The following is a 120,018-nucleotide window of genomic DNA, read 5'->3' on the forward strand; positions in this document are numbered from 1 at the left end:
ATTTCTCACAATAACGCCAATGCCACCTTTACCATTGCCAAACTGAAAAGCACCATCTATATTTATCTTTAGTTTTCCAACAGGTGGTAACTCCCATTTTGCTATTGTGCGTTGCCTGCAAGTTCTAAGCAGTTTAGTGGGTGAAATTGCTGATATTCATTCAGCCAATATAAGGACCAAGTCACCGCATTATGGGGGTTAAAAGTAGCACCATTCCACACCACTTGATTTCTCTCTAACCATATTGACCAAAGGCTCATGAAGAAAATATTAATCTGGTGCAAATTCAAATTGCGAACAACGTCCAAAATCCAGATTGCTACTAAGTTTGAGACATCCTGGATTTTGGATGTTGTTCGCAATTTGAATTTGCACCAGATTAATAGTTGCTTTGGCACTGATTTGGATGCAACATTGTTTTGGTTAAAGGTATCCCACTGTTAAATTATTGGTGTCTAATACCCCAATAGCACTTGCAATAGAGGGGACTGATTCTTGATTAGTGGCTGCATAGTGGTTAAATATTGCATTAGCCACTCTTATCAGTGTGTATTGGGACAATAGGTACCAATACAAGTCAGTGTGGAATGGAGAAATTTCTAGTAGTGACGGGCTTTTATGGTCACCCTAGAGCGGTGCTTCGTTCACAGACTTGGGAATTACTTCGAAAATTGGGTTTTAACAATGGTAGGCCGTGGTTGATTGGTGAGGATTTTAACGAAATCTTACTAGCTTTAGAGAAGGAGGGAGGTCCTCCTAGGTGCCTAAGACAAATGGAATAATGTAGTAGGTGTATTGATGAGTGTGGACTTGTAGACTTGAACTATGTCGGTCCTGCGTTTACTTGGAAAGGTAGGCGTGCTGGTGAAGATATCAAAGTCAGGCTGGATCGTTTCTTTGCAACTAGTGGGTGGCTAGACTTGTTTCTGTTTAAAAGGTTGTACACTTGAACCCTTCAAAGTCGGATCATCTTCCTGTGTTGTTGGAGGTGCGTAGTACAAGACCAAAAAAGAAAAGGAAAAAAAGGAGGTTTCGTTTTGAAGCTCTGTGGTTACAAGATGAGGAATGTGGGACTGTGGTGGCGCAGTGTTGGGAGGGAGGGACAGGTGGCAATCCTTTTCACGCTAAAAAATTGCTCATACTAGAAGGAGGTTGTGAGGAAATTAAAATTTGGGAGTTTAAAGGCTGAAATTGAGAAGACAAGGGCACAATTGTCAGCTTTTTATGACGCATCTCCTACTGTACCGCCTGTAGAAGAGTGCCTAGCACTGGAAACAAAGCTTAATGAACTATTATGGCAGGAACATTCTTACTGGAAGCAAAGATCACGGGTGATGTGGCTCAAGGATGGTGACTTGAATACAAAGTTTTTCCATCAACAAGCTAGCAACAGGAAGTGGAAGAATGAAATCAAAGGGGTATTCAAAAATGAAGGGACGTGGTGTACAGAAGATAATGAGTTGAAGAAAATAGTGTTGGGTTATTTTGGTAATTTATTTACCACTAGTAATCCTTCAAATTTGGATGTTTTTACTAATTTGTTCCCTCAAGTTGTTACAACTGAAATGAATGACCTTTTGACAAAGGATTTTGCAGACAATGAAATTCTAAAGGCTCTTAAACAAATGCATCCTATGAAAGCACCTGGGCCTGATGGCTTTTTCCTAATTTTTTATCAACGTTTCTGGTCAGTTGTTGGACGGGATGTCTGCAATGCAGTTCGGTGCTTCATAAAATCTGACAGACTTATGAAACAGGTGAATGGGACTTTTGTCACACTAGTTCCAAAGGTGAAACAGGTGGAGCATATTCAACAGATGCGGCCTCTCAGCCTTTGCAATGTTATTTATAAGTTGAGTTCCAAGGTCCTTGCTAACCGCTTGAAACCTTTGCTTCAAGATATTATTGCTCCAAATCAGGGAGCATTTGTACTAGGTAGGCATATTTTGGATAACTCCCTCCTAGCTTTCGAGATTTCACACTTTCTTAATAGACGGAGTGGAGGATCACAGGGATATGGTGCATTGAAACTAGACATGAGCAAGGCGTACGACAGAGTCGAATGGCCATTCCTTGAAGCTGTGATGAGAAGTTTGGGGTTTAGTCAAACTTGGGTTGATTGGATCATGCGCTGTGTGAAGACTGTCTCTTACTCTTTCATTCTGAATGGGGAGCCACGAGGTCATTTAATTCCTTTGAGAGGGTTGCGACAAGATGACTCAATTTCTCCTTATCTCTTTTTATTATGCGCCGAAGGATTGTCACATATGCTATCTGAGGCAGAGGGGTTGGAACGATTACATGGTGTGTCCATAGCTTCTGGTGCCCCATCTATTAGTCATCTCTTCTTTGCTGATGACTCTTTCATCTTCATGAGGACGGATAGGGAAGAGTGTGAGAGGTTAAAGGATATACTGCAACTCTATGAAAATTAGGCCTGGCAATGTGTGTGTATAGTGTGGGTACGGTGCGGGTTCTTAACGGGTCGGGTTCTTAATGGGCCGACCCGGTAAGAACCCGTTAGCTTAACGGGTTTCGCGAGCCAAACCCGGCGAGGTTGCGGGTTTTCCGTTGGAACCCGTTAAAACCCGTAAACATTTTTTTTTTTAAACTTTTTATCAAAGCAACTAAATCCAATTAAGAGTTATGTATATAACCCCTCATTTGCCATTTTCTCTATATGAACTTTTTTGGTTTTCTATTGTGAAATTTTTTATTTTCTATCTTTTGAGATTTTTTTTCCTTTCCTTTTTTGACAAAAAATAATTCACAAATCACAATTATACGACGATCCAACGGTCGGACCCTCACAGATCACCTGGAGGACCATCTTTATCGATTTATACGATGATCCAACAGTCGGATCCTCAAGGATCTCCCTTAGGTTCATCCTCTCAAAATTATACGAAGATCCAACGGTCGGATCACCTAGAGGATCATCTTTACCGATTTATAAGATGATCCAACGGTCGGATCCTCACGGATCACCCTTAGGTTCATCCTCTCAAACTTATACGAAGATCCAACATTGTTACTATTCTAACTTGTTATCCTTTGGATGTATATATTCAGAGCAGCTTGAGGTTATACTTGGTAGTGGAGCTCAGCCTTGGAGGTCTCCATATAACCGTACAAGATTATGTTGCAACAACATTTTTTTTTTTTTTTTTGGTAAAATCTGGTAGACCATTTTTTATATGGTTTCCAGCATGTGAATTGGTGGGTTGTAATAGCTTTGTTGTAGGAATGTTCAACATTTTGCTTTTAATTGAATGATTGGTTTCCTTTTATATTTCCTAAAATTGAATATTATAAAATATAAAATACTGGATAAGCAATAGTGTAGGAAGAGACCTAATTAAAAATAATAAAAAAATCTATCCATTTTTCACACCGTTTGGAATAGTGGCCACAATGGGGACACTGTCTGACAGAAAACAGAGATGGCAGAGCAGGAAGAAATTTTGCCACGGAAGACATATGGGTGCCCTATGGCCTATAGGAAACTCCAATATAGGAGACTGACATTAGATGGGTGGCTGCACAGTGGCCTTTGAGGAAATTGGTGCCCTTTGTAGACAAACAACCATCGATAATAGACGGCGTCCTATATGCAAATTTCTAGTAGTGTATAATAGGAAATAGTAGCATAACTAATTATGAAATATTAGCCTATTAGGTCCTACTTAATTGCGGAATATGGAATATTGATAAACTCAATCCAACACTCCCCCGCAAATAATAGGTGCATATATGTCAATCATGCCTAACTTTTTAAGTGAGTTGTTAAATACTTTGCTTCAATTTCAGTGGATTGGCATCGACAAGAACCGCAGCTGTTGCCATGAGAGTTGTATCGAGAATCGAACTTTGAATTTGAAAGGAGAGTGGAAGCTCTATCAAGATTTTATGGAGGAGCTAGCGCAAATGATGTGTAATTATGTATGAGAACTGCAAGTTTTTGTTAAACATGACTATTCGAGTAATGCTAGCAGTGCTAGCTAAATAGCTAATCAAACCTAGGGAGTAGGTACGGCCTTCGGATGGGTTGAGATGGACACAAAACCAAATCCAAACCTGATTTTAAAATGGGATGGGATTGCTGTTTTGGAAATTTGATTCCATCCCGATCAAACTCTTTCGGTTTTGGGTTCTTTCGGTTTTGGGTTCATTTGGGATCATTCGGGTTTAACCCATTTTTGAATAAGACACTGAAAATTGAAAATCCATACAATTCCAATCCTGCAAAAAGTCATGCAATTGCAAACATATAAAATTCCTTTTTCTAATGACTAATTAAGTCTAATCCAATGTCCCCACAATTTCAGACCTAACAAGTGCTCCCCTAAATAAATAAAAACATAAATGCTCAGCTCTTAATTGTTGTGGTCAAGTCTCCGATGCAAATAGTCTTGTCTAAATTATACATATATAAAAGATGAGTTAACCGTTTATTTTTAGTTACTATTCATTCATGGGCAAAAAGACGATTTTACCCTCATTTGACATTTTTTTATGGCTCTGCCACTGCCTTGCCTAGTAACTTATCAAAATGAGACACATATTAAAAAATTTATTTAAATTACAAATATGATTATTTTGGGATGAAAATTTTTTTTTCTAAAAGAGAAAATTTTACAAACAATATTCGAAATAAAGTTTAGTCATCACAATTAAAAACTATCATATTGGTACTTCAACATTTAAACTCGACACAACTTTCATACATTCGTCTATAACGGAGTCAAGTCTATCACCACATAAGATATTTCATGGACAATTTCGTCTTTACATCTTCTTAGTGGTTCTTTTTCCTCTTCTTCCCCTCATAATCACAAATTTGCTCCCTCTCAAGCAAATTAGTTCTAATCCAATTTGAGAATGTTGGTCTCTCATGTTGAGAATGTGTATAAATATAACTCTCACATTGGAAAAATATAACTTTACATATGGGCTTATAAGGATTTGGGTTACTCTATCCATTGCCAATTGGTTTTGAATGTGAACCCCATATTACTTTATCATGGTATCAGAGCGGGCTTCCCACCTGTATGGTTTTAGCGATGGCCACACGTACTCACCGTCAACTAATATAACTTGCCCACGTGTATGGCTTGAGAAATCACCACACGTGCAGGGGCGTGTTGAGAATGTGTATGAATATAACTCCCACATTGGAAAAATATAACTTTGCTTATGGGCTTATAAGTGTTTGGGCCACTTCATCCATTGTCGATTGGTTTTGGATGTGAACCTCAGATTACTTTATCATCTCATATGTCTGGTCACAAGGTCTTGAATTGGCTTCGATGATATTTGGCAAATAAACACCTAGGGAATCTCAAGGACTCAAGCTATTCTATCTTCTTCTTCACATCCAATTTCTTAGCTGTAACACCGCCGCAAACTAGCCCTCCTCCTTTTTCAAATTGATTTACCAAACTGATGAATGACTTCTAATTGGGGTATTGTTTGTAAAATTTTCTCTATCCTATTGATTGTGTCAGACTCAATAGTTAATAGATGGGCTAGAGTCTACCATATACTAGAATTGAAAATGGACAAATCCCAAACTCTATCAAGTAATTAAATACAAACTCATTACAAGTCTGTTATGAGCTCGCTAAAGTAGCGAGCTTATAGTACAAAGAACAACTCCGTGTCTTTTAGGGCAAAATCATAAACTAGCGTCTCATTAGCCAAACACGCAATTGTGGTACAAACAGAAACGCCATTTCCTGGCAAACAAATGGGAGCAACTCCTTGTTCATAAGCCGCTGGACAGCCAATCTTATTCCAAATAATTACCAACTCTCATAGCAGTCGTGATTCAAAAAGATTGATCCTGGACCATATATCGACATGAAAGCCCAAGAAGGCCCACCTCTTTGGCTAGGCCCACCTTCAACACTAAATGACAAATGAGGGTGGCAAGACACCCTCCATATTGATCCACATCAAAGAACCCATTAGCCCAAAAGCTCAAGCCCAAACCCTAGAAAACAGGACAGAAGCCCTAGCCCTTGGTCGCTAAGCTATCCTCGGAGCCCTCAGGGCCTCTGGCGGCTGGCCTGTCCACCATAGCATTGATAGTTTCTCAGAACTCGAGAGCCCTCTAAATAGAATTCCTTTGGAAATTTGGCTTTCCATGGATTGTAAGGAAGAGAATAACAGGGTGCATTATTTCAATTTATGAACATTGGATTTGGGATTTGTGGGTCAAAACTTCCTTTGGTTACTACAAATCAAATCTGGGGGGTATTCACCATCTAATTTTAAAATTTGGATAATATGAATTTCAATCAGGATGACATCAGTTATATTGAACAAACAAAAAAACATTTGGATTGTGTTCAAGTTCCGTCAAGTTTTGTTTATTTGGATTTTTTGTTTCTTTTCCTTCAAATCCAAATATCTTTTCTATTTCATGTGGCATATCTTGAGCCATTAAAGTATTTAGATGGTCAGGATTTTATGAAATGCACATAAATTCACGGTTGCTAACTTTAGAGGAGCTAGATCCAAAGGATAGAAAGATTGTAAAACCCAGAAATGAATTGATTACAAACCAGAAAATTCATAAAATCCAGAAACACAACAACCACAGCTGGAGAAAAAGCACACTATTTGAGGTGTGGTCTTGGTATTCCATACTTTTGACACACCACATAACAATCTATCCTAGCAAACATTTTATTCATGTATGCACAAAACTTTAGGACTTCCGAAAAAAGGGTAAATTTTTGGAAAGGGGGAAAACGTTTCATTGGGAGTCTGTTGAGCTTTTAATTTGGCTACATGCAATCTGTAGGGGTAATGTGCCATCACAAGTTATAGCTAAACCCATAACCACCAATTTGGCTCATTACGTTTTTATAAAGGGGCGAAACCAGAATTTATAAGTTAGGGGGGTTGAGAAGTAAAAGTAAATTAAATTATATAGATGATAACAATTTTAGTATCTATTATTATTTCTATTTTTGGTGCAAGGTACTTTTTTTTTTTTGGATCAAAAGAGGTCATTCTATTAAAATATTTAGCAAACAGTATAAAAACGAAACATTCATGAGGAGTCGACATAAAAAATCGCTCCTTAGAGAACCCTAAAACCTATCCTAAAATAAGAATAAGACCCAGGATACCCCCTGTACACTCACCTCCATGCACCATTATTCCAAACAAAGATTCCACACTCTGAAGTTAAAAGTAAAATGATCCTCCGAGAATTCATAATAGAGTGAGGTCAAGTGAGTAGATTTGGAGGTCCCAATAGAAACTCTCTAAGTTTAGCCAATCTCACCTCTCATGTATTATACATTATTATAAAAATTCCCTAAAAATAACCATAAAGGGGTTTTTTATTTTCTTTGGCAATTTGTGGGAGGAGACAACTTCTGGCTGCAGGGTGCAGATCTTGTCGCCACTAAGGCACCCCACAACTTGTGTGAAGAACAAGTTTTATTTTGAGGCCTTTATTAGAGGAAAGTCCACAGCTCCACCAATACTCAATCAACATGACTTTTTCAAATTTCTGAGCACTACTTTTGTTCACATAAATGCCTTTCTCTTCTCGCCCGCTTAGGAGTATAAGCTTAATTTGACTTTAACACGACAATCTTAATCAACCAATACTCTTGTTGTGTTTCTTTTATAATATTTATACTTTTCAGTAGGTGTTCTTTCTTTTAGCCATATTCCAGTTCATGTTCTTGATTTTATTTTTTGCAATCTGTAATTGGATGGGTATGAATTTGTCGTTGCATATGGGGAGGAACTGAAAGTATGGGTGGATTTTTATTTCTGTTTCTTAGTTTCAAATCTCCTTATATTAGAAACTAATGGATGAAAAGATCATGTTAAGACCTTAAAAACGAACGAAATAGAATTCCTTTGGAAATTTGGCTTTTCATGGATTGTAAGGAAGAGAATCACAAGGCGCATTATTTCAATTTATGAACATTGGATTTGGGATTTGTGGGTCAAAACTTCCTTTGGGTAACAAATCAAATCTGGGGGGTATTCACCATCTAATTTTAAAATTTGGATAATATGGATTTCAATCAGGATGACATCAGTTATATTGAACAAAAAAAAAACATTTGGATTGTATTCAAGTTCTGTCAAGTTTTGTTTATTTGGATTTTTTTGTTTCTTTTCCTTCAAATCCAAATATCTTTCCTATTTCATGTGGCATATCTGGAGCTTGATTTAGATGGTCAGGATTTTATGAAATGCACATAAATTCACGGTTGCTAACTTTAGAGAAGTTGGATCCAAAGGGTAGAAAGGTTGTAAAACCCAGAAATGAATCGATTACAAACCAGAAAATTCATAAAATCCAGAAACACAACAACCCAGAAAAATTCATAAAACCCATAAATATAAGTGGGTCCTTCATTAGTCATACTCAAAAGCAATCAAGTACTCAAGTTTATAAAACCCAGAACAGAACAACCCAGAAAATACATGTTCCCAAAACCCAGAACGAATTACAAATAAAGCTTGATTGTGTCCTTCATTACTCTTAAGAGTAAAAAACAACCCAAATAAAAACTCATAAATAACTACGTAGAAAGTCATCAAAAGTGGATACCATAGTTCTAGACCTCCCTTGTTCGATAGTAACATCTGTTCCAGCGGCCTTCACAGCAGCACCGAGTCTTGCCTCCTCAGCCTCGACTTGCAGCTAAAAAGTTCAGAGCTTCTTGCTGTGAGGATGAAGATAGTGAAGTGGTTCCAGCAATGACCACCAACGGCCCGACTTGTAGGGGCTGAGACATAGTGACGCTCACCTGGTGCTACCCAAGTTAGCATTTGTGAATTCAGATGCATTTCGTAAAATTCCGACCATCTAAATATTTCAACTGCTCAAGATATGCCATATCAACTAGATAAATATTTTCAAACTTTACTGTAACGTCGTCTATATCTTCCAAGATTGTTTTCCACTTTTCCATATGTTGTTATCTCCTCTTTCTTTCTCTGCGTTTTCTCTCGACCATGACTTTAACATGACGATCTTAATCAACCAACACTCTTGTTGTGTGTCTCTTATAATGTTTATACTTTTCAGTAGGCGTTCTTTCTTATATCCTAGTTCATGTTCTTGATTTTATTTTTAGCTTTGAACTGGATCACCAGCCAGCTTCCTCTTCCGATCCTAGAATCCAAAATTAAAATCCTGCCCTACAGAAGGCAGAAGGTAGATACCATCTCCAAAAGTCGCTTCTGCTCCACTACCATATTCTCTTGCTTCTTCTGCGTTGCAATTGCTTAACAGTTAATGCATCATGGCATCCTCAGAAAATTGCACAGTGCATTATGTGAGATTGCTAGAGGAGACAATTAGGAGCCGGAGAAAAAGCGCACTATTTGAGGTGTTGGTCTTGGTATTCCATACTTTTGACACACCACATAACAATCCATCCTAGCAAACATTTTATTCATGTATGCACAAAACTTCAGGACTTCCGAAAAAAGGGTAAATTTTTGGAAAGGGGGGAAAACGTTTCATTGGGAGTCTGTTGAGCTTTTAATTTGGCTACATGCAATCTGTAAGGGTAATGTTGCATCACAAGTTATAGCTAAACCCAGAACCACCAATTTGGCTCATTATGTTTTTATAAAGGGGCGAAACCAGAATTTATAAGTTAAGGGGGTCGAGAAGTAAAAGTAAATTAAATTATATAGATGATAACAATTTTAGTACCTATTATTATTTCTATTTTTGGTGCAAGGTACTTTTTTTTTTTTTTTTATCAAAAGAGGTCATCATATTAAAATATTTTGCAAGCAGTATAAAAACGAAACATCCATGAGGAGTCGACATAAAGAATCGTTCCTTAGAGAACCCTAAAACCTATTCTAAAATAAGAATAAGACCCAGGATACCCCCTGTACACTCACCTCCATGCACCATTATTCCAAACAAAGATTCGACACTCCTCAGAGAATCCAATCTTTGCGACCTTTTAACAAGATTAAATAGCATTGGGTAGAGGAGGTGAAGACAGCCCCTCCATTCCTTCCTCCTTCTCAAGTTCTTCCAATTTAGCAAAGTCAGTGTTATTCAAGCTAGTAACAACACCAGATTCACCAGTCATCAACATGGCTCTTCCATTTTCTAGGTTTTTTCTCTTGCACCTCCATCTCCAAAACCCGGACAGCTTTGGCTTTATTTTTACTTCCCCGAGGATGCCCTAATTTTTTCTTCCTTGGAGAAACCACTATTTTCCCATTCTTATGCTGCAACATCAGAGTAATATTTTCATCAACTTTTAGTGCAGGTGCTGGTAGAACCAGGTACCTCTTTCCAGTCTTAGTGGGCTCAAGAGAAGCCTTATGCTTAGAACCCACTGGGATAGCAATAGAAGCCTCCATCACCGGTCTTTCTCAACACGTTCCTTGTGGCAGGCTGAACTTGCAAAGGTGCAATCTTGGTCAGATTGGATGGCACCAAAGAAACCCATGCCAGTTTTTGAAAACGCTTGTATCACCAATATTGGCCAGAACCTATTCAGAACAAATAGACAAGCCAATCTTCAAGGAATTAGACGTTCCTTCACCTCTCAATGACGCATGGCATTCCACATAGCCATGCACGTCACCATTCAACACTGCACCCTTAGGTAGAACTAGATCCGTACCGTTAGGCCGCCCGGTGTAGTGGAATCCAACTTTGGTTGACCGACATCCAACGACAAACTAGCCAATGCTGCCGCCGGAGCTATGCGGTGCAGCTTCTCCTTTTCTTTCACCAGGAAACCATCATAGCCCGTAGCATCGTGTTCAAACAATCCACAGTCCCTGCAAAAGCCTTTCACTTTCTCATAAATCAGTGTAATCTCAGGTTCAATCGAAGCAGAGAACTCGAAGAGCATCCAGGTTCTCATGTGTCTTCAAGTATCAAAAATTAACTGGATCCGCTGCTCCTCCTCCTTTTGCCGGAGCGCCGGCTGATCGAAGTGAATCACGTGACCAATCGAAGACCCAATCAGCATTAGGGCTGCCTTGCTTCCGAGAGCAACAGGCAACCCCTTGATCACCACCCAAGTCTCCATTTTTCACAAGGGAACCGCCTCCACCGAGCCAACACCATCATAAGTTCCAACCACCAGCATTGTATTCCTATAGAACCAAGGTCCACCACGAAGAGCCTGATTCTGATCGGCTTCCAGATCAAACTGGAACAAGATTTGATGCCGGTTTGATGGATAGAGAGGCCAGATTTGATGCGCCAGATTGAGGGGATAGTGCCTTTGAAGCCAGGAAACCTAGCTTTTGGACCAAGCAAGCAGTCAACCATATACTGATAGCTAAATTTATAAGCTATTGATTTTCCTTATTCACACTTAAGATTGTCAATTGTAGCAAGGGTAAACAAGGGTCTTTCCCGCAGAGGACTAAGGTTATAACTACTCAAAACAATGTCACAAAAGTGACCACTGTTCCTAGCGAACAGCAGTCGAAAATCTAATTAAAAACCTAATTTAAACTACTCAGAAAATTACGAAAATTTACAGGGATGTACTAGACACACAGGGCGTCCAGCACACAAAATTTGGTGATTTTTGGATATCGTTTACTATAAAAATAAAATACATAAAGACAGAGAACAGAAAGAAAAACGAAACTGAAACAGATTTGAGATTGGTTGATATCAAGAGAATAAAGCTAGCTAGGGAAGATGCATCCACCCCCGACAATCACACACAAGACAATTTGTTCAATCCTAATTCAATTAATCTAGATGAAGATGCTCAGGTTGGCTCGGTACGCTTGAACACAACCTATTACCCTTTCTTACTTCGTACGCTAGGCAGGAAGTGCTCTACACCTAAACTATTCCCTAACAATGCAACCTAAAGGTACGCTTATTAGATTAAACATGCAGAGATCATTAAGGTCTAAAAGAGTTTGAGACATCACTAGGCATCGCAATAAACTTAGCGCCTTGCTAAACCTAGGACTTAGTTTACTTGATAGTGAAAACTAACAATTGCTTCTCTAGAAGGTTTGAGGAGTCCAACTATTGACACAGACATCAAACAATCAAATTATTAGAACCCTAACATGCATACTAAGCGTGCACTCAAAGCATACAAGCAAGAATTCATCAATGGAAAAGTAGTAAACAAAAGTCTCATCTTGAATTAAAAGAAAATAAAATCAAAAGTCAAATCATCTGGTAGTTCATGTCTAGGGGCTTCAAGAAGCCCCCTAACTAATAAAAACTATCTAAACATAGAAGAAATAAAACTAACTAAAGAAGGGGAGGAAGAAGGAGAGAGAGAGCTGCTGCAGATTGATATCCTTTTATATGCTTAGAGGTTGCCTTCATCTTTCTTGTTGTGTAGGAAATCCAAAACCTAAAAGAATTAGGGTTCACGTGCTTAGGTGGAGTTTTCCTATTGGCTCTTGAACTTGATGACTTGTTCCAACCATTCACATCGTGCCATTTGTTCATCATAAGTCGGAATATGAAGCACAAACTCGTCCTCGGGCTTCTTGGTGTGATTTGGGTTTCAAAACATAAATTCCCGTTCAACCTCAGATTCACGCGCAGCCTGACCTTCTTGTACTAAATTGGCCATAACTTCCTTTAGAAAAATGATATTGATGAGCCGTAAAAAGATCTAGAAACTAGACATCTGGAGATTTCCATCAATATAAAGATCAACATCTGGCTCATTGTGAGCTGGTCTCAGTGATCTGTCGAAGTTGATTGATCTGCACAGGCAGATTTGCCGATTTTGCTTTTCAATCCCTTTTTTACTTCTTTTCTCCTTCTTTGCTCCAAGATACCTATAAAACAAATAAACAACGTAAATAACTAGAAAATATACTAAACTAACAAAGAAAGTATAGAGATTAACGTTATTAATATCACATAATTATGCTCCTATCATATACCAATGGATGTCTTGCAAAGTCGCCGTTCCCGCCGAGCCCAATGTCACATGAGCAGAGTCCGAAGGGTTGAGAGCGGCCATGAGAGCAGTAGAATCCGACATGAGATCTAGGTTGAAAGTTTGGGTATTTTATCAAAGAAAAGTTTCAATGAGAAACCCTAGCAGAGAAGACGGCTAGGTCATATCCAAGTGATTGGAACATTGTTCCCAGTGCAAGGTACTCATTAATTGGCAAAACTAGGAAGTTATTATATATAAACCTTCTTATCCACAGAAATTTTTTTATTGAAGACGAGAAATGCACAAAGAAATATCAATTACATCTTAATCATAATGAAGAAAATAACCATATATAATCATGTGATTCATTTAATTGTGAAACTGGGCTGACCCTCCCGGACCTTCATATAGTTCCGCCACTGCTCATGGGTGTGAGACACAGGACTCACACAATCTGATGTTGGCTTCATTTCACTTCTTAACATTCGAGTTTCAACATCACTAATTTCAAATGCTTACAGCATGTTGTTATAATAGTCACCACAAAAGTGTACTAATCCAAGTTCTACTGGTAGTTAAACACTAGCAAAGAAAAGGCAGCCCATGGTAGGCGGCATTGGCAAATTCTGAAAATTTTCAGAGGGCTTGAGATTTCTGGCGCTTTGTGTACTGAAGAATAGGCTCCTTGACCTACAGAAGAGGGAAAAGATTGCATTTTCATTAGTCCTATTGCCTGTGATACAAATCAGAGCAAACCATTCTATCATGAGGAGGCTGAATCATATTCATACCATGCTTGTTTTCCTGGAACGCTTGTCTTGCGTCGACCTACTACTGCACATCACTCTCTCATCTTCATCACAGTGGTTTGTGTTGCAATTTGCTCTGTTTTCATCATTACCAGGTGCAAAACTCTCTCTTGAAATTTCTGGCTGCAAAGTTTCCACAAAACATTTATTAGTTTAGAGTTGAAACAGCTCAGTTGCAGGAGAAAACTAACACGAAATGGAAGTGTAGAAGCATAAGCACAAGACACTCACCTGAGCCCGGCTTGTGGGGGTGTTTCCATGCTCCTTTCTTATTGAAGTAGTGTGCTCACTCCTCATTGGACTCTGTTCATTTGAATTAGCCCTTATTCTCATGCGTGTCAGATCTGATCCAATGGAGTGGAGCGCACCGCATGTGGATGTGTCTCTGTAGTTACTAGCTAATAACAAAAGCATTTTGTAGGTGTAAGTATTAAGCCGGTAATGTAAAGAACCAGGTGAACCACTAGAGCCTTAAACACAGTTTTCCTGCATAAAAGAACTTCTGCTTCTTACCAATGGGATAAAAATCTTGATGATTTGACTTGCTTTGGGGCTCAATATTGTCCACATCCTGTTCATTTACAAAGTCAGAGAGCAGTATAGGATACATTTCAAAAAAGATTTGCAGAAAGTTTGTAGAAATACCATTGCATCATAATTCAAAGCTTTCTGGACTTCAATAAGCTTTTTCTTGGTAATATCAGAATGGAGCACACGCTTTCCTGGAATGAAAAGTAGTGAGGACATGATTTGATTATGCATAAGTAATAGCGTACAAAGCTTTTAAAATGGCTCAAACTGAACAGATTGCTCACCTAGCCTTCGATTTCCCTTGGCTTCAACCAAACCTTCTTGCACCATCTTATCAATCATCTTGCGCACAGTATTCTGATTTGCTTCTCCTCCAAGCTTGTTCTGAAGCTTCGCAATTGACACATACTGCATTGGAAGAACATGATAGAGTGCCTGCGATAGAAAACAATATCACCTGATATGATATTGTATAAAAAACACTCCCAACAATAAACTTGTCTCCTCCTAAGAGGAACATAATGCATTATCATCATTCAATATACAGACCGCGTGATCTTAATCTTAGGTTCACAGAAAAGTCATCAGACCATACAGATAATTGAGGAATTGGGAGTAAATTTTCAAAATGCTTGGACTTCATATACACATAAGTATGACAAGACAGGCATCACAATCACCTTCATGTACAAGTGATCATTGGCGTTTGGAGTTTTTTCACTATCAGGGACCACTTGACAGTCCATTTCTTTTTTTACCTTGATAAATTCAAGGTCAGACTTCTGCATTGTGAAAATTCAAAAGGACAATTAGTTTGACTTGAAAGCAAGAAACAATTGAAAGAAAATTGAAATACGACAAGAGGAAAAAACCTTCTTCCTGTTAATTGTGTAACTGTCCCCTCCAGTTTTTGATAGAACACCTTCAGCAACAAGCCTATCCATAATTTCTGCAGTCCAGCCAAAGCGAATCAAAATTTGTAAACCTCAAAAATAAGTAAAAAGAATGCAGCAGCAGGTATAAGTGCATTCTTCAGTTTACCTTCAGTCAGAACCTGCAAGTTATAATACAGAGATGGAGTCAATATGATATACATTAAGAATCATACCAATAGACTAAAGAACAGGAGAAAGCACAGCATGTTCTGTTAGCCAACTGTACCAACAGTCAGTTTTTGGCACAAATTCCAGCAGAGAATTTAACAGTTGAAATCCGTACCACTGAGATGTCTGGGAAATTCGAGAGAACATCAGTAACTTCAACATTGTCAAGATGGCGGCTACTGATCCAGTCCTTTATCCTAGAAAATTGCTGTTCATCTTCCTCTGGATCCTGAGTATCATCTGTAGCTGAATATTATAGAACAGATTGTTAGCCTAATACTACAGGAAAGTCGCAAAGGAAGGAGATGCAAAGTTTTAGGAAACAAAGCCCATAATTAGCTGATTAGTTAGCACAGATTCCAAGTTAAAGATTTCTTTTTCACTCTCATTTTTCATGTGCAGATTGATCAGCTAACTTAGACGTGTAATTGATTTATTACCTTCATCATCCATGCTGTTAACTTCCTGAGGTATGCTGTTGTCCTCCTGTGGTTGTCGCTTAGCTGTCAAGAAAACCATTGTTACTCCACAACAACTCAGACCAAAGCTCACAGGAAGTGGGAATTATAGTATAAGGATTATATAAATCTACAACTCTTACCTATGGGGGCAACTATATATCGATCCTCTTGTGATTGGTTAACCTAGAAATTATATACAAAGCATATCATCACTATCAGTGTTGCCAGCATAAGCCAAAGTAGATAGTTGATGAAACTCATAACATCAGTTTTACCTCACTGTCAGTTTCAGAAGAGTCATCCCTTTGCATGGAGTCAGCTCCTAAGCTCACTTCATCATCTTGATTATCATCATTTTCATCCTCACAGGGATCAAGCACGCTCTTTACCTGTATAAATACAAAGTAACACTAACTCAATCTGGCACAGGAAAAGGAGGATCTTAGCTTTTGCCATTCCAAAATAAAATCCTTATTCCTTACCTTGAGAGCTAAGACAAGATGCTTGCTGTTCACATTCCCGACCTCCAGTTTCAAAGGATTCTTTGTCCATGGGTTATGAGTTTCTTCTTCTGTGCAACATCTGAAGAATGGAGGCTCATAATCTACTGGCTGAAATGTCAGAAAACTCCGTGAGCATTTGGCACGCAAAGTCATTAGACAAACAAAGAGGAGTATCAATCAGCTGAATTATGAAAGCAATTAAAGAGGTATACCGTCACATCATCATAATATAGGAGTTTCATCAGTATGGTGCGCTGAAACAAACAAGAAATCACAAAATTGTAAATTGATTTACCAAAGCAACAAAGTCTTCTTGAACTTTGCATTAAGGCTAAAAACAAACACAGCTGTGTAGGAACTAAAACAAATTGTAGATGCACCTCTTCAGGCATCCTGTCCAGAGTTCTCATCAGTTGAACCAGTGTGCGGACCATTTTACAAGCAGAACTTCTGCACATTACCATAGTCCAACAGACTCAGAAATTGAGAACCAAACAACAAGAGATTAAGAATGAAATCTAGTACAACTTTGGACCAAAAGTCACCTCATCTGGTTGGGGGTAATTTCTGCTGTGGAGTCACACTTGAATGTTCCACCATGCTTCTTGTTTCCAGAGCGACTGATATTCATTGAAACCTCCTGCCTCTCGGAATTTGAGTAACTGAATGAAACTGCAGGTCAAGAGTAATATGAACAGATTAAATCTCTAAACAAGCATAAAACAGTTATCAGAGAAATTTTTATTCACACGCTAAATTCAACCAGCATGGAATCTGGTTCCTCACAGTCAATGGAATAGTACTTATTTAAATTATAGCGGTTAGTGAGAACAGTAAGTAGTATTAACAACAAATTGCCTCTTCTCATGTAGAATTGATCGAATCTTTTAAAGATGGAATTAAGTAGTTTGCTGTAAGCCTTACATGTGTATTCCTCTATCATCGGCCCTTCAACCTCTTCACACACACAGAACAAAAGCGTTTTCAGGTACTTCTTCTGCAAGGCGTCATATACACCTACGAATACATTAAAAGATTAACGGATTGATAGCCAAAAAAAAAAAAAAAAACCTAAAATCTCATAAAATGAAAGAAAATCAAAACAGGAAAGCTCATCCAAATCAATGTACTCAGGCTATTCATACCTTTCTCCATCCAATCAATAAGTCTGCGAGACTCTGCATCCATTGGCATTAGCTTTTTAATCTTCATCTCTTTTAAAGAAGCCAAAATTGCAATCAAAATCAACAACCGGCTTTTAAGTATGGCTAATAACAACGAAATCTAATTTACCAAGCAGATCTACCTAAAGCAGGAACAGATTTATCATTGAAATACTTCTCCGGAAAAAGGCCTCTGATGTAACTGATATTGAATATAGCGATGCGAAGCAGGTTCCTCGTCTAACATTCACAGCAAATAGTAGAGAATTCAGACTCAAATTCACAGAATCATAGCTCAATTCCTCACCGCAGTTACAGAAAACTTAACATCTAACAATAAATGATATGAATCTAGGGTTTCTTCAACCAAAATTCAATTCTAAAATTCAAAGGCCTAATCACTACGATCGGTGACTACAAACAACGACGAAGAGTTCTTTCACTACGATCTAAAAGCGAGCAATGGTTGCTTACCAGAAGAAGCGAATCCTGCTCGGTGATCTCCGCCTCCTTCAGTTTTTGTGCCACAACCTGTAAACAAAAATATGAACTAATAGTGAGATTAACAGTGAATTAAGCTCTGATAACCGGCCGTACGATCAGAACGACGAAGATCGCTAAGTATAAACAACTTTCTCAGAGATCTTAGCTCACCATTTTCACCGTTCTCAGAGAAAACTGAGAGAGAGAGAGAGAGAGCTCCGCGTTTGCTCAACGCTCAACGAAATTTTGAAATTGTAACGGAAGAAAAGGAAAAGTTTGAAATGATATAAATAAAGAAATGAGAAAGAAGGCGGGACGTGACGAAAATTTTTAGTGGTGGTAAAAGCTACTTCAAAATTTACCGAGCATGAGGAATGCGTGAGGGAGGGAGTCGGTTGGAGAAAAAAATCTAGCGGCTCCAGATTCAGCCACATCAGCCTCCAGTCAACGGTTCTTAGGATAACAGATGAGGACTCACGCGGATCGATGACCTGGCTTTTTGTAAATATGCATTTTTCTTTATTTTCTTATTGGCTTTTTATTACTTCTTCTGTTTGCACACTTTTTTTTTTTTTGCTGAAAACGATTTGGCTCATGACAATGATGACATTATGAACTCAGTATAGTGATATCTTGCTTGTTGGGTGAGAATCATACAATCTGATTTGGGATATGAAACACAGGTCAAAGACATACCGTTTCTCGACGTGGTTTTCGTCGAGAATCACTCACTCCGATTGATCCACTGATCCCGAAATCAACTTCCATGTACAAGTCGAGCAAGCCCCAGCTGTGCATGAGTAGGGCAACTCCGGCCCTGCATTTTTTCTTCATCATCGGGAGGAACCAAGTTGTTCTCCTCACCATTTGATCCGATCAGTTTACTTTGACGCCTTAGGGATGCTCCTCACAGAACCAAATGTATAAGAGGTCTTGTTAACAAAGATGAAGGACCTGTTGGCTTTGCAGTTCTAAATGAGACAAATGCATTTGAAGTGTTTATAGTGGTCTTGTGAAGCTCAGACGCTGTCTATTCTGACCTTCTGAGTCTTATTAGGATTTATATACAGTCAAGTTGCAAGTGGCACTAAGAATCTGGGGAGTGCCTCTTCAAAGTTTCGTGCGGAACGCAGAAACATCACCAAATTTACGTGGATCTAATTTTCATCAACAAATAAACAGACAAACTGAATCACATTTCACAGTGAAAGAATGTAGGCTTGGGCTTCCCAAAATGAGTAATGGGGAAAATGCCTTCTGTAAAAGAGGTTTGTGAAATTTGATAGAATAAAACTTGCCGCAACATTTATATCTACTTTTTTTTCTAAATTCCTCTTCTACCATCAAAGACAACAAAAACTGTCGGTTATTTTGACATACAGACTTGTACAACAAAGAACATTCTTATTTCTAACACTTAAAACAACATATATAAACCTTTAAATTATCAAGAACCTTATTTCTAAGCTGATTATCTGTCAGCAGTTTACCAGTCTCCCTTGTATCTGACCCGCGTAACTTCAACAAACAGAACACTGTTCCCAGTAGCAATAATCTAAAATTACAGGAAAACAGCTAAAAGAGATTTCAAACTGTAGAACTGGTCATTCACATTGGCACTAAAGAATCACCTCTATTTGAGTTTAGTGGATAATCAGCAGTAGCTATTTTCTCCCGGAGGTTGAATTTGTTTGCAATTAGCGGTCGAACATCTTCTACTCCAACCAAGCTTTCCAAAAAAGGAAGTAACAAAAGTAATTCTGTATCAGAACGATCATCAAACCAGCTCTCAATAGGTATTCCATTGTCCACTTGGAAACCAAATGCCTGGACAAAACCAAGGAACAAAACTGTTATACCTAACAACAACAAAATACTTTTGAGGACAATCATAACCCAGGTGTTTCCTCAATTCCTCCTGTGTTGTTCTATACATCCTTCACTTTGTGTAACTCGAAAATAGATAAATTTCAAGTGCATGACTAAGAACCCAGCTGTGCCACTAGAAATAGTCCAAGTGCATACTAATGATAATATTTTATATAGCATCATCAATTGCAGATGATCAAGCATCGACTGAAGAGGCTAACTTGATGAATTTCATCAGAGTAAAGAAAGCCTCATTACAATTATCACCATATATCAGAGGCTAATCCAATGCTCATTGATCCAATAGACAAACACACTCCAAAACTATGCCCTAAAAAATATCCACCGATATACTATATTCAAAAATCGTGTTTGAGTGTAAGGGTCGTGCATACATATAGTGAGACTATTATCTGAAGGATGGAGGGAGGTGGGAATAGTATACCTGTGGAGAGTTGTCGACTATGACAACACGTGCCAAATCACGGCCAAGAACCGACAAATCTTTGAGATAATTCCCCTCCACAAAAACACAGGAATCACGAAAAACACGATGGCGAAAAATCTTCCTCTTCGGATCCAGCACATTTAGAAGCTGCTCTGCATAGATACTTTGACTAGCTGTGAAGATAATGATCTCGAAAAGAAGCGAAACTCTGTCCAGAAAATCTCTGAGGTGAGGACGGCATCGAACATATACTGTATGCTCTTGTAGGTTAAAATTTACAGGAAATGTGAAGTCTGCATCATCACAAGGTTCTAGTGTGGAATGTACCAGAGTTTCTGCCAGATCAAAGCCACTTTCAGACACAAGACAAGACAATAATTCAATCTATACCCTCAACATGAAAATCAATAACTCAATCTTGTGTCATATAAAGATTTTAGCCGAGATGACCGAAATGAATGCTAATCTACTCAAAATAGACATTTGGCACTCCTTACCAGGAGTAAGGAGTACACAATTGAACTAAATATTAATCAGATTTTCCATCAGATACAAAAAGCTAAGAGAGGATGCTCCTTCTCTGGAGAAAAATAGAGTTTAACACTCTAGGAGTACATTGGTAAAAACAAACAATTTTTTTTGTGGTAAAAAATGAATGGAAAATAACTGAAAGTCTGAAGGTTCTCAATGTGTATCAGATTACCATCATAGTAAATGATCAAAGCAAAACAAGCTGCAAGGTAATTACTGTCTCTAGACACATCCAGACTATTTTGGCAGATCAGAAGGGTAAGAGAAAACTGAGTGAAACACCAAGTGACATATCAAGCTTTAGCTTCATGAACAATGAGATGACAGATTAAAAAAGAATCCCAAGTCAACAGCTGTGCAGATAATATTGTAAACCATAAAGAACACCGTAATTTTCATTATTCTCACCATCCAAGTCCAAAACAAGACTTGTAGGAGGACAACTTCGAGTCTGCTTAGGCAGCAGCAACGGCCGAAAAGTGGGGACAACTGAGGACAAGTCAGGTAAGTTCTTGATAAATAAGTAAGGATCAAAGTCATCAAATTCCTCGCTCTCATCATCATCCACGTACAAATCAGTTGACATAGGTTCCTGACCATGCTCATCTAAACATTCCAACTTGGAATTTTTCATGGCAAGATATATGGCTGAGACTTCAGAAGAAATATTGGTTGCCTCCACAACTGCATGACAAAAAGAATACTCATTACTTGTACCATGTATCTCATATTTCTGTGCATTCAATTCCGCTCAATGTATGTGTATTTGATTACATATTACCAGGACATGTTATAGTTACAGAAGATAATGAGGTCTCACAGTAGTTGTTCTCGTCTCGAACAGTGGACTCAGATGTCTCTTGGCCAACATAACCATGGTGTGCATCATCGGGTGAGTACTTTATTTCCATCTCTTTATGGAAATTGTGATCTCCATTTTGAAAGAATTTAACAAAATCAACTGAATAAAATGAAAAAGAATAAGGTCACACACAATCCTGAAACAATCACAGGGGTATTGATGAGATCTTTTTAACCATTGAAAGAAATACCACTACATAAACATAAGAACCAGTGAAGAAAGGTATGTTCAAATTTCATCTACCTCCATTGGCAGATTCTCCACCAGCATGTTTCGGTATGTGAAAGGCAGGAGAAAATATAGTTCCCAGAACGCAACCAGCAGCACCCTCCTCACAACCCTGCATTAGATTTGAAAAATTCACACAAATGCTCAAACAAAGTTCTAATTCTTCTTTTACAGTTAGATAATTACCTTATTCTCTTTGCAATCATCACTTAAAGCATCATGCCCCAAACAAGCCTCGGCAGTCTCATTAAGCAGCAAGTCATAATTTGTACTTAACGTGCTTGCAGTAACAGGCTCCTCATTCTTCTTATGAGTCCCACCTGAAAGTTGTTACGGGAAGATGACAATTTAAATCAGCACTGGGAAATGTGATATCATAATTAATGTCTAATTCTTAATTGATGACCTTTTACGGTTGTGGATGCAAAATTCAATAGTATCAGAAAGTAAGTGAAACAACATCATGTAAGAGGATATTTATACCAATAGAACCTCAAAATAATAAACAAAACGAAAAGACCTCTTATAATTGCCAATATTGAAACTATCATACTCAGTGGAGCATGACCTAAGGCAGGTCATGTCCAATGAGAACAGTCACCCCAGCATGTTTTTTTTTTTTTTGGGCCTTACGTGATAACAATTACCCAACTAACGGTCACTGCTCCTAGTATTCACCAATGACCAACCCCACTTCAAGAAAGCCTAGTAAAACTAGACAAGACCGAAGCTTTAAATTTCCTTTGCAAAGTTTTCTTCTATAAAATACTTGGCAAGTGTTCCAAATCCCCAAACTTCACAAATACAAACAGCTGGAGCTCTTTGAACTTGGAAAACCAAGAAGGAACAAACTGAACCATTTTACTTCTACTTTCATTCATGGTATCTAATGACAAAAATCGAGTTTTCAAAAATATAAAATTTCATTGAGACAAATGTACATATATTTTCTCAAGTTACAATTAATTCAATTCCCAAATTTTTTTACTTATCAGTCCTAATCCTTTAAATCCCCAATGAGTTAATCCTGAGTCCACCAATGAGTATACAACCACTCTACACTGTATTAAAGTTGAAAGAAATGTGCTGGGATATTCACTCAGTATCAAACATGAGGTCTTTGCTAGAGAAAAAAGGTTGAGTAGGAGATCCACAAACAGAATGTTTGGGTGCACCACAACCTCAAAACTTTAATGGGTGCCACATTAGTATATATTGCATCCTACAAGAATGAAGACACTCTTCCAACTTTTTTCCTTAAAAATAGTGACAAGGCTACTTACCGAGTCTCTGCTTTCTGGATGAAGATGTAATCATATCTGTAACTTTGGTATCCAATACTTTGACATTTTCATGTGTTTTCTTCTGAGCTCTTGTAACCTTGGGACTGGTATGCTCTCTAGAAGCAGTTCTTCCAGAACTTTTTTTCCTTGTTTGCATTTCAACCTTGAACAAACTTGATTTTGAGAAGTCTGCAAATTCCAACTTTGAGTTAGATCCAGTTACACAACCAAGCTTCCAATTTTCAACAATAGCATCCTATCTAGATTCCAAGAGTCAATGAAACTATATTGACCAATAAACTAATTATGAGCAAGAAAAATCATGACTGAAAACTTCGGACAACCCAAAGATTTAGCCTTTCAAGAATTTGCAAAAGTAAATGGCAAACACGAATACTTCATTGAGCAAGAAATGATGAAACGAAAAAGAGAACCCAAAATTAGTAACCAAAATGCCATTAAATCAAGCTCAATAACATGGGAAAAACCATTTTGTCGATATAATGTGCTCGACTAGTTCCCTCATTTGGGAAATAATAACCTCACAATGACCAATTACTAAGGTCCAACTCAAAACCCTAGAAACCCACTATCAAAAGCTGCAAGCTTAGGCCCCATAACCACATGAAATGAACTAACTTCACTTCAATTCTCAAGCACAGATCACCATTCCCCCCAAATTTGAACCACTCAAAACATCAAAACCATACAATTAACACACCCCTTGCTCTCCAAAACCCTAGAATCCAGCTCGAACAACCAAACCACTACCCCAGCAGCACCAGAACTTCAACTCATTCAAAACCAAAAGCAAGCATCAATTCCCACAATCCCTACCTGAACTGAAATCAAGCTGCCAAAATCCCAAACCCGAAGCAACGGGCACAGTTCCCGAAACAGGGGTGGTGAATCGGCGAATGGAGAGGCGAGAAAGATCGCGGCTTTGTGAAGCTGGAGCAGAAACGAAACCCTAATTTTGATGAAAGAAGGGGTTTTGGGGTTTGGGATTTGAGAGCGTTTTCCCTCCAAGGTGTGGTGGTGTGGAAAAGAGAGGGAAAAGTCAGGAGGGATCGAAATTTTTATTTTGTCTGAAGAAAAAAAAAGGATGACTCCCTAAATTTTCTCTGCAATTTTTAGAATTTATTTGCTGGAATTTTTAGGTGAATTCGTGATTTTCTCTTGCAGGGGATTCTACTGTGGGGGATGCGAGTGTGGATCGGCACTCGCGGTGGGATGACTGACAAGTGGTGGGTGTGGTATTTGGGCGGTGGTGATCGAGGGTTTGGGTTTGAAGTTGTGGGGGGTGAGAGTGGGTGAGGTACTGGTGGAGTGCTTTTCTTCCACTCTTGCTCAAATTTTGGAAAGGGGAATCATTTTGCTGATGGAGATTTTGTCTTATTTTCATTTAGAGAGGTGCTTCTTTTTCTGGGAATCTTGAACTTGCCTCTCACTTTTTGGATATTCAACTGTGGCCCTGTAGTTTTCCTTTTCCTTTGGCCTTCATAGGAAAGAGCATGTTTAATTAGGAGTTGATCACACTTTGATTTCGTTGTGTTGGAGAAATTTTTTTTTAAAGGGGTTTGGAATCAAGTTTAAATAGGAGGTTCAACCCCACGTTCGGCCTGTATGATTATTATTTATTATAGATACACTAGGCATCGAGGGAAACATAAAACCTGAATCCCTAGTCACAGAATACAACTTATAGAAATTCTCGTAGAGTAAATTATAAATAATAGAATGAGTCTCCTCTAACCATACATCATCATAGTGAATAAAGGAGATTAGGTCATCACACTTGTTGTTTCATGAGAACTAAAACAAAATGAATAAAACGTGAAACTGAAGCCTTATTTAAGTGAAGTACCTACAGTCTAAGTTCTAACTCAATCAACATAGTAACAAACATAATAAATGTATTATGAGTGTTCATCTTTTAGAAAAAAATAATAAATGTAATTGGTATATTTATATTTTTCAAATAATAATGTGTGGGGTGTTGAATTTGTTCAAATAAATTAAAGCGGGAAGTTAAACATACAAAGAGTTTAACTCCTAATTTGATGGATAAATTAGTAAGCGCTTCTTATTGTTCATGAATAAGTACATGAGTTGTGAGCACACTCTTAATTCTCTCGTATATAGGGATGTTGATGTATTCCTTAATCGATTATTTGTAGTTTTAGCGAGCAATACTCTCTTATTTAGTATTTATCATATGGGGTCTAATCTTAAAACGACTGATCAACTTTTGATGAACTTCATCATTGCTAATCAGAATACTCATGCTCACGAACAATAAACTATCAAATACTTAATATTCAACTTCTTGATGTATTTCAATTTACTGTCATCCTAATTTAAATTTAAAATTAGAGACTATAAACTTACACGTAATATTCATAGCAAGTCCGAAGTATAGTTAGAATTTAGAAACTAGGACTACTTAAGTGATAATACCGCATTAAATATCAAAAGTTACGAGCAAAATAATCCGAGTAGGACCAATTAGAAAAGAATGAAAAGAAAGCCCACGGCAAACTAAAGCTAAAGTACAATTAAGCCATATATTTCGGGTGGGTTGTTTAAATTTCAAAAGTTTGAGGGACTGTTGCAAAAACATAATTACGTTTGAAATAATTCCTCGTTGAGAGAATCTTTTTGAAATTTTGAAAATTGAACCAGCCCCTCTCTCACATCCGCACTTATCCTAAAATAAAATGCCCACTTTCATGTTTGGGCCAACTGACCCGTCGTAGTAAATCGGGTTTCTGTTCAGTACGCCCACACCAACACTCAATTGTGGGTTGAACATGATTTTTTCTTTCCTTCAAGTTTTGCTTATGATGTTTAATAAAGTGATTTGGGAATAATAGAGGCCCAAACCTTTCCGGCTGCCCAGGGCGTGTTCCAATCAAGGTTCAAAATTTTGGTTGTTATTTACAAAATTTTTGATGAAAATTCAGGTGTTTATGGAAATATCGTTAAATATAGGTACGCAAATGCTAGTGTTAAATATACTCGTCTGCAATCACATGCTCTGCATGTGTATGAAAAATTTTCGTTGTTAAAAAAAAAAAATAGAAAAGTGAGTAGTTATTGCAGAAGAAATAGATTTAGACCCCGTTTGGGATTGCTTGGCTTTAAAAAAAATCAGTTTTTTTCAAAATTTTAGATTTTTTTGTGTTTAGTAAATAAATAAAAAGCAGCTTTAATTTAAAGTTATAGGTCACTGACATCAGATTTTAGAAGCAGCCTAGAGGTTGCTTTTAGAAGCTGTTGTAGATCAAAACACACTCTGCAATTGTTTTATGTACTGACAGCACTTTTAAAAATATTATTTACCAAACACGAAACTATTTTAATTCACAGCTGATTATTCTCACAACACAGCAGCAGCAGTTTATTTTAAAAGTTACAGCAATCCCAAACTAGCCCTTTGTGGTAGTTATTGCAGAGAGAAAATAGTTGAAGAGAAAAGTGGGGGTTGTGGATCCTTTTTTTTTTTCTTAATAAAAATCTATTTTATAATTGTCCTATTTATCTTTGGGATTTAATTTATTCTCAAAGTTTTTTAATCTTTCATGGTTAAATTTGTCAAAATTTTCAGTTTTGGCTAACAAAGCCTCTTCTCTTATTATTTTTTTTAATAGGATTTGATATTATTAGAAATCAAAGGAGTTCATGACAATTATAAATGAGATTATTCAACAAAACATTATTAAAAATATTGTTATTTTGAGTGGGCATATCTCTCGAGTTTTGGACCAAAGAGATAAACTTCAAAATGTAACAATGCCGGTCATGATAGTTGGAATTTCTTTGAAAATAATGGAATTTTTGTAATTTTCCTTTATGTATATTTAATTATGTTCAATATCTATACTATTATTAAGAGAAGAGGAATTCTCAACATGAACAGGGCAATAGATAATAATATCTATGGAGCAGGGAAACCCTAGAGCCTAAAGCGGCGGCAGACAACCCTCTTTGGGTTTTTCTCTGATCTCCGTCTGAACTAGCAACACCACGGCTTCTCGTTGTGGGTGTTAGGCTATCATCATCGAGCACTGGTGGTGGGTGTCGGGATTTCTCCGATCTGGCGGTAGAGTTCTATTGGTTTTCTTCTCACTTTGTTGGGATCGTTGAGGCAATACAGGGTGAGGGAGAGGCTAGACGATCATTGACCGATTACGATTACGATTGAGACAAAGCATATCTGTTAGGGTTGCCTTTGATCTCAGTGGAGTGACGACGTTGTTGGGCTGCAGCAGAGTTGAGGTCAGACTGTACAAGCCGATATTCTATCGAGTTTTGTCCTGTAAGGCTTGTTAAAGAAAGATAGTGACGACTTGCCTGGTTTTGGTAGTCACTGACCGAGGAGAGATGGTGTGGTGGAAAGGCAAGCCGCCAGATGATCTGTGGCAAGCGGCGATGGCCTTGCAGCGTGATTGGGCTTCTATTTACTTAGCTTAGGTTTGGGCTTGGGTCGTTAGGCCAGGGTTCAACTTGAGTCAACAAATTTAAGAGAGCAAGAAGACCAACCTGTTGCCGAGGTTGTTAGTTGCTGAGGGGACTGAAGGTGGTACTACCTCCAACCCAAAGGGGAAGGAGAAGGTGCTTTCCTAGATCTCTATGGTGCCTAGATATCTGGATGCAAGTCTTTTAAAGTAGGAATTTTCTCTATGGGTTTTTCTAAGATGTTTCTAGTCTTTAGTTTGTACCACAATTGAGTGTTGGCAGATTAGGCTAGATGATTGATTTTTCCTTAAGAAGTGAGTTATTCTTGCTTAGTTAGGCTTGCTCTCCAGCGAGCGTCCCTTTAGACTTTAATGAGTTTAGTATAGACTTAGATAAGATATCTGGTGTTTGTACCAGGTTTCTTGTGTAAATACTTGTTAGACTCTGGCCCGATACAAATAATTTTCTTTTAAAAGAAAACAAATTTCCATATATTGCCACACTAACGCACACTAATAAAATTTATAGAATGGATATTTAAAGTAAAATAAGACTACAAGACTGAGGTAATACTATTTGAGCCACTTGCTTATAAGTAGATCATGTACTTTATCTTAATAAGCTCCATGCCACGCGCGCATGCATGGTTAGTTTGGATCCTTATAAATAGTTCCTTACACATTGGAAATCAACTTGAGCAGTATAATTTGTTCAATGGATCCATTCTTATATAACTTATATATAAAGGCTTTTGCATGCTATTATAACTTATATTCTTATATACACCTTTTTAAGTAATTAACGTTTACAATGAATCGACGATAGTAGTGTTATAGTGTTTGATCAAGTTACCTCGTAAAGCCAATGAGCTTATCATAAGGTGTTTTCCAATAAACCCTAATCAATTAAATGATTAGATTGAATCACTGTGATATTGGTTTAGAATTCTAAATATATTGAAAATTAAGAGAATAGACGAAATTAACTTAAAGAATCGAAAAAATGAAGTACAATATTTTCATTTTATATAAGCTATCCTATTAGTTTCTTTCTTTTTAATTACATACATACTTACATCACTTGCGCCACATCAATGCCGACCCCCGTTCCATAATCACCCTGACTCGCAAGAACTAGTTGGATTTTTAACATAAACTGTCTGTGAAGTTTCTAGATCCAAGTCTTCTGTTAGATCTGTAACTCAGCTTTTCTTCTTGTCTTGCTGTGTTTGGGTCTTTTTAAGACCTCCTTGTAACCAAAAAAAAAAAAAAAAGACAGAGAATTAATAAACAAGTTAACTACATTGTATTCTTAAAAGCAAAAACCCTTAATTCTTTCGCTAGGAATTCAACTTTCAACATCAATCAAATATTGCAACGTGTACGGGGGTCCCAATTAAATTTGTGGAGCATTAAGATGAACAATATTAAGTATAAATATACAATGTTGTGCGTAAAGAAAGGTGTGTTAAAAGTGATTTGCCTTTGAAATTAAAGCCAAAGATTTGGATCTAACAAAGCCAAAACATTAGGACATGCTTAAAATATCTTCACAATTATGCACTAGTTTAAGGAATATGGTTGGTCCGCGAGACATATTCTCTTCATGTTTCTATCAAAAAAATGCAATGCACACAGAGAATTAAGAAATAGACATGCATTTTGCTCTAATCGAGCTAGATAACTATAGTTAATGGTTTACAACCGAGGTCGTCATCAATCCGTACCGAATCCAACAACTTCTAAACGAAAACAGAATGCCTTTGGGATTAAGATTAAAGACAGTGACACGAACCTAGAAATTTCCTTTCCATTTAGAGAAACTGCACTGTCTATAATCTTCTTATATATATTGCTGCAAAGTAAACTACAGTAGCGTCATGATCTATCATCCTATCGCCAGGTGCATGCTTTACATTATTAGTCACAAAGTTTGAGCCTGGGTTTTCTGGTGGTGGGTCAGTTTAAGCTAGCAGTTCCAACTGGTCCATCCTGATGATTACCGCCTTACCGGGTGCTATCTGCTTTAGTTTCTCGGAAATGACTGAGTGGAAGGTCGAAGGTGCTTCTTTGTTTCTCTAAAGTCTCTTTCTTAATATATCCATCATTCCACTATAAGTTGTTGGAAAACGATTTCGATGTAATCTCCTCTAGAGTTCTGTATATACATTAATACATATACCAATATAATTACTCATCACCTGCATTAATCATTTTTTGCATTCATGGCGCATGCAAAAACAAACCCAGAAATGGAAAATTATTCGACTTTTTGGTGACATAATTATTCAAAGCAGATTTTGTGATCTACCTTGTTTCAGCGAAAGAATATATATCTCCAAGTTGAAATTGACTTTACTAGCTAGCTGCGAAGTCATGCAGGTCCTTACGACTCTATCTCTAGGTATGAATCTAGGGTTTGTAGCTAGCTAGTGGTACTATGGCAACTTTGACTGGCCTGGAGACTGGAGTGATATATGATTTTCCATTTCATAAACACAAGATTCAGTGCGAAATCACTAATGGCCATTCTCCCTACGAACGAAATGATGATCAATATATTGATTTGTTCTTGAATAATAGTTCATCAAGTCATGCATGATAAATGTAGCCTTTAGTTTTTTAGTTTAGTGATATGTGGGAGAAGAGGTCTTATTTGAATGCTCAGATCTGGTTCTCGATAATAAAAATAAAATTCAGTGATATTTATCTTTGTGAAAGTGTTTCTAGCAATAGAACAAGATGACAAACTTGCATGCAGGAATTACAGAAACTGAACCAGCTTTCATATATTTAGTTAAAATAGCAACATTTTACAGATACATTATGCATGCAAACCACCTAGATCGATCTTCATAGTCACACTAGATATTGTACATATTTTTGCATATCTTAATATTCATCATGTCTTTGATTTCCTTATTCATTCATAATCGATCTCCTCACTGGCCAGCTAGCTTCATTGGCTTGTAAGGCCGCCACGCGGGATAACGCGGCAGACGAGTGGTTTCTTCATTTCCATAGAGAGCATTAAGCACTCCGAAAGGTCTACAGGCTCCGCCGGAAACCACTTGAATTGGTGCAAAAGCCTTGCAAGCCACAAGTGCACTGTAGCTAACCCTAGAGCTTTTCCCGGGCATACCCTACGGCCCGAACCAAAGGGCGCAAGCCTAAGGTCCGATCCCATTATCGACACATCTTCTTCAATGAACCGCTCAGGCTTGAAAGTCCAAGGGTCCTTCCAAATGGCCGGGTCATGGGTTATAGCCCACATGTTGACCATGGCCGTTGTGCCGGCCGGAACAAAGACCTTGTCGACGTGGACGTCATGCACGGCCAGACGAGCCCACGATAATAGTGGGCCCGGAGGGTGCACCCGGAGCACTTCCTTAACTATGGCCTGAAGATACGGCAGTTTCGAAAGGTCAGAATCCCTCACGTGCCTGTGATTCCCAACGATCGTATCAAGCTCTTCTTGTGCCTTGGCTTGGATGTCTTGGTGCAGGGCAATCCTTGCCATAATCCATTCAAGAAGTATAGCAACAGTGTCTGTCCCTCGAAATATCATTTCCTAAATAATGTAAACACCAAAGGGAAAAAAAATTAGACAAAAGGGTATAACTTGTGAACAGAAGTTCTTACGTTTGTACCACCACTTGGTTGATCCGAGCATATCAAAAATCCTATGCAAATAAATCTTAGTATATAAAACAGTATGAGCATGCCCACCACGAATTTTAAAGCAATCTTAAAGCCCCATGAAAAATTGATAATTAATTAGAGAGATTTTAGCACAAAGATCGAACTATGTAAAATATAAACATATATACATGTATAGGCTAGTGATCCAGCTGTCCTTGTCTATTTGTTTTTGTATGTATGCATTGATAACATTTATACCTTGATTCCCATATAGGACCATTACAGAATGATTTAAGGACAGTAGATATATAAGTATCTTTCCCCTTTTGCCAAAATTGGCAATCTCATTACTACATCTCAAAGTATTCATGACCAACATAGCAGATTGTGCTTGTCTAGTTGTCTAGCTATATCAATAAGTTGAACTTAATCAAATGGTAGAAAACTATGATTGAGCGAATATTCTGGTCAAATTCTAAGTAATCTACAGGCCATAACTTTGATTGAACATGCCTTTTCTTTTCTCTTTTTCTGCCGGGGTTGAATGCATATGAGTCAACAGTTTAGCTAGGGTTCTGTCAAAAGTCACTAGAATTATAGGGCAAAATATCTGAATCAATGATTGAACATGCAACATGAATAATAGCATCTGTCAAAAAAAAAAAGTGTCTGTTGATGTTAGTGAATATCACTGTAACTTTCTTATGCATAAACAGTCAATAATCAATAAGATTATTTGCACTAAGATTAATAATATATATATATATATATAAATTTTTTTTTTGCATAAACAATTGATAATCAATAAGATTATTAAGATTATCGATAGAAGATAAAATTAGATGATTATCTGATCGATAAATAAATATGAGAGTATAAGAAAAAAATGTGTAAGATAATATAAAACTGAAGGAAATATTCACTTACCCACAAAACAGCAACCAAGTCTGCATCACTTAATTGATCCTCCACAGACAAAGCTAGTAAAGCACTAAGAAAGTCACTCCGACCACTGAAATCTCCTGCTCTTTTTCTTTCCTCCACAATTTGACCCACCACACACTTAACCTTAGCCGCCAATTTGTGACACTTCCTCTTCACACCATGGAAGTCCAAGAACATCAGAGGAAAATAGTCCTCCAAATTAAACCTAGAAATTAAGTCATACCCTTCATTGACCATATCATGCAAAGTCAACGTCAAGTCAGTACTACCCTCCTTCTCTAACCCTAACCCAAAAACACTCTCAATTATGTTATTCAGGGAACCCTCCTGCAATATTCCTTTCACACCCACAAATCTCCTCTCCTCCATCTCCTCCTCCACTCTCACGGCCATTCTGTCCACCACGTGCTGCCTTAGCCCTTCCAGTCCGGCAATTCTCTTCGGCGAGAACATGTGGACTGCAGCTAACCTACGCAGGTGGCGCCAGTACGCCCCTGAAGGAGCAAACCCTATAGCGCGCTCGAACATTAGTGCTCGAGCGGATTGCTTAATAGGACGGTCGGAAAAGGAAGACCCTCCTAGGATTTGCTGAGCAGTCTCCGGGTGGCTGCTAATGATGACACGTGTACTGGTTCCTAGACTGTACACCATGAGTCTCTTTGCATCCAGCGAAGCTGCCATGCCGGCCAGTTTACGATGAGCAAGAGCGCTCATTTGGTCGGATATGGAACCCAATACAGGCCAACCCACTGGTCCCTGGAGTTTCAATGCATGGCGGTAACCTGACCATGCAGAGCCTCCGGGGACGAGGTAGTGGTTTAGGAGGAAGAGGAAGACATAGAAGAAGAATGAGAGGAGAGTGAGAGTGAGGGTAGAAGCTCCAAACCAAAAGAGTAGGATGGAGAGGTTGGCTATTATGAAGAGTTTCATAACTATTTCAAGTGTTTCGGGGGTGATAATCAATCGAGAAAAGCTTAGTAGAATTGCCTAGAAATGGAAATTTGTCTTGGAGATCTAATGTGGGGTGATATGTATATATAGTATTTGAAAAGCTATCTGGGTTAGTTTAACCAGGGTTAGCATACGCAAGCACACCTAATTGTATATGAATAATGTTACTCGTACAAAATTTTCATGATTTCGAGTCTTTTATATGGCATAGGTTATTATTACATGATCTGAAATCAAATAAATATCAGTTTTGACAAAGCAATATAACCAAAATTTATTAGAAGGTGGGTGCTCTGGGGCAGATTTATAGTTGTAATGTGACGGTGCCGTCATATTTTATAATTTCACAAAATCTATTATGGGGAAGAGATGGAGAGAGATGGAGGGATAGCAATATCACCTAGTATTTATATCTCCATCAGGCCATCAAATCCACATGGGTTTCACGTCGATTCATCGAACCACACAGTTTGGAAGTGCCGTGGAGCCGTGGTGTAGAACCTCAATATCAAAATCCCAATCATAATCCAAGACTTGTTTTGATGTTTTTTTTTTTTTTTTTTTTTCTTTCCCTGTTGGAATAGGGGGCATAGGGCAATGTATGTTGGTACCAGACAGCTCTTTTTTTCTTGTGTGTCCATTTTCTACCACTACGAGTTTTGTTTTTCGATGGAAGTTCCATCCAATTCGAGTTTCACGCAAGTTAGTATTATATTTACATACGGGACCATCTGAAAGCGAACACCACCAACCCGGATTAATAACGGTGGCCTTTCGAATAGTGGAAAACCACCCTTTGGGGGCGACAATCTGAAGTTGCCACCAGCAATGCAGAGTTTCGAAAAATAGCTGCCTCTTTCAAACGGGCCTTGGAAAATGGAAATGGATGTATTATATATAATACTTGTTTACAACGTTCTAACGCACCATGATTTTCTTTAGGAAAAAATTCATTTTAACCCCCTAAACTTTTGGGCTAAAATTAGTATGGTCCTTAATATTTTTTTTATTTTTTTTTTAATTTTAAATCAGGCTGATCCTTATACTCTCAAATAGGGTTGTCAATGGGTCGTGTCGGGTTGGGTTCGTGACGGGTTAAGGTATTTGTCATGTCGCAAGATACAAACCCAAACCCAGCTCATTTAATAATCGTGTCAAAAATCTAAACCCAAACCCAACCTATTCATTAAACGGGTTACCCATTTCCAACCCGCTTAACCCATTTAACAAATAGGTCATGTCGTGTTAGACAAAATGACCCATTTAAGGGTTAACAATGCGACCCATTTAACTAAAAAAATGCATAAATTGATTAAATTCACTAAAAACTCCACAAGACGAATAATATAAATAATTATATATATTCATAAATAATTAAATCCAATAATTATAAAGCAAAATATTTCAAATTGTCTAATCCTATGATCAAATACTCCCAACGTCCAAAATTTCGAGAAGAAGTATAACATAATCGGGTTATACGGGTTCACTTCGTGTTGGCGGGTTGACCCGTGGCCGACCCATTTATTAAATGGGTCATGGCGGGTTGACCCACGGCTGACCAGCTTTTTAATCGTGCGGGTTCAACCTGCTTTATTTCGTGCGGGTTTCGAGTCGTGTTATCGGGTCGTGTCGGAATTGACATCCCTACTCTCAAACAACATCATCCGAGTTTAGACAATTCTTAGGTTCACCCCTAGGGTGAACGAGCATATTCACTCCCATTGTCGATTAACATACTTCTACTTAATAAATTATAATCCAACGGTCCATATTTTAAATTAGCTTTTAAAGATCATCTTTGTAAAAAATCAATCTAATTGGAAATCGTTTAATTATCTAATTGAATCAAACAAATAGATGGTTCTAGCAACACTTACTACTATTATGATGAACCGTCCATGTATTTCATAGAAATGAATAACTAAAAAGTCTTCAATTTGATTGATTTTTTACAGAGCTAATTTTTATATTACGTTATACAACATGAATTGTTAGATTAGAAAATTATAAAGTTATTATGCGTTAATCGCAAGAGAGAGTGAATATACTCATTCACCCAAAGGGTAAACCTAAGAATTGTCCATCTAGAATTTGAATCCAGGTCCAAAAGTGAAGTCATCTGCTGAGTTGAAGCTGACAAGGGGCCCACACTTCAACTTTTTAATCCCTGAAGAGGGCAGAATGGACATTTTTAATTTAATATAATTTTTATTTTTTTAGGGAAAAAGTCACAAAAAGTACTCTAATTTAAAGTCATTCTACACTGTGGTACCTCATTTTCTAAATATATCACTTTGATACCTCAACATATTATTTATGCATAAGATTCATACACTCCGTTAATAACACCGTTAACTCAAGTGTTATGTAGCTTTTTGCTATGAGTATTTTCCTTAATTTATGTTTTTCCACCAAAAATTCCATGGGAGATGATCTAAAATTCCTTTCTTTTTGCTGAAAATAAATCTGAGGAAAATATTATATTTGGGTTTATGGAAGATCAATTTAGGTTATTGTACTGAAAATTTTGACTTATTGTTTTGATCCCAAGAAACATAATAATTAAAATGAGAAGAGGTGAGAGATTTATCGTTTTCAGCCTGCTAATTCACAAATAGAGAGTGATTTGGATAAGAGCAAATTGTCTGCTAGCTTTATTAATTGTTGATTCTATGTCATCTTATTTTAGCTCTTCAAATGTAATTTGTTGGGTAGATACTAGTTTTCTTTCAAGTTTAGGGTTTGAGTCTTTCCCTTTTTAATTGAAGAACTCTTCAGACAAAGAAGGAAAAATGCTTGTTCAATTCATTATACATAATCAATTTCAATACCAATCATAGCAGATTATCTCTAGTAGAGTTGTAGAAATTGCTTGAAACTTTTAGTATTTACGGTTGTTGTGGTTATTTGCTTACTCTTTAAATATAGATCCATGGTTATTTGGTTTCATCGGCAATGAAGAAAGATGTAGCAAGTGTTTTTGTTGTGTTTTTGTTTTTTAATAAAAATAAATATGAATTAATGGAGTGAGTTTTTATTAAATGGCAAATAACATGAGATTTTTGGTGGGAAAATATAAATTGACGAAAATACCCATAACAGAAAGCTACATGTCACTTGAGTTAACGGTATTATCAATGGCGTGTATGAATCTTATGCATAAATAATAAGTTGAGGTATCAAAGTGATATATTTAGAAGATGAGATACCAAAGTGTAGAATGACTTTAAGTTAGGGTACTGTTAGTGACGTTTTCCCTTTTTTTTTTTTTTTTTTTTTAACTCTCTCTCTCTCTCTCTCTCAAATCCAGACGAACAACACCAAAAATCTATTCCCGATTTGGAAACCCCATAATACATGGAAACTAATCGAATCGAAAACCAAATTGAATGTCAAAACAAAGAACTTAATCAAAATTGCAAAGCAAATCGAGCCATCTCTTCTATTTCAATGGTGCCGAAATCAGGAATTGAAATTAGCAATCTAGCCACTGAGATTAGCAATGTAGGCGTCCAAGGCTTTCAAGGTCTCCTCCTTCTACTCCTCCAATTTCCCCAAGGCCTCCTGCAACTCCGCTTCCACTTCTTCCTCCCCTCCGCCAGTTTCACCTCCACCTTCGCCTACGTCTCCTTCTTCATCTTTGACAGCGCCACCGGTATCTCCGCCCTCATGATCTCCATGCCCTGCTCCTCGAGTTGCTTCACCTCCATCGATCAATCAAAGCCTGAAATTCAGACCCAATTCCATCCCTATTTTTGCCCCATCGATCCAGCTCCGACCACCAAACCTCAGCCACCTTTCAACCCGATTGCCGCCATGACGCAGAGTCCCAAATCCAGTGCCATTAAACCAAACCTCATAATCAACCCGGTTGTTTGGTTTGTTAGGCTTAGAGGTCAAGAGCGAAAAGGGTTGAGGCAGTGTTTAAGGCCGAAATCAGAAGGGTTGAGATGAAAAGGGTTGACGTTTTCTGTTTTTTTATTTATTTAGAAATGTCTATTTTGTCCTCCTTGCAGGCCATGCTATTGGCTCCAAGCCTCCAACTTAGCATATAACATCATTTTTACTTTTTTAGACTCGGATTCAAATTTTAGACTTCGGTGATGTTGTTTGAGAGTACAAGGACTAGATTGAATGCCTGATTAAAAAAAAAGTTTGAGGACTAGACTGATTTTAGCACTAAAGTTCCGGGAGATAAACTGAATTTTTTCCTTTTCTTTAATGGTTTTCTTATACTAGACCTATGAACAAGAGGATAGAATATATTAAGGTACTGCTTCCGGATGAATCTGCTAGGTTTCCTAGCCCCTAATATTTATCATTCCTTACATGTGAGTGTGACACCCATGGACGAAAAATAAAGAAAGAGAACGAAAAGGATAGGACACATTCCAGAATTTCAAGTTGGCTTCTAAAAATGACGCTGATCATTGTAGCCGAAAAGCCTTCAACTAATATCAAAGCACCTCTGGCCGACTGAATATTGTTTGATGGTGATGAATCCGTCGCTAGTACACACAGCTCTATGTGTAGCATTAGGCCAACTCCAACAGTGGAAGGTGGTCCGGAATGATGGACCTCTCAAATCGAAAATGCATAGAACATCAGGACACTATAGTTCCACACCCTCAATCTTCCATTCAACCATTCAGTAAAAGCGATTTGTGTACGAAGCAATGTTCATAGGTCATTCTGTGGAATGATTCATAGCCTACACCAAAGGGAACCTTCCCTTGTAATTTTCAAACTCATCCATGCGCAATATAAAGGCTTGCAATATTTAATCACCTTTGGAAAGCAGAACCTATCCAGCAAGATATCTATCGTGCAAAGATCCACTGTAAACTAATTGCAACAGTGACAACTTTGGCATCGTCACATTTACAAGACCCTACCACACTACTATAAGCTAACCAAATTAAACATTTTGATTTGCAAAGAGATCTCCCTTTTGCCAACCAAGTTTATATATTACCCACTTGCTTGCCAAAGTACTAGATGAAGGCCAATGCTATTTTCCCAGACAGTGCTCTACTAGATTATCAATCTAGCACCACACATTAAAACAAGAATCCACTTAATCAATGGTTAATATTGGAAATCGACCAACATATCATATCAATGGTTAATATTGGAAATCGACCAACATAACATATCAAACTATCTTGCAAGAAAAACGCATTTCAAAACGATATGCCGCCAGCAAATGCAATAGTGCAATTATCAAACAATATAAATGCTTCTCATCCAGAAAAAAGCATCAACTATCATTGGGTCCTGTGATCAATGCTCCATATCATATTAGAGCAAAAGACAATAATTATTGAATTCCACAACAGCTAAGGGAGGCGTGGAGGCCTCTGCTCCAGCAAACTCTAACCCACACTTGAAATTATTTAAACAATCATAAGGACTCTACTTTGCTCAAAGTAAGGCATAGAAAACTAAACAAACCATTAAAGTCTGCATCACAAATGCAACCGGATTATAGCTCTATTGGTATAAAGGGCCATATGGCCTATGAGGACTGTTAATAAAAGAAAACTAGGACAAAGACTGCCAATAAGGTATTCTGGACCAACAGGGATCGATCAAAGAGGAGACCCTCTCTTTAAAGAAGAAGCACAAAAAGTTGGCAGTCTTTGCGGCACAAAAATATTAATCCTCTAGCAGACCCTTCTGGTAGGATCTCTTAGAAACTAAAATAAAACTCAAAAAGCCAACCAAGGTGGAATGCTTGGCTAACCATTGGATACTTTTTAACATTAGCATTAAGATCCAAGCATTAAGCAACCTGTATACGAAAATAAGGTTACGGAATGCTCAAGAATGTGGAACAAAGTAGACATATATGCACGGACATTAACATTTACTGCAAAGTCACAACTAGAGAATGAGTCCAGGATACAAATTACTTCCTGACTTTGCAAAACCTTCAATTTTATGGGGTTTGTACACCCATAGCCAGACACAAACTATTCTGCACTTACTAAGGAAGAGAATGCATTCTTCCAAAAAGGTACTGATTTAATTTGTTTCTTTCCTCTATTCTTATAAACAGACATAGCCTAGTAGCCTAATAGTTATTATGGTCTAGTGAGCACCCTTTCCACTAATGGCGTGTCCAACGAGAATATTCCACCTTCTGCACCACTTAATACCAAGGAAAGAACAGGCCCACAAGCAATACAAGTGTGCAACCTTTCCATTATTAGTAAGGTGTCCAACACAAATTTGCCACCTTCGCCAGTAATTCATACCAAAAGGAGATAGTAGCAAGCCTACATAGGAATTTAGCCTTATTGATAAGCTACTGGAAATGAAGGAAGTTCTTTAATCATTAAAGATGATGAATTCTAGATCCTACTTATCAATACATTTGACACAAAAGGGCCCCTCTACATTTACCTACTCAATCATGCTCTTTCGAAACTTTCAACAAATAAATCTACAAGGCTTACTGAAACACCAATGAGATCTGAAACCAGACAAATTGTCCGACACTCATATTTGGTTTGAGATTTCGAGTGAATTTATACGAGTGTTCAAGTATGTTCCTTTGTTTGCTAGAGCCTCCAGAGGTTCTTTTGATACTTAAAAGAAACATGTTCACATCAATTATCGCACAGATGATACTCTCAAAGCATATACGACTTGCTTGCTGAAACAAACCATTCCAACAACTTCAAGAAACAAAAATCCATAAGAGAGCAAGCCAGACTACAAAATCGTTTGGAGCAGTTGCGATGACAAAAATAATAAACAAACAAAGTCTAAAGAGTGGTGCTAGGTTTTGAATTGTTTCAAAACTATTGTATAGAAGCAACATTTTTCAAATCCAAATATTTTACGGGAAATTGTATATTCACAAGAACAAGAACATCAAGACTTTCAATTAAGAGTGGGGTCCAAACTATCGTTATTTCAAATTATGTGGAGGATGAATGATTGAGTGGCCAAAAAAAATTAAAGCCGGAGACATGATCTTTGCTACAAGTGGAAAAATACTGCCTTGCTGACAAATTTGTTCCACCAGACCAAGAGCCAAAAGAAAGCAACAGAAAACTAAAGTAGCCCTCCATGGGTTATCCACTGGCTTATTTCTAATATTTGTGTATCACCACTTTTCTGAGCCATCTTTACAGTAATTAGATATGGTCTAATAAATCTTAGGCCAGGGTAGGAGGTATTATTAACTTGGCAATGTCATCAATGTTATCATCTTCAGACTAACATATTCATAGATCAGAAGTAACTGAGATTCACAAGAAACCAGTGTGAACTTATTCACAACCTGTCAACAAGTAAACAGTAGGTCTCCTATAACTTGTAAGGAAAACACAAACAAGTTTCTGCCTATTTATTTGGCATAATTAGTCAACAGGAAAAAAAAAATGCTAGCGTTTGATAGAGCAAATACTATTTCCAGCAACTTCGAATGTATGAAACACATACTGTCTTCACTGATGTAATTTAGCTTCAAGCACATAGGGGTTTCAAATAACTAACCGCCATACATCATCTGAACAAATACTCCACTGAATCTCAAGAAATAATAATCAAGATATTTAAAATCACATATTCACTACTGGTAACTTCACTGTGTTCATGCTGGCATGCTCCCATACATCTGTGAGCACCTCACATGTGTTTATGCATATAATCCATTCGCCTCTGTCTTTTAAATCACACAGTCAACTAGTTGGACTATACTTAGATCTAGCATTATTTAGCATAAGAAAGCAGATACTCGCTGTTAAAATTTGCTTCTTGCAAATAATAATCCATGTTCAACAGTGAAGAGTTTAAGGTCATAACATTGTAGTGGCTGCAGAATATTTGATAAAACTTGTTTTATATTATAAGAGAATTGCTATGATAAAATTTACTCAGCATTCCCTGTATTTTCCTGCGTGCATGAACCTAAAGTTTGACCAAATTATTATAAGCCAAAAGTGAAACATCAAGACAGATAGTTCATGAGCTCCTTTTAAAAACTGGCCCCAATCAAACTTAGCTAAAGGCAAATATCCACCATTTTCAGAAGTCGCAAAACAAGCCAAACTTCTACCATGATCTAACTAAATACCTCCAGTTACCCAAGAGTAACAAAACACTAACTTAATCTCACCCCAATCATCTCTTTTCATCTCCACAAAAGAAGAGGGAGATCAAAAACTCTATTGACACCATGCACCTATTGCTTCAGATCCTTTTGCGGGTGAAATCCATACAAAAATTCCACTTTCAGAGACCAACAGGATCTCCATGTTCACTCAATATATCATTTCCTCTGGCACCACCATCACTGCTTGTTTATAACACTAATGGCATAAAGAAACACGGAGGAGAAGATAGCCAATGGAGGGGCATTTGAAGGGCTGCAGTCTCAAATAGTCTCGTAACACATTGAACTTTCAGACTAAGTACTCAACAGGCTCTTGAAAACAAGCAGCCAAGAAGTTTTTGGAATAGGGAGGCTTAACTAGTTACCTACATTGACCTCTACCCAACACTTGAAAAATAATTCTTCTTTGCATGAGGTATGATAGATGGTGAGTTATCGGATTTTAGGGGTACGGTTCTTTTCCTTTTTCATTCAAAAGTAAAACAGAACTATGTATTTTATGCAAAGTTGGCTATTTTTCAAAATGCCACTGAAAACGTTATCATGTCACTCCACATAACATCAAAAAGCAGGAAAAAAACAAGCAGGATGATGAGCCCATATATAAACCAACCAACCAAATACCCTCCAATATTTGTAAAAGAACAAACAATAATTCATATAAGAAAATCATATTCCTAATTAAGATAGCAACAGAGAAAATATTATGGTCAAAATCACCATGTAGTCAGCATACCACATGATTTCTTAATTACTACACCTCAACCAGATGAATATTTTTAAGAAAATATTAACCTTCAACCAAATGCACTGGGACAGTTACTTTAGTCATCAGAAATATAGAGCTTATCTTGGGGGTGGGGGTGGTGGCACGTTGGATTTCGCTCCAACCCATGCAAAAATGCCAACTGCAAGAATAATCCATCCACATATGTCATACTTGAGATCACTGCTCCTCTTAGCCTTGGAACTCTGGAATATAACAAAGAAATTAATCTCAAGTTTGTAGGAAAACTAAAAAAAAGTTCTTTTTGCATCCTATATACTGTACTGAGATGTTTGAAGTTCTAAACATCCCACAGAAACTTATACCAGGTTTACCCATATTAGTGTACATAGCTTTGATCTTTTGTATACATATGGAAAAGATGTACTACAGGTAATGCAGAAACTAGTGTTTAATTCCATGTTTAAACATAATTTGATCTTGTATATACATATGGAAAAGATGCTAAAAGTAAATAAATTGGAATGATGAAAATGCTTATATGAATGCGATCAACAAGCTACATTTAGAGTATTTGTAGTTATAATTTGTCCTTAGTGTGTGGTTAGAAATGAAGTTATATTTTGAATTTTTGATCCATCAAACAAGTATTTACTACAATTTAGAAAAATCATTGGACAGGTAATATACCATTAATTTGTACACTTTAACACTTTCATATCATACACATATCTGGAGGTATAATGATTTATAAAAATCCAGAATACTGCATCTTTTAGCTTTGAATTGAACTAGAGAAGTAAATGAAATTGCATGTCCCTACTTGATCACTTATATATAAAGCATTTGAATTGTCAAGTATTTTATCTCTTTGATCAAGGAAACAGCAATGATACATGCTGGAATAGAATGCCCCAAAAAAAAAGGTAAGAATATACCTTTCCACTTGAGGAAGTGGCAGGTCCCCCACCTAGTGCCTGTTGAGCCATTCCTTGCTTATGGATCTCCATATGCAACTCTGGTGCCTGGGAAAGCATGATCAACAATTACCAGGGATGCACTTGCCAATAACAATAAAGCAACAGGATTTATCCTACATCAGATAGAAGGGACGTCTACCAGTTTATTAAAGCTCACCAGCAATAAAACAAGGCATTTTCCTATAAATCATATTGATATGCCACTTGTTGAAGTTATCTCGGCCTTGACTGTCAGGCCTTGATTATCAAACATGCACCCACCCCTTTAGCCTTATTCCCATCTGCTAGTTGATCACCATGCACCACCTCTTTACCCTAATTCCCATCTGCTAGTTGTTCTATCAAAATAACTGGAAGTTTGCAATCAGACATCCACCGCAATTTTAACTTTGAAGCTTATGGGGCTCCTAATATGAGTTTAAAGTTATGTATGGGCCACACTTCTGGAGAATTCTACCTAACATACTATTCACCAAGAATAAGATAACATAACTTGTGTCTTCAAATCCAGGGCTGATTGTGCTTAGCTTTAATCTGGGAGTTCGACCCCAATAATAATCTAGTGCCACCTCCGCCGTAACCAACTAAATCGAATTATGTGTGACCACTAGTTTGCATCTGAAACCCTGAACTTACTTTCAAGGTTTTTCCCAATCCAGCTTAACTGTATCACCCATGAACTTACTCTTAGCACTTCAGTACATCAGTGAGAACTCTCACTTCAAGTCACATACTAATCAGAGTAAGAAATTTTGACAGTACAAATTAACATATAACTACAGCACTCATCCGCGGAAGAAAGAAAGAAAGAAGAGTCCAAATACCTTAGCTGTGACTTCTATGGACTTCTGATAAAGCTCATTGGCAGGTTCCTGCAAAAACAAATCCACGGTTAACCATTAACCTTCCCTTCCAGCTCCAAATGTCTCGAATACAACAAATTATGCAAATTCAATCAAGCAATATACCTGCTCGGCAGCCCTCTGGAAATACTCCGACGCCTTCTCGAAATAAGGCCTTGCCTCGTCCAAGTCAGGATTCATGAATCCATGAGATGTATGCGCGTTCCCAAGACACCATAGAGCTTCATGCTTTGTAGGATTTATCGCCAGAGCCTCCTCCAGCTTCGAAATACAATCTACACATTGTTCAAGTCCCTTGGTTAATGCACAACATATACAACCAATCCAATTTGTATTCGGAAAAAAAAATTACCATCAAGCATGATCCGGGAGTCGGCAATACTCTGAAACTGCGACAGTTCGAGCAGAGCTCCGGCCCATTTGACTAAGTTCTGCAACAAATTAAGAATTAAGCGAATTATTGAGCAGCCAAAAGTAGATAATCAGTGAGATTTGGAGAGAGAGAGAGAACGAACATCGGCGTCTTGAGGGTTCTTGGCGTAGTGAGCTTCGCAGGTCTTGCGGCTGTGCTCGGAGAGCAAGAGGCGGTCGAAGTCGTCCTGAGAGAACTGCATGGCTGTCGTTCTGGGGAGAGATGGCGATTTTGGTACCCGGTGCTTGCTTTAGGGTTTGGACTCTTTTTTTTTTTCCTTTTCTTTTGGGTTTTTTTTTCTGGAACGGTATTGTAGAAATGAAGTGAATCACTACATCACGCCGATGGTTGAACCACGTCCTTGGGCTTTGCTTGGTCTACACGTGCACTCTATCGCTTGACCACGCAACTTCGGGTGAGACTTGGGCTCGTGTTAGGTGTTGGCTTGGGCTGTTTCTTGAGGCTTGCTCGTTTTGGGCTTTGGGTCCATATTAGGTTTGACCTAGTTTATTTATTTATTGAACTAAAATCATTTTACCGCCATAAATTTTACACTTAAAATCGGTTGTGACTCCAAACTTCTAATTTGATAACATGTGCTCTTGCACTCTTCAATTTGATCAATTATGGTCAATCTTTCACTAATCTATCAATTTATTCATATATTGTTGTCCACTCAAACTAGTTTTTAGCCTTTAATCATACAGATAACACACTATTTCCATGATTAAGGCTAAGCATCATCACTAATTTATGAAGAAATTAAGGAATTAGTTTACTAATAATTATGATTGATCATATTAGAGAGTACAATGGCATATGTGATTAAATTAAAAGTTCGGGGGCAGATGATTTCAGGCATAAAGTTTAAGGAGGTAGAATGAATTTAACTCTTATTTATTTATTTTGTACAAAAAAGTTGGAGAGAAGAAGCTATCATACACCTCCGTGTCAGGGCAGACCTACAACCTTGACTCCGAAGAACTGACGTGGGACACACACCTGTCTCCACAGCCCTTAATAAGTATGGCTTTCAGATTTCTGCAGAAAATTTACAGATCGCATGACCCAAAGTAGGAATTGGCGCTTAACCAACCCACATTAATAGGTTTGATTGAGTTTATTGCTCTCTTGCTTATTCTTTGGGTCTTTGTTAGCCTTGGAGGAATTCCAAATTTCCAGTATTGCTCTATTTTGGGAGGAAAATTTCACAAATTGTCACTCAATTATGACTCATTCGACACTTTGGTCACTGAAGTTTCAAATATATCACTTTGGTCACTCAACGTACTATAACATTCTCAATCACTTTAGTCACCCAAGAAATATTTTTTTTAATGAAAAAAATTAACAAATCAACATACCCCTGCGCCTACCAACTTTGGTGGAATAGTCGTTCATCCTCTATCTAGTGGCATTTTTGTGAGTCATTTGTCCAGTTGTGCATCCAAAAAGTCAGGATCGAGCTTCTTAATGTGTTCAAACTTGATTTGGTCACTTTTTTCAAGCTCAAACGCAACTTGTTTAATTAATGTGTTTCAAATTAAGCAAAGAGAGAAAAGGCCAAGTGCAATGCCCTAAACCCAAGATCAGTTGCCAGGAGCCTATATGCAAACCCACTCCAGGCCAACCGCATCTGCATCATGCGTTTTACCGTCGTAGCCATCCCGTAGCATATAACCATTACCGCCACCGTTAATAGACATACTAGTAGCACCATCCAACAAATCGGAAGGTCGAAACCCTGAACCATCACCGTGACAAAGGACGGCAACCACCCTTTCCTCATTGTTGTCGTTATCAACGCCTACCGCAACAAGAAAACCACCATGGAAGCTGCCTTCTAACCAGGAGAGATCATCAGCCCCACATGCCATTAGCTGCCTTCTAACCAGGAGAGATCATCACCCCCACATGCCATTATGCCAATACCATGGCTCATGATCCGCAACCCTAGAGACCGTTGAACACCTCCACTATAGATCAACCCATCTACCACCATCCCAAGAGGGCAGCATCACAACACCAATTAACGAGTTGATCCTCCCTCGAGGAGAGAATTACATGGCAGGCGGGGCTTGAGAAGATCGATTTAGCTTGGAAGCAAAGGCTGGAAAATTAGCCAGAAGGAAACTGTTGTGAGAAAACCAGCAACAATATGATGACAGCCCTCTAGACGAGAGTAGCGAACACTGCCTCCATGCTCGGCTACTCTAAAAGGAGATGGCACCGCTAGAATATTTGAGGTATAGATGAGAGTGAGAGCCCTTGAGTGAGTTTTAATTGCAATTAGTAACTTGTACACTAAAATAATCTAAATGATGTTACTGTTTCTTTTGTTTTCAAATATAATAATTAATTTTCTGTTATATTCTATTGGATTCACACACCTTAATAAAAATAAAATAAGAAAAAAAAAATTTCTCAAAGGTAGGTAGGCGGGAACGACATTTTCATATCGCGGGAAAGTTTATGTCACACCAAAAGTGCCCTCGCCTGAAATTTCAGACTGTGCACTTAGCACCGAACGAAACGTAATAACTACATCTCTCCAAGTGCATTATCGTCCATACGAAACTTAAAAAGGACTACTTCCCGCCATTTCAAAACCCTAAATTCATTCCCCCTTTCCTCTCTCATTCCTTCCGCCAGTTCGCCGACCAAGCCCCTGCAAAGTGCAAACCATCAATGGCGGAAGACGAGACAGCCGCAACAACACCACCACAGATGGAAGAAGAACAGGACTCAACAACCGTGCAACCACCGAGGGAAGAAGAAGGAGAGGACGCATCCCCGATCCGACCGGAATCCGGGGAAGAAAACGCAGTCCGACCCGAATCGGACACAGCAACGATCCAATCCGTATCGGGAGAAGAGAACACGCAACCACAGATCGAAGAAGAAGAGGAACCACCGGTGGTTGAAGAAGACGACGCAGCCGTGACCCGACCCGAATCCGGTGAAGAGAACGCAGTCGGACCTGAATCCGAAGAAGATAACATAGCACCGATCGAAATCGCATCGGAAGAAGAGAACGCCGCAACGGTCCAACCCCTATCAGAAGGAGAGAAGGCAAAAGCGAACCGACTCGAACCTATTCGACTCGAACTTCCGACGGGTCGGGTCAAGAAGATAATGAAGCTGGACAGAGACATTAACAAAATAAACTCAGAAGCCCTACACCTGGTCTCGTGCTCCGCCCAGCTCTTCCTCCAATTCCTAGCCGAGGCCTCCGGCGAGGCGGCGATGGAGAAGAAGCGCAAGATCGTGAAGCTCGAACACATACGGACGGCGGCAAAGAGGCACCGGGCCACCAGAGATTTCCTCCTCGATGAGCTCCCCGTGCCGTCTCAGCCGTCCGATCAGAAGTCCGCTGATAGGAGCCGCTCTCGCCCTGTTGCTGACAATCCAGCTCCGGCTGGCACTCGCCGGATTGATGACTTCTTTAGTAAGCCAGCAACTAAATCCCCTATTGAGGTTGAGGAGTCCTAGATCAGTAGATCTTCATCTTTGTCAGTCGAAAAACAAAGCACACAATCGGAAAAGATCTGTATGAATTCTAGGAGACTCGGATTTGAATCTGATTCCTATCTGTGTAATGACTTTCTATATTTCATATGAATTGGATATTTATGATTCACATGTGCAAAGGTAGCTTGTTCTTGGTGTGTGTTCGTTGCAATATGTCTGCAATTTTTTTTTTTTTGTTCACGGTTTGGTTATGGATTCTCTTGAGATATATCCGTGTCTGTTTGCTTGTTTCCATCCCACAGTCTATGAGAAGTAGAACATTTGGAAACCAGAAAGGAGTATTTTTGTTCAAATTGTTAGATTAAATATGCTGTTGTTGGTTTTCTTTTTTGTTTTGGTTCTCATACATGTTGAAGAAGTAAATCTATGGAACTAGTGCAAGAGCAGCAGGAACAAACATTTGCCAAAGAGTGTTAAAGAGATGGAAAAAGCCAGAAGGTATGACCTTAAATTGCTATAAATGGGACACTGTTAAGTGCAATGACCAATGTTGTTCCTTCTCAGTATACATAGTATGTTCCTGTTTGTACGAAAGTGGGTTAGGTAAAAGCTAGATGAGTCAAAACCTATAACCAATTCACAGTGCATTCTGACCGTTTAGGGGATCTTATAGTCAAAATAATAAGCATGAAGTTCAATGACAATTGATGGAAAACTTTTTCATCTGCTTCCCTGTATGTCTGTGTATTGTTTAGTACAGAATCTTTTTAGTTTCTGCCTTTGTGTTCATATCATATATATTACTTCCCTAGTGTTATAAATTTTTAGGCATTTCTTGCCCTGCTTCTCGTCTGTTCCTTATGCATCTAGGTAAATGTCTTTGGGGTGCAACTTTTTCTTGCCGCTACGAGAGGAACACATCATCAATGTTGAAGTTCATAATTCATTAGTACAACTGAGAAATATTACATCGTGTATAAACATTCATTGCAGTCTTAGAGTATTAAATCTATGATCTGGACAAAAGCTTGTAGTAAACATGCTCAAGTTGTTTTGTTTAGTTGACTGCACAGTGTACTTCTATGCTAGTAATAGGAAGACAATAATCCTAGGAACTTATTTATTTGCACTTGCAATCACAATTGCCTTACAGTTCTAGACTTATGTTACTATGAAAATTGAGAAGGCTCTGGACACTTCTGCAGATACAGGGGACATGTAGAGGCTGTCTAGCTGAAATTGTAACTGAACTTATTCTTATGCATTATCTGATAAGTCATTCCGCAAAATTAGCTTTCTCACATTCTTCTGCTCTGTGTTTTCCTAGTGTACTTGAAGACTGACAGATTAAACACAATAGTTCAGGGAGACAGTGGGCCAGAAAATGTTGATACCACTGAAGCTGTTTCATCTCTAGCAGGAGAAACAAGACCAGGTCTTGCAAACATCTTTTGTCTCTGTGCCTTCTTACCTTCCTTTGATATTCCTTGAGTGCCTAAATCTATGCTGTTTGGTCCCAGTTTCTGAAGGCCCAGAGAAAGTCTTCTGTTTAGAGGCATAGCAGTGCTAAAGCCTCCATTTACACTTCTGTTTGAAATTCGCCTAGGACTGCTGCTTGGACTGGGCAGGAACAAATTTTCTGGCTGATGTTGCCCTATTAGGCCTTGGAACTTCACTTCCTGTGGCAAAAAACTGCCTCATCAAGTTTGGTAAGAAGATGCATGCTATTGTAGAATTTTTCTATATGTCTACGTTTATATATGGGGTGATAATATTCACACTCCCTTTTCTCTTCAAAACACTATTCACACTCCCTTTTGTATCTTAATGATGAAGAGAAAAGGGAGTGTGATTAGTATTTTGAAGAGAAAAGGGATTGTGCATATAACCTCCCCTATAGGTTGTAGGATGTTTTCCAGTAACACTACAAACCTATAAAAGTCAAATTTTTGTAATCTGAATAAACTAAGAACTTTTCATTGCTTTGTCAATTACTAACCCTTTGTCTTTGCCTCTCCCCCTCCTTTTCCTGCCTCAACACAATATACTCTTCCAACATTGCTAGGAGAGGTACCTGTATGACATAATGTCTTCATCTGTAATTACAGTTGACTTGGACTACCAGAAAGCATGGCAAGTAATGCAGAAACATAAATTTAAGTAAATAGAAAGAAAGATACTATGAACTCCAAACTGTAAGACATACTTAAAACACTGGAGTCCAGGGTTCCATGATTTGTTGTGATCCTTACACCAGCTTTTGATTTAAGTAAATGATAAAACCTACTTTTAAATAACCGACATGTATAAAAGTGATTGCCTTTTAACACTATGGCACATAAAAGAGGGATGGTTTAAGGTTAACTTTCAATGCTTCATGCTAGAAAATCCAGGTTGGTGCCTTTTGGGCTAATTGTATATGCATTCAAATAATTAGGTTCCACTGAACCGAAAGAAGAAGAAAAGTTATGTTAAGTGGGAAAAAAATACCCAAGATACCAGATTACGAGTGTCTTGAATGAATTTTCTGAAATTCACTATTTACTCTTGTTGGGAGTTGTTTCCTTCTGATTCTAGAATATTTTGTGTATTTGAATTTCTCAGCTCTACTTTGAGGAGACTAGAATGTTTTGTATTATATTAAAGGATCCTTAGAATCAGGCAATGCAGAATCAAATAACAGAATACTTTTTGTTTTGCAATATTGCAATGCAATGGAATACGTACCTCATCATATAAGAAAGTCTTCTTTCTTTCTTCTTCCCAACTCCTAGTGTTTTCTATCAGTAAATCCACCAAAGCTGCATTTTATGCATTGTGAGAGAATTTTATCATACTTGGATGGCATAATATCAACTGATGTCAATTTGCGAACATTTAAAATTTTCATTTTTCTTCTTTCTAAAAAAAAAAAAAAATCATCTTTCTTTGGTTAACTTTTTAATAAAATAACTCTTCCAGGAGTGATATTCTTTATCAGTATTCTTAAGACAGCATTTTCTGGTACTTGTTTATAAGGTTGAGTGGTCTACCTCTCACATATGACAGTCCTTACTGTTGGGTATGAATGCGTACAGGTATCTCAATATTACCTGGAATTTTGCTAACTAATACTCGAGCACGTTCTGCACGTCTCAGGTTCTTGTGTGCACCTCTTCTGACTGAGTATCGGTTTTCGTCCTAAAAGGGTACTTGGATTAGGAATTGAGACATGTGTCTATGTGCGTTTACTTATAAAATTGAATTAGTGAGTAAAATACTGACTCTTCCATATTCTTCCAACCAGCGCTCCTCATCACGCGCTAGGATCCACTTTTCCACCTTTTCCATAATTGTCTTTCTGCTACAAGCTTCATCTTCTGCTCTTGATATCTGTTGATCCATGCTCATAACAAGATCTGCATGGTCAATTTCCCCTGTTGTACACATGTCAATTTGTGAGCTACAACATCTTTAAGCAATGACATGTCTTCATTCTTAGAGTAAGCACATATCTATGAATCTCACCAGATTTCATGAGGTTAATTATATTATCCATCTTTGCTTGCACAGGAATCTCCATGTGTGATTTTTTGCATATCTCCTTGAGCTCATTTTGTTTCTTGAGAAACAGTTCTTTCATCTTGCTTACTTTTAATTGATCCAGTCTCTTGACTTCAGCCTCAGCCTTTAAACAAATTTGAACATTGTTATCTCTATTTTCTGCTACATTTATGTGTCATCAAAATCTTATACTTACCTGCTGGATTCTCTTTTGGGTTAGGCTTCCTGGATCTGATACTTCTGCTGATGAGACTGATAATAAGCCAGTAACATGGGAAAACAATTGACGATCTTTATATGGTGAATCCATGAGATTCCATAAGTTTGTCAATGCTTTACCAAGATGGTGAAGCTGAAAAAGTATATGCAGAAATATATCATGTTGATGCTTTGTTTAACCAGTGAATTTGCATCTTGAAGAATTCCAGGAGTGGAGTACCTTGAAAAATGACTAGAATATGGAAAATAGGGAAAACAAATTACCAAGGACAGGATCACAGGAATTGAAATTACCCAAATCATGGAATTCATGCTTGAGTTTACCATGGTTTAGGCTAATTAGTCTATTTAAGTGAGATTTCCTTGTGTTTTATCACCATGTATTACTGACACATGGTCTGAAATTATATAAGTTTGCAGAAAACAGGTGTCAGACCCTGCCAATTAATATTGCTGAAATGAAGACTGGTCTATAGGTAAACCATTACCTTTTCAAGCCGCTTTTGCTTTTCTTCCTCTAGGGATTCCACTGTGCTGTTGAGTTTAGCCAAAATACTGTTGCTTATGTTCTTGGCTATCCCACATAACTCATTCAAGCTTGGGTGAACCTTGGTGATGACCATAGAGGAGTCTGTTCCTAATATTGAAGACAACTTTTGGATGGAGTTTATATATTTCTCCACCCGCTTGAGCCTTTCATTCTGCAAGATGAACAGAAAGCTTGAAAGGAGATTTGAATTTATTCGTGTTCAAGAATAAATCAGAAGAATTTTCTATTTATTGTCAAGAATACAGTTTCTGAACTGTAGTTGTAGTACCCTGTCATTGTGGAGTCTTTGTAGCTCCGTCTGGTACTCCTCTAGTTTCTTCAAGGAAAGATCATTCTCATTCACCCTGACATCTGATGATGAGTTCTCATACTCTGACTGTCCTGCTATTTCTGCAGAGATCTTCTGAATTTGCCCTTGTACAGCTCGGAACTTGTTCACTCTATCTTCTTTCCTCAATCTCATGTCTCGCAGAGCTGGCGTGATCGAATCTAGCTGCTCTTTCAGTGTTCCCACCATTTTTTCTGGCTGATGACGTAATACAAGAATCAGTTCATACAAGTAAGACTTTTTACATTTAGACAAAGACTTCTAGACCTCATGATCACTCTAGTCAACCCTGGTGCGATGCCAAACCATTATCATCCATCACAGGCTTAGCTAGGGCCATTCTGGCCTTCTTTGGCAAGGAGAAATCATGAAGTTATGAATTGAAAATTTGAATTATCTAGCTATTTTATTCAAAATTTCTAGTACTTGCTATTCACATATATGTTTGGGTCTATTTTAACTTGCATGCTGTGATATCTGGTCACACTAATATACTGAGCTGACAAGGTTTTGATAAGTAAGGTACCCGTCCGGGGAGAGACCGTTCGCCAAGTGACAAAAGAAGATGAGTAAATTCAGCCTCAGCTTCTGCCAACTCCTGGTGCAGGCGAGCTCTTGAGGTATTAGCAGCATCAACCTTCCTCCTATAGACCTCCAGGCATTCCTGCTCTAAATCCACCAGTACCTTCTCCCTTTCCAACTGATCTTGTCCAATTTCATTCCAAATCATCTGTTTCATTTTAACCAAAAACAAAAGTTCCAAAATGAGAGCTATTCAATACCATTAGTTTATCTCGTAGATTCAGATGAAAACCTTGCCTGTAGTTCTTGAAGCAAATATCCACATGATGTTTCAGGAAGCGCAGAGCTTCTCCCCACTGGTGCTCGAAATGAACCCATCTGATCCTTTTTTTGATCACTGTGGCCAAATGTCAGAGATGCTTGGCCAGCAGAAGTGTGCTGGGTTCAGTTTCTTGACAAGAAACAATGTCGAGTCAAGTGAGTATGGAAAGAGGAAGAGTGGAAGTTCCTTGATAAGTACCCAATGACTGGGGGGGGCGGGAAAGTGAGTGTTTTGTGCGTGGTGGTGGACCTTCTGGTGTGAGTTTTGCTTAAAAGATAAGAGTTGCCAAAGGTAGGTAATCCCCAAGCTTTGGGTTCAAGGATCTCAGCACTTCTTTTAGAACCTTCAGCTTGTGATCTTTCCCTCTCCCTAATATTTTGCATTTTAATTTCAAACTCTTTTTAGTTAGGACCTCTTATTCATAGATATGGCCATGTGGGTACCTATTTTATACCGCACTGACCAGCCTCAGACTTGATTCCTAAGCAATCTGCCTCCACTGATAGAAGGTAGACAACTAGTTTTCGTGCTTCATTTAGCCCTTACCTCATTACCCATTTTAGTGGTTCATTACTGAATTAAATCAATGCTCGAATATTGTTCGAGTTTCTGGTTGATGGACATTGGCTTAGCTCGTCAATATCTGCAAATTTCCCGACATAGCTATACCCCATTGATGTGAAAATTTGAGCTTCATTTACCTCTTTTTGGTATGAGATCAGCTTGCGTATCTATATCATTGGTGATTTTAGAGCTTATTTTTGCAAAATGATTTACAACAAAGCCTTGTACCTTGTTCACGTTTAAAATATGGTGATATATCATTCTTCTATGGGAAATCTTGGTAGGGAGGGATAAGATACCAATCGTGTCTGAGACCCAAAGGTGTGTGATAAAGCTGAAAACTGAAACTGAATTTTGCGGTAACTAATTGAGATCTGGCCAGAAAAAGGAAAAGGAAGCTAGCTATCCAATCTCTCAACTATTCACATTACGCAAACTAGGTCCAGCTGTTTGTTAAATTAAGATTTTGTATTTTTTTTTTAATCATGAAAGTTAAGAAAATCAAAATGCGTATTTCATCTTATGACACAGTATACTCCATAAAATGGTGTTAAGTTTTTAAGACGAGGCACTGGTTTGTCGAAAATTATATTCATTTCCATGTTATTGGTCTAATATATTTCTCCACAAACACAATGTCAGAGAATGTATCATCACGTATTTAAACACTTTTGCCATAAAATTAATCGTCGGAAAAGATGCTACCACGACTTTAGATGTGAAAGTCAGCATTGTTATAATTGGTTAAACTTCTTGTAATTTCGAATTTTTATCTAAGCTTCCACACTCTATGCTTTAAGCAATCATTTTCTTTCCTCAACACCCTTCAAGACAATTCTCATAAGCTCAATGTGGTACTGCCAAAAGGAAAAACTCCAGTCCACCTACAGAGGCTGGATGGTAGAACAACCTAATTACAGATTGTGCTAATGAAATGCAGTTATGGATTCCATTACTCTGAGAGAGAGAGAGAGAGAGAGAGAGAGAGAGAGAGAGAGAGAGAGAGAGAGAGAGAGAGAGAGAGAGAGAGAGAGAGAGAGAGAGAGAGAGAGAGAGAGAGAGAGATTGTACAATTTTAAGGTCAATCAGGGATGCTTCTAGCCTTCTAGGTTGTTTAAATATCAATTACTATCAAGTAAGAAGGCTGTAAGATGGCATGTCTTCAATCCGCAAGACATCGTCCATTAGTAATTCCCTCTCCAATTGAGCTCGAGTTGATTTCAAAACATCCTGTAAGACAAACAATTGATATCAAAACCATTTCGAATTGGCAACTCAGCAAGTACAGAGCTTCCAAGTTAAAGAGAAATCGTACACCTAAAGCATAAAGCCATAAAGTATTACTGATCCCAAAATTTTCCTACTTATGTAAACCTTTATGAACATATATACAGATTAATGATTCTCACATTGAATTCCATGTATGTAGCATTTCTCTCAAGCCACTGTTTATCCATAACCATGAAGGCGACGCAATAGAGCAAGTCAAAAGCCCACTCGCTTTCTGAAATAACATTGAAAAGGACAAGGTAACATCAACAGCCATTGCAGTGCTTCTAAATCGGCTTTGAACAAGAAATATGGATGTAACTCATACCTAACAACATCTGTAAGAAAACTGCCCTGATAAAGGACCTTGGTTTCGCTGCCAAATAAGGAAAGCATGAGCTATCTCCTCAAAGAAGAAGGAAAAAAAGTTTGAAACAACAAAATTTAACAAGAGCCAGTTCATCCTTTGTATAGTCTTAATTTGTGTTAAATTTATAGTTATGATATATATGAACAAAAAAACCATCTATATAACACTTACTGGCTTCGAGGTCAAGCATTTGCATGATCATAAATGTAATATTTACACCGGCAACAGCAAATGGATATTCCCAAGCAGCTGGCTTTCCTCCTTGCTTGTTCAATAGGCACTGGAAAGATGTCTGCAAATTGACGTACAAAAATTTCATGTTCTTATCTTTCTATTTGCAGATCAAGTTTGAGATTTTACCGAAAATGTCTTTGCGAAGAACAAGAGGTTCTCCAAAGAAATAAATCCAGCACCTCTGTCAGGTAAATCATCCAAAGTAACCAAATAAGAAATTGCTAACACAAAGTGAAAGAGCAAACTAGGAAGAAATTAGCTGTGGAACAGCAGAGGAATAGAGGGAAATGGAACCTGAAATCAGTAGATGGGTCTCTTCCCTGCCATCCCATCTCTTTCCACTGATCAGATACCAAGCCATGAAGCTCTTGACTGGGATATGTAGCATACCATAGAGCTCTCAGCGCTTCCTGTTCTCATCAAATTTTCGTAACAACTAAGTATAAGAAACAAAAGGCAAACAATTACCAAAGAAAAATTTAAGTTATGCCCTCTTTAAATTCCACATTCATTTCCTATGTTTGTGTCATTTGTCTATGAACATTGGTCATGTAACAGCATTTGCGGTTCCAAATGCTCCAATTTGGATAAGTGTAGCATGAAAATATTTCAAATCTACATACACATCGGAATGAAAATATCACCTGGTGATCTGGCCTAGAAGAATCAAAGTAAATCTTCATCCGGCGCTGCAACCTTCTCATCCTTTCCTCCTGCACGGTATGACATCATTTCAAGAACTAAAGAAACAGAAGGGCCTCAATCTCAATTCTCAAACCAGAATCACAAACTCCATACCATACTCTATTCAAATGCCAAACATTGCCTACAGTTTAAGGTGGCTTTCGAGCTCATTATTGTACCTCTATGTAATACAAATGCATAGTGACCACTAATAGTAGAAAAATATATGGCAAATCATCTGTTCTTAACCAGTAGCTCAATCACTTGCCTGCAGGGGTGTCAGATTCAAGCAGACCCTTTCATAATTTCCCTTTGCCTTGAAGCAAACACAAGTAAGCCCCTTCCCGATCCATGTTGGCGTACCACAATTCGTGTCATCTGCATCATATATAACCACATTTAAACTTCAATCTGATCGATCATCATGCAAATTACACAAACCAAAACATCAAACATTGCCGCAAATTACAAGCAGAACAGACACAATCTTAGCTGCTACCTACATGAAAGCATTTCAGCAACATAATAAGCAACCACAATTTTTGCTTCTTCCACCGAATCTCCTTTTCAAATTAAATACATTGTAGGATTACGGATTACCAACCCAGAACTTGGTCCTAGTAATATTCTAAAATAGTAATAGCTAGAGTAGTAGTAAGTAGTGAAGTAGACGAGACACGATGGAGTGGTCGAACTACTACACTTGTGTGCAGTGTCGTGTTGAACCCGACAAGGTCAAAGTTAGAGGGCAACACGCGCCGATCTGCCACACGAGACAGCATCCAACCACGTGGGAGACATATGGCATCCATGTGAGCCCTTGGCCCAGTTTGGTCGGAGCGTGTGGCACACGCGCTTACACTCCTACCTACATTTCTCTGTTCATCGCATCTGTAACTTGGACCAATGGACCACCGCCGGTCTAGTCATCATCCTGGACCGGACCTACGAGGTGTCCATGATTAAATCCCTACACATTCTCATATTCTCGAATGCATTGCGACACAACCACGTTGGGAAGTTTCGGATCGAGAAATCGGAGTTTTTCGAAAACAAAGAAGAAAAATCTGAGATTCGAATAGAGAAGAGACGAAACCTGAGGAAGAAGAATAAGCGGCGGAACGTTGAGTGGAACAGCGAGAAGTGGCGGAGGAAGGAGAGAGGGTACGCATCGCCGCGACGGAGCTGCCTTGACTCTTCACCATACTCATCTCCAGCCTCACTTACACTGCGGGTGGCTTTCAGAAGAGAGTGTCCAGCGCTTCGTGTTATGAAAAATCAAGAGGGTTTGATACGGTGTGTATTTCACGAGTTGGGAATCGGCGCGTGGCGGAGTAGGTGGCGGCCATCATGAAAGTCATCACTGGATGACATATGTACGTACCACTCCGACTGTTCTGTTATGTCGAATCAATCATCGGGGCTTTTCCAAAGTCCGAGCATTGGATTTGATAGGACGGCCACGTGGCGGGTCACGGGAGAATAATCATGGACGTCATCCACGCCGTACCTTATTATTCGCCACGTGGAGATGGGTGAAGGTTTATAAGGCCGACCCAAAAGGTGTTGGCCCATTAAGGGGAGCTGGTTCGTTTGCAATCATACCCAATCGACCTAAACATGCGAGAGCAACTCCAACCGTTTTTTCATATCTTGATTTTTCTTAATTTAAAAAAAAAAATTGACTGTTTTGCTCTAATAGATTTCCTATAATTATCCCTAAAATAAAGATAGTGATGAGAGAGAAAACAAAATTCCTTATATTTACAACAATCTGTAAAATTTTAGGGAAGGATTTAGAAAATAATTATCAGGGTTCTAAAAATCGGCCTAGGCGGCCGTCCCGATTCTTCCCTAGTCGAGCGATCTGGGCGGTGGGAGTAAAGTCGGCTGCCTAGGTGGTGCTGGGCGGTGGGCGCCTAGGCGCTTTCTATTTTTTTTTTTTCCCTTAAACTTCAAATTGTCAAAAGCAAAACACGATAGATAGGGTTTCATTTTCACTGCAGCTCCAAAGTCAAAACGCGATTTACACTTTTGCTCACCGCTTCGTCGCTCCCTCCTCGATCGTCCGCTTCAGCGCTTCGTCGCTGCTTCTTCTCCGGCCAGTTCTCTAGCTCTTCAGCTCGCCGGTAAACTGGATTTCCAGCTCTCTTTCTGGGTTTTTGTCTTTCAAATCTTCAATCGAATTTCTGGGTTTCAATCTCACGTTTCTGGGTTCACACTTTTCACTTTTTCAGGGCTTTCTGGGTTCAACTGTTCAAGGCTTCAAGCAGCTCGGTGATTCTTCAACCTCGAAGCTTGGTGATTCTCCAAGCTCGATTTCTGGGTTCAAGGCTACTCGGTGATTCTTCAACCTCAAAGCTTGGTGATTCGCTGATTCTTCATGCTCGATTTCTGGGTTCAAAGTTCAAACTCGGTGATTCTTGAAGGCTTGAAGGCTTGAAGCTCGATTTCTGGGTTTTGGATTCGGTGATTGATTCTGCAAGCTCGGTGATTCTTCAATACACTGTGAGTCTTGTTATTTTGTTAAGTTGCTGGAATGCTGGGCATTGAGTTATTGTATCAAACTATGAATGTTAATATGGTATAAACTTATAATTGAATTGTTCTGTATTTTGGTGATTCTTCGAGCTGTTTGAATGTTTTGTACTTGTGTATCTCACTTGATAGTTTTAGATTTTGGTGTTTCTGATTCATGAATCATGATTGTTGTACTGTGTTGGACAGTTGGACTTTGCTTACTGGGTGTCTGAGACTCTGAGTGACTGTATTGTTTTGAGATAATGATATTTGGCCTCTGTTTTGGGAATTGAATTAATTCAAATCAGTGAATTGTTGAGTTATCAAATATGTTGGTATTAGGAGAAACAAGATTTGTGAAGCATCATATGTTGATTTGAATTTTAGAGCCCTGTTTTAGACTATTAGAGTGCTTTGTTTTCAGGAATGCCAATTACACTATTAGAGTGCTTTGTTTTCAGCTTCTGAACTTGTATCATGTTGATTTGAATTTTAGAGCCCTGTTTTAGATTCTTCTGCATCATATGTTGTTTTGTTAATTTAATTGATTAATTGAATTGCAGCTTGTTTTGGCCTCTATGAATGACTGAATGGTATTCTCAATTGATTAATTGAATTGCACAGTTACTGGCTTACTGCCTATGCTCAGGTTTTAATTATGCTCTATTATGCTCAATTTTTAATTGATTAATTGAATTGCATATATAGGTTGGTTGTTGAATACTTGAATGTTGAATACTCTTTTTACTTATTTAGGGCAATGGCGGGTACTACATCTTCCTCGGCATCTAATGCAATGTCGGAGATGGATTCATCATTGAAGCATGGTTCAGGTGATATTGGATGGGAATATGCGGAGTTGGCGGATGCTTCAAACTTGGATAGGTTGAAGTGTAAGTTGTGTGGGAAATTAGTCAGTGGTGGGATATATCAAATGAAGCAGCATATTGCCCACATCAAGGGAAATGTGGCTCCTTGTAAAAAATCTTCGGATGAAGATAAAGCCAAAGCAAGAATGCTATTGAAGAGGCAAAGTCTAAGAAGAAACAAAAGAGTAGACATGAAGCAGAAGTGAGGCAAGAAGTCATTATTGAAGGAGATGAAGACAATGAAGCGAGTCAAGGGACAAGAAGAATGCCGCATACTCTTGGGCCTATGGACCGTTTTGCAACCCACATCGATCCGGATTCTTCATTGGATGGAAGTAGGAAGATGAGGCAACAATGATGCACTTTTCAAGCAAAGAACACATAGTGTGCATCAATACTTAGCTAGATGGGTGTATGAAGCCGGGATTCCTTTTCATGCCATTGATAGTGATAGCTTCAAGAGGTTTGTTGAAGCTGTTCGTCAATTTGGCCCAGGTTACCAACCTCCAAGCCAATATCAATTAAGGGAGCCACTATTGAAGGAAGAGGTAGAGAGAACTAAAAGTTTATTGATGAAGCAAGAAGAAGAGTGGGCTTTGAATGGTTGCTCTATTATGACCGATGCTTGGAGCGACTGGAAAAGAAGAAGTATAATGAATTTGTGTGTCAATTGTGCGGAAGGCACAACTTTTCTTTCTTCTAAGGAAGCATCGGATGAGGCACACACCGGGACGTATATTTTTGAATATGTGGACAAGTGCATTGAAGATGTTGGGCCACAAAATGTGGTTCAAGTGGTGACGGACAATGCTTCAAATAATATGGCGGCGAGAGATTTGATGAAGTTGAAGAGGCCAAACATATTTTGGACTTCATGTGCAACTCACACCTTGAATCTTATGCTTCAAGGAATTGGCAACCAGCCTAGATTCAAAGGGGTGATTGAGAAGGCAAAGAGCTTCACCATCTATATTTATGCACATCACAAGACTTTGGCATTGATGAGGAAGTTTACAAAGAAAAGAGATATAGTGAGGCCGGGAGTCACTAGATTTGCAACCGCTTTCCTCACTTTGCAAAGCTTGATGGAGAAGAAGAATGAGTTGAGAGCTATGATTACTAGTGATGAATGGAATGAAAGCAAGCATGCAAAGAGTGTAAAGAGGAAGGCGGTGGTGAATATTGCTTTGAGTGCTTTTTTTGGGAATGGGGTAAGTCTTTGCTTGAAGGTGTTTGCCCCTTTAGTGAAGGTGCTTCGCCTTGTTGATGGGGATAAAAGGCCATCAATGGGCTTTGTGTATGGGGAACTACTTAGAGCCAAGGAGGAGATTAAAATGGCATTCAAAGATCAAGAAACTCATTATCGTCCAATCCTTGACATTGTTGATGGAAATGCCCGTGGTCGACTTGATAGTCCATTGCATTTAGCGGGTTACCTCTTGAACCCATGCTATGCATATGCCAATCCAGGCATTGAGAATGATAATGTGGTCATGGATGGGTTCTTCAATTGTGTTGAGGTGTTCTTTCCCGATGACATTCAAACTCAAAATTTGGTGACAAATGTAGAATTGCACAAGTATTTGAAGAAAGAGGGTGGATTTGGAAGAGTTTTGCCTAAGGCGGGATGCACACAAAATGATGACAATTATAATCCGGGTAAGAAATACCAACTTATTATTTTATATAGCCAATTGTTATTGTTTTGTTTGTTTTGTTTTTGGAGTTTGGCTAATTCATAATTGTTGTTGTTTTGTTTATTTATTTATTTATTTTTTAGTTTCGTGGTGGAATATTTATGGAAACCTTGTACTAAAATTACAAAGTATGGCTAAAAGGATACTTTCATTGACCACAAGCTCATCCGGATGTGAGAGAAATTGGAGCGCTTTTGAGGGGGTAAGTACTTATTTAGTTATGCATTTTTGTAAGTTTATAAGCAAGTAGTAATGTAGTTTACTAATTATTTAGAAAGTTAGAAACTCATAATATACTAATTTTTTCATTTCTTTATGTAGATCCATACAAAGAAAAGGAATAGATTAGATACAACGAGGTTAAACAATTTAGTCTATGTCCAATTCAATGCCAAAATCATCAATAAGAAGAGAAGAATGAAAGAGAAGAATGTGGATGTATTACTAGCATGTGAAGCTACTATGGCCCAAGGATGGATTGTGGATGGTGGTGATGAAGATGTCGATTCCGATCTCACTAGTGAAGTAGTTGGAGAGGGATCGGGATTGGGAGTGGATAGTAGCTTAGAGCCTAGGAGAAGTAGTAGAATTCAAGAAATTAGGGAACTTCATGAGGATGATTTTGTATCGGATGAAGAGGAAGAAGATGAGATGACTTTTGAGTTTGAGTTCGATGAGGAGGGAGTACTAGAGGGATATAGAGAAGAAGAATTTGAGGATTAGGCTTGGAAGAATCAAATTTGCAATTTTTTTTTTATTTCTAAGAACTCATTATCTCATTGTTGTTTAACATTTTATCTATATTTTGAGTATTTTTACTATTTTCAAACGTCATAATACCTTTTATATTTTTATTTATATAATTATATGTTATAAAAATAAAAATAATTTTTTTTAAAAAAAACCGATTAGTCCCCGGCCTTCCACCCGACTAGCGCCTAGCGTTTTTTAGAACTTTGAGAATTATGGAATCTGTAAAATAGAGAATCTGTTGGAGTTGGAGCATAATTTTTTTTGGAGATTTTAATTTTTGCTTTCCTATAATAGAGAAATTATAGGGAAGCTGTTGGAGATGCTCTGATAACTTGATCTCAATCATCCCATGCAGGAGACCAATATATGTTACCAAAAATCCAAAATCATATCCAAATGGATCGTGGTCGTGACTCGTGAGCAATTCCGATTAGGTGATTCCATACTCAGTTATGCTAAATTTTTATTGAATTTAAATTTAAAATGGTGAAAAATAATGAGGCATTTAGAATGAATTTATTTGTCTCATTATTCTCCACTAGTTGAATTTATTCCTAAGGACAGTTTTGCACAATTGAATTTGTATCAGAATATAACTTTGGTCGTGATAGCAAAGTAAGGGTATCTTTTAAAACATTTACGACTAAAACTAACTAATTGAAGGATCGTACCAACTCGTCCTCCTTGTAGTGCTGTGTGTTCTTCTCTTTAGAAGTATGTTTGATTGAAATACGACGTCGTCAACATTGTGATGAGGTTCTCCAAACTCTACTCCCTAAGGTAAAAAAAATAAAAATAAAATTACAAAAATAATGAAATGTAGTTTTCCCGGTTGAAGAATTAGAAACCTTTTAAGTTCTTCATGGGTTGGTAATGCTCCGGAAAGTACTTGGGAAAGGTTAGTTTACCTTCCAAGGCCCAGAGCGTCCATGGCTAATCAGTTTGCAAGCCCACTAATGTAAAGTAACGAAATTTTTCTTGAAAGAAAACATAAGAGCGGATGATGATCGAGGTAGATGTTTCCGAGGCAGCTTCTGGTCTTATGCAGCTAGCAGCTAGCAGCTAGCTCCCGATCATGACAAGAAACTTTGTTATTCTATTGAACATCTAGCTCGTTTTGATTATGTTAATGTAGCGTAACGAATAATATTTAACTACATGATTATCTTGTGCTTGGAATCATGTATATAATTTAACACGTCTCTCACATGCATGTTTTATGAATGGTTTGCATCTCCTTGTCTTCAGATGATAACATCTTCTCGCTCTGTCGAGGTTTCGATAAAAAAAAAAAAAAAGGGATTAATTATAACAGACAAGTGAATGTGTGAAAACACCAGATGAAACACAATGATGGGAATAAATGACAATACTGAGTAATCAACCTATTCAAGTAAAACGAACACAAGTTTTTGCTGATGCAGTGTAAACCTCTCCACTGAGGAAACTTCACTGCGAGGCTGTTTACGTAGCCTACATGAAAGACAAATCCACTATGAGTAAAGAGAATACAATTACAAGTAGTGATATTGATCACAATCACTTTATTAGCACACAATGCTAACTTGTTTACAATTGCAGAAACTATTCTACACACGTAGCCACTGCTTTGTGTATTCTCTATACTATAGATCTCCCCCTCAGTTGCTTGGATCACAAACTCACTGATCTCACTGATTACAAATATGGCTCATGATATGTATGTAGTGAGAAATCAAACTATATAAATAACTGTTGAAGTTTTGACATGAAAACAATAGGTGAAGGCTAAGCAACACACAATGAAAAACAATTGTTTTTAGAGTCAAAAACCTAACTACAGAAAACTGTTTCGAAACCTTTTATAGAGGAGCAAGACTCCCCCTCAATCAAATCTCCTATTGCAACACCGACTAGGATGTAAATGTAAAGGTTTTAAAACCAGTAAATAGTATTCCTTATTTTCATGCATATCCAATCTCGCAAGATAAAACACCTTAATGAAGATAAGCATATCAGATCATTTATCCGATATGCAAATCATGTATGAGTCCTACCTTAATTGCAAGCTCAGTGATGCGATCTTCCTTGATTGTCGCTACAATATCTGATTCTACAATCTTCTTCTTGTTCCCTTGGATCACCGTAAAAGCAGGAGAAGTATTCTCCTATTGTTCTGTAATCTTTGATCTCCCAGAGGTAATAGGAAAGTGTGTGTTGAATGGTATTGGCCCAAATACTTACAATCTCCCCCTTTGGGCATTCCCATTCAACACATGATGTTTTACTTGTTTGAACCCCTGCATGATAAATCATTACAGATAATGAATGAGAACAAAGAGTGACTTCTTGGAACATGGAATCAGTTTCCATCCTTTTCCGGATCCAAGTAGCCAGAAGTGAATATCAAAATATGGTAAGCTAATAAGCATCCTAGTTAGTTTGTGCTTATGCACTTACATCCCAAAAAAAATAAACATTGTCCAACAGAGTTTAAAATAAAATAGAAAACAAAAAGTTCAAAGTAAAAAAAAAAAAATCACTTCTCCCCCTTTGAAGGGGAATGCCCTTCGACTTCCTCCATAAGCTTAATGACGTGGTCCTGAAATTCCTCGCTGTCCATCGAAAGTCGAGCTCTCCGCAGGGGCGACGGCCTCCGGAACAGCGATGGAGGGACCCGGAGCGTCAAACCCTGGAGGGTGGCGCTGCAGGTTCCGGATCTCCTTGGTGAGGTTGGTTACGGCATGATGAGTACGAACCAGAAGAGAGTACATGTCGTCCATGTCAGTAGTAAGACAGGCAAGCCTCCAGTCAGTCACCAGGATGGAGTCACGAAGGCTATCCAGAGAAACAGGAGGAGGAGGAACAGCAGAGGGGGCACCAGAAGGAGGGGGACGACGATGAGGGCTTCGGCTGCGGTCACGTTGCATGCCGGGATGGAGGATGCCGACTCTGACAGCGGCCTGACGACCTTCATCAGGGGGAGGAAGACGCCGGTGTCTGCCAAGGCCAGTGGTGATCTTTGTGTGAACCATGATGAGAGAACCTGCACACTGAGACAAACAAGAATAAAATCCGAGAGACAGAAGAGACTAGATATATATAATCGATAGGGTTTGGGAAAACCAAAAGACACACCGATTGGAATAGTGTCGCAAAAAAGGAGAAGAGTTATGACAATTGATTTTTCCTAGATACACGCATGCAAATTGCGTCTCCCTCTTAATTTAGGCGTAATCAATAAGAGAAGTAAGTGCAATTAAGTCAGGATGCAAAGAGACAACTAGAAGCACAAAATCAGCGAACAAATCACACAATGTATTCTTGATCTAAGTATCAAGGTAATGAATGCAGTGGCCAGAAGTGAATATCAAAATATGGTAAGCTAATAAGCATCCTAGTTAGTTTGTGCTTATGCACTTACATCCCAAAAAAAAATAAACATTGTCCAACAGAGTTTAAAATAAAATAGAAAACAAAAAGTTCAAAGTAAAAAAAAAAAAATCACTTCTCCCCCTTTGAAGGGGAATGCCCTTCGACTTCCTCCATAAGCTTAATGACGTGGTCCTGAAATTCCTTGTTGTCCATCGAAGTCGAGCTCTCCGCAGGGGCGACGGCCTCTGGAACAGCGGTGGAGGGACCCGGAGCGTCAAACCCTGGAGGGTGGCGCTGCAGGTTCCGGATCTCCTTGGTGAGGTTGGTTACGGCATGATGAGTACGAACTAGAAGAGAGTACATGTCGTCCATGTCAGTAGTAAGACAGGCAAGCCTCCAGTCAGTCACCAGGATGGAGTCACGAAGGCTATCCAGAGAAACAGGAGGAGGAGGAACAGCAGAGGGGGCACCAGAAGGAGGGGGACGACGATGAGGGCTTCGGCTGCGGTCACGTTGCATGCCGGGATAGAGGATGCCGACTCTGACAGCGGCCTGACGACCTTCATCAGGGGGAGGAAGACGCCGGTGTCCGCCAAGGCGAGTGGTGATCTTTGTGTGAACCATGATGAAAGAACCTGCACACTGAGACAAACAAGAATAAAATCCGAGAGACAGAAGAGACTAGATATATATAATCGATAGGGTTTGGGAAAACCAAAAGACACACCGATTGGAATAGTGTCGCAAAAAAGGAGAAGAGTTATGACAATTGATTTTTCCTAGATACACGCATGCAAATTGCGTCTCCCTCTTAATTTAGGCGTAATCAATAAGAGAAGTAAGTGCAATTAAGTCAGGATGCAAAGAGACAACTAGAAGCACAAAATCAGCGAACAAATCACACAATGTATTCTTGATCTAAGTATCAAGGTAATGAATGCAATGGTCATATTGAATAGAGAGATTAAAGTAGAGTTGAAACACAAGGAGCATGAATCAATTAATGAACAGAACATATTTCCATGTAGTGACCACGATGTATTCCATCAACAAATAGGGTATGTACTCATTATTAATCATGACCTAGTGAATTGGGGAAGAGTGTGAGCATGAGCAGTACATGGGGCGTGGAAACATGTTCAGTGAAGGAGAGAAGAAGTAAAGAGGAAAATCGGCACACATAGATCAAGCTCAGGAGATCTCCGAGAAGGAGTGGGACACATTTTTCCCAGATACTTATGATTTGAGGCATAGACTTCTTTATGGTGTAAACAAGAACTCACGTAGCAAGACTCGTCTTAGCAACTCCCAGACCAGACGATCTTAGGGTACTGAGCATAACAAGGATGCTCCAAGAAGAGAGTCTCGAGTGGTTGTTTGAAGTTTCATAATAGACGTACACGGTGCACCTACCAACTCGTTTCTTGCAAACCTTGGAAAGTTCACCACAACCAAGATCTGATTACTTTGAGTGATAGGATACATATAATCTTTCTCGTTTCTTACAAATCCTTGAAAGTTCACCACAACAAGGACCTGATTACTTTGAGAGTAGAAAATTAGCCATCTGAGTATATTAAACGTTTTGCCTTCTTCAATTATTCTCCCATGACAATGAACACGAAACTTGCCACCACATAAAGTAATAAGTGAATGACATAGTGATGTGATGTGAGTCAATGACTAATCATGAGTACATAAGCATTAGTCCAGAATAAGGCATGGTCATAGAATGTACATAGTTGAAAATATATGCAGTTCACGAGTGATAGTGGTCCAAGTGTACTAAGATCAGGAATCTCTCAATCAACATTGGACAGACATTCTAGAACCTTACTGCTTAGAGCATATCCCGAGTGCATTTGTCAACATTTCAAACCTAGCAGTGTCAAGAGGCTTAGTGAATAGATCAGCAAGTTGACTCTCAGTGGGCATAAAGCTTAATTCAAGAATGTTTTGCTCAACCAAATCCCTAATGAAATGATATCGAAGATCAATGTGTTTTGTTCGAGAATGTTGAACATGATTCTTTGTGATGTTAATAGCACTTGTATTATCACAGAAGATAGACAACTTACCTTGAGAAATACCATAATCATGAAGCATTTGTTTCATCCACAGCATTTGTGTGCAACAACTCCCAGCAGCAACATATTCAGCTTCTGCAGTAGAGAGGGAAATGCAATTTTGTTTCTTGCTATGCCAAGCTATAAGATTGTTGCCAATAAAGAAACAGCCTCCAGAAGTGCTTTTTCTATCCTTAAGGTTGCCTCCCCAGTCAGCATCAGAGTACCCTGCAATTTCCACGTTAGTATCGAAGGTATAGAAAATACCACAGTTAACTGTACCTGAAATATATCGAATGATTCTTTTGACAACTGTTAAGTGGGATTCTTTGGGATTTGCTTGAAAGCGAGCACATACTCCCACACTGTAGGAAATATCAGGTCGACTAGCAGTGAGATACAGTAAACTCCCAATCATGCTACGAAAGAGTGTCGGATCCACTGATTTTCCTTCCTGGTCTTCATGCAGCTTAGTAGTGGTACTCATGGGATTGCTCACTGTCTTATTAGATTCGAGACCAAATTTCTTGATCAAATTTTCAGCGTATTTGGTTTGAGAGAGAAACAGTCCTGTATTCATCTGCCTTACTTGCAATCCAAGAAAGAAGGTTAGTTCATCACACATACTCATTTCAAATTCACTTTCCATGACGGATTGAAATTCTTTCACAGATATTTGGATGTGGAACCGAAAACAATATCATCAATATACACTTGGGCAATGATAATATCATTTTTAGTTCGTTTGACAAACAATGTTTTGTCAATGGAGCCTCTAGTATACCTTTTTTCCACAAGATGTGTAGAAAGCCTCTCATACCAGGCTCTAAGAGCCTGCTTCAGACCATACAGGGCTTTCTTGAGCCGGTAGACATGATCTAAGTTATGTGGATCTTTGAAACCCGGAGGTTGTTCCACATAAACTTCTTCCTGAAGGATCCCATTCAAAAAGGCAGTTTTGACATCCATTTGAAATAAAGTGAACCTGAGATGACATGCTACAGAGAGAAGTAACCGAACTGATTCTAGTCTAGCTACAGGAGCAAAGGTCTCGTCAAAGTCAAGACCTTCAACCTGAGAATATCCCTGAGCAACTAGTCTGGTTTTGTTTCGAATCACATTCCCTTTTTCATCACTTTTGTTTCTGAAAATCCATTTGGTTCCCATGATATTGCAATTTCTAGGTCGAGGTACTAAATACCACACATCATTCCTAGTAAACTGATTTAGCTCATCCTGCATAGCACTAATCCAGTTATCATCCAACAAAGCGTCCTTAATATTCTTTGGTTCAATAATGGACACAAAACCAAAATGAGAGATAATATTCATGCTTAGCAGATTTTTGGTAACAAAAGATAGTAACACATTCTCTTGACTTACCTCGGAGGGGTTTACCTGTGCTGTAGCTTTTCTCCTGGTGGTTGTTCCATCTGTTAGATTTCCAATGATATCTTGACTGGAGTGGTCCTTTTGAACTTGCTTGAACCCTCTCCTTAGATTTGGAGCTGGTTCGAAAATGCTGTCAGGGATTTCTTCTCCTTCTTTCGCAGTTGGATGTTCTGTGTTCAGAGGTTGTGTAACAGAAGAGGGAGATGGATCTGCAAATGGTTCTTCCTGTTTCACACATTGATAATCAATAGAGACATTAATAGATTCCATAACAATTCGAGTTCTTTTATTGTAAACTCTATAAGCTCTACTGTTCGGAGAATATCCTAAGAACACGCCATCATCACTTCTAGCATCAAATTTACCGATGTGTTCTCTATCTCGTAAAATGTAGCAAGGACTTCCAAAAATATGAAAGTATCCTACATTTGGTTTCTTACCTTTCCACAGCTCATATGCTGTTTGTTCAGTACCTGGTTTGAGAAGGACTCTATTCATTGTATAGCACGCGGTGCTGACAGCCTCAGCCCAAAAATTTATGCTGAGACTTGCAGCATGTAGCATTACTCGTGCCATGTCTAGCAATACCCTGTTTTTCCTTTCCACAATACCATTTTGCTGTGGAGTGATTGGAGCTGAGAATTCATGTGACACACCAAGCTCATGAAAATAGTTAGAAAACGCAGAGTTTTTAAATTCCGTACCATTATCTGACCTTACTCTCACTATACTGGTATTAGATGATTTCTTCTCAACAATCAATTTTTGACTCAAGTGTTTAAAAGACTCAAACGTTTCAGTCTTGTCTTTTAAGAAACTTACCCAAGTGTATCTCGAGAAATCATCTACAACTACTAGTATATAGCTCTTACCTCCAATACTTTCAGATTGAGCAGGTCCCATGAGGTCCATGTGTAACAGCTCCAATACTGTTGAGGTTGTGGTAGAATTTATCACTCTGTGAGGTGCCTTTGTTTGTTTTCCGATTTTGCATTCTCCACATATCTTGTCAGTTTTACCCCTTAAATTTGGCAAGCCTCTGACACATTGCTTGGAAGATAATTTCAGCAAGTCCTGATAGTTGACATGTCCTATCTTCCTGTGCCAAAGTTCAAAGGTCTCCTCTGTAGATTTTACAGACAAACAAGACTGCAAGCTGGAAGATTCATTAGCTTGAATATGATAACAGTTATCAGTGGATCTCTTACCTCCCCTGATACCTTCTCCTTTCTGATTTAAGACCAAACATCTTTGTTTGTTAAACCACACGTCTTCATAGTCATCAGCCAGGTGACTGACGCTAATCAGATTTGCAGTTAAGCCTTCAACGAATAAGACATTTTTAAGGTTAGGTATACCTGCAGTGTTTACTGTGCCTTGAGCTAGAATATTTGCCTTCCTTCCATCTCCAAACGTGACTGATCTAGTTGTGTTTTCATCCTCAAAGGATGTGAACCAAGATTTGTCTCCAGTCATGTATTTGGAGCAACCACTGTCAACATACCAGAAATCTCTTTGCTTGTCAGCTAATGCAGTCAAGGCTACCAAACAAGTTGCCTCAATGTGAGAGCCTTGTTGAGCTTTGCTTGCACATGCGAAAAGACATGTATCATTAGTTTCATAAGAACGAAGATAATTACTTTCATTTTTCTTGGTCCAGATCTTTTTCCTTCTTTCAGTTTGAAAGTCCTTCTTAGCAACAATTTCAGCTAGTCTGTTAATGAGTTCTTTTTGTTCTTTAAGCTCAAACTGTAGGGATTCAACCGTACATTTTTCTTGAGAGAACTGTGAGTTTGAAAGCCTTTCATTACACCTAGGTCTGATATGGCCTATCTTACCACAGTGATGACAAATAGGAACAAAAGTTCTAGAGTTTGCGTACCTATTTTGACCAGTGGGGAACTCTTGGTCAATTTTTACCTGACAGTTTGGATTTGGTTTGCCTTCCTTCACAATCTTGACATGATCATTAGTGGAGACTTCTTCTTTTTCTCCAGAATGTCTTGATGCTCTTACGAATTTGGTACTTTTGGAATTCTCTCCAGTGTATCCTAAACCACAAGTGTCAGGGAGAGCTTTTCCTGATCCGAGCAATTTTGACATGGAGTTGGAGTTGATATCAAACTTGGTGAATCTTTCTTGAGTCAATCTTAATTCATCTTGAAGGGACTCATTTTTGGCCGACAATTCCAGGTTTAATGCTTGTTGTCCTTTAACATCCAGTTCTAGTAATTTGATCATGTTGAGGCACTCATCTTTTTCAATCTTCCATGCCAACAGCTCTTGGTCATCTTGTAAATCACTCACAAGTTTGCTTTTCTCTGATTTCCATGCAGATTGCGAAGATTCCAATAGACGCTCCACCTTTTCTTTTTCGGTTCTCAGAGATTCAACTTCTTTTTCCAAATTCAAGTTTCTAAGCAGAGTAGCCTTTGAGGCTTTGTAGAGTTGTCTGTAGCGGAGATTTGTTTCATCATCAGAGAAGGTCTCGTCACTGTCTGAATCAGGTAGAAGTGATGATACAAGAGCCAGATTTTCAACTTCTTGAGACTCATCATCACTCCAAGTTGAGAGAAGAGACTTGTTGTTGTTGTTTCCATGCTTCCTATTTCCACAGTCAGTAGAGATATGACCATAGCCACCACATTCATAACATTTTGGCTTTCCTGAGAGGTTTCCTTTGAAGCTTCCTTTTCCACTCTTGCTGTTGTAATCACCGCTGCTACTGCTTCCTCCATAAGAGTTTTTCCTAAGAGCATTGGGATTTCTAGTGGAGTTCTTGCTTTTGAGAATTTTTTTGAATTCCTTTGTTAGTAGAGCGAGATCTAGTGTTTCTTCTTCTTCTTCTGCTCCTTTTACGGCTTTGAAAGCAACTCCCTTATATTTCTTCTCAGGTTTTAACCTCATCTCATAGGTTTTGAGATTGCCGATGAGCTCATCAAGTGGATATTCATCAATGTCAAAAGAGTCCTCTATTCTAGTGACTTTTGAATGAAACTTTTCTGGCAAGGCTCTGAGAATTTTTTTGACAATCTTATCTTCATCGAAAGGTGCTCCCAGACTCCGACACTGACCGAAAATTTTAAGAATTCTACCATGGAAGTCATCAACGGTTTCATCATCTCCCATAGTCATAGTTTCAAATTCAAAGATCAGTGCTTGTAATTTCTGTGCACGTACCTTTTTATTCCCTTCATATGTAGTCTGTAGAAGGTCCCATGCCTGCTTGGCAGTATCGCAGTGACTTATCCTCAGTTTTTCCCGTTCAGATAGGGCAGTGAAGATGCTATTCTTGGCCTTGAAATCTGCTTGCAGATCACGAACTTCTTCCTCAGTCCAGTCCTTCCTTGGTTTGGGATTTGCAATGGAAGAGCTTTCTCCTTTTGCTTTTACCATAGGTATAGTCCAGCCATTTTCTACAATATTCCATACATGTTCATCTTGAGCATAGAGATATGATTTCATGTATATCTTCCACTGAATATATTTTCACATCCACCATCGAACCATGGAGGACTATTTATAGATCCACCAGCAGCCCTATCACGTGAATGTTCCATCTTTCCTAGTATCACTAGACAGTTCTAGAACCTGCTCTGATACCAATTGAAAACACCAGATGGAACACAATGATGGGAATAAATGACAATACTGAGTAATCAACCTATTCAAGTAAAACGAACACAAGTTTTTGCTGACGCAGTGTAAACCTCTCCACTGAGGAAACTTCACTGCGAGGCTGTTTACGTAGCCTACATGAAAGACAAATCCACTATGAGTAAAGAGAATACAATTACAAGTAGTGATATTGATCACAATCACTTTATTAGCACACAATGCTAACTTGTTTACAATTGCAGAAACTATTCTACACAAGTAGCCACTGCTTTGTGTATTCTCTATACTATAGATCTCCCCCTCAGTTGCTTGGATCACAAACTCACTGATCTCACTGATTACAAATATGGCTCATGATATGTATGTAGTGAGAAATCAAACTATATAAATAACTGTTGAAGTTTTGACATGAAAACAATAGGTGAAGGCTAAGCAACACACAATGAAAAACAATTGTTTTTAGAGTCAAAAACCTAACTACAGAAAACTGTTTCGAAACCTTTTATAGAGGAGCAAAACTCCCCCTCAATCAAATCTCCTATTGCAACACCGACTAGGATGTAAATGTAAAGGTTTTAAAACCAGTAAATAGTATTCCTTATTTTCATGCATATCCAATCTCGCAAGATAAAACACCTTAATGAAGATAAGCATATCAGATCATTTATCCGATATGCAAATCATGTATGAGTCCTACCTTAATTGCAAGATCAGTGAGGCGATCTTCCTTGATTGTCGCTGCAATATCTGATTCTGCAATCTTCTTCTTGTTCCCTTGGATCACCGTAAAAGAAGGAGAAGTATTCTCCTATTGTTCTGTAATCTTTGATCTCCCAGAGGTAATAGGAAAGTGTGTGTTGAATGGTATTGGCCCAAATACTTACAATGTGTTAAATTATGAAGTAGACAATAACGTATATACATGTTTTATTCTATTCATTTCCAAAATGTCATATCATACCAGGTATATATATATATAAATCATTCTGGCCTCGCTCTGTAGAGACGATCGATAGAGCTCTTACAAGCATATAATGAAGAAGTTGCTCTCTCTCCTCCTAAGAGCAAGTTCACCCGTAGTCAAGAAAAGGTAAAGTCGAGAAGTCATGAATTCGACCAGTCAAGTTACTATTCACTGAACATGGGTTTCCACCCGTTTTTTTTCTTGACCAGTCAATACTGTTCGTGTATCACTGTTCATTTTCATTGTTTATTGATTGTTTTAACTGTTCATTTTATTGTTTTTATATGAAGAGGAGGAAGGTGTAACTATGAAATATAATTTTTTTGGTGTGAGATGTAAAATAAATAGTAGGTATTTATATAGAAATTTTTAGAAATTTTTATAATTTATTTTTGTTACCGTTTATTAACATTACATATATATATATATATATAGTACAAATATAATTGTTTGCCGTTGGATCCGGAAATTAATTGAAACCAAGGCCTGGGATTTCATGACCGTTGGGATCATTTTCAAAGCCCTCCAATGGCTTTCTTCCACGTGGTCCTACTCTGGCCCATTCCATGTCGCTACTCGACAAGTGACTGAAGCAACGCGTGTGGGAGTTGCGGCGCCACGTGTCAAGCAACTGTCCTTCAATTCCGTTGCTGGCGCGTCTCCTTCTCCCCTCATTTGCTGACGTCGCCATGTTTCCAGGCTGGGCCTTGCTGGCTTATTTCTTGCCTGGGCATGGATTTAGTCATGGCGATGACTAAATTCTTGGCTTCGTTCAAGAAAGCCAAGTTTTTGGCTGGTCACAAACAAACCGCTGGAAACCAGATTTGCAAGTTCAAGGTCACCACCTCAGCAAGATCTAGCTCCTGACCGGTCAAAAACAAACCGGTGGACTTGCTCTAATTGTCTCTCTCTTCCCTCAACTCCTAAAATCACAAGATGATGATTATGTTATTAGGCCACCTGCAGGCAGTCTAATATCCCCCCTAGCCTCATGATGGTTCTGACTCAGACCCTCAATAGGTAGTAATTTATGAGTACTTAATTAATTGAAGGTTAATTTGTATTTATGATCTTCTTCTAATATAAATATTTTTCTGGGGAACATTGTGTTAATTAGGTGCATATTTCACTAGTGGGAAAAGATCAGATGAAAGTTTCATGGGTTACAGAGAACAATGATACCAAATCTATTATGGACTATGGAAAGCAATCTAGAGAATTGCATTCAAAGGCTACTAGAGAATACACATGGTACGATTATCGTTCATATACTTCGGGGAAGATCCACCTTGTTACCATTGGACTTTGGAGCCTTCAACCACATACTTCTGTAAATGTGGAGGTTCTGGCCCAGAGGAATGCTAACAACATTCCCCATCTACATTTCCTTTCTACGGTTCTACCTTTCCCACTTATTAACCGCCATGTGTTCTCTTATTTCACTCAAAACCATAATATTAATATTGTCAAAGCTGACTTTCATTTCTTCCAAATATGCCCCTAATTATTACTTATCAACAACCTTCTCTCTATTTAAATTCCTCTCTACTTATGTACGAAGTCATGGGTTCAAGTCACCATAGGGGCATGAGTGAAACCCTTTGATCATCTTTTAAAGAAAAGAAGAAAAAAAAAATTCCTCTCTCTCTCTCTAGTGAGTAATTCTCCTCATTGGCTTCTTTATTCTATTGGTTCAATACAAATCCCCAATTCTGATCATATCAATTAACAAACCATTATTGATTGAAGGAGATTGATGACCTATTATTCAAACTCTGATTCAATTCTGGAATAAATTCAGTTTACCCCCCTAAACTTTGGGCATAAAATCAGTTTGGTCCTTAAACTGTTTTTTTAATCAGACGGTCCTTAAATTTTTTTTTTTAATCAGACCAGTCCTTTTACTCTCAAACAACATCACCCGAGTTCAAATTTTGAATCTGGGTCCAAAAATGACGTCACTTGCTGAGTTGGAGCCGACATGGGGGCTCACACTTTAGCTTTTTAAACCCTGAAGGAGGGCAGAAAGGACATTTCTAATTTAATATAATTTCTACATTTTTTTTCTCTATATTCTCTCTCTCTCTCTCTCTCTCTCTCTCTCTCTCTCTCTCATCTTCTCTATGTCGGCGTTTCACCTTCACATTATTCCTACGATGGCGCCATTGAAGTCGTCCTCGAACAGCTCCAGCTTCAACCCCGTAATTTCTCCTCCTTCAATCTTTTCAATCTTCAATCTTTTCCATTTGTTAACAGAATTTGTATGTTTGGATATGGCAGATCACGAAAGAGACGCCGTCGACCCGGAAGGAAGATCCGACCAGAACTTTGTCCTTCGACCACCTCCAACCGGCCCACCGACACCATTTTCTTTGTCTCAATGTCGCCATGATTTGGGTTTCTAGGCTCTGAAGCCCAGACATGAGAGATGACCACCACCGCCTCTGCCTCCTTCAAATTCAACCTCACCTTATTGATTTCGTGATCGATTCTCAAAGGCAGAGTGGGGGCTTTGATTTCAAACAGAGAGAGAAAGGAGAAACCAGAATCGTTTTGGCAGGTGGGGCTTACTTGTAAATGTCCGGCAACAGCCCCGTCAGCGATTGGCAGAGGGAGCGACAACAACGTGAGCGTGGTAGTGGTTGCGGCAACGCGACTGTTGTAGAAGAGGAAACTAGACGAGTATGGCGGCCTCTCGACGTTCTCGGACGACGCTATCGTTTCTGACCTAGTCCACGTTTGAATGAGGAAGGACGAGCCCAAAGCCGTTGATTCGTCCTCCAACGGCACAGCGGTGACGTAGCCTCAGTCATCCCACCTCAATTCCAATTCGAGAGTCTCCGCTGCCATCCGATCGGCCTCCTCGGTGGTTGCCGATATAGAGAAGATGAGAGAGAGAGAGAGAGAGAGAGAGAGAGAGAGAGAGAGAGAGAGAGAGAGAGAGAGAGAGAGAGAGAGAGAGAGAGAGAGAGAGAGAATATAGAGAGAGAAAAAAAAATTTAATTAGAAATGTCCATTCTACCATTCTTCAGGATTTAAAAAACTGAAGTATGGGCCCACATGTCGGCTCCAACTTAGCAAGTGACGTCATTTTTGGATCCGGATTCATAATTTGGACTCGGGTGATGTTGTTTGAGAGTAAAAGGACCAGTCTGATTAAAAAAAAAAAATTAAGGATCAGATTGATTTTAGGCCCAAAGTTTAGGGGGATAAACTGAATTTTTTCCTTCAATTTTTATAAAACCTTAGAATCTAATACAAACTACATATGATTTGACTATTTGAGTATAAATAATGTAGAGACAATAATGAAGGTTGCTGGGTTTCGATCATTATTTCTTTTTTTTTTTCGTTTTGTTTTTCCTTGGAAAAGAATGGTTTTTCCTTTCAAAAAAAAAAAAAAAGGTTTCTAGGATCTGAATGGGTGACTTTTGTATTTTACTATGTTATGAGCGTGGAAAATTTCATTAATATTGGCGTGGAAATTACTATACAATTGAACCCAGAAGTCATTTGATCTTGGTAATTCATTATATTGTGGCAATATTTTTTTTCTGTTTGGGAGTGAAATTTTTTTTCCTAATCCAGGCTATGCAATTGTTTCCTGAAGGTTGATATTGAATTGAACCAAAGAAGATTCATACAAAGAGAAGGAGGAAAGGAAGATGAAGTGGAAAGGACCAATAGAAATCGTTCACAGAGAGAATGATAAAGTAAAAGAATCTAAATGAAAAAATAATAATAATAAGAAATAGGTGTTTGTGCAATAATTATGGATAGATTCGGAAAATAAAAAAGTTATTTTGTAAAACATTAATGTTATGGTTTTGAGTGAAACAAGAGAACACATGACAGTTAATAAATGGAAAAGGTAGAAAGGGAAGGTGGATGGGAAAGAATACTAGCATTCCTCTCTGGCAGGAAGTTCTCCTTCAGGACACCCCCGCAAACACTTCCCATCGGATTTGTAGTAATCGGTAATTAAGTTTCTTCTAATTTTATGACTAGTTTGATTCATATATATATATCTATATCTATACTATTATTAGGGTTAAATACTGTTTAGTCCCTGAATTTTTGCTGAAAAAACACTTCAGTCCCTCGCCTTTTAATTTGACACGTTTACTCCTTGTTCTTTTAGTTTTACACCCAATAGGTCCATTCCGTTATATTCCGTTAAATTGTGCCTTAACTTCCTATTTTAAGGATAAAATTACTATCATAGTCCTGACTTTATCTTTCTTTAATTTGTTTAATTGTTTTTATTCTTCTCTTTTATTTATTTTTTGTTTCTTTAATTGTTTTTATTCTTTTTTTTTTTTCCTTCTAATTCATACCAATAAAATTACTATTTTTTTAAATTGTTTTTATTCTTCTCTTTAATTATTTTAATTATTTTTATTCTTCACTTTAATTTGACACGTTTACTCCTTGTTTCTTCTATTATGACTAATTTTATGGGGTGTTTGGGTGAGCCGCAGAAGAAATTAATTTATTGCTTGAGGCCAATAAAACTAGTCATAACTTTTAATATGACTTTTATTAATTTTATTAATTGTTTTTATTCTGTTGTTCATAAGGATACAATTTCTCAATTTCAAGCCTTCTAAGCTAGCACAAGAAAGAAAATCCGTTTGATGCATAAACCCTAAGCGGCGCACCTACCTTCGTTGCCGCCACCAAACTGCCGGCGTGGTTTTACACTGGCCCTAAGCATGTTGCATGGCAACATTCTCTAATGGAATTGTCAAGGTATTGTTAACTTCGAATCGCAGCGGGCTCTCATTGATATTGTACAGGCTCGAAAACCTAGTCTCATCTTCCTATTTGAGACCTTAGCGCAAAAAGAGCATATCAACGCCCTCACACGCAGGCTAGGGTTTTTGGATAACATTTTCTTCCCACAGGAGAGGGATTCATAGGGTGTTGCACTATTGTGGAATACTGATACTCATGCAACCTTTCGATCTTGTTCCCCAAACCATATTGATGTGATTATAGGTAAACCAGAAGAAGCCCATAAGTAGCATTTTACTGGTATTGTGATGCCTCGTAAATTAGTATTTATTTTTCAAGGATTTTCTGGAATTTAAATTGTGGGTATCGGATGGTTTTGTGGCTAATGGATGGAGCGGAAGTGTTTCGGGCGAATCATTATTCAGGAAGTGTCGTTTTAGGGGGGGCGCAAGGGTTGACTTTTTATTCGTTGGGTCTCTCCGGAAACTTCCTTCACAAAAGTTGTAGAGCGCGTCGATACAAGTTCGTGGATATGTGGAACGCGGAAATCAGAGTTTGTATGAGGAAGTTATGGCCATTGGAAGAAGTTTCCATTTTAGTATAGATAGAAGTTTCCCGAGTGGGAAACTTACTATTTTCATTTGGTTTCCTTTTCCAGAAACTCTCTTCCTCTCTCTTCTCTCTCTCAAGTCTCAACTCCTTCAGTGTCGAAATATTTCGACTGACCCGACTCGAACTGACTTTTCCGATTGTTTCCGGCGATCTCTGGCCGTGAAACTTGGTCAACTAGTTCGTCTCCTCCGTCTGGTCGTCCCTCTGGTGTCCTCTAGCTGCGATTCGCGGAGGTGATGGTGCTAGAAGGCGGCGGAGTCTGGTGTATTCGGACCCTGTCATAAAATGTAGCTCCGGCGACTTCGTGGCTTCATGCTTCCTTGGTTGAGTTCAGAGAAGGCTTCCTGATCGATCTGTGGTGGTTGTTTGGATCAATTTATGTGGAACTTGGTTCAACTCGGGTTGAACTATAATCCACGGCTTGTGAGGTAGTTTTCGACCCTTTATGCTTTTTTCTGACTTCAAGCTAGTTATGAAAATTCACAAGCATGCTTAGATGAACAACTTTGATGTTGAGAGTTTTGTGAAATACTGAGTTTTGGCCCGCGGCGGTGCGCTGTGGCGGCTTTCTGTCCATGTAGGGAACAGTTTTTGGTATTATATATGTTCTATTCGTTGATACGAGCGTTTTGATATATAATATACAAATTTTGGAGTTCATATGGAATTGTTATGATTTTTACGGTTTCATACCGGTCGATTTATTCGATCCGTGAGGATTCGAGCTTCCGATCGACTTGTGGTTTTGTCATATCGATCGTAGAAATATTCCGGAGACATTGGGTGGTCTCGGATGTGGTTTCGCCTTGATTGGCGTCACTTTGGGAATTTTAGTTCAAAACAGGGGTTTCGGACTTAAATCATTTGTGGATTGTTGCTAAGTTGAAATCGTATGTGATTAGGTACTTGATGAGGTATCTTTGGATGGTTATTTTGTGGTGTGGCTGCCTTGTTCTGTATTGAAGATGCAGCGGGAGTTTCGAGGCGAGTAATCTCACAAGGTTCATTAATGAACAGAATACCTTTATTGTTTTGAGAGTTATTTAGTTAACTGCAAACTATTGTTGGTATTAGTGGCATTCCTGAGTGAATGACCACGTGTGTATATATATATTTACGTGAAATATGTATATTCTTGTGGGTTGATGGGTGATTTATGCAATAGGGATTGATGGGTTTCATTCTATTGCTGGAGGCTTGACTTTTCGGGAGACAATGTGTTAGGAATTGGGAATTCCTATTGTTTGGGAAGTGTCAAGATTTGTGTGGGTTGTTTAATGTTTTGATCTGACGACCTGGGGAGGTCTGAGGATTCGGGGTTGCTGGAAGTGATTCATGTGGTGATCTGTGTGATGATCTGTGTGGTGATATGTTTGACGATCGAGACTTCACGCCTTTGACTGGGTGAGTGGATAAGATCAGTTAGCGATCTGTGTGACCTGTGTGGTGATCTGTCTGAAGATCGGGACTTCACGCCTTTGGCTGGGTGAGTGGATACGATCAGTTAGAGTTCTAGTCCGTTGTTGGCACATCATGGGAGGTAGCGGGCAGCTATCTGATGCTCATGAGTACGTGTTTTTAAAAGAGAGTTTCGGGGATTCTTTCTTTTAAATGTTCTGGGAGGACTTGTGAATCATATTCTATTTGTTAGGTTAATGATAGATATGATTGAGATGTGTGTTGATGTGTTGTGTGTCTAGGTTAGACTGATTTGTTGTTGGTACATCATGGGGGGTAGCGGGGAGCTATCTGATGCTCATGAGTGCGTGTTTTTAAAAGAGAGTTTCGGGGATTCTTTCTTTTAAATGTCTGGGGAGGACTTGTGTATCATATTTAAATTGTCAGAGTTTCAATTAATATGATTTTTGTCACGGGGTGATTGTGTTGTGTTCTTTTGGGAAAAGAATGTGCTGTGTTGGGAAAACAAGGTGTGTGGTTCTTTTTCACGAGTTGATGGGTTTCCTCGTTGGATGAGTTGTGCGTGTGTGTTTTGAGTTACTCATACGAGCTTGCAAAAGCTTACCAGGTTTGTTGTGTGGCAATCCGGTGCACCATTCAAATAGTGTAGGGGTTATTTCTGCAGGTCAGGATAATCGTGGCTGATGCTGAGGTAGCGTGCTTGCAGCTTAACGGTAGGAAGCCATTTATGTGACTTCACCTTTATTAAGACTTCCGCTTGTTGTGAGCTCTGAGGAGCATTCACGTTTTATTTTGTTGTGGCAATTTAATTCGTAAGCTATTGTATTACCTAACTTTGTGGAGGGCGAGTATATGTTATTATTATGGGTTCAGGGCATCAATGTGTACTTGGGTTAAAAGGGAAAAATTTCCAGGTATTTTGTATTGATGACTGAACGATCGCGCATATATAAGTATGAGATTATATATTGATTTTTAATGTTGTTAAAAATCAGGGGCGTGACAGGTATCTATGGCATCGCAGCAAGAGAAGGTCGACATCGAACCTGGACTCTCATCAGGCAACTGGTAGCTGAGAATTGCACTCTACCGTGGCTAATGGCCGGTGATTTCAATGAGATCATGTCCAACAATGACAAGTCTGGAGGTCCTAGACGTGCGGCTGCACCTATGGTTGTTTTCTGGGGAACTATGGCAGATTGTGATCTTATAGATATGGGGTTTGTTAGCAGTCGATTTACGTGGAGCAACAAGTTCACAAAGGAGAGATCGGATCGGGGTTTTCAAACACCATCATGGAGAGCTAGATTTCCGTATAGTAGGGTTCTTACTCTAAACCCTAGTGAATCTGATCATTGCCCATTGTGGTTAGTTCAGAAAAGTTAAGAAACAAGAAGTTTACAAAGCACTTTCACTTTGAGGAATGCTGGCATGGCCATGCTAATTGTGAGGAAATTATAAAACAATCGTGGACTACACCCTCCACGGGTAATGCTCTCATCCAGTTAGCATCAAAGATTGATGTTACGGGGCATAATCTCTTGCAGTGGAACTCAAAGGAATTAAACAGTCAAAAGCAAGAGCTGCGTATTATCGAGGAAAAACTTATTGATATTATGAAACTTCCCTTCTCTCTGGAACAATATGAAGAACAAAGACTCTTGCATGTGAGGCATAGTCAGATTCTTGCTCAACAAGAGAAATATTGGAGGCAGAGGTCTAGGGCAATTTGGCTCAAAGATGGAGATAGAAACTCAGCATTCTTCCACCGGAAAGCCAGTAATAGAAGAAGCAAAAATATGATAAAAGGCCTCAATGATGAGAGAGGCCAATGGCAAAGTGAGCCAGCAAAGATTCAAAGGCTTCTATAACCTATTTCGAGAGTGTTTTCTCGACTGAAGGCACTGACCATGAGGCGCTTGCCACAATCCTTGCAGCAACACCGACCAAAGTTACTCCTACAATGAATGAGGACTTATTGCGGCCATACTCTGATGATGAGATTAAAAAGGCACTCTTCCAAATGCACCCTTCCAAAAGTCTGGGTCCGGATGGTATGTCACCCTTCTTCTTTCAAAAGTATTGGAATATTGTCAATTTTGATCTTTGCATGGCAGTTAGGAGTTTCTTACAAACTAGAGAAATGGAGGCTTGTATCAATTACACTTATTTATTTCTTGTACCAAAGATCAAGGATCCTAAAGAAGCTGCACATTTCAGACCAATTGCCTTAAGCAATGTGATCTATAGAATTTGTTCCAAAGTTGTCTCAAATCGACTTAAGCAATGGCTACCGGATATTGTTTCACCACTACAGAGTGCGTATGTGCCTGGGAGAATTATTTCTGACAATACTTTAGTGGCCAATGAAGTGGCACACTTTATGCACAAGCTACAGCATCAAAATGCTGGTTTCTTCTCTTTAAAGTTGGACATTAGTAAGGCATATGATCGTCTTCAGTGGCATTATCTCCAGGCAATTCTCACCAAGCTAGGGTTTCATCCTACTTGGATTTCTATAGTCATGAATATGTTCACTACTGTAAACTACTCAATTTTACTTCAAGGTGAGCCTACTCCTCGTATTTCGCCTACTAGAGGAATTCGGCAAGGAGACCCATTGTCCCCATATCTTTTTATCTTATGTGTTGAGGGTTTGTCAGCACTTATCACTCATGCAGTACAAAACAATTTCATCTCTGGCCTCCAAATGTGTCCTCAAGCGCCAGTACTTCATCATCTCTTTTTTGCAGATGATAGTTTGCTATTTGGAACCGCTACACCTGAGGAGTGTACTGCCTACAAACAAATCCTGGACTTGTATGAAAAGGCCTCGGGGCAGAAAGTGAATTTTCAGAAAAGTATTGTTGCTTTTAGCAGGAATGTGGACTTGGATCTTCAAAACAGTTTGTGACAGGACCCGCCCCGGATTTCACCCTGAAATCTGAAGTGGCCCTGCGGGGTCCACCTTAGAAGAAATTCTTCTAAATATTTGGCAGAACTTCCCCTAAAATGAACTACACAAAAACCTGTAGAAAGAAAATTTACACTTCTAAATCAACCCATCCTCCTGGAGCCACCTGCTCCTCAAATCACAACTCCAATTTCACAAATAACAGTCTCAACCCACATTACAAGCTTAATTTCACAGATTATCAGAGCAATACTATTCCATTAGGTAAAAAGAACATAGAGATAGAATGAGTATGCAGAAGCAATGCTGTTGGCTATGCCTCGACTCCATGTACGCCCGACCTTATCTAATTTTGCCTGCAAACTGGGCATTTGGAAACAGAAGGGCCCAGGGGAAAGTACGTAAAAACGTTAGCGTGAGTGGACAAAAATAAACAATTTTAAACCAAATGGATTTTATACTTTCCCACATTTATTTCTTTAAAAAAATTCCCGATGCATGCAATGCTTAACGAAAATAAAACAAGAGGAGTTCCGCTCAAGAAAACCGACTAGCCCCGCTAGTCACAAACGATTAAAAGAAAAGGTTGAAACTCTGGTACTCAAGGAAATAAAACCAGCCCCGCTGGCTAAAATAAATCGGACTAGCCCTGCTAGTCAAAAATAGTATAATGAGTAGGGGAAGACGATAGCCATACGAATGAGCCTCCCAGGCTCGGGTGATAGCCTCCCAGGCTAAAGTACTCCCATTACTCCCGTAATATACCCTTACGCCACTACGTGTAGCGATAGGATACTGGGCTTCAGAATTACTGTCACAGAGACAGTAACCAGCGCCACAAAGGCGGAAGGCTTCGGTGATCCCATCACCTCGCCACAAAGGCGGAAGATCAATGCTAGCAATGATAATAGTCATCCAAAGTATGGCAAAAAGGGTAATCCGTAACCATATAAATCCATAAATACATAAGGCTTCCCTAACTCTCGCAAAAGAAATTCCCACGAAGTGTCCCACATGCCAAGATAAACTCAAATTCAAAAGTAAATAAAAGAAAATAAGCATAGTCCAATGATGTGACCCCGCACGCCATAAAATCTTCAAATAATCAAAGTTCTCAAACCGACATTATTGCTAAGGCATTCCAAATGCCAAAACCAAGGATCAAATAAATAAACAAGAAAATAATTCCATCGAAATCCCATTTTGAAAATCTTTCCAAAAATCTCAAATCCACGAATAGGAATATAACTAAAAAGTAAAATTCCGGAAATCACCTCGGAAATAAATAATTCATCAAATAAAATTATAAATCATAAGCAACTTCGGAAACAAATCATTATCGAAAGTAATTATATGAGATAAAACGAAATCAATCTCCGAAATCAAATCACATGCTCGAAATGTAAAATGATAAATAATTAGAGCATAATCAAGGAATATATGCATGCATCATTTACTTAAAAACAAAAGTCCACTCATAGTACTATTCCGACGATCACGTATACGAGTTCCTTCATCGAGCCAGAGCTCGGTACGTCGTCCTGTACACGATTATATTCCGTAAGAGATTCGACAATTTAATACGAATCCCATAATCAAACCCTCACCAATCAACTCTCAACTTGTTCTCGGATTCAACCCAAATTTTACCTCTAATACTAATTCATTATCTTAAAGGTTCCAAATCAGAACCGAGAGATATCCGACGGTCGGATTCTCGTAATTCAGTAATCGAAACCCTAAACTTCAAAATTCATAATTAATTCCAAGTTTCTCCAAAAATTACCAAACTTCACATACAAGCTCTACACAATTTATAGGAATTAATGGGCTAAAAACCGGAATTAAAACACTGCCCTACACGCCTCCACGCGCCACCCACAGTGGCGGCGCGTGGGGCTCACGCGCCGGTGGCCACCACCTCCAATGGTCACCAAATTTCGACAACGCCACCGACTCATCAGACCCAACATTTTTCATGTTCACAACATTTTCCAATTTTACCTCGAAGAGCTCCAATTTGGCCATTGAACACAAGCCCAGAAAACCCAAGAACCCTAGAATCGGGTTCTCCTTGATTCTCCTTCTACACTGCAAATCGTGGCTCAAGGCTAGGGGCAAAACGATCCTTGGCAAAAACCGCGCCTTCGACAGTGGTTTGGTGGCCGGAAATGGCCGAAATCGCCGGAAAACGTCAACTGCTACAGTAAACTTCCAAACTTCAAATCATGCTTCTCCGGACAAATCGTGACAACCCACGACCACCAGCATGTAGAGGGGGAGGAGGCGAGTCGGGAACCACCAGGGTCTCGCCGATTGATGGCCGGACGACGGCAAATCGAAGGAGAAAGGGAAGAGGGCCGACGCGGGGAGAAAGAGGAAAGAGAGAGAAAATCTCGGGGGGAGGGGGAGGGGTAGGTTTCCGAAAATGGAAACCTACCACAGTAACTTTCCATATATATAGAAAGTTACCATAAACAGTAACCGTGAACAGTAACTTTAATCTTTCGCTTATAACTTTCACGCACGAACTCCGATTTTTACGTACCATATATGCACGCGCTCGGTTTAACGTCCTCTACAACTTTCATGAAGAAAACTTTCTCAAATTTTGACCCGAACAAAAGGTCAACAATTTAGGGCCACTAAAGTTACCGGGAAAAAAAAAGTAAAGGTAAAACAAATTGTCATTTACTGTCCAAATGACTAGTAAACCGGTGAATTTAGGTTCGGGAAGTTATAGTTTGGCTTCCATTCTAGCAGTACAACTTGTGGATGAACATGATAAGTATCTTGGTTTACCAATGAGAATTGGTAAGTCCAAAACTGCCAAGTTTGCTTATATTAAAGAAAGGTTATCCAAGAAGTTGATTAGCTGGAAGTCAAAAATTCTCAGTTGCGCTAGCAAAGAAATACTCATAAAAGCAGTAGCTCAGACCATGCCCTTGTATGCTATGAACTGTTACTTGCTTTCTAAGAGTTTGTGTGACGATATGCATCAACTATGTGCTTCCTTTTTTTGGGGTGACACAAATGAAAAAAAGAAGATCCATTGGCGAAGTTGGGAGAAATTATATCTCACAAAGCATGAAGGAGGTATGGGCTTTAAAAACATCTATGCTTATAATATTGCCATGCTTGCTAAACAAGGGTGGAGAATTATCTCCAACCCTCATTCTCTTATTGCAAGGCTATACAAGGCAAAATACTTTCCTCAATGTTCCTTTTGGGAAGCCAATCTCGGGGACTCTCCCTCCTTCTCATGGCGAAGCATTCTACAAGGTAGGCAGGTTCTTAAGGCAGGTGTACAGTGGAAAATTGGTGATGACCAACAAGTGGATCTGTGGCATGATCGCTGGCTTCCTGTTCCAATCCATGTACCACTTATGCCGCCTCCTAACACCTTCTACTCCAAGGTCGCAGACCTAATTGACATAACTACCCGACAGTAGATCCCAGAAGCAGTCTGTAGTCTCTTTCCCACTCCTATAGCAGAGAAGATTCTATGTATACTACTCAGTAGAGTTGTTGCTCCGGACAAGTTGATATGGGCTCCATAAAAGAAGGGCCACTACTCTGTAAAATCTGCATATTGGATTGCTCGAATGGATGTTATGCAACATGTGTTGGTGTCTACCTCTAGGGGAGATCCTTATAAGGAACTATGGAGATGCGTTTGGAAAGCCAAAGTCCCAAGCAAATTTAGTATTTGTGCATGGAGGGCTTGTAACAATCTTCTTCCAATAAGAGATCGACTTCTAATAAAGGGGTATGATGGCCCTCGACATTGCTTGGCCTTTTTTGCAATTACCACATTGAGGATGCAAGTCACCTTTTCTGTAAGTGTCCCATAACATATACAATTCTACATGCTGCACCATTCAACTTGCAGAATACTATACTTCCCTCTTTGAAGTTCAAGGAATGGATGTTGGAAAGTGCTCTTACTTTACCACCTGACATTTTTGCGAAATTGTTAATGATCATCTAGCCATATGGAAAAATCGTAACAATTTTTTATGGAATGGCATTGAGCAATCTGCTCAGGATATTCTATTAAGCAGCTTCACATGGTTGGATAAATTCCAGAAAGCCAGAAACACCAGTCAGCCATCTCCTGTTAAGCAACAAAGACAGCGATGGAAACCGGCTGAAAATGGAGCCTTCAATCTAAATGTAGATGCTGCATTCCTATCCTACCAAACTAGGGGTGGCCTTGGAGGAGTTTTACGCAATGCTTCTGGACAATTTGTCGCGGCTTTTGCTACTCCTATTGCTCACACAGCGTCCCCAAAATAATGTGAGTTATATACTATCTGTGCTGGCCTTGATTTACTTGCCTCACTTCATATTCAAAATGCTGTTGTTGAATCCGATTGCACTGAGGCAATATCGGAAACCTTGTGCCCAGATCATTCATTGCTTGCAAATGGAGGTCTTGTTGATGACATTAAGAGAGCTGTAAGAAATACACCTTCAGTCCAAATCCGGTATGCACCACGTTCTTGTAATATGGTGGCCCATAGGCTTGCAGGTCTATGCTTTGAGGCACAATTTAGCACAGTTTGGCTACATCATAGATGTTCTAAATGCAGATTGTAAACACCTTAATTGAGGGCATTCTTAATGAAAGTTTCACTTATTCAAAAACAAAAATTTGTTTTTATTCTTCTCTTTAATTTTTTCTTTTAATTGGCACCAATAAAAGAGAAGAATAAAAACAACTAACAAAAATTAGTAATTTTATCGATGCGAATCAGAAGAAAAAATTAAAAGAGAAGAATAAAAACAATTTAAAAAATTAATAAAGTCGTATTAAAAGTTATGACTAATTTTATGGGCGTCAAGCAACAAATTAATCTCTTCTCCGGCTCACCCAAACACCCAATAAAATTAGTCATAATAGAAGAAACAAGGGAGGGACTATAATAGTAATTTTTATCCTTAAAAGAGAAGAATAAAAACAATTAAAAAAATTAAAGAGAAGAATAAAACAATTAAAAAATTAAAGAAAGAAAAAATTAAAGAGAAGAATAAAAATAATTAAAAAAATTAAAGAGAAGAATAAAAACAATTAAAAAAATTAAAGAAAGAGAAAGTCAGGGCTATGATAGTAATTTTATCCATAAAATAGGAAGCTAACGGCACAATTTAACGGAGTATAACGGAATGGACCTAGTAAGTGTAAAACTGAAAGAATAAGGAGTAAACGTGTCAAATTAAAAGGCGAGGGACTGAAGTGTTTTTTTCGCAAAAGTTTAGGGACTAAACAATATTTAGCCCCTATTATGAAGAGAAGAGAGCATGCTTTCCAAAACTGAAATTTTTTACCAATTTAACCTTTATATATTAAAAAACTATGAAATATAATTAATTAATATGGATAATATAGTAAATTGCAAAATAAAAACTAAATGAATAAAATTAAAAAAAAAAAATAGTAGAAGACGTTTTTTTTAGGGAAATTGGTCCAAATAGTACCTGAACTATTGCTCCTTATAAATTTCAGTACCTCACATTTTGAAAATATCAGAATGGTACCTGAGATTCTGATCCCGACGGAAAATTAGGCCATCTCCAACCCAAAGGGCTAAAAATAGCCCTGAATTCTGTACTATTCATCGATGTGACATCAACCGCCTCCAATCCGTCAAAGCTAAATTATAGCCTTAAAATATATTTTAACATTTTAGATATGTTATATATATATATATATATATGTTCTTATTTTTTATCAGCAATTTACTTATAGTAATTGAAATCATTTTTATGATAAAAAATATTTCTTCGGTTATATTTTTTTTTTAAGATAATCAAAAATATCTTTAGCTGATTTTGAAACGGAATAAAACTAATTTCAAAATGGAATAAAGCTGATTTCGAAATGAAATAAAGTTGAATTCGGAATGGAATCATATTCTCAATATTTATTTTATTCATGACAAAAACATTTAAAAAGGAACACAACAAAGTAAGAAAATACAAACACTTGTCAGTGACAACCCTGATAATTATTAAAAACACAAATTGAAAGCTTTGAAAACTCAATCACATAGCAAAGATCTAATTCATGGTGCTTGACCTCGCAGACTCCAGAGGTGTTGGACAAGATCATCTTGTAAATGTCGGTTGCCAACAGGAGAACGTATCATTCTGTATCGAGACATAGATTCCGACGGTTGAGGTATATATGAGGAAGTAGAAGGAAGATGTGAAAAAGAAGGCTGAGGTGATATGTATTTATAATGTAAAATAAAAAATAAAAAAAAAACCAACGGCTACATGACGTCAACAACTGCTAGTTGCTGACGTCATGCACATGTCACACAGCACTACCACAGGTGGGCCTCCCATTTCTAATCCATTTGCCCTAAGGGCTAAAGGGCTACTTTGAAGACTAAGGCTTCGTTTGGGATTGCTGTGCTGTGAGAGAAAGCACTTCGGAACTTGCTGTGAGAGGAAGCACTTCCGAACTTGCTGTGAGGAGAAGTAGCTGAGGTGTTTGGTAAATTGTTTTTAAAAGTGCTGTGAGGTCCAAAAGCAATTTCTAAGTGTTTGGTAAATTGCACAGCAAAAGTGCTTTGACTGGGTATAATTACCAAAATGGTCATACATGCTAAGATATGCTACTAAAATACATAATTTTGTTTTTTGATTATGTAACCATACCAAATAAATTTTATTCTCATGTATTATTCTTGTACCCTTGGTTGGACATAATAAAATATTTACTTTAAACCCTTCAATATGTATATTATGTTTTACTATTACACAAAATCTCATCTGGCATAGTTGGATTAATTTTCTGACCATAGTTCAAAGTGAACCATTACACAAAATATACTAAAGTCACTTGAAATTTGCAACTAAATGCTAAGTAGATGCATTCATTAGACTTTGTGCAATTGCATTTCTTAACACCTCCATTTCTTGTCTTCCTGGACCATCTCCATCACGTTCATTATCCTTCAGCTCTTCACTAGTCTCTTCACTTGAGTAATTTCCACTTTCATCAAAACCAATATCTCGTTGAGCATATCTTCTTATGTAATTATGAAGAGCCATAGTAGCAACAACTATCTTCACTTGTTTTTCATAAGGAAAATGTGGGCATATCACGCAAAATACTCCATTTCTTTTTCCATACCTCAAAAGTGCGTTCAATAACACCCCTGAGTGAAGAATGTGCATGATTGAATATTTCTTTATGACTGGTCGGTTCATCACCTCTACGAAAATGTGGAAGGTGGTACCTCTCACCTTTATATGGTCCTAAATAACCCTTCATTTGTGGATATCCTGCATCCACCACATAGTATTTTCCTGAAATTAAAAATTATAAGGAATGATTGATCTTAGTAAAATAAGTTATTAGAGGTTCATCTACTTCCAGTTAACATATGAACTGAGTTTCTAAAGCTTTAACCATATGAATTGCCACTCATCTTTATGAAAAAAGTTGTACTGAGAGTACTAAGCAAGTATAATTCTAGCTGCTCTATGTTTTCCTTCTTCTCTGGTTTTTCATCATATATATATATATATATATATATATATATAAGCATATATTTCTTACTAGCATGACATGAAGGTCTATATATAGGTATAGAAGATTTACACAAAACAATACTGCCTTGTTAAATTACAAGTGCCATGAGCCCATGAAAAATCAAGAATCACAGAAGCCAGTAAGTATAGATAATGGATTTTGATTATAAATGTCTACACGTGAGCTAGATATATAGGCAAAAAAAATCAGAGACAGAGAATTTATAACTGTAATAGTCTTGGTCTTCTCTTAATATGTAAATGGAATATGAGAATTGAAACAGAAAGACAAGACACAAAGAAAAAGAACAAGTAGTGATGTTTTTGAAACCCTTACCGGCTAACAAGAATGGATGGCAGAACAAGTAGTGATGTTTTTTGAAACCCTTACCAGCTAACAAGAATGGATGGCAGAACAAATAGTGATGTTTATTGTGACCAAGAAATCACGGCTGGTTTGCAGCTACAGCTATTCTCTCTCTATCAAATCTCTCTCACAAATTAGTAAAAGCATTGAACTGAAAATTCATATTAAGCTAGCTACTGTATGTAGTACGTAAGCATTATTGGTCGGTATGCATACAAAATATTATTGCCATGCTGTTAGTTTGTGCTCTATGAAAAAAGCTGACTGAAATTCCTTTATGCTTTTAGTTGGTGATATAGCCAGGATGGGATGATGATGAAAGATTAATTATTGATCACTTTACCACAGTTCCACTACGATGTCTCCGTGTCTGTGTGGGATTGTTTCATCATTATATAAAAAGAAACTGCAACAAATAGCTTTGAACAAACCAGATCCCAGTCAGACTCGGATCTCTTTTTATTAGGTAATTAATTTCTAAAGCTGAAAACAAAAGGAAAAACAAAAAGAACAAAACCGCCAACAAAACCAATGCTTCATAGGGAAGAACGTATCACATGTTCTACACATATAGTCGTTTAATTCTGATAAGTAGAAAAGAAAATATGATCTTCCCAACTAAATTTCCTAAAGCCATGCATCCACAGTATCTCCCTCACACAGTTTGCAAGATGTGGTTTAAGCATAAAGAATATCTATCTACCTCAATTTCGAATAAGAAAATAAACAACCTAATATAAGTGATTTCAGCAAAGAATAAAGGGTTTGTCTCCTATGATGATCAATCGTGTAAAATCAACCTTAAAAAGCAATCTACAAAACTCATTATTGTGATTTGTGACCACATCATGTTCAGACTTCCATAGCCTAATTAATCAAAGAGATTTCCACTAAGACAAGCTGTTTTTCTTTTGAATCAAAAGAAGCCCAACCTTTGATATCTGATCCCTAAATGTTTTGAACCAAACCCAAGTCAATGAATACACCATAGATTTGATTCCAGAAAGAAAAAAAAATGCCATGAGTACGAATCAAAAAAAAAAAAAATCTGAAAGAGTAAGGTAAAGAGAGCAAGCTGAACCTTTCAGTGACGAGAATCCACGAATTGAAGGAGATCACCAGCGACGAGCTAAAGAAGAAGGCGCAGGGGAAGGCCCGGCGAGGATCCACGACGACCTGAAGAAGATGACGCAGAGGAAGGCGGCGACAATCCACGACAAGCTGAAGAAGAAGGCGTAAAGGAAGGCGGCGACAATCCACGAATTGAAGGAGGTCGCGATGAGTTGAGGAAGAAGGCGATCTGAGAGTCCAAACACCGAAGAAGGAGGAGGAGGAGACGCGGAATGAGACGTCTGCCTCGCGATAGAGAAAAGCCCCATCTGTTTCAATGTAATTTTCTGAAAAGGAGGAGGACAAAATTAGCAGTTAGATAAATTTCATTAAACTGTTTACTGTTGATGCTCCGTGTTTTCCCAAAGCCATTTTTCAAAAGCTACAAATTGTAGCTTCTCAAATTCAGCTGTGAGGAGAAGCGCTTATGTCCCAAAGCAGCTATTGCATATTTTACCAAACACTATATTCTTGACCCCAAAGCGAAAGCAGCCCCAAAAGCACCTCAAGAATCAATCCCAAACTAAGCCTAAATTTGCCCCTCTCTTTAGCCTTTTGGCCCTCAATTTTAATACTTTGGCCCTAAGTTGTTTGGGTTGGAGACCAAAATGGCTAAAAAATTGGCTTTTAGTCCTTTATGTAGTTGGGTTGGAGATGGTCTTAGTACCTAGAGCCGTTAGCTCCGTTACGGCGTCTTCTAGCTGACAATTTTTTAAGGGCACATTTGTCCTTTCGTATCTTAATTAACTTTTTTTTTTTTTATCTATGCATTTTTCCCCCCTCTCCCTGCTCGCCGCCTCAGCCACCGCCTTTTCCTATTCCTCTCTCTCTCTCTCTCTCTCTCAGCCTAAACACTTGGAACTGTTGGACTTCGATTTTCTCTCACTGCACAACCTCACCAAACCAGTCATGGGTCTCTCCTTCTTCTTCTTACCATGACATAAAGCCAAAGCCTTTGAAGCCCTGCTTCATCTTCTTCAGACCCAAATTTTTGTTCTCTCTGAATTTCTGTAACTTTCACGCCAAATTTCGTGTCTTGGCAACCACGCTCGCCGAAACCACCAACCGGAAAACTGCGGACAAGAATGTGAAGATTTCCGAACTCTGTGAATTGGGTAACTTGAAAAAGGCAGTGGAAATGGTGTGCGGGTCTGAAAAATTAAAGCTGACCCAATACAATGCATCCCTTGATTAATTAAACCTAGCTCCCAGATTCTAAGAGACCAATCTAAGCAATCATCCTCATTAAATTCATGAAATTCCTAAGGTTTAAGCAAAACCCAATTGAAATCGAACCAAACCCATTACAAATTTACAATAGACCCAAGATTCAGAGAAATATTGAAACTTTCATAAACAAAGTCCTGGAGGCCGCCAACCTTCCAGCCACGACGATCAAGCCGATGTCGCTCATTCTCTCCCATTCTCTTTTTGCGTTTAGAAAGAAGGTTTTGGAGAACGAATTTCAGCAAGAACAAATCGCTGCACCTAGAAACGAAATCCAACGGAAAACCCTAAAAGGAGGAATATACTGAAAAAAGGTTGAGGCTTCGTGGTTCTTTCTCTTATCATCACACGCACAATGTGGTTTGCACAGAAGTTTATCAGAAAGCAACAAAGAAATTGGCCACTTTGTTTCTCTGTATGAACAAACACCACTACAATTATAAGCAATTGCCACACACACTATTAGTGACAAATTTGGGCTAAAGGCCACACATGTGTGTGTCCAAGAGCTATTGCCACGTTACAGCCACTTTTCTTTGGGTCAGTGCCCTGTGGGCCGGTTGCTTTGGCAAGAATACCCACGCTTCACTCTTTCCGTGACTTGTTTTTCATTTCTGACATGATGGGCCCCATTTCTTTATATAAAATGTTTGGGGCCAAAGTTTTAGTATTATATTGTTCTAGTATGGCCACACTTATGCTGGGTTCGTGTCTTCATCAATATAAATATTTAAAAAAAAATTGACTAAAATGAATTCTCAATATCTGAAATTTTTTCTGGTATATATAATGAAAATCCAATATCTGTGTATTGAATATACAACAATAATTTCCTATATTGTAAAAATCAACAAAATAGTTAAATAAATCTTTCTATGCAAACTTTAGTACATCAATAGTGTTATACTTCTCTAAATACTAACCAACAAACGAAATGGCTTATGACCTCAACTTCTCCCAGGCTCCAACAACAGCTCTAACATGAACTGAAAATTTTGTACATAAGTAGATCTGTAATCTCTACATACCATATACTAATTGACCTTGCCTTAACTTCTCCTTGTCTTGAACAACAGTTCAGACTCTTCAAAATTCAACATGGAAGCTGGATACTCTGAGTTGGACTTGATATAAATTATCCTGATACAGAAATAATAAAAAACAGCATATCAAATAGGTATCAACTCCAAGCACACAAATTATATATATTGTTTAAAACAGCAGTACTATATATGCTAGAATTATAGCTGCTTAGGTTACCTTCTCAGTGAGTAACGTATTCTTGTGTGCTCCCATGCTTAAGTTTTGTTCTATCATACGCTTTTGTAGCTGTCTATTCCAAATGATAACCTCCTAACACATTATGTCTAAGAAAAGATTAAATACAAATAACAATGGTGTAGGATAGTTTACAATGACTAATTTGAACATAGGAAGAAAAAGACTCACTAACCCAATTAACTGATATTGTAGTTCGATCGAGACATGCAGCAATAGCAGAAATTCACCGTTGGAACATGAATACGTTAATTAGTCTAACAAGCATATGAGATGCAGTTGATTACGTTAATTAGTCTAACAAGCATATGAGATGCGGTTGATTAGTCAGTGGCATTTAATTATCTTCAATTCACCAATTTTAATTGTTTCAATGTTGTCATTTTTCTTGCATTTAATAAGTGATATGCAACATGAAGTGAATTTCCCTTGACGCCATATGAACAAAGTCATCAAACACAAGAACTTTGATGGTAGAGCAGTAAACTATCACAAGTTTATAACAGAAGGCTAAGCTTGTAGGTTTTGGTAAAACTAATTTATCCTAGAAATTCAAATGACGATAATTGTAATGTAGTTATTAGCATTTCAGTACCATATTGGTTTATAGAAAAGTACCTGAGGTTTGATGGCTATTTTATCATCAACTATCCAAGTTCCTGCATAGTTGACAGAGTTTACCAGAGAGGCTAGAAACTCTAGTCAATTAATGACAAATAATGTGTAGCTATAACATAAATTTACCTGCTTGAGCAAGTAACAAATCTTTGTCTTCTCTTGTTCGTCGTTTCCTGAAGTTCTTTCTTCCATATTACTGACTGCAAAATAAGCATCAATTGCAATTTAGTAAAATGCTAAACAAAAGATATATATGCCAGTCCTCCAAGAACTGAAAAAATTAAAGTAAACCCATGATGATGATTGGAGGAGGGCTTGGCATATTTCAGTTTTCTGTTGCAGCTTTCTGTTCCATATCCTGAAGACCTGAACTTGTAGATAGGATTAGATTAGTTAACCTGTTTGAATAGGATTGGATTTGTAAGAGGTTAAGATAGCTAATCCTAATCTTATCAGTTGTTTGATACAAAATTGGATAACAAACTGGATATGTGACAAAATTTAAAAATAAATAATAAAAGAAATAAAATCAGAGATCGGCTCAGACATCACCGCCGGCCGACTTAGTCACCACTGCTCTCTCATCGCCGGTCAACAACCTAGACCATACATCCCACCACCACTGCTCTCTCTCTCTGATGGCCTCCATCGCACTTAGCATCCAGTCATCCACAGCTCGCCGGTGCGGAACCATAGCTTTCGTTCATCACCGGCCATCTCCATTCCACTGCAAGTCTGAGATCTTGAAGATCTACCCACACCCATCAGATGAATCTATTCCACTGCAAGTCTGAGATCTTGAAGATCTACCCACACCCATCAGATGAATCTACATAAAGCTTCGACGAAATTAGATCTAGAGGAAGAATCCACGTAGAGCGGTGAATCCAAACTCATCATCTCACCAATTCGATGATTTCGATGATCGGAATACGTTTCATAACGGCGGTGGAAAGAAAATAGAAGAAGATGAAGATGGAGGGAGATTGTGAGAGGCACAAAAAAAAAAAAAGAAGGAGCTCCTCACCAGAAAAGAGATCATTGGTTGGTGACTGATAAGTAGTTCGGAATGCTCATGGAGTGCCATAGAAATGGATTCAGATGGGTTGATAGGTAGATCTGAGAGGAAATATGGCACTAAATTCAACACAGGCAGAGAGAGAGAGAATAGACCTATAATTTGATATAGTGAGTGAAGCGTCTCCTCTTTAGCTTTAATTATTATTTTTTTGAGGCATACAGATGTCACTCATTCGCTACTCTCATCGTAAAATACATAAAAAAAACAACACCCCACTCATGAAGTTTAATAATAAAAAAACACCCACTCAATAAGAAAATAATAGAAAATGTAAAAAAAAATTATGAAAATTGGACCCAATCACTGTTTCTAATAAAGAAGACTTTCATAAATATAAAATAATACAAAGCAACCCTTGATGGTTTGTACGTGGGAGCTATAGGCACCAACTTATTCAAGAACAGTGGTAAGACTCCATTATCCACCTTTCCTTCATCTCGTGGCAATATATGTGTGGCTGTTGCCCACAATTGTTGTGGTGAAAAGAGAATAGGGCTCAAGAAGAACAAAGCTAAAAAATGCGAGAGACCCAATGGAAAAACAAGAGTCCAAAATAGAATGGGGTCTGTGTGTGTCTGTGACTTTGAAACTGTTGACAAAAATGGGGTTTCTTTATAGAGAGAGAGAGAGGAGAAGGAGGAATGGGATTCTTCTTCATTGTCAAAATTTTTCTTTTGCATTCACTGGAAAACAATTTTTTATTATTATTATATGAAGAAGAATAATAAGAAATGTAAAAAAAAAACAATTAAGAAAAAAAATAAAATAAAGGGTAAATTGATCATTTTAAGTTTAAAATTGCCAGTTGGCATATGTCGTAACGGAGCTCCATCGCCTGACTCACGGCTGTAGGTACTAATGTTCGGTCAGGGTCAGAATCTCAGGTACCTTTATGATATTTTCAAAATGTGAGATACCGAAATTTATAAGGAGCAATAGTTCAAGTACTGTTTGGACCAATTTCCTTTTTTTTTTTAATTATTTTTTTATTTTTTAGAAAACGAGTTAGTTAAGTTTTTCATATTTCCACTACCTTTAATTTCTCTCCACACACAGAGTAGGTGGGCCTGCTAGTGTGTGTGTGTGTGTGTATATATATACACACACACAGATCCTATCCAGAGAGGAGCTCCACTTTGAAAATTAATGTGTGAAGTTCGAGTTTTGAGTCACTTTTTGGTTGCATATCCACATCTTGACCGTTTAGTTTTTAGGTACTAGTGAATAGATCGTCTCTGTAAATTTTCAGCCAAAATGTTGATCGTTAAGACATTGATAACTGCCTTAAAGATAGTACGGTTCAGGTTGACAGATTCAGTCCGTCCATTGGTTTAAGCGAATTAGATACCTTAACGATCATCAATTTAGTTGAAAATTTGCAGAGATGATCTATACACTAGTACCTAAAAACTGAACGGTCGAGATGTGGATATGCGACCGAAAAGTGACCCAAAACTTGAACTTCACACGTTAATTTCAAAGCGGAGCTCCGCTCTGGATAGGATCTGTATATATATATATATATATATATATATATATATATATAGAGCATGTTATTTATCAAAATATCAGTCAGAATTTAAGATGCGTACTGAACATTTGAACTCTACATGTACATTATTTGATATTAAAATTTAGTGAACGAAGTTTGATAAACTCGGCATTATTTTTTCTCAAAAAAAAAATAATGTTTTTTGTTGATATTTCCAAGTGACCTAGGACAGACCGACTGGACTAACTCCACTCTAGCCCATATTGGAAGCATCGACTACGATATGTCCTCCTACCAGGCGATCTATCCTATGCCGATACCGAGCAACCCCTTTGGGACTCATTCGGCCGCATTGTCGAACCCTTGGCAAGCCGCCGCCGCTGGATGGTCACAGAAGGCAACCACGAAATCGAACGCCTTCCCATTGACTCCCCGGCCGATTTCATAGCCTTCAATGGCAGGTGGGCAATGCCGTACAAAGAGAGCGGCTCCATCTCAAACTTGTATTACTCTTTCGAAGTTGCTGGGACTCACATCATCATGCTTGGGTCCTATACTCCTATGCCGAGTACCACTCCGAGTCGGAGCAGTACTGGTGGCTTGTAGCCGATTTGGCAAAGATTGATAGAAAGAGAACGCCGTGGGTTGTTGTGGTATTGCATGCACCGTGGTATAATACTAACACTGCTCATCAGGGTGATGGAGAGGGCATGAGGGTTGCTATGGAAGAGTTGCTGTATAAGGCACGGGTTGATTTGGTTAATTTATTCTGGACATGTTCATGCCTATGAACGGTTTGTAACCATGTTGATGCCTATGAACGGTTTGTAAGTTAGATTAATTATGATTCCTTCATGGCTAACTAACGCTCATGATTAGTGTTGTATAATATGGTTCATTACTTGTACAATATATTATTAACTTCTTTGGTTCTTATAATATGCAGACTAGGGTATACAACAATGAGTCAGAACCTTGTGGTCCGGTGCATGCATGTAACCATCGGCGACGGTGGAAACCGAGAAGGACTGCCATCATCGTAAGTATTCTCTTCAATTTAGTTGAATGTTTTTCCAAATAAAAATAAATATACGTATAAACATAGTTTTAAATACAAATACATATTAACGCACAATTTATTTATTAGCAGGAGAGTAGTTGTACATGTACTAACAAGCATGAAATGACCTTCTTCTTTTTTTTCCTAGTTATAGCTCCAGAATGATAATTGGATATAATCCACTAGTGGTGACTGTGGTGTTATGATTAATCAATTGGTAAGTGTATGCATAATATGTAGGTTCCTGCACCCCGCTTCACCTTTCTCCTTTTTGTTTTTTGGCAGTGGAAGGATAACCTTTATTGAATAAGCAAAACTTTACAAACAGAAATACAAGACACAAAGAAACAGAACAAGATAAACACCAAACAAAACATTAACAGCCCATCATAATCCAACAAGGTAGCAAACCCTCCAGGGAGGAAAGCACAACACGTGCCAAAACTGCCACACGTCTAAATTTCAGTTGACACAGAGACGTCACCCAATTTGCCGGAATCTCGAAGAACTCCCAAAACTAGGGTTGGGCGTCCGGACCCGAAAGACCGAGGACCAGACCCGAACCGAGGGAAAAAACCCGATTCGGTTCGGTTTTAATATAGGAATTTTCAGTTCGGTCCAAAGCCCGACCCGAATTCAAATAATCGGTTCGGTCTCGGGCTTCAAATTTTCAGGGACCGAAGGCCCGAACCGACCCGAATCTTGTATCAGTTGCCACATGTCAGTCCTTGATTGGGTGACATAATAATATGTTAAGTATTAAAAAAAAAATAATAACAACCCTAAAACGCTAAAACAGGTCGAGTAACCCGACCTCACTCACCTCAGCCTCCCTCTCTCAGTCTCTCTCGATAGTATCGAGATCGAGTCGATACTCGATACCATCTCAGATTCTCCCTCTCAGTGACTCAGTCCCTCCCTCACGATCTCACCCTTCTCTCACTCACACTCTCTCTCTCTTTCTTTTCGTCCATTACCAGCTGCTGCCCCACTCTCCATCTCCGAAATCGGAAATCCTCCTTTGCCAGCAACTCCTTGATTGGATGTGAAGCTCCAGAAGTTCAATTCTCTCGTCGCCGTCGCCGTCGACGCTCCTCGCAACTCAGTTCGGTGAGTAATCTAGATTTAAGGGTTTTCAATTTGACTTTTTCAATCCTCTTGATCTATGAATGAAATTGAAATGTATGAGATAAAATTACTTTGTGTTGAACACAGGAGATAACTTGTCATGGAGTTCTGGAGCTGTTCAGCAAGGGAGCCGGCCGAGCATCTATTTGTGCAAAACTGGAAATTGTGTTCCTGTTTGTGACTTTGTGTTGCAGACTTGCAGTTGTAGACTTGTAGTACCATTTAAAATTTGAATTTCAATTGATTGAACACATGGTTTAAATTTGGATTGTTTTATGTTGGACAATGGACAATCAGACAATGTATTTGTGAGTTTGTGTTGTAAGCTATAAAGTATAAACTTGTAGTAATGCTGTGACGTCCCGAACCCGAATTTACCAGTTTACAAGTCTTTCGATGGGTAAACGACTTTTACATTTACTTTTTGGCTCCGTTTCGACATTTTAGGGGGGCCCTAAAAATTGACTTTTTGTTCGGGTCAAAATTTGAGAAAATTTCCTTCATGAAAGTTGTAGAGGACGTTAAACCGAGCGCGTGCATATGTGGTACGTAAAAATCGGAGTTCGTATACGAAAGTTATAAGCGAAATGGTAAAGTTACTGTTCATGATAACTTTCTATAAATAGGACGAGTTACTGTGGTAACTCGTCATTTTTCTCTCTCCCCGATTTTCTCCCCCTCTTCCCCCGCGTCACCTTCTCTCCTTCTTTTTCCGATTTCTTCACCGTCCGGCGTCCGATTGACTTGATTCCAGTTGTCCTTGGACCGTCTCTTCCTCCTCTATACGATGGTATCAGTGGGTATCGGCAATTTGGCCGGAAAACCCCGAATTTATGCAAGCACTGTTACTATAGCAGTTTGCTTCCCCGGCGAAATTCCCCAGTTTCCGGCTATCTTCGGCGGTGAAATTGGCTCTATTAGGAGCGCCTCGAGTCACTGATCATCTTCCCTCAAGACTTCTAGTTGGAATTTCCACGTTTGAAAGGTGAATTTGAAGGATTTCCAAATTGGTGGGTTTGGAGATTTCCGGGTTTGTGTTCATCGGCAAAATTGGAGCATTTCAAGGTATTTTCTCACTTGGTCACAGTTATGAAAAGTGCTTAGAATGTTGAGATGATTCTGTGGTTGAAATTTGGTGGCCGGAGGAGGAGTTGGGCGCCGCATGAACAGTGGCACGCATGAATAGTTCGACGGTGAATAGTGCGGTGTATGAACAGTGATTTATATTCTGTTTTTTTTTAGCTAGTTAAATCCTATATTTGTTGTAGAGGTTGTTTATGAAATTTAATGAATTTTGGAGAAGCTTGGAATTAATTATGAATTTTTAAAGTTTAGGGTTTCGATTATCGAATTACGAGAATCCGGCCGTCGGATATCTCTCGGTTCTGCCTTGGAACCTTTAAATTAACGAAATGGTATTAGTGATATAATTTGGGTTGCATCCGAGGAGAAGTGGAGATGTAATTATGAGGAATTGATTTTAGGAATCGTATTAATTTGTCGAATAACTATTCACGGAATATAATTGTGTACAGGGCGATGTACCGAGCTATTGCTCGACGAAGGAACTCGTATGCATGGTCGCCTAAATAGTACTGTGAGTGGACATTTGTTTTTAAATTAATTCCGCATGCAGTATTATTATTTTCTTCCAATTGAGATTTAATTATGTTTTGAATATTTGAGCGTTGATTTATCGAGATTTATTTATGGATTACGAGATTAGTATTGAAATTCCTTCCCGAGGGCTTTTAGTAGATTTTTGAGATAGTCATTCATGAGTTATTGAGTTGGGAAATGATTTTCGGGAAGTGACTGATTCAGAAAATATTATGAGAATTTTTGGATTTCAAATATCGGTTTTTATGAGGATTCACGAGTACGAATGTTTCATCGAATATTTGAGCATGATTGATTTATCGAAATTTATTGAGCTTTGAGCTCCGCACTTATTAGCCTTGAAGTTAGATTGAGTTTTCTTTCCGAAAGCATTTATTGATTTACAGAGTATTTTATTTTATGCTTTCGAGAACTTATTGAGATATTGAGGTTTGATTTAGCGAGATAATCCTGAGTTATGCTTTCGGTAAATTTTTAATGTTTTATTGAAGTAACAGCGAGTTTCTTTCTGAAAGCAAGTAGTTGAAAGAGGTTGTTTCCAGTTTCCAGTTTATTGAGGAGGCTATTCAGTTTATTAAGGAGGCCAGTTTTGGCGCATGCGTATCTTACCTAGTTGGCAGTCCCTTCTAGGTAATAGTCTGGTTGGCAGTCCCTTCCAGACTACAGCTCGGTTGGCAGTCCCATCCGATGCGTCACCTGGTTGGCAGTCCCTTCCAGATGACATGAGGTAGTTAGTCGGCAGTCCCGTCTACTACCTGTGGTTAGTCGGCAGTCCCGTCTACTACTTGTGGCTAGTTGGCAGTCCCTTCTCTCCACCGCCTCCTATTCCGGTTGGCAGTCCCTTCCGATGCGTCATCTGGGTGGCAGTCCCTCCTAGATGGCATGAGATGACTAGACAGCAGTCCTTTCTAGTCATCAAACGAGCCTCATGAAAAGGATGTTTTTATAAGGATTGAGGATGAGATTTTAAGAGGTTTCAAGATGTTCTTGTTACGTGATTGAGATTTCAATAAAGAGGGTGATTAAGAGTGTTTTCAAGATTGTTACTGCATGCGAGATTTTAGAGAATAACTTGGGAAAACATTAAGTTTTACTTATACATTTGAAAGTACTTAATTTTCGTCCACTCACTCTAACGGATTTTAAATGTTTTCCCCTGGGCCCTTCGGTTTTAAATGCCCAGTTTGCAGGCCAGTTTAGCTTGAGGTCGAGCGTACTTGGGGTTGAGGCATAGCTGTCATAGCTTCCGCATTATAAGAGCATCGGTCATTTATCTTGCTTTCTATTCTCTTGTTCGCCTGTATATTAGATTGCTCTGATAACCTATGAGATTAATATTCTAAAATTCAGAATTGTTTATGAAATGAGAGATGTGAGATGTTGTGATATAGGGAGCAGGGTGGCTCCAGGAGAATAAGGATGGATGATTTAGAAGTGTGGATGTTTTTCTACAGGTTTTGGGTTGTCCATTTTTAGGGGAAGTTCTGTCAAATTTTTGGTAGAATTTCTTCTAAAGTGGGCCCTCGCAGGGCCTCTTCGGATTTCAGGGTGAAATCCGGGGCGGGTCCTGTCAAATGCATGATTATTGAATTTATTAATTGTTATGTTAATGAGATAATTGGATATTTGGATATGCATTCTAGATTTCTAGTCTTCCAGGTACCAGAAGTGCATTACTGCAGTTTGGAAAACAGGAAAAACAGGCAAAGTTTGTTGAATTGAAAATTGGGCCCGAAAAGCCCGAAAGACCTAACCGGCCCGAATGGGTTCGGTTTCTATCGGTTTTGATTTCGAAAAAATCCCGAACCGGTCCGAACCAATAATTTTGATCTCGGTCTCGGTCTTACTGATTTTCGAGCCCGACCCTACCCGAGCCCAGCCCTACCAAAAACTTCTCAGCGCAAGAACACCACAGCAAGTTCAGCTCAATTGCAGACCCAACGGAGAAGGAAAAAGCTTGTGCCGACACCGCCACAAACTGATCCATCGCGTGACACAGAGACGTCACGAAAACTGCAACCAATAGCTTTGAACAAACCATATCCCGTTCAGACTCCGACAAACAAATCGCAAAACCATACAAAACATCCTTGAACACTATCAGCAGATAGCCCAGCAAATCCTTGCCAGACATAACAGTAACCAAAGAAAACATAAAAAAGAAAGAGGAATCGAGGAAGGCAGCAGTGGAATGGCTGACGTGCCTTAGTAAGACATACGATACGACACCGATAACAGAGTACCGAATCGGCGAAATTTCGTTGAAAAAACTTATTGGTGAGGAAGATGTGCACCTAAAGTGTGAGGAATCTGAGATTTGAAAATCAGGAGAAAGATAGGGATAGGTAATCTGAGATCGAAAGGTTAGGAAGATATGGGTGATGGGAGAAAGGGTGATGGGAGAGAGGAAGGAAAGCGAAGGAGGAACAAACCTGCCACCGCCGGGGCAGAGATCGACCATGAAAGCGGGTCGGGAAGGGTTTTCAATTACGAAGGGATTTGAGGAAAAGGAAGAGAGAAGCGAGAGCCTCTCTCTCCTAAAACTGACCCTTTCGCTCTGGAGACAGCGGACTTCTCAATTTTCCTTTTTGTTGATTGTTGTTTTTTCTAGTTAGCTAATTTTCTTTATTTTAATGTTTTTGTTGGGAGGTTTTAGTTTTGGTCCCCTTTGAAAGGAAGCTTTTCTTCATTGTATTTAATAAATTTGGCTCATGAATTCTTACAAGATTTTATCAAAAATAATAATCATAATAAATGAAAAGGTCAAGTGTGTGGAGTACGTCATTGGGCAAATGAAAGATCAGAATTCCATAGCTGATTTTGACACTTAATAATCTTCTCCATTTTAGACTTTTGACGAAATTACTATATCTTTGCTTCTGTCATTGTGGAGCTATTGGGCTTATAACACTTGATCTACATCAACAAAGTTACTCGAAGACAAAGATGATGGTTATTTAACTAGCTATAAATTGCAGATAACTAATAATATTACAACTAAGAAAGTACAATAATTAGCTTATAAGTCGAATTCAGGACATTTCATTTACAAAATAATCAGTTAAGCACTAATGTTACTAAACTAAGTAATAATGTTCTAAAAATGGTTAGGCGGTAGGCGGGTGGTGGGTGGTGGGGAAGGGCTTAGCGACTAGGCACATGGGCTGGGGCTAGGCGGATTTTTACTTTATTAAACAAAATATAAATAAGTGTCAAATTAAATTAATAAACTATATTCAGTATTATAATCAATTCGAAAATATGGAAAAGAAAAAAAAAAGTTAATTAAACACCTAATATTGTATTAGTATTTGACCCAAAAAAAATATTCTGAACATTTTTTTTTAAACCTAGCGCACCTAGATGTCACCCACACTAATCAAGGCGGCTGGCCACCACATAGCGCCTAAGTTGCCGCCTAGGAAAACTTCTAGAACAGTGAGTTAAAGTTTCAAACTATACCTCTTGTTATTATTATTATCTTCCATCAATCTGCCTTATTTAATATTAGAGAGGCTCAACATGCAGTAGGCAGTAGCAGCACAATTGTGCCGATGTCAATTATTGGAACAATAATATTCCGATCCAGGCATCCAAAGCCTTGTTATTTGACGTTGTAAACTCTGATTGCTCCAGAAGTATTTCTATTTCAAGCTCTCTTCTTTTAAAAAAAAAAAAAAAAACATATAGTAGCAGCAGCTTGCTGATTCTAATATAGGCGCCTGCAGAGGGTGAGCCCATCTCCGACGGAAAGAAGAACTAATTCAATACGGGGATCTGCGGCTAGGAAGCTGTTCAGTTCCTTCAAATGACGGCTGATTTCCCTGAAGTATTCAGCCCCCTCCTCCTCAGGTTCTGCTACTGAGCCAAACCACAGGGTGTTGTCATAAGCTATTATTCCTCCAACCTTGACAAGCTTCAGTAGCAGTTCATGATATTTGATGTAGTTGTTCTTATCAGCATCCACAAACGCAAAATCAAAGCTGCCTTCTTCCTTTCCCTGCATCGTGTTAAACGTTACTTGATTATTTATTTACACGTACGCCAAGACGGTAGATGGTCGATTCATTCGACTCGGAGCAATACATATATAATTAAAAACATAAACATAAACCAACGAGGCAAGAATCGAGCTGACCAAAGGTACTACCTCTGGCCGCTCTAGCTGATTGAATAGGTGAATATGTGTGAATTCTTGGTCTTAAGAGACGTGTAAATTTCTTAATTAAGGTCGTCATAGCATTAGTTAATGAATGAAGCTGAAGTTCCATAGCTTAGGACTATAATCACGTACAGATTAAAAAAACTTACACTGTTAATGAGATCACTTAGGAATAACAAGGCATTTGATTGATAGAAGTCAATCTTATGCTCCACCCCGGCCTTTCTGATGAATGGCAATCCAACCTCGTACGCTTCTTTATCCTGATCGATTGCTATTATCTGAAAAAGTAAAACTCGATGTTTTACGTTGGCCTTAGCAATCTAAATTTCTAACTAGCTAACTAATATTATCCAATATAATTTAATTTATGAAGACCTAAAAATTGGTGACGTTCCTATCAAAAAAAAATAAAAAATTGGTGACGTTAAAACAAATTGCGTACTTTGCCATCAGCAGGAAGTGCAAGAGCAGTAGTGAGAAGTGAATAACCAGTGAATACCCCTAACTCCAATGTCTTCTTCGCATTCATGATCTTCAGAAGCATGGAAACAAGCAGACCTTCATCAACAGGCACATTCATAATACACCTGTGTACAAAATGTGATTATATTGCTTTTTTAAGTAATTTTTTTTTTCTTTACCATATATTGATTTGATTAACAATCAAATAACATAACGTATATATGCATAATCAAATCGAATATCTGTAATATAATCACAAATATTCAACCTACAGCTGCTCATATTTCTTGACCGTGGCTTCCCTAAGTTGCTTCAATTGCTCGTGTTCTCTCGGGTAACAGCTGGTTTCCAGGATGTACTGCATGTCATACAACAAATTAAGGCCATGTAATTATTTTTAGGATGCTACCAATCTTCTTCATAACTCTTAGATACTGAATATGATAAGATATAACTAATTAAGAAGCTTATGAATATATGCAAAATCAAAGAGAGTGGTAAAATGAAGATTAACGTACCTTGAGAAGGGCATGGCTTCGGAACAAGTTCTTGTTTTCTAAGACCAGATGATCGAACTTCTCTTCTTTCGTAGCTGCTGCCATGATATCTGAACAAATTACTATTGCAAATTATAACCAGCAATGATCGATCTTCTACATATAAGTGAAGAAGCTAGTGAGAAATCAAATATGCATATATAGTTTTTATCGGAATGCTAATAGTTGAGTAGAATTATCAAAAGGGCTAGCTACTGCTCTGTGACAGGTTATAAAAGACTTAGCCCACTATTTTTAACAGGCAGCACGCAGCAGCTACTTATGACTTTACACACGATATCATGAGAAAAATGTACCTAACAACTTTGGTTACAAGTTTAAGGATTTTTCTCCCTTTAATTAATGACCAACCCTGCAACAACCGTCTCCCAAAACATTTTTGATTCTAGACAACAATGTAACTCCCCACCCCACCTCACCCTACATTGGAACTCATGACATCTATGGTGTTAGTTAGGCTAGCTAACCAACAAGCCACAACTCACTGACACGATTGCCCAAAACATCGTAGGTGCAAAATGCAATGCATGCCCAACATCATGTAACTTTTTGTTTCTGTCATATTTTCATTTAATAATGCAATTTTTATCCACAACTTTTTTTTAAATCAAATTTTTATCCAAAACTGAAGTAAAATTTCTATTGATGATATCTTGACCCAATGCCCAAATTTGGGTCAAGATACTCCCACTAAATCCAATAAGAGATTTTAATTCCCATTCACCGAATTTAAATATCAAATAACGGTTATAGGCTCTTAAAATTTTAAAATTACACTATACCACAGCACCCCCTCTCTTTCTCTCTTCATATCGACTCCAGACTAGAACTAGAAGCTGGCGGCCTTCTGCATCTCCTCCCTCCGCCTGGATCTATGTCCCCACCTTCCTCGTCGTCCTCACCGGCTCTGGAACCTTTGGTGATGTCCTCTCGTTCTCTGCCGTGTTCCTTCCCCGAATGACGGCGTCCGGTCCAATCCCTAACGTACAGCTTCACCATCTCTCTCACAGGACCGCAGAGCCAGATTGTCGGAGGACTCGTCGGCCTTGATCGGTGGTGTTCTTCTCCTACGACACCGATTCTTCCGGCTAGAAACATGTTTCTTCTTCTTCTTCTTCTTCGTCTCCAAGGCCGATACTGAAGAAACTCTTCTTCGAATACAGTTTTGTCTGCATATTTGGTTTTCTAATAATGATTTGATCATGGTGCGAGTCCAAGCGGTTGTGATTAATATTCTCCTAGAGAAAATAGATATTCTGAAATTAGATCTCTGTTCTTGTTTGCTGCATGTGCTTCTGGCCTACTTGATAACAAAATTGAGAGGTAACTATTTAATGGATGAGGTACTCTGAGAGTAATTAGATTTTTTGGTCGAAGTGGTAAAACAATCTGACACATGAGAATTGCTACTATCCATGGTTAATACTAATTACTGAATAGTGAGTACGTACTAACCGGGGTTATTCCTTAATTATCAAATTGTACAACTTTTTCTTCTTATTTCTTGTAATTAATATTAGGGAAATTTATTATTGGGAGGGGAAGGGAGAATAAAAGATTTATTAGTGGGCAATAGGTTTATTATTGGGGACAATAAACTTTCTATTGGGGCCAATAAACATTCTATTGGTGGGTAACAAACATTCTATTGGGGGGCAATAAACTTTCTATTAGGGGGTAATAAACTTTTTATTGGAGGCCAATAAACATTCTATTGGAGGGCAATAAACTTTCTATTGGGTTTTATTTATGGTCAATAATATTCTCCGGTGACCTATAAGATCTCTGACGACCTCTTTAGGGACATCCGGCGAGGTTTCCTGCAACCGATGACCTGAGTCCGGTGGTCGGATTCCGGTGACCGATAACCGGATTTCGGCAACTAGTGACCGGAGTCCGATGGCCAATGACTGGAGGCCGATGAAGTCTCCAATGACTTCTCTCTCTAAGTGACAAAGAGAAGGGGGGAAAATTGTCTAAAAAAAAATAAAAAATAATTAATTGGGTATTAGGGCAAAAAATATGTAATTTATTGGGTAAGTAGGCAATTTTTTTGGATAAATGAGGTTAATGTAGTTCAAATTTAGGTAAATGGACATTTTCCCTTCCATATTTCCTCAACGTTTTCATTAAAAAATTTATTTTCAAAATATCGATATTTTCACGTCATAATAATATTTTTTTTTATCTTGCTCATAGAAACTTCTACAAACATCTGCGAAAGAAGAGATATTAGAACCAAAAACTAATTAAAGAAGGTGACTCATGATCAACAGATTCTGCGACGTCCCTAATTAACCCATGAACGGATTATTTTGACGAGTCTTAACCTTCTCCGAGCCTATCAATTATGCATGAATCCTACATTAATTAACTGGGGCATCAAATGGGCTATGTTAGACTAACATAGCCCATTTGATACAGGGGCGGAACTAGGATTGAAAGTTTGAGGGGGTCCAAAATGCAATTTTCTTAAATGTAAATACCAAGTATTCAAAATAATCATAAAAGCTAATTAGCAAAGAAGTAATTAATAGTTTTATACCATAATTTATAATTATGTTTGAACAAAAAATTTAGTAAGAAAGAAGCTTAAATATTTCATAAGGGTTTAATAGTTTCCAAAAGAAAACACAAGTTTAATCTAAAGTCATACCAAATATTAATTATTATGGGTTGTGATTGGTTAATATATTAATTTTGGTAAGATAAATATGATATATATTAATAATCTATGAATAGAATGTCTAAATAAGGGAGATATTGAAAAAAATTTGCAGGGGTCCGAACCCCCCCAGACGCCAACATAGGTCCGCCCCATTGTTAGAAGAATTTTGGCAAGTTCTAGTAAGCAAACAGAGGAACAACCATATATTGGGGATTCAACCTCTCAGCCATATATATATATCATTTTGGGTAGCGTGCCCCGAACCGAGGACCTGAAGGCTAGGGGGAAGGAGATAGAGAAAAGGCATGATATTAGCATTACAGCGATATCAGAAACCTCCTCCCCCGTTGCGGACCAGTCCACCTGAAAAGTTGTTATTGAACTAATTTCTTCTCTTCAAGTATCTGGTTTGATTTGTATGGTTTAATTTTTATTAGGACCTCTAAATTTATTTTCATCAAGACTTTTTATGTCTTTATGTTCATGCATCTTTTTCTCTTCAAACAACAAATTTAAATCTCCCTTAAATTACTAACAATCTAACATGACCTTATTCATATAATTTATATACAAAAATATAGAAACTTTGTAATACATTGAAATTCACTTGAGGTAAATTTACACACAATAATTTCACTCATTAATTTTTCTTTGCAAATATATTCTTTCTTAGTTTCTTTTTAGCTGATCCTCCATTTTTGTTCAACCTCCATGACTTTTAATTTCAAATGCAAAATTATTAATTGACTGTAAACCCAGTTCAAGATGTTCCTAATGCAAAATTTTTGATGTGAACGTACATGCATGCTTCTGCATAAATGTCATCTTTTTTTCTTCTTAATTATGTGCCTAGGGTGTGAATCAAAATGTCTATTTAATCAACTACATTCATGTGGATAAATGTTAGAAACTCAGTACAGTTTTCTTGGGTTGATTGCATCCCTAATGTGTCAGTGTTCTATATATTAAGAACTTTAAAGTTGAGTATTCTCTTCAATAAATATTACTCTTTCTAATTTATTTTTTTAATAAACTTTCAATTACTTATGTCCGTCACTTGTTTAGCACCTTTGAATTTGAAAAGTGATCGTTGCATTAATTAGATGAAGATATGAAAAAGGTTTATGTCGTTTATAAATTAGGAGGTGTAGAAAAATAATTTTTTGCTTATGATTTGTGGTCCATACTAGTAATCTTATATTAGGATAAATATGAAATTTCATAATTAAAAAAAAGAGTAGTCAAATGAGAAAATTTGAAGGTCCCAATAGAATAATTCATACGGACTTCACAACCAAAACCAAAATCAATTGACAATGGATGAATTAAGTTGACCCAAATCCTTATAAACTTATAAGCAAAGTCCCTACTTTTTTCATGTCGGATTAATTCATACTCTCAACACATCATCGTTCATGCATGTGGTGAATTTTCAAGCCATACCCATTGGACAACTGATATTAGGTGACGTGGAGTCCGTATGACCACGAGACATGCACACATGGCATAACCTGACACTCATACCATGTTAAAGTAATTTGAGCTTCACAATCAAAATCAATTGACAATGAATAAAGTTAACCCAAATCCTTATAACCTGATAAACAATATCTTCATTTTCTCATGTAAAATTCATATTCTCAACACAGTTCAAAATTGAGTAATCCAAACCGTTAATGACATCCTCACAAGTCACAAGTTAGAATCAAAGACTTACAGCTCTATATTCAGTTCAGATCGATTCAACTCCATTATTGCTAAACATGTGCAGTTCACATCAGAATATGATATATCAAATTGCTTCCAGCATCAATCAAACTTCGACATGCATGATCATTGAGAAGGATCAAATCATACGTACATGAATTCATACCATCACGTCATCAACACATGCATGATCATTTTAAAATTAACTAATTAAACAGCCTTATTTATTATTAGAGAGCTTCAGCATTAAGTTGTTTCTTTGCCAAGTTTAGTGGAGGCGCCTGCAGAGGGTGAGGCCATCCCCAATGGAAACAAGAGCCAATTCGACACGAGGGTCAGCGGCTAGAAAATTGTTCACTACAACCACATCATTTCTGCCTTTCCTTAAAGCCAATTCCTTCACCTTTTCCTCAGGTTCTGCAACTGTCCCAAACCACAGTGTGTTATCGTAAGCTATGATTCCACCAACCTTAACAAGTTTCATTAGAAGCTCGTGATAGTTGAGGTAGTTTTGCTTGTCCGCATCCACAAATGCGAAGTCAAAGTTCCCTTCTTCCTTGCCCTTTTTACGATAAGTTTAAACCATATACATCAAATAACACTAGCTAGCATATATACATTGTACTTTCTTTTCTTTTATTTTTTTTCTGTTTTGTCATCGTTGTAGATTAAATTAACATGTTAGTTGGGGGAGCTATTCACATGTTGGGTTTGACGTATATATTTCAGTTAGTTATAGGTACGTACCATTTTGGTACGTATAGCTACATGTTGCAATTCGAGTCTATAATTTTTTATTTTTTGATCAAATAAGAACTTCATTAATAATAAACTGCTTACAACGAGTTTTAGGCGACATCTCTTACTCAGAAATGGCCATAGACTTCACACTGGAACTCTATAATGACTGACTCTAAACTTGCACTACAACTGTATGGCAAAGACAATAAGCGCAGGAGCAGTGAATCCTTGACATCTTACCTCTCATCCGGCCAGTAAGAATTCTAAGACTAGACAACTCACTTGTGTCGACACTAACTCACCAACCAGAGTCCGCCTGACCAGTTTTTGATCGACCAAGCCAACACTCGTTGTGACCTAACCTCGACCAAAAGGATTGCCGGACATTCAGACCTGGGACTAAAGAAAACCCAACACCATCACCACCCTATTGTCAACACCATCAATCCACCACTGCTCCAAATCGCCATCACCTCCAACCCAACCCAGACAGGAACGTCCCACTAGAAGGCCAAGGATGATTGTCTATGCAATTGCCAGACATTTTTGCCACCGCTGCTGACCCAACTCCAGAATAGGAACGACCCTCTAGACAGCGAAAGAGAAGATTGTCTCTGGCACACACTTAGTAGCGTCTTATTACCAACAACACACTACTTGCCAAACAAAAACTAAAAGCTTTTTTTTTAAAAAAAAATAGCAGCACCTAATGGACCTAGAAAGGTACCCAAGTCCCAAATACCACCAGGCCCAGGCCTGGCCCACACTTGCTTAAGGCCCAGACCGCCACTATTTTGTTAACTTGTTTGATGACTGTACAGTACACATGTATAAACCATTTTTATCCGACGACAACGTCTTTTAGTGAGAAATAACACTTTTCTTAAAAAAATAAAAAAAGGCAGTAGGAAATAAATTATTAGGATGTTATTTATTTTCTGACGGCAAATAATATTTCAAAGAAAAAATCTAAACTCTAAAGTATTATCACACGAATATTTTTTTTTTTTTTTACAGAAATTTTTTTGGCTAACTTCTTCCCTAGCACACTAGGGTGTTTCATAGGACTGTGATGCCCAACCTTAATTTCTATAGGAGTCCAGGACTACCATAACTTGGCTTAAGCTAGATTAGTACCTGACTCATGTTTGGTGCTGAGAGGGACTATGGAGCAGACCAACATGGTGTCCCCGAACAATGGCCTCCAACTCCAAGTAGCCGCCGTGGACCCAGCATTGAGTCCTGGGTCACCACCAGCAACACTACCTGCCCAGTCACCCGGACCCAACTCACCGACTTCACCCTCATCCCCAACCACACTCTCTGCCGGCTCATCCAGGAGTAGTGTGTTGCCAACCACTCTTTCGGCATGGAGAGAGTTCCGCCGCCGAAACAACCAGCCGACCAGACCCAAGCTGAACAGCAAGGTGCTCGCGCTTCTGATAATTTTCCCCCTCGAGGAGTTCGACAGCGTTCCGGTGGCGTCGGACCCGGACCCGAACCGGTCGGGTTCCTGGCCCAGCTCCTCTTCCACAATTCGATGGAGGTCCGAGTCAACTCGGCTGCGTTGATTGAGAACCTCCTGGCCGAGGCATGATCGAAATTCTCCGGCAATCGCTCATCAGCGGGCTTTCAAAATCGAAATCAAAGCCTTGTTCGCGTTGTGCCTGGTGAAGCAGATGCGTGAGAAAGCCGTGTTGGCCAGAGATGCTGATCAACACTCTCGTCGACTTCGAGAAATGCTACTCGGAGAGAGCCCTGGCCACCATAGAGCTCCTCTGCGAAGAGTAGAAGGAGGCTTGCACAATCCCATGGTTTTTGGTGGGTTTGTGGTAGAAGGTGTTGGGGCTGCTGTTGGGACTGTGGAGTCTCATTAAAAATAGTCCTCCTTGCTACCAAACATGGGATAACTGGGATTAGACGAGATAAGGATGTCCAATCCCATCCAATCTCATGTAACAAACACCACCTATATGTTATCGGTAGTAAATAATGACATGCATCTAATTTACCATGTCATTTTTTTTCTTCTCATTTTTTAAAGAATCTGTGAGGTTGAGGTGCTCTACTAGTAGAGTATATACCCGCACAAAATGTTTGCTCATCTTGTACTATAGCTATCTGCAAACAAGCTCACAAAATCCTTATAAGATGAGTATATAATTACAATTAAACAAGAGTTTAATCAGGACTTCAATTACTTAATTAGCTATAAACTTACATCGTTAATGAGATCATTTAAGACTGTGAGGCATCTTAGGACCAGGCATGGACTGAGAGGGGGGCTGAGGTGTGCTGGAGCCCACCTTAAGATTTTGGGGAAAAAAAAATATTATATATATACTAACTTATAGCAGGTGTGGTGACCTGGTGGTTTGCTCAGTACTTCTTTGAGCTTTGATTCATGCTTGATCAATCTTGATTGTATGTTATCATTTTGTTTTTGAGTGAAAAGTTTGAATCTTTGGGTTGTGAAGTGATTTTGAGTATAGCTGTATAGGAGTAGTAGTTGATATAGGATCAAGCTTCAATCTTTCTCATCGTTTTGACTCTAGGACTTTATGAAAGTCTAGTGTTTTTTTTTTTTGACTTTTTGACTTGGATTTTTAAGTCCAGGTGCTTGCGATCATCTAAAAAAATAAGTTTATTGATTTCATGTTTTCTCTTTTTTAGGTTTTGTTTTTAATGATAGATCAACCTCAAAATCCTAAGCCACGAAAAGTTCAGAAGAAAGTAAATTCATATTTTCTGAAAAATGATGTTGTTATGTCAAGAATTTGTTAACACAAGGACCCCATTCATGTTGATTGAGAGACTAGTCCATCTAGTGATGACTCTTCATGTTTCTACGGTTACAATAGAGAGAGTCTTTTCAACCATGAAGCTCATTAAGAACCCACTTCGAAGTAAGATGAGTGATGATTTTCTTGTAGATTTAATGACAGTGCATATTGAGAGAGAAATTGTTGATACTATTGATTCAAATTCGGTTATCGATGAGTTTTATGCTTCAAGCAACCGAAGAGCATAACTTAAGCAGTTGAATTTGTATTGACATTGAATATTTAACTTTGAATTGTTTCAATTTTCTATTGGTGTATTGGGTAACAAAATGCATTTTGTAGATGATATTTTGACAAGTGTTATGCAATTGAGATATTCCATCAAAACAAAGTAGCAACTGCCAAATTTTTAAGAATAATTTTTATGTGCCAACATAAGGTAAATTTAGCCCACCTCAAATTTAATTCCTGGTTCCTTGCCTGCATCTGACGGAAAGAAGTTAATCTTATGCTCCACCCCAGCCCTCTGAATGAATGGCTGTCCAAACTCATAGGCTTCTCTATTTGGATCTATGGCTGTGATCTAATTAAATAATGAAATTATTGTGATAATAACAAATTAACGCCTTACCAAATCAAACTAATTAAAGTGATAAAGTCTATAGCTAATAAACAATTTGTGATCAGGTCTTTCAGTAGTATTGAATAGTATAATTAAAAAGGGAAATAAGAACTAATTAGTAATTACGTACTTTGCCATCATCAGGTAGTGCAGGAGCAACAGTAAGAAGAGAATAGCCGGTAAGGATCTGGCTCCTCTAAAGTGAGTTTCTGTAAAGTTATGTAAAGTTAGTTTAATCCTCATCATTCATATAATCTAATGGCTAATAAAATAACCACGTCACTTAATACAACTTATATAATTTTGCCTTCCCAAACTATCCGTTACGGGGGCTTAATACCACTTGAACACTATTCTTTCCAACTGCCGTAAGGCCCGTAACATCAACCTAATAGAGCAAGATTAGTCCTAACTGTCATAATCGCTTGTGTGAATTTTGCTCGCTTATTCTATAGTCTTCATATTCTGGGCTTCAATGGTAAATATTCCATTGTTATATCAGTAAATCAAATCATGAAATAATACTTTCATTTCAAGCTAAATTGGTATAAAGTCCACCAGCGATTAAATCAAAAGCCAGAGACTGAGAATTATACCAAGGCCAATAGAAACCAATCACATCTAAGAGGTGAAACTATCGATGCAAATCAAGGAGCAGAGGAAATGGGTAGAAAACAGCATGTGGCAACTGCTAAACCCATACATATATGCGACTGAAAAGGGGCAATGACCACATCGAAGTCTTCCACGGAGAATAAACAGAATTAATGTCAAACCCTAAGATTTAAAGTTGAAAACCAAACGACATGGTTGAAATTAAAATCGTAACACCAATTGAAATCTGAAAAGCATATTATCATGATGGGGAGGATAGCAGAGAAAGAGAGAAGTGGAGATCAGAGAGTATAGCATGTTATTTCTTTATTCCTTGTTTGCGTTTCCAGTTCTTAGAAGGATTAATTCATGGCATTTTTTTTCTCTTCTGCTGATGGAGTTAAGGACACGTCGAGGACAGTTTGGGATGAAAAAATCGTTTGAGTAATGTTAAGTGAGGATGTTAGTTTACTAGCCATTAGATGATACGAAGGATTATGATTACACAAAATTTACATAACTTTACAAAAACTCACTTTAGAGGAGCCGGATCCAGCCAGTAAATACTCCAAGTTCCAGTGTCTTCTTGGCATTCATCATCTTCAGAAACATGGACAGAAGAGAAGCACATGGCCGACCCTAAGATTTCCAGGGCTCTAGGCGAATAAAAAAAAAAAGGGCTCATGAGGTTGTGATCAATCTTATACTTCTTTTCTCTTCTACCCCCATAATCATACTCTATAATAAGAGTCAGTTAGTATAGCAACCGAAAAAGATACATTGTAGTGAAATCAAAATTGAAATTTTGATAAAGGTAGAGAATTCAACAAAATGATAAAGACTTTCATCTTCTAAGAACTATATATTAACCATAACAATAATCAAATAATCAATTTGTGATATATAAAACAATCTATTCCCAAAAAATAACTAGCATGTCATTTGAACGAAACGTACTCCAGATATGTGTTGCGTTGTACACCGAGTGGTGTAAAACTCTGGTGTTGTTCATCAGTTCATAATATCAGGTTAATCGAAAAAGAAATCCATATTAATCTAAATCATCAAAGAGAAACCAAAACTTGAAATTTACCCAATGAATATCTATTTCTCTTAGATAGTTACTGATCGAATTCAATGGTTCCTTCTTGCCAATTGCCAAGGCTTTTATAAATTTAGAATGGATGAATAATATATCATGAACAGATCAAACGAAGTATTGATCCTGACAAAAAAAAAATTTAAATTAAATTCAACAAGCTTCGAAGAGAATGAAAAATTGAAAATAAGTCCTCCAATCTTCATAGGCTTTCCAATTCCATAATTGAAAACAATCTGTGAAAGCCGGATTACTTGCAAGCAAATGCGAGCTATTGTTTTTTTTTTTTCCTTTAATTTTCTACATAGACATAAAGAAGGGTAAAAAATTTTGAGGCCCATGTTCATCTGGGGCCATAAGCACAGGCTTATTTGGCCTATAGCACTGAGAATCAGCCCTTCATCCACAGGCACATTCATAAGACTCCTGCATGTGTACGTTCAGAATGTAATCGTTGATATGATCAAGCCTAATGGTTTCGTTCAAATAAATGTTGTTCAACATATATACCAGAACTGGTATTTCTCGAAAGTTGCTTCCCTTAGTTGCTTCAATAGCTCGTGTTCTCTCGGGTAGCAGCTTGTTTCTAGGATGTACTGCATACCATCACACCATAAATAAAAAAAATAAAAAAATGTTTAGAAAAAAAGGCCAATTAGTTATTGACAACTGTCATTAATCGTCACAGCTAATTCATAGCTCTTTTCTTGCTAGGTTAACATACAATAAATTAAGAAGCATTAAGATAAAAATGAAGAAGTAATTAAGATGAGTAAAGAAGATTATAGCAGTTACTGTGCTGCAATGCACAGGAGCATTTCACATACGCCGAAGGGGTTTATCTTGGGTCTAGGAAGCCTTTGGGTTCCCCTTGACAAAGTCAAAAAAAAAAAAAAAAGATTATAGCAGTTATACACGCATGTACAAGATCGAGTTCAAATTGAGGAAAGGAAATGCTGAAACCTTGAGAAGGGCTGGGCTTTTGAGGATGATCTTGTCTAAATCTTTCTCAGGAACATGATTAGCAGCCAAATCAGTGATTGTTAAGGTATCAAACTAGGTTAAATCAATGCACGAGTCAAATCTGTCAAACTTAAACCGTTCATACTTATAATATTAAATCGCCATTTTGAATGCCTTAACGATAATCAATTTGGCTGAAAGTTTGCAGAATTGATCTACACATTAGGACCTAAAAACTGAATGGTTGAGATGCCAAAAATGATCGAAAAGTTTGTCTAATGCTCTATCCCTAAAAAAGACAAAAAATAAAATAAAATCCCTCACTAGAAGGGCCCTGTATATGTATGTATGTAAGTGTGTGTCTATATATATATATATATAATTTTGGTACAGATTTCCCGTTTTCACCAACTTTCCGATCACATATTTTGATCTTAACCGTTCAGTTTTTAGGTCCTAATGTATAGATCATCTCTACAAAATTTCAGCCAATTTGGTGATCGTTAAGACATCCAAAACTGCAATTTACACAAACAAACCGAATCTGTCGAACCGAAACTGTTCGTGTATATTATTGTAATTTGCAGTTTTGGATGCCTTAACAATCACCAAATTGGCTGAAATTTTGCAGAGGTGATCTATACATTAGAACCTAAAAACTGAATGGTTTAGATGTGAAAATGTGATCGGAAAGTGGGGGAAAACAGGAAATCCGTACCGTCCCCACCGTAGCCGGACTATATATATATATATATATATATATATATATATATATAAAACCAAAAACCGAGTGGAAGTGGAAAATATACTGATAATTAAGCATAAAATTTATTATAAAATTGACTTTTAATTACAAAACCGAAATATACTGATAATAAAATTGATAATATTACAAAACATAAAACTTACTAGTTTGAATGCATGAAGGGTTTATTAGTGATTACAGAAGGGAAATGGATGACTAAGGCAGAGCTTTCTCAACACATGAGTTGCTTAGCCAAAACTAAAGAGGAATGAAAAAATGGAACTTGGTTTAACTGAAGGAGGGATGCTCTTTATAGAGGTCTTGACGCCCGGACATTACGGGAGGGGAAACTGCTTTTACTGGCAGGGAATCTGCTTTTACTGGAAAAGGCCAAAAATAGGAAGCAGCACGATTAGCTATGTTTTTGCCTCGCGAATGAATAGTAAAAAGTTACTATTATGAATAGTAAACTGTCTTGGTAGTGGGTCTTGACTGTTTTACTCGAAGTCTTCATATGGATTTTGGCTGTCATGGAAATCAGCCCATTTGACTGGTTTACCAGGAGTGCCTGGATGATTGCGAGATGAGGATGAGGAACGGGAAGAAATTTCTTTTTCTTCATTAGATTCATCTTCATCATTACTGAGAGTAGCTGCTTGTGCTAAGAGCTTTTTTGCTAACTCTTTCAATTCTTCTGACTTGGAGGATGTATCTGATTTTGCTGATTTTGCTTTCCCCTTTGACTTGGAAGAGGAAGGTGACTTGAGGGATTTAGGTTGTGACTGGGAAGTGGATGCCGCTTGGGGTGGCATGGAAGTGACTGGAGCTCTTGACTGAGTAGGTTGTGATGGAGTAACTGGAAATTCTTCATTAAATTGGGAGATAATTCTTTCAGTTTTGAATTTATCCCACTATTTGACTATGAAATGCCTTGAGACTACATGTTCTTTGACTTTGTAATGCCATTTGAAGATCCAAGGGAGCTTGTATTTGGCCATAAAATGCAGTGTGACTGGAAAATTTATATCATAATTTGTGAAATTCATGACTGTTGAGAAACAGGTGACTGCATTTTTAATTTCTTGTGGAAGGATGT

At 38.2% G+C, this 120,018-nt stretch overlaps 11 protein-coding genes, 1 long non-coding RNA gene and 1 pseudogene across 19 annotated transcripts; 3 read left to right on the top strand and 10 right to left on the bottom strand.

Moving 5' to 3' along the window:
- Positions 1-13,260: 13,260 nt before the first annotated feature.
- LOC112201061 (meiosis-specific protein ASY1) lies at positions 13,261-19,121 on the bottom strand. 3 transcript variants are annotated; one of them, XM_040518395.1, is made up of 22 exons: positions 18,661-19,121; positions 17,956-18,012; positions 17,625-17,721; positions 17,464-17,496; positions 17,243-17,335; positions 16,864-16,990; positions 16,699-16,768; positions 16,531-16,572; positions 16,298-16,426; positions 16,091-16,204; positions 15,956-15,998; positions 15,795-15,857; positions 15,470-15,600; positions 15,293-15,305; positions 15,124-15,200; positions 14,932-15,033; positions 14,536-14,686; positions 14,366-14,442; positions 14,234-14,291; positions 13,952-14,118; positions 13,703-13,843; positions 13,261-13,601 (listed from the first exon to the last, which is right to left on the bottom strand). In XM_040518395.1, the coding sequence occupies exons 1-22, from the start codon at positions 18,829-18,831 to the stop codon at positions 13,548-13,550; spliced, it is 2,010 nt and encodes a 669-aa protein (XP_040374329.1). In that variant the 5' UTR covers positions 18,832-19,121; the 3' UTR covers positions 13,261-13,547. The 3 variants fall into 3 exon arrangements, with proteins under 3 accessions (XP_040374329.1, XP_040374328.1, XP_024197832.1); XM_040518394.1 differs by having other exon boundaries at positions 17,464-17,532; XM_024342064.2 differs by lacking the exon at positions 18,661-19,121 and adding an exon at positions 18,136-18,236 and having other exon boundaries at positions 17,464-17,532.
- Positions 19,122-19,258: 137 nt separating this feature from the next.
- LOC112200635 (CTD small phosphatase-like protein 2) lies at positions 19,259-24,539 on the bottom strand. 2 transcript variants are annotated; one of them, XM_024341656.2, is made up of 8 exons: positions 24,023-24,539; positions 23,186-23,374; positions 22,089-22,222; positions 21,918-22,014; positions 21,594-21,773; positions 21,221-21,496; positions 20,279-20,616; positions 19,259-19,791 (listed from the first exon to the last, which is right to left on the bottom strand). In XM_024341656.2, exons 2-8 carry the CDS (start codon positions 23,340-23,342, stop codon positions 19,573-19,575), a joined length of 1,401 nt encoding a protein of 466 aa, XP_024197424.1. In that variant the 5' UTR covers positions 23,343-23,374; positions 24,023-24,539; the 3' UTR covers positions 19,259-19,572. The 2 variants fall into 2 exon arrangements, with proteins under 2 accessions (XP_024197424.1, XP_024197425.1); XM_024341657.2 differs by having other exon boundaries at positions 21,633-21,773; positions 24,023-24,538.
- Positions 24,540-30,396: 5,857 nt separating this feature from the next.
- On the bottom strand, positions 30,397-33,220 carry LOC112200137 (cytochrome P450 78A5). The gene is made up of 2 exons (XM_024341151.2): positions 32,215-33,220; positions 30,397-31,216 (listed from the first exon to the last, which is right to left on the bottom strand). Exons 1-2 carry the CDS (start codon positions 33,160-33,162, stop codon positions 30,605-30,607), a joined length of 1,560 nt encoding a protein of 519 aa, XP_024196919.1. The 5' UTR covers positions 33,163-33,220; the 3' UTR covers positions 30,397-30,604.
- Positions 33,221-41,918: 8,698 nt separating this feature from the next.
- On the bottom strand, positions 41,919-44,615 carry LOC112200199 (mitochondrial import receptor subunit TOM20). Its single transcript, XM_024341222.2, has 6 exons — positions 44,400-44,615; positions 44,237-44,315; positions 43,990-44,159; positions 43,846-43,893; positions 42,980-43,066; positions 41,919-42,286 (listed from the first exon to the last, which is right to left on the bottom strand). The coding sequence occupies exons 1-6, from the start codon at positions 44,496-44,498 to the stop codon at positions 42,161-42,163; spliced, it is 609 nt and encodes a 202-aa protein (XP_024196990.1). The 5' UTR covers positions 44,499-44,615; the 3' UTR covers positions 41,919-42,160.
- Positions 44,616-46,882: 2,267 nt separating this feature from the next.
- On the top strand, positions 46,883-47,938 carry LOC112200413 (retrotransposon-like protein 1). The gene has a single exon (XM_024341445.2). The coding sequence runs from the start codon at positions 46,985-46,987 to the stop codon at positions 47,786-47,788; it is 804 nt and encodes a 267-aa protein (XP_024197213.1). The 5' UTR covers positions 46,883-46,984; the 3' UTR covers positions 47,789-47,938.
- Positions 47,939-48,686: 748 nt separating this feature from the next.
- On the bottom strand, positions 48,687-53,455 carry LOC112200795 (65-kDa microtubule-associated protein 8). The gene is made up of 11 exons (XM_024341807.2): positions 53,227-53,455; positions 52,934-53,137; positions 52,348-52,605; positions 52,018-52,230; positions 51,507-51,662; positions 51,275-51,434; positions 51,032-51,183; positions 50,860-50,947; positions 50,495-50,568; positions 49,767-49,841; positions 48,687-49,446 (listed from the first exon to the last, which is right to left on the bottom strand). Exons 1-11 carry the CDS (start codon positions 53,305-53,307, stop codon positions 49,129-49,131), a joined length of 1,779 nt encoding a protein of 592 aa, XP_024197575.1. The 5' UTR covers positions 53,308-53,455; the 3' UTR covers positions 48,687-49,128.
- Positions 53,456-53,757: 302 nt separating this feature from the next.
- On the bottom strand, positions 53,758-57,871 carry LOC112200797 (ELMO domain-containing protein A). 2 transcript variants are annotated; one of them, XM_024341808.2, is made up of 9 exons: positions 57,469-57,871; positions 56,641-56,750; positions 56,333-56,401; positions 55,983-56,098; positions 55,815-55,869; positions 55,626-55,746; positions 55,413-55,460; positions 55,225-55,319; positions 53,758-55,045 (listed from the first exon to the last, which is right to left on the bottom strand). In XM_024341808.2, exons 1-9 carry the CDS (start codon positions 57,581-57,583, stop codon positions 54,947-54,949), a joined length of 828 nt encoding a protein of 275 aa, XP_024197576.1. In that variant the 5' UTR covers positions 57,584-57,871; the 3' UTR covers positions 53,758-54,946. The 2 variants fall into 2 exon arrangements, with proteins under 2 accessions (XP_024197576.1, XP_024197577.1); XM_024341809.2 differs by lacking the exon at positions 57,469-57,871 and adding an exon at positions 56,876-57,014.
- Positions 57,872-60,333: 2,462 nt separating this feature from the next.
- Positions 60,334-62,181, top strand: LOC112199577. Its single transcript, XM_024340572.2, has 3 exons — positions 60,334-61,420; positions 61,542-61,660; positions 61,780-62,181. The coding sequence occupies exons 1-3, from the start codon at positions 60,334-60,336 to the stop codon at positions 62,179-62,181; spliced, it is 1,608 nt and encodes a 535-aa protein (XP_024196340.2).
- Positions 62,182-65,694: 3,513 nt separating this feature from the next.
- On the bottom strand, positions 65,695-68,280 carry LOC112199578 (uncharacterized mitochondrial protein AtMg00810-like). Its single transcript, XM_024340573.1, has 2 exons — positions 67,644-68,280; positions 65,695-66,200 (listed from the first exon to the last, which is right to left on the bottom strand). The coding sequence occupies exons 1-2, from the start codon at positions 68,278-68,280 to the stop codon at positions 65,695-65,697; spliced, it is 1,143 nt and encodes a 380-aa protein (XP_024196341.1).
- A 6,069-nt stretch (positions 68,281-74,349) lies between these two features.
- On the top strand, positions 74,350-99,051 carry LOC112199579 (annotated as a pseudogene).
- LOC112196760 lies at positions 94,311-96,604 on the bottom strand. Of its 4 annotated transcripts, none has more exons than XR_002935368.2 (4): positions 95,562-96,598; positions 95,436-95,476; positions 94,800-94,892; positions 94,311-94,679 (listed from the first exon to the last, which is right to left on the bottom strand). It is a non-coding gene; the product is annotated as an uncharacterized LOC112196760 (long non-coding RNA). The 4 variants fall into 4 exon arrangements; XR_002935367.2 differs by having other exon boundaries at positions 94,800-94,906; XR_005809566.1 differs by having other exon boundaries at positions 94,800-96,264; positions 96,463-96,604.
- Positions 99,052-105,452: 6,401 nt separating the features above from the next.
- Positions 105,453-107,138, bottom strand: LOC112201013 (flavonoid 3',5'-methyltransferase). The gene is made up of 5 exons (XM_024342021.2): positions 106,962-107,138; positions 106,716-106,801; positions 106,424-106,568; positions 106,128-106,259; positions 105,453-105,816 (listed from the first exon to the last, which is right to left on the bottom strand). The coding sequence occupies exons 1-5, from the start codon at positions 107,043-107,045 to the stop codon at positions 105,526-105,528; spliced, it is 738 nt and encodes a 245-aa protein (XP_024197789.1). The 5' UTR covers positions 107,046-107,138; the 3' UTR covers positions 105,453-105,525.
- Positions 107,139-111,643: 4,505 nt separating this feature from the next.
- LOC112195834 (flavonoid 3',5'-methyltransferase) lies at positions 111,644-118,207 on the bottom strand. Its single transcript, XM_024336050.1, has 8 exons — positions 118,178-118,207; positions 117,725-117,810; positions 117,608-117,640; positions 116,683-116,737; positions 115,652-115,708; positions 115,382-115,482; positions 114,338-114,368; positions 111,644-111,937 (listed from the first exon to the last, which is right to left on the bottom strand). Exons 3-8 carry the CDS (start codon positions 117,631-117,633, stop codon positions 111,644-111,646), a joined length of 564 nt encoding a protein of 187 aa, XP_024191818.1. The 5' UTR covers positions 117,634-117,640; positions 117,725-117,810; positions 118,178-118,207.
- Between the last annotated feature and the right edge of the window lie 1,811 nt (positions 118,208-120,018).

The sequence above is a fragment of the Rosa chinensis genome, chromosome 4, assembly GCF_002994745.2.
Source record: "Rosa chinensis cultivar Old Blush chromosome 4, RchiOBHm-V2, whole genome shotgun sequence".
NCBI lineage: Eukaryota > Viridiplantae > Streptophyta > Magnoliopsida > Rosales > Rosaceae > Rosa > Rosa chinensis.

Bases quoted from the DNA above. Each gene is read 5' to 3' on its own strand.
- LOC112200797 (XM_024341808.2), bottom strand. From the start codon at position 57,583: ATGAGTATGGTGAAGAGTCAAGGCAGCTCCGTCGCGGCGATGCGTACC. The intron at 55,747-55,814 runs GTAAAATCTCAA...GTCAATTTGCAG, and splicing joins TCTTCGCAAAGACATTTTCG to ACATCTTTCCAGTGCCTATT. The intron at 55,320-55,412 runs GTATGAGTTACA...ATGTTATTTCAG, and splicing joins TTTCTTACAGATGTTGTTAG to AAAGCGAGTGGGCTTTTGAC.
- LOC112200795 (XM_024341807.2), bottom strand. From the start codon at position 53,307: ATGGGTTCATTTCGAGCACCAGTGGGGAGAAGCTCTGCGCTTCCTGAA. The intron at 51,184-51,274 runs GTGAGATTCATA...TGTGTACAACAG, and splicing joins AATTAACCTCATGAAATCTG to GGGAAATTGACCATGCAGAT. The intron at 50,948-51,031 runs GTCAGTATTTTA...GTACCCTTTTAG, and splicing joins GGTTGGAAGAATATGGAAGA to GACGAAAACCGATACTCAGT.
- LOC112201061 (XM_040518394.1), bottom strand. From the start codon at position 18,831: ATGGTGAGGAGAACAACTTGGTTCCTCCCGATGATGAAGAAAAAATGC. The intron at 17,722-17,955 runs GTAAGCAACCAT...TGTGAATGTTAG, and splicing joins AGCAGGATTCGCTTCTTCTG to ACGAGGAACCTGCTTCGCAT. The intron at 16,769-16,863 runs GTGACTTTTGGT...GGTAATGTGCAG, and splicing joins ATTACCCCCAACCAGATGAG to AAGTTCTGCTTGTAAAATGG.
- LOC112195834 (XM_024336050.1), bottom strand. From the start codon at position 117,633: ATGAATGTGCCTGTGGATGAAGGGCT. The intron at 115,709-116,682 runs GTATTTACTGGC...TAGAGGAGCCAG, and splicing joins AGAAGACACTGGAACTTGGA to ATCCTTACCGGCTATTCTCT. The intron at 111,938-114,337 runs GTAAGTTTATAG...TATCGTAAAAAG, and splicing joins TAAATGATCTCATTAACGAT to GGCAAGGAAGAAGGGAACTT.
- LOC112200199 (XM_024341222.2), bottom strand. From the start codon at position 44,498: ATGCAGTTCTCTCAGGACGACTTCGACCGCCTCTTGCTCTCCGAGCAC. The intron at 44,160-44,236 runs GTAATTTTTTTT...AACAATGTGTAG, and splicing joins CTCCCGGATCATGCTTGATG to ATTGTATTTCGAAGCTGGAG. The intron at 43,067-43,845 runs GTATTTGGACTC...ATGCTTTCCCAG, and splicing joins CCATAGAAGTCACAGCTAAG to GCACCAGAGTTGCATATGGA.
- LOC112200635 (XM_024341656.2), bottom strand. From the start codon at position 23,342: ATGCAAACAAGGAAAAAAAGTTCTGGAAGAACTGCTTCTAGAGAGCAT. The intron at 21,774-21,917 runs GTAGATGAAATT...CATTTTATTCAG, and splicing joins TGGAGAATCTGCCAATGGAG to TTGATTTTGTTAAATTCTTT. The intron at 20,617-21,220 runs GTGAGAATAATG...TTGATCTGGCAG, and splicing joins TCTTGTTTTGGACTTGGATG to AAACTCTGGTACATTCCACA.
- LOC112199577 (XM_024340572.2), top strand. From the start codon at position 60,334: ATGAAGCAAGAAGAAGAGTGGGCTTTGAATGGTTGCTCTATTATGACC. The intron at 61,421-61,541 runs GTAAGAAATACC...TTTATTTTTTAG, and splicing joins TGATGACAATTATAATCCGG to TTTCGTGGTGGAATATTTAT. The intron at 61,661-61,779 runs GTAAGTACTTAT...TTCTTTATGTAG, and splicing joins ATTGGAGCGCTTTTGAGGGG to ATCCATACAAAGAAAAGGAA.
- LOC112200137 (XM_024341151.2), bottom strand. From the start codon at position 33,162: ATGAAACTCTTCATAATAGCCAACCTCTCCATCCTACTCTTTTGGTTT. The intron at 31,217-32,214 runs GTAAGTGAATAT...TACATTATTTAG, and splicing joins ACTTGGTTGCTGTTTTGTGG to GAAATGATATTTCGAGGGAC.
- LOC112200413 (XM_024341445.2), top strand. From the start codon at position 46,985: ATGGCGGAAGACGAGACAGCCGCAACAACACCACCACAGATGGAAGAA.
- LOC112201013 (XM_024342021.2), bottom strand. From the start codon at position 107,045: ATGGCAGCAGCTACGAAAGAAGAGAAGTTCGATCATCTGGTCTTAGAA. The intron at 106,802-106,961 runs GTACGTTAATCT...TATGACATGCAG, and splicing joins GAAGCCATGCCCTTCTCAAG to TACATCCTGGAAACCAGCTG. The intron at 106,569-106,715 runs GTAGGTTGAATA...TTTTGTACACAG, and splicing joins GTCAAGAAATATGAGCAGCT to GTGTATTATGAATGTGCCTG.
- LOC112199578 (XM_024340573.1), bottom strand. From the start codon at position 68,280: ATGGAAAGTGAATTTGAAATGAGTATGTGTGATGAACTAACCTTCTTT. The intron at 66,201-67,643 runs GTAAGTTGTCTA...CTCAGTGTGCAG, and splicing joins TGATTATGGTATTTCTCAAG to GTTCTTTCATCATGGTTCAC.